Here is a 144,179-nt window from a genome sequence, read left to right as displayed (position 1 = left end):
TAGATTGTAACACACTCAGTTAGTACACATATTGGACGTAACAGTGGCACAAAGGGGCATCTGACCCAAGGAGTGGTCATGGGTGGCATTTGGGGAATATTGAGTCTTGGGCTTTATCTTCCATGAACATCAGAGGAAATAGACTTTAGATGGAACCAGACCATGGTGCCAACCCTGATTCTGCTTCTTCCAGTTTCCCTAAACAAGTGACTCAGTCTACATGAACCTGTTTTCTGTATAAAATGAAGTAAATACTATTCATTTCACAGAATTACTGTAAGAAATGTATATCAAGCAAGCAACCCACACAGAAAGTCATTCATAAATAGGAGTTACTATTAATTCAGAGAGTTTGGCAAGATAAAGTCTAGGGTGAAAAGATAAATACAATACAATATCAGAAAGATAAAAACATAAGGTACACCAGTGAAATATGGGACAATAAGACTTTAAGTTGCGGGGGGTTGGGGTAAGGCTCATTGGTAGGGCACTGGCCAAGCATGCACAAGACCCTGGTTTCAATCCTCAGCACCACAAAAAAAGAAAGAAAGAAAAAAAAATTTAAGTTGTACAATTGACTTTGCGAATAGGCAGTCTTGTATATCACAGTGAGAGCAGTGAGAGTGCTTTTAGTAATTTGTTTCTAGAAGTCAGGTGCAGCAGATTAGCAATGGATGAGAGTGGGGAAGTGGAAATGAGGAGTCTGGAAGGTGACTAGGGGAAGAGAGGATGCAAGGTCAGGAAAATTTAAGTGTTTTAAACTGAGAAAAATCTTGAGCATTCTTATAGAGTATTCAAAACCAACAAGCAGAGACATAGAAGTAAGGCGGTTGAGGAATAATTGATAAAGTTTGGGAATAAATAGGTTGGTATCAGCTCCAGGACCCTGGTGAATCAGCCTTAGCCAGAATGGAGACATCCTATCCTCCAAAACTAGAGGAAAGCAGATAAAGATTGGTGAAAGTATCTACTACTGGGCAAGAACTTAGAGGGTCAAACACCTACACTTTGTGGCAGGAAAGCTGCCGCCTCCCATGGTAACTGCTAGCCCCCCTTCAGGTGTTTCAGATAACACCTTCCAGAGAAGACCACAAGGAAATGGCTTGAACCAGGCAAAACCATCCAGCTTCTTTTCTAGGTGATCTGGCATATACATGGCTATTGTATGCTCCACTGTAGAGGTGTTTCTGACAATGCATGAAGAAACCTGAAACTGAACTGCGATTGCACAAAAATATGCCCACCTTTATATAATACAAAGTCTCTCCAGAGTGAATATATGTAAATCTCCCAATGAAAATCTCCCTCTGCCTTTTTTTGAGGGAGATACTGCTTTAGGAATGATCTCAATGCTCTCCTTACCTGCTGCAAGTCATACAGCTTCCTTAGCTCTCTGATCTCTGGTTGTGCTTCTTGACTCTGCTCTCACCTAAGGACAAACCTCTTGTATTTTGTTTAAAGAAATATGTATTTGTGCATTTGTATTAAGATGGGTAGAGAAAATCAAAGAAAGTCATACTAGATGGCCTCCATGTTTTCTGTGAACTGGGAAACAAGCTCATTTCCTGAGAGTGAGGGTTCAGAGTAGAGAAGGATGCTTGAGAATGATGCAAATGTGTAATGGTAACTGCTAGAGATAGGAGAGGAAAAGGTGGGAGAACAACAAAAGGGTTATCAAACAATGATGAAGTTCCCTGCTGCATGAATATATAGCTGAGCCAATCTCCACGTTACTGACTTCTCTCCAGCAATGCTCAGATATCTAGGTGCAGGGTGCAAAATAAGAAATAGATTCAGGGTTAAATTTTTGCTGGATAGATGGGAAGAGGAAAGTAGGTAATGAATTGGAATATCACAAGAGTGATTAATGATGAGGTCCAGGCTGGGTAAGCAAAGGAAACTCATAGATAGCAAGACAAAAGAGATATGGAGAAACAGGCAGAAAGGAGGAAGCAGCTTGCTTCTCTAAGTGAGGCAAGTTCAGGAAACATGGCTGTGGTAAGACCAAATGGCCACCAGTCAACTCAGGGACATTCAGCAAGCTGCTGAGTTTGGAGAAGGGAAGATAATTATGGGTGAGAGTGCTGAAAGAACACTTCGGAGCAGAATCAGAGTTTTATAGACAGATTTACATCTGGGGAAGGGGAGAGGGAGTAGATGAAAGAGAAGGTAGGAAATATAAGATGCAACTTAGTTTTTCAGGCGCTTAGAGAAATAGGTTAAGGAATTGAGACTTTATTCCACAGATCATGGAAAGCCACTGGATGTTTTGATTAGAAAGTGGCAAGATAAAGACTGCTTTGGTAAATGTGAAAAGTGAAGGAAAAGGGAGACCAGAGATGGGAAAGGAGAGCACGTGCAAGACCTTAAGCTTGAGGGGAAATGAGGTTTACAGTAAGAAAGGGAAGAGCATCATCTTGTTGTGTGAACAGTTGTTCCCAAATGTGTATGTAATAAAGAAAAATGAATCTCCTACCAACACAAAAGAAAAGAAAAATATTGACTTAAGAAAGACAACTCACAAGATACTTGTAAGGCTTAATAATAACCCATGAAACCAGACAGGGATTACACTAAACACTTTTCATTCTATTTTATTGCTTATTGTTTTTAAATTCAGAAAAAGAAGTCATATTCTCATTTTTGAGAGATCCTCTAAGTGATTGTAATTTATTCAAAGTCATGCAGCTAACAAATGGCAGGATAAGAAATAAAATCCAGGGTTCTTCTGATTCTAAAAATCTAGGCTAAAATCCAAGTTTAAAAGAAAAAAAAAACAGAAAACCGACTTATACAATCAACTACTGATGGTCCATAAAAGAAAGAGAAAATGAATCTTGAAGATAGTAGGTTACAATGAATGTTATATATAATAATATTTTATCTATTAAAATGTATAAAGCTATGAATTACTACATATTTATCCCTGTTGTTTTTTACTGCTATCCTTAGGCATACAGAGCAAAGATCTTGCTCCTGTAGGGAAGATAATTTTTATCAGAAATGGAATCAATGGAAACAGGAAAGATAAGTTAGTAGAAATAAAATGAATTAAGTTGGTAAAGTTATTTTTAAAAATCATATAGGTCAAGGAAACTTCATGAGAAATGGACACAATGGAGAGAGGGAAAGTGAAGAATCTAAAATAGTTTGCATCCTTCTGCAAACTATTGATGATAAAATTGAGGCAAGTCAAGATCATAACTGAACTTTAAACAATAGAGGTAGGTTCTCTGTGAGTAAAAACTATGTAACCACTACTTCCATTGCTCAGAAATGAGCCACCAACATGATGATAGAAATTATAAGGAGTGAGAACTAATGTCAATGAAGTAAAGATATGCAAACATGCAAACACTAAACAACACAGATGTGCCAGCTCCACTCTGCGGAAAACTCTTGGAAGGAGCTCAGGAGAGAGTTATGCCATGGTGTCGTGATGTCATCAGTGGGAAAATTAATAATATTTGTGTACTGCAAAGCCTAAGCTAGGCCTCAAAGTTCAGGAAATTTGGGGATGCAGCAGACTTATATCTGAGCTGTCTTTGGTCATGGTCAGGGCAAATAATAACCCTAATTCTTATCAGTGATGTTACTGATGAAGAGAAAGAAACCATAGAAAGAACATCCTTCATTGACCGAAGACTGGGAAACCAAGTCACAAGATTAATGGTTTAGCCATGAACATAGTTGGAAGACCTAGAATTAGTGTTCTTGTAATCGGCAATCCCATGATTTGCTTCTTGAAAACTATTTCTTAGTGGTCCAAAGCATTTATTCATTAATTTCTACCAATAGAAAGAGAAGTAGGAAAGCCACCTTTGAGGTTGCTCCCAAGGTCATGAGTCTGCCCAGAGGATGACCCCTAAATGCGTGAGTCCACTATTGTCTCTTTTGGAACTTGGACTTGGGTAAAAATGTTGGGTAAGACTCTAGGGAACAGTGTTCCTGAAATACCCAGAGATTCAAATTATTAAAGAAATGGGGATTCTCACAAGGGCATCAGGGAAAGTATAAAATTCGATTAAGTAAAATATTGGGTACGTTCAATAGAAAAGGGTTAGAAATGATTGAACCAACCAGTTAAGTTGCTGCACTTGTGTGATTGGGGAAAAAAAATCAAAGTTAAATGTAGTGTAAAGAGATGTAAGTGAAGACTGATTCAACTTTTCCATTTCCGGAATCTATTTGACATGTTACTCTTCAAGTCACTGGTTCTTAAAGACTAATATCAATGAAGAAGGTAAATCTAGAGGTTTTTTTTTTCCATGTTAAACACTGAATGTTATTAGAGAGTAGAAAAGATATTGTTTTTACTATACATCCTCTTCCTGCCTGCTTACAAAGGAATTCAGCTGGAATATTGATTAACATTAAGACACCTGAAATTATCATTTCACCTGAAAAAATGTTAGGTGGTTCTTAAAGTATTTTGATTCATTCAAATTTTATTCTAACTTATAAGACCCTCCAATCACATCAAGATAGAATGCTTTCTCCTGAATTTATAATCACTAGTTTATATAAATTGTTTTTCCAAATAAGCAGCAATAATATAGAGTCTCTAGGGAAATTCACTTAGAAATTCCCATGAGGGTTTTTGTAATCCTCCCTACAAAAACTTTGGTCTCTCAGAAAGCTGTGTTTGTATCATAAAATGTACTTAAATTCTATTCTGTGTCAGTTTGAATAAGATCTTTTGGGTGCAAGTTATGAAATCTAGATGGAAAGTAACTTAAATAATGGTAGTGCTTATCTCATGTAATAGGAAATGCAGAAGCAAAAGTTCCCATAGTTGTTTAGTGCATCAGTTCAGTGATATCAGGGCTCTGAATGGTCTTCTTTGCAATTCTCTTGACTTTGTCCTCATGATCACAAAATGTCTGCTGTAGTTCCAAACATCATAACATCCCAGGAGGAGCTGTAAAGGCAAGGAGGAAAAAAGACATCTCTTTACCTGCTTCCTTTTTTAGAAAGGGGAAGAGCTTTCCCAGAATCCCAGCTGTCTTTCCATTGTTTCACGGCCAGAATTAGATCACATGCCAATCATAGGTTTAAAAAAAAGAATTGCCAATACTTGTTTGAATTCATCATAATTTATTTCTGGAGATGAACCTACTATTCTCTGAACCTGCTATTATCTGACTGTTAAACCGAAGTTCTATCATCAAATAAAATCAGAGGAATGGCATTGAGCAGGCAGTGAATAGGGTCTGCTCAACACTATAGAACTTTCCCTTTTATTTAACAGTCTATTTCAAAATTTGTATGTAGCATTCATTAAGAAAGCACCTTTTGACCCAGTTATCCCACTCCGCAGTTTATACCCAAAGGACTTAAAATCAGCATACTACAGTAACACAGCCACATCAATGCTTATAGCAGTTCAGTTCACAATAGTTAGATTGTGGAACCAAGCTAGATGCCCTTCAACAGATGAATGCATTAAAAAAACTGTGGTATATATACACAATGATATATTATTCAGCCATAAAGAAGAATAATATTATGGCATTTGCAAATAAATGGATGGAATTGGAGAATATCATGCTAAGAGAAACAAGCCAATCCCAAAAAACCAAAGGCCAAATGTTTTCCCTGATAAGTGGAGAATGATATATAATGGGGGTGGGGATGTGCGGAGTGAGAGAAGAATGGGGGAACTTTAGATTATGTAGAAGGAAATGAGAAGAAGGGGAGGTATGAAAATGGTGGAATGAGACAGACATCATTACCCTATGTACATGTATGATTGCATTAGTGGTATAAATCTACTTCAATCACAACCACAGAAACAAAATGATGTACCCCATTTGTGTACAATGAATCAAAATGCAGTCTATAAAAAGTTTAAAAATAAATAATTAAAAATAAAAAGAAAGCATCAGGGCTGGGGATACAGCTCAGTTGGTAGAGTGTGTGCCTCACATGCACAAGACCCTGGGTTCAATCCCCAGCAGCACAAAAAAAAAAAAAAAAAAAAAAAAAAAGAAAACATCACCCTAGAAACCATTATGAATAAAGCAAATACATTTGAGTCTTAAACTCAAAAGGTTTATATTTAGAATGAAGAGAGAAACATGTATACAAAATAGGACAAGAGAATGAACAAGAATCACAAGAAACAGTAAAATGTGGGATGAAAGGAACTTCCCAAATTCCAAGCTCCAGACTAAATGTACTTTAGTGTTCTCTCAAAAAAGAATTGATTTTAAGTCCTATCCTAGGAGAAGAGTTGGTGATTTAAAGTCTTACTGGGATCTCCATGTCCCTAGGTCATATTCTAAGTGAAAATGTGGTAAGATGAAAAGCTTATACCTCTCAGCTGTTCACTGTATTTTATTTCCTCAAGAGGGTTACATGTTTTTGCAAGGACTGAGAGTGATCTTGAAAATGAGACACTGGCAAGAGGTGCTGCCCCTCAGCTCCTCACTGGACCTTGGGGTTATATCACTGAACGATGAGGCTTACCTGTCACAGCTTCTGTCTATATCTGGGAGCCCCCAGGAGCAATGTCTTGCTCCATGAACATTTCTCCTCTCATCTAGGCAATCCATAACCCTATTTTCAAGGATATACTGAACAGGGAGGTGAAGGATTTCTGTGCCTGGCATGCCCTCTACTCAGTGCATTGATTGATATCAACTTGCTGTGTGCAAAGCACTGTGCAGATTCTAGAGAAATAATAATGAGTGAGACTTGGCCTCTACTCGCAGAACACTTATGGTTAAACAAGGAATAGATAGTACATCTGTGAAGTGATACACTTATAGTTCCCAAGATCAACAAATGGATTTGTTTCTTGAAAAATCATATGTGGACATATGCTGTTAAACAATGAGAACAATATCTCACCTGCACTGTGAATGACAAATTGTTCTTATGTGTTGGATAGTTAACCACCCTTTATTTGCTAAAAATCAAGTTTAGAAAATAGATCACATCTGCCTTTAAACTCCAATCCATTGGTAATTGAAACTCTGTGATTACAGACATGAATCTGTGAATTTAAATCTGTTTTCTTTATATATACATCTCATGGAAAAAATTTCTTCTTAATTAATATGTTCCATTTTTCCTTCTTTCCATGGAAGACCCAAAGTTATTTGAAGGGAGTTGATGTAAATATGTAATTGAGACTGTTTCATGACAGTCTGGGTACTGGTTAACAAAAGACCAAGGATGAAATCTCAGTGAAGCAAATAAATATGTGCTTAAGAGGGTTGTGTGGTTCCACAATGTGGCTATTGTGAATTGAGCAGCTATAGAAACTGTGGTATACATATATATATATATACATATATATACATACATATACATACATACATACATACATACATACAATGGACTATTACTCAGCCATAAAGAAGAATAAAATTATAGCATTTGCAGGCAAATGGATGAAGTCGGAGAATATCATGCTAAGTGACATAAGTCAATCTGAAAAAAACCAAAGGATGAATGATCTCGCTGATAAGCAGATGATGACACATAATGAGGGGTGGGAGGGAGGCAAGAACGGGGGAAGGAGGGACTTTATAGAGGGGAAAGAGGGGTGGGAAGCAGGGGGAAGGAAAAATAACAGAATGAATCAAACATCATTACCCTATGTAAATGTATGATTACACAAATGGTACACCTCTACTTCATGTACAACCAGAGAAACAAGTTGTACCCCCATTTGTTTACAATTAAAAAGAAAAAAAAAAAAAAGAGGGCTGTGTGGTAAGCCATCTGCCTAAGAAAGGGCCACTAGAAGGGCACTGTAATGATTGATTTTATACATCAGTGCAGCCATGCTATAGTGCCCAATCAGCAGCCAATCAGCCGTCTAGAAGTTGCTGTGAAGGCATTCTGTTGATATGATTGACATCTACAGTCAACTGACTTTAAGTAAAGGAGATTCTGCTTGATGATATGGATGAGTCTCATCTAACCAGCTGAAGGACTTAAAGACAGGTTTCCTATTATAGGAATTCTACCTTTGTACTGTGACATAGAAATCATACCTGAGTTTCCAAGCTGCCATACACATTTTGGACTTGTCAGCTCCCACAATGACATGAGACAATTCCTTAAAACACTTTCATACCTATCTTTTCCTTTCCCTATTCCTCTTTCTCTCTCTCTTATAGGTTATGTTTCTTCTCTGAAGAACCTTAACTGATGCAGGAGGTTGCTCAATGAAAAGTGACCAGCGAGACTAGCAAGGGTTTTAAATAATGTAATTTCATAAAATCAAGAGATTAAGAAAAAGAAAGCCTCTCACAGAACTGATCTGGGCAGGAAAGGATAAGTAGCATCAATAAGGGGTTTTCTTTATAGAAGACAAGGCAGCAGGCCACTACTCATTTGAATGAACTCCTTATTTGGATACCACTTCGGCATGAATCAGGGCTGTCCTGTGGCCTAAAATGACAGAAATGAGCAAGTCCAAGGTCTAGGATTCCATACTGGGAAGCTTACTTAAAACCTGGTATCAAATTGTTGCAACCAATCTGGAATGCAGTATGGAGATTCCTCAGAAAACCTGGAATGCTCAAACCACCATTTAACCCAGCTATTCCACTCCTCAGTTTATACCCAAAGGACTTAAAATCAGCATACTACAGTGATGCAGTCACATCAATGTTTATAGCAGCTCAATACACAGTATCTAAACTATGGAACCAACCTAGGTGCCCTTCTATAGATAAATGGATTTAAAAACTATGATATATATATATATATATATATATGTATGTATATATATAAATATATAATTTCATTCTTCTTTAAGGCTGAGTAATGTAAGATGGACTATTACTCAATCTTAAAGAGGAATGAAATTATGGCATTTGCCAGTAAATGGATAGAGCTGGAGAACATCGTGCTAAGCAAAATAAACCAATCTAAAAAAACAAAAACTGAATGTTTTCTCTATTATGTGGATGCTAATTCACAATGGGGAGGTGGTGGCTAGGGAAGAATATAGTTATTTTAGATTAGGTAGAGAGGAGTGAAGGGAGGGGAGGGGATATGGTGGTAGGAAGGAGAGTAGAATAAATCAGACATTAATTACCCCATGTACTTATATGACTATACAACTGGTGGTATTCTACATCATGTATAACAAGAAGAATGAGAAATTATACTTCATTATATATGATGTATCAAAGTGCATTCTACTGTCATGCATAACTAATTAAAACAAATTTAAAATTGTTTTAAGTTAAAAAAAAATCCTGGTATCTATGAAAGCAGAGGCTACATTTTAATACTTATGGAGTAGACCGAAGAGTAAGCTAGGTACTGGGAATGAACCATGAAAATCAGGTAGATGGATGCTTCCATGTCAGCTTCCACCAGGGGCCTCTTGTGATCTTTGACCTGTTCTGTTGGTGAGGACTTAGACACCATCTGGGGACCCTCAGATACCCTGAAGTGATTCTGCATGTGTACAGAGTCCTACAAGAACTTGTCTGTGGTGTGTGCTGCAAACCAATAAGACATAGTGTTCACATGGTGGTGTTACTAAACCAAAATCAATTGAAACATTTGGAGGTAAATAGTCCCTGCGGGAGGATTGTAAGCTTAAGTACTGTTTTATATATCATATAATTCCCATGTGATTATTCCACTATTCAAAAACATCAATACCCAGAGCAGCTACACCAGGCCTAATAGCACACAGATTAGCCTATAATGAGGTTTTCTGTCTTACAAGGTATTAATATGGGAATATCCAAGCAAAAATTATGGTTTTTACTGCAACCAGAAATTCAACTCTTGAGAATTTTTTCCTTCTTCCAACTTTAAACAATTTCAAAATCTACACAAGCTTAAACACAAACAACCACACAGGACCCAAAAAGAAGAGCCTTTTGTGCTGAAAGATGACTCATTCTGTCTTTTGTGACTAATTGAGCATGAATTTCACAAAGCAGAATCCAGTTATGTTTTTACATCTGGGCTGGAGAAGGGCCAGTTTTTGCAAACCACTTTTCCCATCAAAGCAATAAGAACTTCAGTACAGGGTATATTTTGGAGTCACTATTATTTTAAGCCTTCTCTTACCCCCACCCTCATGGGGTCATTGAAACAAAACCCAGATGAAATTCACAGAAATGGTTGAATGTAGCATTTGACCACAATGCTGCTGACATATAAGCCAATACCTACAGTCATAATGTGCAAGATCTTTCTCTTTTCTTCCCTTCCTTCTCCCTTTCTTCCTTGGTCTCCCCATGGCCCCAGCATACACCTCCCTCCTCTCCACCCCGACACCCTCTCCTGCCCATGAGCAGCCACCAAAATAGAAACTTCCATCAACAGATAATCCATTTGCTAAGCCAAGAGCAAAAGTGCTCAGATGATCTACCTGCCAGAGCAGGTTAAAGGCAGCAGCTGGGAGGAAGGAGCAGATCCCACTCAGCGTGCTGTTTCAAGAACATTCCTGTCCCTGGTATTCTCCGGGAAAGGCTATCCCAGATATCATGCAGAAGGAAGTTATTTTCTTGCTGAAAACAGCATGAACATCTGTGAGTCATTAATCTTCAAGGAACGGTTAGGTTTGGGATCCTCCAATGGTAGGTATCCAGCAAGAACAACTTAAATGCATCCAATTTTATAAATTTCACCATCATTGTCAATTGCTTGATAACACACAATGATGAACAAGGGTATTTTCTTGTGGTCAAGTCATGGCAAAAAGTCTAGACTCAGTATGTATAATTCCAATCTGTATTAGCAATATTTACCTTTCATATTTCAATGTCAGACTTGTGAGGTGAAATCAGAGGAGCTGGATTGATAGATTGATACCATCCATTCCTTCTATTTAAGCCCTGTACCTTCAGGTTTGAAGTTTTTCAATATGAAGAACATTTTTGTTTTTTGTTTTGTTTTGTTTTGTTTTGTTTTGTGGTGCTGGGGATTGAACCCAGGGCCTTATGCTTGCAAGGCAAGCACTCTACCAACTGAGCTATATCCCCAGCCCACATTTTGGTATTTTTAATTCCTTAAAATTAGATCCTTGTTCTTAAACAAGTAAAAAAGATTCAAAGTTAATCTTTTAACTTTGAATAGTTAAACACATGAATAGTGGTGATCCCCATCCCTGTTACATCCCCCCAGTAAGTGTGCCTGGGATCTGAGAGTCAAAGGCAGCCACAGACACCAGCCTCCCTGGTCACACATCCAGATGAATCACATGAAATATTGCATTCTTGGGTTCAGTTGCCTGTATTTATACCAGATCCTTTCTGTACTGCCTGGGCAATTTGTCTGAGGAAATCAGTATTTCTAGACTCTTTGATCTTACTTATAACCTTTAACCCTGTAGAACTTTATCAGAAAGTGTTTTCCAATCCAACCATGTAGCTGAAAAAAAGCCTATGGATCTACATGAAGGTACCAACCAAGTTCCTAGACTTGTATATTTCCAAAAATCAGCTCTGGAGATGACGTTGTTTGTTTGGGTCTGACAAAAACTCTCCACTGATCAAATTCTGACCAGTCTCCTCAAAACCCTCATTTCAACTAGGCCTATAAAGATTTATGGCCTACGAAGACTTGAACAAGCACTAAGATAGCTCCTAACAGCTCAAGGCCCGTCCCTAGGATTACCCTAGCTCCTTTTAAAGTACCTGCCTGAGAAAACTCAAAACTGCAGAAAGAATCTGCTGTTTGTTCCAGCCAATACTTGGGGAGAGAGCCCCTGTTTCCCACTCTCTGTGGGAGGGGGACCCAACCTCGCCAAGTGCTAAGTAGGAAACAGATCCAGGCTTCACACACCACCCATACCCACTTCCTGCTATTGGTAATTTTTCACTTCCTGACTCTACTGACCTTGCCCTTCTCCCTACTCCCTCATCATTCCTCTAAAAACAGTGAGTTTAGTTCATACTGGACTCTTTTTTGCCTTACTGCAATAGTCATTACTGATTTTTTTTTTTTTTTTTTTTTTTTTTTTGCCACTTCAACTAGTGTCCAGCTCTGGTATCTTTGACAGGATCAAGGACAGCTGTCATTCACAGGGATACCTCAAGTTGAGTGAGTTAGTTCAGGACAGTCTAGATAATGCTATAGTGAAAATCGCCCTCAAAATCTTACTGACTTACAACAATAAAGGTAGATTTCTCACACAGGTAAAGTCACACAGGTAAAGCTCTTGTTAGTGGGGGAGGGGGAGATAGAGTGAATGGCTCACATCAAAAGAATCCTTTCTTCCCTATTTTGCCCTTTTTTGACAAAGGACCCAAACAGATTTCAAGGCTTTGATGTTGAAGCATTCTTCCAGCCTTTGTAAAAATCTACCTGCCTTCTCCTAACCCTACCCATCTTCATGGGCAAGTAAATGATATGTGCTGAATTTAGGTCAGGATGACCCATATACGACAGATGTGCACCCACACATACACACACACACAACACACACAAATCTGCTTTGGGAGAAAGGGAGTGGGCAAGACAAGTTTGTAAGAATCAGGAGAAATCAAAAGGATTTAATAAGTTACAGGGATGTAACTTATTAACATGGAAAGAGGATTGGGGATAGAGCTCCGTGGTAGAGTGTGCTTATTATGTGTGAGGCCCTGGGCTTAACACCAAAAAAGAAGAGAAGAAAGTCATGGGAAGATGTTGCATATTTACAAGTAAAAAAATCTATGTGTATTGCTGTGTATGAGATATATATATCTCATAATCCCATGTGTCTGGTATTTGTTTTTTATGAATATAGGAAAAGGGTAGAAGAGTATTTTAACAATGGTTACTTCTGATAGTAATACCATACATGTTTCTCATTTACATTTTTATTTGTTTTCTAATTTTTATATCATAAACATGAATTATATGTACAAAAATTAATCATGGGTAACTTGGGACCTCCCCACCATCACCCCATGTGGCCAGTTAGGCAGAAGCTGGCAGACTGCAGTGGCTAGGTTGGAAGGAGGACAGATAGGACCACACCTTGGCTGCAATGATAGTCAAGGCCAATGTCATGCTGAGCATACTGGAGACAGAAATATCAGTAATACTGACCCTATCTTTATTTAAATGTGTTATTTCCTTCATGGGTTTCTGCATTAATTTGTATTTTTAAACCATTTCACCAAAACAGTATTTATTTTGATTACTAAGGCATCCCCATAAATTTTGGGACCCACACAAGGTACCTCTCTAGTCTCACCTATCCTTCCCTGGGTCTCATCTAGGAGGATAGAGAGGTGTCTGGCACAGGACTAAAAACCAGAGTGCTCTAAGAAATGAACCCAACTTGCAATGAACACAGCAGTTATGGCGATGACATGGAAATCAGGACAAGGTCAAAGAACTCTGATGGCTGCAGGGGGCAGCTCCAAAGACCAGACATGTACATACATTGAATCAAGTGGGGATTAGCAGCCTCTTTACTTTAAGTCACAAACCTTACTCTCCCATGAGTTAAGTAGTGTTTGAAGCATTTGAAATGTACAAGTATTTGACACTGAAAAAGCCAGATCAGTTGTTACAGTATATGTATATATGCATATGTACATATGTGTATATTTACATGGACTTAGGTATACATGTATATTTAAGTTGGAAAGATACATATTCTTATGTAGATAACTGAAGCACTTATTCTTGTCTCCTTTTCTACTCTTTGGTACACACAACCCCTCTTTCTTGTGAATAACCCACTCTGGGAGTATTGGGCTAATGGACCCCTCTCACTGTGGATACAAAAGGGCATGAGATCCAGGCCCAGTCAGGGAACCTGCCATGCAGACAAGTTCAGGGATATGCATAGGACCTGCCTTTGACCCTGAGCCACCAGGAACGAGGCCTTCTCCTCCCTCGGGGTGAAGTATAGTGGAATATGCTATGATAGCACATATTGATAATTTTTGAAATGACAACAGTTGGAAAGAAGCAGATTTGACCTTGAGCTGTTAGGAGCTCACTTCCCTCCCCCTATTATAAAAGCAGGACATGAGTTTGTCAAGGTGTCCCTTCCTCCCATCTCTACCAGGAAGGACAGAAGCTAATCACAGGACATGACTGTAGATCCTCATCAGTAAGAGAGGGCACTAGACGAAGCCATCTAACAACCTTACTAACCAGTCCTCATCTTCCACAATTCCCCCAAGTATTCTCCTGACCACAACTTACCACGCTAGAAACTCAAAGTCCTTTCTTTTGTCCTGACACTTCTCTAAAGCTGTATTGTTCTTGATTAAGATGCTGTAAAAGCAGGGCACAGTAGCACACATTTATAAGCCCAGCAGGCTGAGGCAGGAAAATCACAAGTTCAAAGCCAGCCTCAGCAACTTGAGAGACCCAAAGAAACTTAACAAAACCCTGTCTTAAAATAAAATTTTTTTAAAGAGCTGGGAATGTTGCTCAGTGGTTAAGCATCCCTGGGTTCAATCCCTGGTGTCAAAAAGACATTTTAATGAGGCTGCTGCATCTTTTTTCTTATCTTTAGTATTTCGAATCCTCTTACTATATCTCTTATGAGTAATTCCAAAGCATTAGAAGAATAAAATAGATTTTCCCAAATAGAGGACAGTCACATAATTTGACTGAAAGTCAAAGAGTTCCAGCTTGTGATCCCTTTAAAGAGATAGGGTTCTTTCAGATATTGAATGCCAACCCCAGAGCTCATCCACAAAGATTTTCAGAAAAACAAGAATAATGTCTGAGTTTCAACTTTAGTGTCTACAAATTAAATGAGAAAGGAAAACAGTTGATGTCAATATAAAGATCTGGTACCCCAAATGATATGTCAAGTCAGTTTTGTAACTCAAAAGAAACAAGGCTGAAAAATCTTGACCCCCCCCCCAAAAAAAAAGAAAGTCCATAATGATGTTTGGAAAATACAATATAACTTTAAAATCAGCAAGTCTACCCAACACAAATTACAAGAAAACAAGGGATCTAGCAAGTGTACCAGAGCCCCTTAATTTATTGCAAACAATCACACTGAAAGTAAAAGCTGCACAAAGGAGTCCCATTTTCTCTGAAAGGTGACCATCCCATAAATATACACTAAAAGATTTTTTTAAAGTCTATAAAATGGTGATATTGTGAGTAATTGAAATACAACTAAATTAAGAAGTTATCACAGCAGGACAAAATTGTGGTCCTTCTGCCATTAAGAACCAGTAGTCCTTTAGAATCAATCAGCAATATATACTAAACTCTTTTAAAATGTGCATACCTTTTGATCTGGTATTTTCATTTATAGTCCTTTATCCTGGGGAAAGAAACTTATTTAGAAGAAAATAAAATTTTAAGCACAAAGACATTCATTTCCCTGAACACCTTGAATTAACATAGCTATCCTATTAAGAGAGCCTAGCAGGCTGCTTGGGGAATTGGCACATCCATCAATGTCAAACTTAACCTCACTAATGTATAGGTCAACTCCAAGTGATCTGCCCTTTTAAAAAGGACACTCAACACCAGCATTCTAATCATTGATAATCCAAGAAATTAACCACTTGTGGTTATTGATGGAGTTCAATGTAGCATGTGCCTTTACACGTGTTCCTGAAATGACCTTTCTTCTCCATATGCCACATAATGACATTTAAGCCAATGACAGATTCCAGATGTGACAGTGAGACCATAAAATTATAATGAGCTATGTCACCTGCTGACATCAGAGCTATCATGATGTCATAGAGCATTTCTCATGTGTTGTGGTGATGCTGGTGTAAACAAGCCTACTGTGCAGACAGTCATGTACAAGGACAGCACATACATAAGTTTATATATTTAACATCTTAAAATTTTAACATTATTTTAGAATGTGCTACTTCTACTTAATTTAAAAAAATATCATTCCCTGTAAAATAGTATGCCCTGTTATGCCAGCTGGAGACTCATGCATCTTGTGTTTACTGACCTCCTCACCCCTGTTTTGGGGGAGTTTTGTTGTTATTGTTTGTCTGCAGAACTAGATATTGAAGCCAGGTTGCTCTATCACTGAGCTATATGCTCTGCCTTTTTTATTTTTATATTTTGAGATGAGGTCTCATTAAGTTGCCCACACTGGCCTTGAACTTGAAATCCTCCTGCCTCAGCCTCTTGAGTAGCCAGGATTGTACCATGTCTCTTTACTGCATCATTTTCTCTTGTGCTTGATTTACTCTCATGCTGCTTTGCTTATAATGGCCCTAAGAGCAATAGCAATTCCATATGGCAACATGCCATATGGCCAAGCAATGTCTTAGGCTCTAGCATCCACATTTGTGTATGTTGATATTGATGTTCATGCAACAACAAAATCAGTTAACAACACATTTCTCAGAACATATCCCCATTGTAAAGCAACTCAGGACTGTATACAAGCACACACCAGGAGTGTGGCACTTAACAATTAAACCAGGATTAACACTTTCCTACACATTGGAAACATATGGGTAATTTAGAAGCATGGTTTTTAAAAATTCATGTTCTGTTGTTTAGTAGGAAACTTTACAAATACTCTTTTTTCCTGTGGATACTAACAACTGGATGAGACTCCTCAAAGTTAAGACCCTAGTTAACATTTGGCCCCGTCATTTGTGTGCCTGATCCATTAGTTGGTTGGTTTATTTTCATTTGTTTGTTTTGGGGTTATGGTTTTGCTTTTATTTTATTCTAAGAGATAAAAGGGAGAAGAAAACTAATATTTTGGAGTTCTTAAAAAAGTAAACAAAATAAAGCAAAAATGTAATATGCTAATTAAACCAGCTGGATGGTGGTGCTACTAGGTAGTCATGCAGGATAAAACTAAAAATAAACAAATAAATAAGTGGATAAATAAATAAGTAAATGGAGGAAGAAAGTAAGAAATCATCACTGAAAAGTCTAAATGACTTCTCAAAAGAACATTTCTAAAGACAGCCTGGAGTTTCTTTTCAATGGCGAAAGCGCCACCTAGCGTCAAACAGGAGAAAGAGTCTTCTCACCTGAGCTCTTCACTTGCTTCACTTACTCTGTGGAGGGATTAGCTGCACCTCTGGCTCCTAACAGCTCAGAAACATTAAAGGAAGCGGTAAGTAGAGCTGCTCAAGTCATCAGCACTGACAAGAATAAAGGAGAAACTTAACTCTTGACATTCAAACAATGCATGTTGTATATTTACTTGTTAATTCAGTATAAGGTTCAGAAATACCCTTCAACAAAAGATTGTTATGACATATCCTTTCAGCAAAACTATGTAATTGAAAAGCTAAAGTATTTAATGACCCAGAGGGAAGCATTTATGAGATCCTAATAAGTGGAAAAAATAAGTTGCATACAGCATATAGAGAATGTCCTACTTTGATTTAAAAGATTTAGAAATGCATAGACCTGCAAGTGAAACACCAGACATTAACAGTAATAGTGTTTCCCTGTTAGAAATAGGATTAAGGGTTATTTTTTCTTCTTTTCCTTTCTTTTTCTCTTTTTGTAAGTATATGTTATTTTGCAATAAAAGTACAATTTAATTTTCTTTTAATTTTATACTTTTTCCAAAGGCAAAAGTACAAATAAGAAGAAAACAAGTATAATAATACTTTCATAAAATAGATAAATAAAAGCACACATGGTTTTGGTTAAAACCCAGAGGAAAGTTATTTTTTAAATGGGTAAGAAGAAATATAGATAAATATTAAATTTACAAAACATGTCATATTTTCCTACTAATCTATCCATCATCTATCTCACTACAGTGGATCCATTTGATCACTCCACCTTTCTCTCCTGTATAGCTAATTCTGGGACAAAGTTGCCATCCCAGGTGTCCGAAGGGTCCAGGACATTGAAATGCACCCATCAAATCCCAGTAGGAAGTAGAGGGCTGTGGGATCTGAGAGGTACACACCTCATCAGAAGGCATTCAAGTTCAAATACTCCTCATCCTTGATCCTGCTATCCCAAGGCATTGAAAGTACTAATCAACCACTAAACCAAGACATCCCTAAAGCAAGTATTATGTTTAATTCATTATAACTCTGGTACATCACTCCAAACCTTGTAGCTCAGAACATGATAGCTGAATGAATGTTTTGTCAAATGTCCCTGGGACTGTACTCCTTCCATTCAGGTATCCTGGGCAATGAGAGTCAAAAGCTGGAAACTTTGATCAATAAGGAGAGCCAGGGCCTGGTGAAGGTCCTGAACTCTAGACACAAACCTAGACAGGAATGCCTGCCCTGTCACTTTTTAGAATCATCAAAAAGTTGCTTAACCTCTTTAAGCCTCATCCTTCACATCTGTACAGATGTGAGAGTACTGATGATATTTCACATCGATTGTGTTGAGGATTAAACTAAATCATACTTTGCAAATACGTAAGCATCACAGAAACTTAGGAAATGTTATTTATCACTGTGTAGCTGTGCTACCTGGAATGGATGCTGTTTTACATAATACCTCATACCAAGTCGTTCTCATACTGTCGGTTGACAGCTGAGTCAATATCCCACAACCCTTTCCTTTTTTCCCATTCTTCTGCCAGCTTCTTTCTAAAACCTATCTGTCTCCCTTGATTTGGAGCCTCAACATCTTCACAGAGTGGGACCCTTCATGGTGCCAAGCTCTCTACTTTTCTGGAAGACTTTTTTCTGAGTGGTTGGCATCACTCAGTTAGTAGTAGAGTAAGTGTTCCTCCTCAGGGGACCATTCTGAAATTCATTCAGCATACATTCAGTGTCTACTCAAAGCGACAGAACTTTGAATCATATTCCACTCCAGGCTTCATGGATTCAGTCCAACAAATGTCATTTGAGGTGGGCCCCTCTTACTATCTATTACCACCCTGTGACTCTCTCAGCTCTGGTGTGTCTTTAGGGAAGGTTTATTTCAAGAATTTCACAAAGATCCTAGGAATGCACTAAATTCAATGTATACAGGGCATATTTTCAGTTTTTAACCCAAATGATATTCAGCATTATAGCAGGGCTTTTCTTCCCTTGGGTAGTAAGGGTACTAATGTGTTAAACTAATCAGAAATTAACCCAAGTATATGAGCAAATTTTTTAGGGCCAAGGCTAGGTGTACTACAGGGTTAAATTCAGATTACGGGTGTTATAGTTTGGATCTCAAGTGATAAAGTCTTGTCCCCCAGTGTAGTATTATTGGGAGGCATTGGAACCTGTAAGATATGGGACCTAGTGGAAGAACTTTAGGTCACTAGAGTCAGGTCTTTGAAGGGGACGGTGAACTCTAGTCCCCTCCTTTCCCTCTCTTTTTTGCTTCCCAGTCATGAGGTGAGTGGTTTTAGTCTACCATGCACCCCCATCATCATGTGCTGCGTCAACATAAGTCCAAAAACAGTGGGACCAACCAATCATGGACTAAAACTCCTAAAACTCTGAACCAAAATAAACCTTTTTTTCTTTATAAGTTGATTATCTCAGGTATATGTTATAGGAACAGAAAGCTGACTAGTACTATGACCACATGATGAATAATTTTTTTAAATATTTAATGTTTTTGGTCCAAAGCTTAAAACACCAATCTACAAAACTTAGATTAGATGATATTAGATTAAATTACACATAATTCATGTTGCTCTGTAACAATGGAAATAAAAATTAAAGTAGTATTCCATTTTTTCTTTATGAAGAATAATTGGAAGGACTAAGCAAAAGTTAAAGGAAAAAAGAAACCAAGATACATAAAGTGGTAGTATGAGAGTAGTTTCTTGCTTTTAAACATTTTAAATATCCAGCCTGAAGAATTATGTCATGCAGGACTCAAGTATATGTTTACAGAATAATTACCAATAATATTTGTAATCCAAAACAAATTTTTAAATTCAGAAAATGAAAAATCAGCAAACATTTCAAGTTTCAAAAAGTAGTAACTCAAGTTTGAGGAACTTTATTAATAACTGACCACATTTTTAAACAAATGATTAAAGACATGGTTTGTATACATTGCTTTTAAAAAGACAATCAATGGTAGTTCTCTAAAAGCAGACCACTACATCTATGCATTTTTTTTTCTCCTTAGGAAAAGACATCAACCAGTTGTAGTAGGTTGGGAATCAAGAGCCCTGAGTTTCAGCAAAAGAAACAATAAAAAATGTGAAGGGAGAGCCTACAGATTAGGAGAAAATCATTACACATGCACCTCAGATGAAGCATAAATCTCTAGGATATAAAAAAAAAAAACTTAACACCACACACACACACAAAAAAAAACTCATTCAGTAAATTGGCTAAGGAAGTGAACAGACACTTCACAGAAGATATACAAGTGATCAACAAATATATGAAAAAATGTTCAACATCTCTAGCAATTAGAGAAATGTAAAACAAAACTACTCTTATGATTTTATCTCACTCCAATCAGAATGTCAATCATCAGGGATGCAAGCAACAATAAATGTTGGTGAGGATGTGGGGGAAAGGTACACTCATATATTGTTGGTGGGAATGCAACCATTATGGAGATTCCTCAAAAAACTTGGAATGGAACCATTTGACCCAGATATCCCACTCCTCGGTTTATACCCAAAGGACTTAAAATCAATATACTACAGTGATGCAGCCACATCAATGTTTATAGCAGCTCAATTCACAATACCTAAACTATGGAATCAACCGAGGTGTCCTTCAACAGATGAATGGATAAAGAAAATGTGGTAAATATTACTCAACTTTAAAGAGGAATGAAATTATGGCATTTGCTGGTAAATGGATGGAGTTAAAGAATATCATGCTAAGCGAAATAAGCCAACCCCAAAAAACCAAAGGCCAAAGGTTTACTCTATTATATGGATGCTAATTCACAATGTGGGGGGGCTCTAGGTAGAGGGGAGAGTGAAGGGAGGGGAAAGGGTATGTAGGTAGGAAGGATAGTAGAGTGAAACAGACATTATTACCTCATGGACATATATGACTGCATGACTGATGTGATCCTACAACATGTAATAATCAGAAAAAATGAGAAATTACACTCCATTTATGTATGATCTATCAAAAAGTATAAATTCATTCTATTGTCATGTACGACAAATTTAAAAATTAATTAAAAATGATCCCTGAGTTTCTGGGGCTGTGGGCAGGTTCCTTACCTGGGACTAAGTATCCCAAAGTATTTCCATGCTTGTTGCTAAAGGCTTTTGGCTACAGGGTTCCGTGGTGGAATACACTGGGGAAACCATCAATTACACAAAAGACTGATGCCTATGTTTGCTAGTAACAGAAATATAGAGATCTCTACTAAACACAGGTTATACCAATAAAAGGATATTTCACAAAAATCAGATGACATTAAGGAGCTTAACTGTATTTTCTGGGGACATCAATGACATTAAGAGTTAAATGTTGTGTTTACATTCCTCATAACTCTGACAGTGTTAAAGTTCCCAAATAAAGGCCTTGTCCCCTCCAGCCTTTGTTAGGCCTTGATATGGGAACAACTTCTCAGTTCTTCCACCCCCTGGTGAGGGATTATTGACTTCTGTCATCTTCATGATATCCATTGGCATGTTCCAGATTCTGCAACATTTATTTTATACTCATCTCATTTCAGTACTCATGTCTTTTTGTTCTTCTCTCATGGAAGCACCCATCCCCAGATGCCTTTACAGCCTGCTCTTCCCCACCCAGACTTCTACCATGGACCCCTCGATTGACCCGATTTCTAAAAAGGGAACTCCAAACTGCTTGCCCCACGCTGCCCCCTTCCAGCTCGAAGAAGCCAGAGTGGTCATCATCCCCCTTTCCCTACAACAGTAAGGAGGTCCTAAAACTAGAGGGGGTAGTGAAGCCAGAATTGGGGACAGGCAGTTAGTGTAGAAATAGGGGATCAGTCAAATCAAGGAAATGAAGTCCATGAAAGTCATCTTCCTCTGGAGGTCTGGAAGTTGAAGATTGCCCCTGGGAGAACGGACTTTTTACATCTCACCTGCAAAACCAGGCCTAGTCACATAGGCAAGGCAGGAAGGAGAGATAAGGGGGGAAAGAACTAGAGAACAAAAGATCTTCTTATGAAAGCAGAAACGGGGAATGTAATATAATATAAAGCTGCTCCCCCGCCCTTTACGCTGCAGTCATTTCCCCGCCTCCAAACTACTTGTCAGTCTGTGAACATCCTAGCTAGCTGTTGGTTCATCAGTCAATTTGCAAGTGTCCTTCTCCATTATTGGTCCCATTACCCCACGGAATTTGACTGCTTAAGAATAGCTCCCCACCATTTTCTCTCTCTTATTCTCCTCACTTTCACGCTTCTCTCTCTCCTCCTCGCTTTCATGCTGTCTCCTCCATTTCTCCCTCTCCTGCACACGCGCCCTCTCTCTTTTCCTCTCATTTTCTCTCTTACCCTGCAGGGAGACACTGTCTGTGTGCTTAATAAACTCCCTTATGTGAAGAAAAAAAAAAAAAAAAAGTGATGCATTTCTTAACCAAAAATTTCTCAGAGACCAAGCACTCACACTTTCCAAAAGTGGGTGACTGTGCATAGAGTTTTTCAACTTGATCAGCCTAAGAAATTTTTCAGAGTAACCTGCAGGTCTAGAATGCTGCAGACCTCTGAGAAAGACTGCCCAAAGAGCCCCTCAGATCTAGCATTTTATAATTACAGACAGTTAATTATAGACTATTAACGTTAATATTGCCACTACTGCTATGGTTGAACCCCACAGTAGATACAGGTAGGGTCACGTTTTCACATGAAGAATAAATAAACAATCAAAAAATACATCATATGTTTAGACTCTGGAACTTATATATTAAGTGATTTAAAATTTAATTTCAAGCTAAATTTTAAGGTAATGTTGGCTACAGTTAAGATTATTTTCCTATTAGCTTTTGTTCTAGGAGCTATTAAAGTATATCTTCAGACCAGCAATAATCCATTCAATTTAAATTACATGTTAATTCACTTATAAAAGGAAGCAGGAGGACAAGGGATGGGGATGGAGAGAGAGCAGCTCTTTTATAATTGAGTTAGCTAATCTTACATTCTTAATTAGATGAGAAAAAAAAAACTTTTAACTTTATCCTGTACTTGAAAGGAACACCAAGATACGTTCCAGATATGACACAAAAGGAATAGCAAACAGACAGTATATAACATCCTCTAATAATCATTTAAATTATTAGTATGTATTTAAGTCTTTTAACAAAATATTTCATAGCATGGATCAAGAGCTACTCAGGCCAATTAACATTTATGATCTATGGTAGGCATATAATTCTGCAAATCCCGGTCAGTTTTTTTTTATTTTTATTGCTGTATTTACCTAGCATTTCAAAAATAGTCTCTTCTTTTCCAGATGTTTCTTAATCTCCTTGCTGTAAATACAGCTGCCCCTTGTTATGCCTGAGGGGGTTGTTGCAGGACTCCCCACAGATACCAAAATCCATGGAGGCTCAAGTCCCTTATATAAAATGGTGTGCTCTTTGCAAATAACCCACACACATCCTCCTGTATACTTTAGATCATCTCTAGATTACTTACTATATAAAGAGTATTTACTATGTAAATATGATGTACGAAGTTGTTACACTGTATTCTTTATGGAAATAAGGACAAGGAAAACCTTCTGTGCATGTTCAGTAAAGATGGTGTCCTTTTGTTCTTTGAAATTGTTTGAGTATGTGTTGGTTGAATCTGTGGATGCTAAACCTTTGAATGCGAAGGGCCAAGTGAACCTATTTTATTTATTTCACATTTTTTAAATAATACTTTACAGGTTTTGTCTCACTTTGAAAACAAATCTTTACAAGAACCCAGCAAAAACATAGAGAAGAGGTTGTCACTTTCCACAGTGATAAGTGAGACAGATGCCCAGTAAAGGGAAGAATCAGGACCTTGCTTTCTGGTTCCTTCCGTAGTACCTCCTACTCCCCACACGTGCCCGCTATAAAGCCGTAGTCACAAGTTGCAAATAGCAGATTGTTTTCTTTGAATTATTATCTCCTTATTTATTAGAGGGATGGTTTGGGGCAAATTACTTGAACTTCAGAGTTTGCAAAACTTTCAAATGGGCATACTGTACTACACACTTTATACAGAACTAAGAATTTAATTGGCTAACCCTGGGTTTTGGTATATAATATATGCTAAAGAATGAGTTAAAAATTCCATTAATAGTTCATTTATCTATTCATCCAACAACTAGATATTTAGCACCTACTCTTTGCCAGGCAAGGAAGTTGAGGTCTTGGCCCTAATGGATTCTCAAGTATTTTACTATTATAATTTACAAAGCACTTAGCAGATGAAAAGACTAGAAAGTTGAATATTAAGGAATAAACCAGAAGCAAGAATAGGACTCCATGGTAGAAGAGTAGAATATATCTCGACAAGGCAAAGTATTTTAAAGTAATAATAATAATGATAATAATAATAATAAATCAAATAAACTAAGTTTATTTCACTTTCCTAACAGTATTTGTGCCTCTGTTTCCAAAACTTCAAATCATGCCTTCAAACTGATTTCTTAGAAGAAGAATTTCCATGATGTCGCTTAGATTTAAAGAACACATTACTCAAACCCTGGTCTTCAATTCTCAGGTTTGTAGGGGAAAAGATTCAAAGGACATCCAAAAGTTTGGGAAAAATATCCTTGGACATTATAAGGAGTCTTTTGTTCTTGGACATGCAGATGGAGTTTTCTGAAGAATCTAACAACTCATTTTATTTATTTTTTATATTTTTTAACAAACTCATTTTAATTCAGCCTCTGGTTGGCTTCTACCTTGAGGGGCCTTGTTATAAGCCACAACTGGACCTCTCCCTCCTGAGCATGACTCACATCCTGCTTGGCAGCCACGTTCTTGTCAATGCTTTCAGTACACTTGAGGAGTGATGTGGGGGGAGGATGCTGGGGGTACCTCCAAGGGCCTCATGTATGTTACCACTGAGCTACACCCCAGCCCTGGAGGGGTGATTTTTAATGACAGCAGAGAACATGAGGTAGTTACAGGAAATTTAGGGAGGACTGACATTACCGGTGATGATACAAAGAAACATGATCCTTATAGGATCCGAGGATCTCTCTAAACCTCTTTCAGGGGTTACTGAAGAACTGGAGTGGGATCACCCTTAACTGTAAGAACACACACACAAAAAGTGATCATTTTCTTTCTGGGGCATAAATATTGACACTTTGCCTGAAGTTCTTTGACATAACTTGAAGCATGGGCTACTATTGGATACCCTTTGGCATCGGAATTTCTATCATAAAATAGTATAAATATCAGTCCTCATACTCCTCTTGGTAGTTGCCTAATTTAAGTAAATTTGAAATGAGTGAAATTCTCTCACTCATTTCATCACTCATGCAAAATAAAGGCAACACCAAGAGGGACCAGCCCTCCCCAACCTTCACCTGTGCCTCGGCCCTAAAATGCAGCAAAGTTCAGAATACAGGAGTACAGATGATATTCAAGGCTCGGTTCCATACCACATAAGCCTAAGAATGAAGGAGACCCAACACCTGCCCTGGAAAGATGTATAATCTAACCAGGAAGATGGACACTTAACAGACGATCTCATTCCTGGGAACTTGGGGCATACAGAAGATTATGAAGACCAATTTAAGTGGGTGAATAAATGGAAATGAAAAGGTCTGAGAAATACTTCCAGAAGGACATGATACTTGAGCTGCATTATGGTTTAGGTGTGAGGTGTCCCCCCAAAGTTCATGTGTGAGAGAAACAATGGAACAAAGTTGAGGGGTGAAATGATTGCGTTATAAGAGCTTTGTCCTCATCAATGCATTAATTTGCTGATAGGGAGTCCCTGGGTGGTAACTGTAGGCAAATAGGATGTGGCTGGAGGAGGTGGGTCATGAAAGACATGACTTTGAGGTATATATTTTGTCCCTGCTAAGTGGAGCCATGTCTCTCTGCCTCCTGATTATCACATCCTGACCTGCTTTCCTCTTCCACCATATTTTGCCTGGAGTTCTTTGACTCATTAACTTGGGCCCAGAACAATGGAGTCTGCTGTCTAGGAATAAAGACTTCTAAAACTGTGAGCCCCAGTAAACTCTTCCTCCTCTAAAAGTGTTCTTGTCAGGTCTTTTGATCACGGCAGTGAAAAAGAGGACTAAAATGAGCTGGTTCTTAAAAGTGAACAAAAATTTCCAAGATAAAAGCGGTTGGGGAAGGTGTGGAAGGCAGAGGAATCATATGATCACAGACACAAAGATGTGAAATCAAGTAAAAACTGCAGTATTTTAGGGCAACCAGAGCATTAAGTGTTAGGTAGACTGTGGGTAGGAGGTGAAGCTAGACAGGGAGAGGAAGGCTAATGTTTACAAAGTATTTGTAGTATCTGAAAAATATATTTTAGAAAATCTGAAAAATAAAGACAGTAATTTAGAAAGCCTATTTAAAGCAATAGCTTGTCTTTCCTTTTCCTCCTTTTCTCTATTCTGCAAATATTCCATTGAAATATCCATCCCTCCATGGAACCATTTCTGCTCTCCATTTTGTATCTTATTAAATCTGTGCGTGTTTACATTATATTATATGCACTGACATAAATAGCACTTTACATCTCTTTTTTTCTATACCTTAAACCAAGCTTCAAAGCGAAGACTTTCATACAGTGCCTAGTGTCATTTCTCAGCAGAGTAAGTTTGTGTGGTTCCTTAAGTGTGTTCTTTCCATTGTTTTAGTGAACAAATGCCCTGCAGTAGGATGAATGACACACTTTGCCCCCTAGAGGGAGCTCAACTCACTTCCTCTCACTACACCTCTGAATACTTCTCATCTGGGTCAAGGACGAAAGGCAATCAATCCTCAGAGATCTTTAACTAGATCTTTCACCAAGGGATGTAGCTTTTAAAAGATTTAGTACAGTTTTATGGGAAGAAGTATAAATTGAATTGGATTGAAGAAAAAAAGAATATTTTCTTGAAACTATTCTACTTGGGACCAACCTCTTAATGCTTCTCATCCTTTCTTGCACATGGCATGAGAAGTCCTTGCTTAGGATGACCCCGGTGCTTGGAAGGCAGAAAGAAGGAGCAAGGGTTAATAAAAAGACACCAATCGGGCATAGAGCAGGGTGCTCAGGCCATGTATTAGCCTATAAAAAAGATTTATCCTGCTTTTTCACCAGGGGGAGAAAACACATGGTGGTTTTGGGGGTGGTTTTGTTGTTGGTTTTAGTTATACATGATGGTGGAATCCATTTTGGCATTATTACACAAGCATGGAATATAGCATGTTCCAATTCACTCCCCAGTACCTCTCCTTCCCCTTCCCTCCCCAACCCTGCTTCCTTCCCTCTACTGATCTTTCTTCCATTTACCCATAGTTATTTTTTTTTAGTTGATTTCTCGTGGATGTACACTATGCTGAGATTCACTGACACACGGGAGTCCTAATATTGCTGTCCAGCTAGTGTTAAGGATGAATTTGCCCGAACAGCTTTCCATTCATTTAGTTGATGGGACTCCACAAGGTCTAACCTAATGATTCCAACATTCTGATACGATCACACACTAGTATGGCTGACAACAAATGGAACTGGCATAATGATCCTCTTGCTCTGAAATCATGAAAACAAACATAAGAAAGATAAACTCACTTGCTTAAGATCAAAATCTAATTTGTTCTGAACAAATGCTGGCATCAAGAAATTTGTAGTAGCTTAATAATTATATTATTTCAACATGAAGTCTGATTTTAATAAACCTTTAATTCAATAAAAATAAATTGAAATAAATCTGTAGAGTATGAAGCTACTCCAAAAAGAAAAACATTTTATAAAAATGATAGGAGACATATTTTCTGAACCCATTATCCACATTAGCTTATTCCATGGATACATCTAAATCATCTACAAAAAGTTCACTTCCTTACATAATTTCTCTAGTATGCACATTGCATTTGTTATCAATTTGTTTGCTTATTTTTAAACTCACAGAATAATTATATGTAATTTTAATGCTCTCTTCAGTCATTTAACTTTAACATTATAAATCAGAGTTATAAAGTCCCATGGGATTAAAATATCATGCTATCAACCAGTTTAAATATTTAATGATTCATAGCAAAATATAAGCACCTGAAACTGGGCAAAAGTTCCTACTGGGACATGAGAGAAGATGTAATAGTTTGCCTCATTCATATCTCCCTTATAATTAAAGCAAATTTTGCAGGAACAGTCTGGGATTAAAATTTTAGGTAAATAGGAGTTAAAATCTGCACTTCCAATATTTTAGAACTAAGAAATGCATACCTAAATTTAAGAAACTAACAAATTGTCTTCCTAAAAAATGAACTAAATTTCCTTTTTATTGGAGATATTGGGGTTAAAGAAGAAACGTGGTCATTGTGAAGAAGGAACCCAGCACACAAAAGCAATAATAACAATTTCATGCTTCTTAATTCATGGATGTGAGTCTTTTTTAAAACCAGAGTTTATGAAGATGATCCCAGTTTCTAAGATGCTTGAATGAGCAGTTAGAACACATTTTGCTGTAAGAGATCATAAATCATAAAGAAATCTTATGGCTCCAAAATTGATTGAGGATATTTTCATCATGTGGGGTTTTAGGTGTTTTTTGTTTGTGTTTGTGTTTTTTGTTTGTTGGTTGCTTTTTGTTTTGTATTCTAAAGCAATAACCGGACTTTGGCTTCATCATTCAATTCAAAAGAAGAATTCTCTTCGAAGTCTAGCTGGCAAGTTCCCAGAAAATCTTGAGGTCTTATAGCAGACCACTTTTAATGAACCTGATGTAACAGAGATCCCAGCTCTGAAAAAGAGTGAAAGTCTAAGTACTCACTTCTTATGGAAATTATTTGTTTAATAATCATATGAGTGATTATTACAAAACAGGCCTACTTTTCATGTAGAACCAAGACCAAAAAATACTTACTTAATTTCATCCCAAAAATACACGTTAGTACTTCAGAAGCAAATGTATTCTAATACACACAAATACACACGTGTGTACAGGGACATGCACACGCATACACATTGTTACACTGAGTGTAAAACTTACTCCTTTCCACATTCAGTTCAGCTTTCTGCTCTTCTTTTCCCTTCTTTGTTTCATCTCTTCTCTTTTCATAGTTGGATTTAAATTGTTTAGGGATGAAGAGGAGGCAGAGCTTGGTGGAGGTAAGGAAGAGAGTGTTTAGAGGCCATAGGGGTTTGAAGAAGGTTGGGTTAAGAAGTCAAGAGTTGAAGAGTTGCTATTTAGTAACTCTGGCTGTCTTTATTACTCACTTGAAATGTAATTTTAAGTGAGTTTAATCCTGGCAAAATTTACTCAGTGAAAAGCACTCTCTATCAGAACACATAACCACTACTCAAGGTTTCCTCCAATGTGGTTTTGGGGGTTTGGGTTTTTGGTTTGCAAAGAGTGTGTGTGGTGCTAGGGATCAAGTCCATGGCCTCACATGGGCTGAGAGTGTTCTACCTCTGAGCTGCGTCCCCAGGCCCATCCAATGTTATGACTCTAAAACAGTGAACATTAGGTTTCAGCTCATATGCTTGATCCCAAAATTATAAATATGATCCATTATAGTACAGTATTACTGCAACCAATGTGTCTGATTCCTAGACTCAGAGAATTTCTGCTCCTGGGAAGGATGTAGCCCAATGCAGAAGAAAAACAAAAGTGAACAAATTACAAAAGTCATACTTTAAATAAAGCAAATAGGATGTATACAACAAGAGCTACATAAACTGGAATACAGACCAGGCAAGACCCTTCCAGAGAGCTACCACCTGCTTCTGATGGCCAGTAAGGAAGGGAAAGGGCCTCTTGGCTGATTCTCGGTGAAGACTGAAAATGAAATCAGCAAGCATTTGGGCAGTCAGATGAACTGAAGGGAAATGAAATGCTCAAAATGAGACAAGATTCCCCCTGGAGACTAGCTGAGTTGCAACACAGCACACAGGAAGCTGGGTTTGCAAGGGCCACAGGGCAGAGTGTGATTTCCCATGGTCTCATGAGTCTTAGGAAGCAAGTGCTCTATAGAAGAATAGGGCCTGCCTCGAACATTCAAAGAACTGCAGCTCAGTTGCAGAGGAAAAACTAGCACTATCACCTTAGAACCCGCTTCAGCAGAACCGAGGAAGCCAAACACACATACAATCTGATCCCCCAAATTCTACTCCTGGATATTTAACCAAGGGACATTCATGTACCTAGCCAAGGACAGGTACAAGAATCTTTATAACTACTTTATTTGTAATGGCCAAAATTGGGAGGATCTTTAATATATGATGGTAGAATGGATGAATTAGTAGTTGTATATTTAAACAATAGAATACTTAGCAAATAAAAAGAACACATTGCCACTATTTGCAACAGCACCATGAAATTTATCACAAAATATTTAGGGGGAAAAAGACAAAAAGAGACTGTATTACATGATTCTGTTTATATGACATTCAAAAATAAGCAAAACAAATTTAATGTTATATGGGTCATAATATCATTTTGATTTCTAGAGTTAGCAAATTGGTAAGGACATAAGAAAATTTGCAGCATGGTAGAAATGTTCTACAACCACCAGGCAGTGCTGATCTGCATATACACACATAAAATTCATCAATCTGTGCACTTATCCTCAGCAAAAAATACAAAACACCTAGAATCATTTACTTTTAGAACTAGAAAGAAGCTTAGAGTTCACCTTAATGAACTTGTATTTCACAGAGGAGCAAAACAAGTCTCTAAAGAATTAAGAAGAAAAAGTAGGTCCAGAGCTTCAACATGTCAGCTTAGGACCAGACTTCCTCAACAGGACTCCCATAGCACAAGAAATAAAAGCAAGAATTAATAACTGGGATAGATTCAAACTAAAAAGCTTTCTCTCAGCAAAGGAAACTATCAGCAATGCGAAGAAAGAGCATACAGAGTGGGAGAAAATCTTTGCCAATCATACTTCAGATAGAGCGCTAATCTCCAGAATCTATAAAGAACTCAAAAAACTCTACACCAAGAATGTAAATAATCCAATTGACAAATGGGCTAAGGAAATATATAGACACTTCACAGAAGAAGATCTACAAGCAATCAGCAAACATATGGAAAAATGTTCAACATCTCTAGTAATAAGAGAAATGCAAATCAAAACCACCCTAAGATTCCATCTCACCCCAATTAGAATGGCAATTATCAAGAATACAAGCAACAATAGGTGTTGGCGAGGATGTGGGGAGAAAGGTACACTCTTACATTGCTGGTGGGGCTGCAAATTAGTGCAGCCACTCTGGAAAGCAGTGTGGAGACTCCTTAGAAAACTTGGAATGGAACCACCATTTGACCCAGCTATCCCACTCCTTGGCCTATACCCAAAGGACTTAAAATCAGCATATTACAGAGATACAGCCACATCAATGTTCATAGCTGCTCAGTTCACAATAGCCAGATTGTGGAACCAACCTAGATGCCCTTCAATTGATGAATGGATAAAGAAAATGTGGTATATATATACAATGGAATATTACTCAGCCATAAAGAATGATAAAATTATGGCATTTGCAGGCAAATGGATGAAACTGGAGAATATCATGCTAAGTGAGATAAGCCAATCTCAAAAAACCAAAGGACGAATGATATCGCTAATAAGTGGATGATGACACATAATGGGGGATGGGAGGGGTTAGTGTTGGGGTTAGAGATAGGGTTAGGGAGGGGGGCAAGAATGGAGGAAGGAAGGACTGTATAGAGGGAAAAGAGGGGTGGGAGGGGTGGGGGGCAAGGGAAAAAAAATAACAGAATGAATCAAACAACATTACCCTATGTAAATTTATGATCACACAAATGGTATGCCTTTACACCATGTACAAACAGAGAAACAACATGTATCCCATTTGTTTACAATAAAAAAAATTAAAAAATAAAATAAAATAAAAAAATAAAATCAGAAAACAAAAACAAACAAACAAAAAAAAAAAAGAATTAAGAAGCTCCTTAATGTCATGTAAATTACTCATGCTTTCATTTAACAGGTAACTACTGGGTGCTTACTCTTCTGAAATTTTGGGATACAGGTTAAACCAAAAGGACATTACCTGTAGAAACAGAAATGAAAAAAAATATTCAAAAATAAAGATGTAATTGCCTATTGTGATAAATGTTGTGAATGTCTAGCACAGGATGTTTTTAACAATTACAATGTATCTGAATCCCAGGTCACTGACTCAGAGTTGTGTGCTCTTGAATTCAACAACATTTTTTTTTTTTTTATAAACTGTGAACTTTTTATTTTAACTGGGAAAAAACTATAGACCTACTTGGATTTATTTCTCCAGATTTCAAAGGGCAACTTTTAGTTGTAAGGCATAAGCAAAATCATAAATACATGTTAAGGGTTTTTCCCAAAACTTGACCAAAATACTCAGTTTTAACACTGATGAAATTATTGGCCTTAAAATGCATCTTCTGGACACTAAATCTCAGTTCTTCAGACTCCTAAGTTGTGTGGACTGGCAATATTCTTTCTGCCACCTTCCTCCAGCAAAGCAACCTCCAGTGCCTGTTTATGTGTTATCTGTGTATCCAGTGGCTATAAATCAGCCAACTTAGAAAACAGAACCAAGGTAAATTAATCTCAAGACCATCAAGACATCTGTAATAAAATCAAAATGCACAGCACATCTTAACAACTATTTTCTTAACAACTCACAGGCTATTACTTTGGGGTTTGTTTTGAATGACACCAGCTCCAGCTCCATGTCTGACTGGGGAAGTTTGACAGCAGGAACACTGGTCCAATTTCTCTGCAACAAGACATGAATTATCATCAACTTCAGTTTTTTTGTTTGTTTGTTTGTTTGTTTGTTTGTTTGTTTGTTTTTTAAGAAAGCACCACATTATGGTTTGGATTTGGAATGTCCCCCACAGTTCATGTATTGAAGGGTTGGTCTCCACTGCAGTAATGTCCAGAGGTGGGGTTTTGGGGAAGTGTTTGAATCATGAAGGCTCTAACCTTCCCAGTGGGTCAACCCATTGATGAACTCATGGTTGGATGGACTATTGGGAGGTGATGGAAACCGTGGGAGGTGGGGCTTAGTTGAAGGGTGTGGGTCCTCGTGGGCATGCTCTTGGGGGCAATATCTTCCCCTGACCCCTTTCTCTCTCTCTTTTCCTCTCTCGCTCTCCTTTCCAGCTGCCATAAAATGAGGAACCTTTCTTTGTCAGGCCCTCCCACCGTGATGTACTGACTCACCACAGGCCTGGAAACCATGGAGACTGCCAACCATGGACTGAAACCTCTGAAACCATGAGTCAAAATAAACCTTTCCTCCTTTAAATTGTTTTCCTAAGGTATTTTGTCCCAATGATGAAAAGTTGACTGATACATACCATAACACCACTCTAAAGTTCGGCACCTCTAAGTAGATCCTGAGAAAAGGACAGGAGTAAAAGTGGTCCATTGGGGAACTCGCCCTAGAACACACCAAGGGGAAGGTGGGAAAATAAGAGAAAGAAAGAAAGAGTTGTGTGCACCTGAACTCCTTCAAGGACCACTGCTGGGAAACTGGAATATGCCTCAGAGTTGGTCCACCTGGGGGGCAAGGGGGCAGGGTATTTGTGTCCCAGCTCTCCCATTCATCATTTTTGAGGGCTCCCTGGGGCTCCCTGATACTTCCACCTGGCCCCTTATGTAGGCCAAGCACGCAGGTATAGGTAGAGAAGGCCCACAGGCAAAAAGTGAAAAATTTGCAGCAGCAAGTCATCTGTACCTACAGAAATGTTCAATGCTGAGGACATGTGGAGAGATGACCACAGCATTAGCTACACATGTAATTCAATTTAGTGGAGGATTCATGCAAGAGTGTCCAAGACAAGTGGCAGGCTTGTGGCAAAAGTACTGGTTAATCAGTTGACTAAAAATCCATTGAGGGAGGATCCCCTGCACACCAGCAACCTGCTTTAACATTGAAAAGTCTGGTAGGAATAAGTCCTTATCTCTTCTCCTATTACTTGGGCAATGAATCACCTGTGATCTAAGACCACTGATCAAAAGAATTATTTTTCTCGGGGGGAACATCAAACACAGCAAAAGACTTCCTGGGTAGCTTCAACAGTAGAAGAATGAAAATAGTGGGCTGTGTATGGTACTAAGGAATTATTCCAATGGGAATGACACAGTTAAAGAATTATGTGTGTTGTGTGTTTGTGTGTATGAAATGTGTGTGTGTGTATATATATATATATATGTATATATATATATCTGCAAATATTTATATATACACATACAAAATGCCTCATTACTTTTTAATGTAATAAAAGAAAAAAATAATCAGAAGCAAAATAAATTGCTAAACTTTAAATTAGCTCTTCATTATCATAAGATTATTTCCCAAAACATTCCTCTAAGGTTAAGTAAAGGAATTATGATCACGATAGCTAAGCTATGGAACCAACCTAGGTGTCCTTCAACAGATGACTGGATAAAGAAAATGTGGCATGTATACACCATGGAATATTGCTCAGCCTTAAAGAAGAATGAAGTTATGGCATTTGCCAGTAAATGCATGAAAATGGAGACTATCATGCTAAGTGAAATAAGCCAGTCCCTAAAAAACAAAGGCCAAATGTTCTCTCTGATGTGCTGATGCTAACACACAATAAGAGTGGGGAAGGGAAGAATAGCAGTTCATGGGATTAGACAAAGGGGAATGAAGGGAAGGGAGAGGGGATAGGATTAGGAAAACAGAATGAATGGGACAGAACTTTTCCATGTTTGTGTGTGAATACATGACCAGTGTAACTCCACATCATGTACCACCACAACATGGGAACGTATAAGCCATGTATGTATAATATGTCAAAATATACTCTACTGTCATGTATATCTAAAAAGGACAAATAAAAAATAATAATTAAAACATCTAAAAAAAAGAGATTATTAAATTTAGTAAGAAGTTGGTGTTCCTGAAATTCATTAACTAGATCATCTAACTTGAGTTCATATAAATATTCTTTTCTTTAACAGATGAAGTCATTAGCATGCCATCATTTCCTTCACCCTCCTTCTGATGTTTGCTGGTTATATTTCTCGGCTGTCAAGATACAACAATTCACATTCTTCTTTTGGCCATAATTTTCACAATTATGGGATACCTGCTTTACATTAACGTGAAGACACTGCTCTCCATTCTTTTTCTCACAACCTCTCTATTCCCAAAGGATTTATTTTAATTCATCTTTTAGTTGGTTCGGGTTCTTGGTCAAGTGAATTTTTTCACAAAGGGCTCTTGAGTACTCCTAAGGGTTCTTTTATGTTTTCCTTAATTCTGAAGTGACTGGGAGTAATCCCCGCTTCCTTCACAGACTGCTCCCTGTGCTCGCGTGTTGAAGTAGACAGATGCCTGCTATGTTCACCACACTGTAGCCAGAAGATAAAGGGTGAAGCCACACACTTGGCTCATTTTTCTTCACACCGGTTCAGGAATTTGTGTACTTACCCATGTGACCTCTGGGGAATGGAGGAAAGAGGAGAAGACTTCCTGTGCTCTATTGTGAGCTTCTGTTTTGTTTCCTCTGGAGTTCCCTGGTTTTTTTCCTTAGCTATCACTGTGACTCGGATAAGTGTTCCCTCGGATCCATGTGTTGACGGCTGGTCCCCCAGGATGTGGTTATTGGAGGTGGTGGAGCCTTAGGACGTGAGGCCTTGTGGAGGTATTTGAGTCCACTGGAGACATGCCCTTAAAGGGTATTATGGCAGCAGAGTCCCTCAGATTCCCTCTGCTTCCTTGCACATGATCTAAGCGGTTTGCTCTACCACATGCTCCAGTCATGATTTTCTGCCCTCACCAGAGCTCAAAGTCATAAAGTCACCCACTCTGAGACTGAAACCTTCTGAGTTATGAACTAAAATAAGACATTACTCTTTATAAGTTCAATTGTCTCAAGCATTTCCTTGTGAAGCTGACTAATACAGCTACCATTCTGAGGTTAATGATATTGAGGTTTTTCTATTGATGAATGGTTTTGCTGGTCCTCTTTTATATTTTTAGTTAAATTTCTTTATTCAGAAAAGTATTTTATAAAGCCGTTTTATTCTTCCATCTTAACATAGATATTCCTAAAAGGTACACTCAAGCTCCCTGATTCATATGGTCACAAAATTTGGGACTAGCCATTTGTGCATTCTTGGGCCCAGTTGTGCTCAACTTTTCCCCACTTAGGTTATATCTTTTCCTCCCTGAGACTCAGCGTGATATTAGCTGTAGAAGAAGAATATGGTCTTCTGCAGCTACGCCTTATTGTGAGTTTGTGGCAATAAGATAAATGAGGTAATGTATTCTGATATATTTCAGAAAAATTCACCACTCTCAAGAGAGAATGCATTATTGATGTTTCCACTCTCTCTTTATGTGTACTGAAAATTCTGTTCAAGTACATTTCTATCTGGGTGGGTACTATAGTTGCTAAACTAGTTACACTGTGTCAGAGATTTCATTCTACTGTGTTGTTAATAAAATTGCCATTACGGTGAATAAAATAAAAGGTCCCTTTTTTTCATAGAGATATTAAAACAACCTTGAAAATACTCAGATTCTCATTTCCAAATGGCATGAATACAATTAATTTTAAATATTGGATTCATTTATCTGTAACTTGTAATCCCACCATAAGGGAAGATTAGGCAGTTCAAAATTTTCTAAAAAGACAAAGCATTAAAAAGGGAAATGATACCCAGGAGCCATTAAGTTGTTCTGTATCTATTTGCAATATTGTTTGTATTGGATAGATGATTACAGAAAAGCAAAGTAACATAAAAGGAGAAATCCTTAATTCTGCCCTGGAGACAGGCAGAGTAAAAGATGAACAGCTGAACACACAGAGCTGAGAACCTCATGTATACTTTACTTTGCAGTAAATCAGGGAGATAAAGGTCTTTAAATAAAAGTTCCCTTGAATTCCAAAAACTAAAAGCTGTGTGCTGGCTTATGGTGATAACCAAGTGGAAACCCACTGAAATCCTGTGTCAAATGACCTCCCATAGGCCCCTGAAAACCAATAACTTTGTATTTATACTGAGAGGAATGTAAGAGTTTAACAGATGCATTTATTTTCATGACTGAGTTTTCTTAGGATTTTGCCAATATGGCACCTATCAATTGAAGGCTGTGGTGGCTTAACCTCCTTTTGTACTCTCAAGAAATTATCACAATTTCTGTTCCTTGCTGTAGATTTTGTATTATGGTAAGATCATGATAGATACTCAAACTTCCAGATTCACTAAGCTTCACTTTCTGAGATCAACAGACAACTTCTTAACACACATATTTTTCCACTTACAATTTTCCTAGACATCCACAGTGAAGGGCCCATTAAAGAAACTTTTCTGCCAGCCATGATAACTAGGGGTCTAAAGACAGACACCCTTAGAAAGTCTGCTGGGGCCATATGCAGGTAACAACTACATATAAGGACAAACGGTAGGATGTAGAAAACTTTGCTTAAAATGACGACATACTTCAAAGCTGGTTATAGTTTATTTATAAATAATATTTTTATACAGAGGTTAATAATATGTTTCCAAAGGTTCCCAGTTTATTAGTACAGACACATCAAAGAGGAACAGTAACATGTTTTTATGCTCCTGTAATGTGACAGAAAAACACAAGGCTGGTTATATTCAGACATCTTAGTAGATATAGTGCCAGATAAGTTGCAAACTACAAGCATTGGGTTTGTTTCTTGTTTGTGGGCAAACGTGAATAATTTCCCTGAACACTTTCATTTCCACTATCTACACTATGAAAATGTATCACATCATTTATAATGTGCCTTTAGACTAACTTAAACTTATTCTTCAATTGTCATGAGTTCTGCTAAAAAGATATTTAGGGATAAACAATACTTAAATTTAACTTCCTTTGCTTCCCCTCCACATCTCTTCTCTCCCTGAATTAGTTTATTCCATCTGTGCCCCATGGGAAACAGTCTAACACAATTGATAAAAAGATTGTTTTCTTTTATCTTCTATTATCCATAGTATCCATCTGGAAAGTGTAACATACTGAAATTATAGAAGTGTATCTTAACATTATTCACATTTTATGTGCCAATACTTTGCTTTTTAAAAAAGAATTATCAAATATAGACACTGATACTCTGAAGCCTGAAGGTTTTTAACAAAGGTCAAATACTTCTTCTGTCCCCAATAGCACCATCTCTGTAACTTTTGTAAAGCACAGGAAATGAGATTCTCAGACTCCATAAAGATGGGCACTATCCACACAGGGGTGGAGCAGGAAGTCATTCTGTTCAAAGAGAGCTGACTCAGTTGACACATATTCACACACACACACACACACACACACATATTCCTGTAAATGCCTTCATAATACTGTCTCCGTATGCTTCCTCCTGTATTCACAAACTTCAGAGAATTGAAAATCTGGCTTTCCCATTTTAAGTGCTATTCATTACTGATCCGTATGATTTTTATAATCTCCAAAAGCAATTCTAATTTGTGCATGAGAAACAGAAAGTTTCTGTGGCTAGGTATTAATGAAGATGCATAGCCTGATATGACACAGTTTTTATAAGGCCCCACGGTTCCTTCCAAGGATGCTTCAGTCCATAATCAGACCAAAGGCTGAGTATGTCCAGGATGAGCAGCAGTTTAGGGATTAGTAGCTGCAGTTCTTCTCCACTGAACTGCTGAAGAATCAAGAAGGCAGTGGCTCATGCATGTGGATTCACCTGTCTTATTTTATTTAATCTTGAGATGGGAAAGGAAACCCACAATATTCCCAGTGGATTTCTGCCCGGAAGGTAAATGTCAACTATGAAACAATTCAGAGAATTGAGATTAAAAGAGTGAGTTCTTAAAAGGCCTAAATTCCTCTCTTTTTAAATATAATAGAAATGCGTGCTTTACTAAGCTCCTAAACTCTTAGAATTTGCCTTTGCTTAATTTGATCTTGGACCTGAACTCATTTCATAGAAGTATTTGAAAGGGACTAAAACTTCATTTCTTCAATTTTCCAGGTCTTTTAAAAATATTTATAAAGAACACAGAACTGTATTCAGTATTTCATAATAAAAAAAAAAAAGACTGCTGGTTGAATTCACAGAAAGAATGCATAAAAGGCAGAATTAAATAAACAAGACTTAGAAATCTTTTTCGTAAAAAAAAAAAAAGAACTTTAAAAACAAATTGTGCTGCAAAACTACCTTTGCAATTAGTGTCCTGTTTGGCCCCACTGTGCTTCAGAGGCACTGTATGAATATGAACAGAATCATCTGACGCACTTTTGAACACACTGCTTCTCAGCCAGGGGCTAGCGCATATTCATTCTACGGCTAGGTGTCCAGAACACAGGTTGGTTTGCTTATTGGCGACATTTTGGCGACGCATCCTATGCTAACAGGAAGGCTAGAGACCAAGCATACGACAAGAGCCAAACCCACCACCCTGTTACTTCTTTTCGTGCTTCTTGGTTAACTCCTGCACACCCAGCTGGCAGCCACCCCGGCCGTCGCTGCTCTTGTCTCTCCGGGGCCGACTCTCCTGGGAGACTTGCCGCACAGCTTGCAGGATGGCATTGCGCACGATCTGCTTGCTGGCATTCTGCAGCTTCACCTCCTCAGGCTCACTTCCAGGCGTCTCACCTAACCAAAAATATGAAAGGGAGGTGGGAAGAAGAGAAGTCAGTTTGCAGAACCGCGACGGAGAAGGGTGGAGGAGAAAGGTGGAAGGAAGAAAGTGCCGGCGTGGGCCAGCTAACTGAGACAAGTCCTCCGCCCATCCTCCCATTGCCTCCCCTCATTGTTCCCAACAGAATCTCCATATGCTTCACCCATAATGCACCTCAGTTAATCTCCTCACCATCCCAGAATCTTCAGTTGCTCATGGTAGTCACCAGAAAGTCCCTGGATACAAAAGACCTCTGGGAAAGTCTGGAGAATGGGACAGACTCACACTCCATTGGTCTTTTGCACTTTGCCTTTTCCCCTGTGGAATGCAGACACTGCCTGCAGGTGCTCAGCTGACTTGCAGTAAGTGTGGAGATGGATGCCAATACTCGGGATGTTTTGAGTTAAAAAAAAAAAAGCCCAGTTTCAAAGGCACCATTGAGCATCTACACAAGCCCTGGATCATGTGTGTGATGAAAACAAACCCCTCTTTTTAATGCCCTGTTATCCAGATTTTATGTTATCTGCAGCCAAACACATGCCTGGCACGTACGACCTCAGGGTACTGAAGAAGAACAGGCAATCCCCAAAGCCACATCAAACTCAGCTCTGTTCACATAATGTGCCAAAAGGACTGAAGCCATTCATCAGAAGCTGTCCCCTGAGATCTAGATCAGGGCAAGGAAACTCCTTTTGTAAAGAACCAGATAGTAGATCTATCAGGATTTTGAGCCATACACGCTCTGGAATAACTAGTCAACTCTGCTGCTGCAGCATAAACCCAGCTATAAATAGCAGGTAAATGAATGTGTGTCATTGTGTTCCAATAAAATTTTATTCACCAAAAAACAGGTTGCAGGCAGATTTGGCCTATTGGCTATAGTTTATCAATTCTGACATAGAAATGGTGGGAATCTTCTAAAGGGAAGGTGAAGTAGTGTACTCAACACTAACCAACACTTTCTCTTTTTCCTTAGTGAGAAGCAAAACCTTGCAGGATGTGGTGATACACTCCTGTAATTCCAGTGACTTGGGAGACTGATGCAGGAGGATCACAGATTGGAGGCCAGCGTAAGCCACTTAGTGAGGCCCAAACAACTTAGCCTGGACCTGTCTCAAAATTTAAAAATTAAAAATAAATGGGACTTGGAATGTAGCTCAGTGGATATGAACATTTACGTAGTGAAAATTCTGGAAAGGAGCATTAAAAGAAAAGAGACAGATAAAGACTTTTGCCCTCTCCCTATTTTACTACTCTCAACTCTGACCTGATGATTATCATTACAAGGCCTAACTGAATTCTTAGAAAACATTTTCAGGAGTTTTGGAAGAAAAAGGAAGCCCATGACCAAAAGGTCACCAGACCAGCTGTCAGTTGTCCAGTTCTAGGCCCTCTTCATGTTAGAAAAATATTCCTTGTTTAGGGAAACTTTTTTCATTTTTTTTTCATTATGCAACAGATTTAATGCTGACTCATAAATGGCAACATTTGAGTAAAGTGTAATTCTGGAAATTCCATATTCTACCTGCTTTCATTTGTAACGAAGAAAAGAACGTGTGTTGCTCCTTATTCAAAGTCATCTTTTCAGATGTTTCCTCTCTTCAGATACATTGCTACCATGAAAATGGATCTAAAATTGGGGGAGGGGTGTGATTTTCACCAGGGCTGACTTGTAACAATGGAACTTATACACCATATAAGAGAATATTATATTTCTTTATGGCGGAATAATATTTCATTGTGTATATATACCACAGTTTCTTTATCCATTCATCTCTTGAAGGACATCTAGGTTGGTTCCACAATCTAGCTATTGTGAATTGAGCTGCTATAAACACTGATGTGGCTGCATTACTGTAGTATGCTAATTTTAAGTCCTTTGGGTATAAATTGAGGAGTGGGATAGCTGGGTCCATTCCAAGTTTTCTGAGGAATCTCCACAATGCTTTCCAGAGTGGCTGCAACTCCACCAGCAATGTAAAAGTGTGCCTTTTCCCCCACATTCACACCAACATCTACTATCGTTTGTGTTCTAGGTAATAGCCATTCTAACTGGAGTAAGATGAAATCTTAGAGCTGTTTTAATTTGCATTTCTCTAATTACTAGAGATGTTGAACACTTTTTCATATATTTATTAATCACCTGTATGTCTTCTTCTGTAAAGTTCCTTGGCCCATTTATTGATTGGGTTCTTTGTATTTTTGGTGTGAGGGAAATGAGAGGGAGGAGGGGGCATTTTGTATGAAAGATGGTGGACTGAGACAGACATCATGATTATATACATGTATGAGTACATGAATGGTGTGAATCTACATTGTGCACAACCACAGAAACGAATAGTTGTACCCCATTTGTGTACAATGAATCAAAATGAAGTCTGTAAAAATAAAAGTAAAAAAGAGTTTAAAAAAAAAAGCATATTGAGTCATTCTGAAAGATCAGACAGCTCTTTCCCCTTTAGACATACAGCTGTCATTCATTTTGCATTCTTGTGCTTCCCCTGGGGATTTACCTTCCCCTCTAGTGAATAATGCAAGATTAACCTATTCAAAACCAAGAACAGTATAAAAAAAGATAAAATGAGTCACCCATTTCAGAAGTTCAGACAGGCCGAAACTTTACAGTGGTAGAGAAGAATGCTTTGAATATTCTCTGTAAAAAAAAAAAAAAAGAGTGAACAGTTGTGAATGGTAATATTAAGGGACCCTAGGGAACAGCTATTAAGAATACATTTTTTAAATGCTTCAGAGTTGTGTTCAAGTCCTTTCTGCCATATTGGTCACGTAGTTTTTAAAGACATTTCACTTCTCTAAGCAGGTTTGCCCATCTGTAAAATAGGCAAGCAGTACCTATGTATGATGGTTACTAGAGAATGAAGTGACATAACAATTATTTGAAACTCTGTGTAGGTTCTGACACTTTGTGAGCACTTAGTAAGGGTCCACTATTGTGTATTAGTTAGGGTAGAGACTAAGCTGAGGTAACAGGGACACTCCAAAACAGGTCAGCTCACACAGGGAGGGATGTTTATTGTTGTCTCATGTGACAGTGCAGAAGTGATCTAGTGTGTAGGTGGCTTGCTCTACAGGTGATCTCAGGACTCTTCCTCCCCTCATCTTACTGCTGTGCAATTCCCACAACAGGACCCTCATCCACATGAGTGAAGCTGGTCAACCAGTATCCTAAGTGAAGCTGGAAGGGAGCAAAAGAAACAATAAGGAAGAGCAATTTCCTTTTTGCAGGGAGGTATACTGAGGATTGAACTCAGAGGGGCTTACCCACTGAGACACATCCCCAGTCCTTTTTACTTTTTAGTTTCAGAAAGGGTCTTGCTGAGTTGTGTAGGGTCTTGCTAAATGGCTGAGGCTGGCCTTGAACTCGCAATCCTCTACATCAGTTTCCTGAGTTGCTGGGGTTACAAGTGTGAGCCACCACACCTGACAAGCAATTTCCTTTTAAGGACTTGTCAGAGAAGTTGCAAACATCAGTCTGCTCCCATTCTATTGGGTGAAACTTAGTCATCTGACCACACCTAGCTACACAGGAGGCTAGGGAATATTGCTCTAAATGGGTAGCTAGATGTACCACTTTCAGAGTTCTAATGCCAGAAGGAAGAATTACAGATTTTTAAAAAATTATCTACAGGTGGAAAATCTTAACAAAATCACAGCTCTACTAGAAAGCAGAAGAGGAAAGTTCTATGGTGCAAGTGTTTATGTCTCCCCAAAATTCACATGTTAAAACCTAAGATCTAATGCAACAGTATCCAGAGGTGGATTACTGCCTCATAAAAGAGGGAGCTCATTTGCCCCTTCTGCCATATGAGAATACAGCAAGATGTCATCTTCCATGAAGCAGAGAGCAGCTGTCATCAAACACCAGACCTGCTAGCATCATGCTCTTGGACTTTCCAGTCTCCAAAACTGTGAGCAATAAATTTCTGCTATTTATGAAAAAAATAAAAATTAAAAATAAAAATGACCTCCATGCAAGGGTCACGTTTACATTGAAAAAGGAGGACATCTACTTGCAACAAGTTAAATCTGACACTAAGGGACTCTTTCTACTACCGCTGTACTGCATTAGTGTGTAGACAAACCAGAAGATTTGAAGATCCATGCTTGTTCCCAGAAAGACTATCTTAGTCAATCTGCATGTGTGTTAATTCTAGAATGTTCCTATTCCCTAGCTACTCTTCTGCCATTGAATGGATGAAGAACAAGTCCAGGGACAAGAGTAAACTGAGTCTTTAATGATAGAAAAAGAGGAAATCCTATGTCGAGTTCAACTGTGATCTGATATTTGACCTAAATTATCATGTCCTCATTCAACCATTATAAATATAAATGTATATAAAAGTTAACAGCAATATATACCAGGCTACGTCTTGAGGACTGCTGAGTGACTGGAGGTTGATTTAACCAACCTCATTGTGGGTTTAACCCTCCTGTCCTCATTACCATTTTGTTCAAGGTCATCAATATCCATCCATCTGCAGTGGAAGATATGGGACAGAGAGTGGCAAGTGGTTGGCACAGGAAGAGAGGAATAAAGATGAGGAAAGCCACCCAGAGCACTTAACGGACAATAAAAACAAAATAAAGAATCATACAAACCACAGTGCATACTCATGTGTTAGACTCTTGGGCACACAAGGAATGACACTCTCTTCTTTCTATACCTTAAGCTACGAACATCGTATCTCATTACTGATTTCTTTTCTTTTCTTTTCTTTTTTCTTTTCTTTTTTTTTTAATGGTACTGGGGATTGAACTGGGGGTGGGGGTTGCTTAACCACTGAGCCACATTCCCGGGACTTTTTATTTTTTATTTTGAGACAGGTCCTCTCTAAGTTGCTTAGGGCCTTGCTAAATTGCTGAGGCTGGCTTCAAACTTGTGATCCTCCTGCCTCAGCCTCCTCAGCTGCTAGGATTACAGGCGTGCACCACTGCTCCCGGCTTCTTAGCTGACTTAACTGAGCCTCACAATACAATTCAGAAATCAGTAGAATCCAATGGAGCTCCAGTCACTGCATTGTCTGGTTTCCTCTACCCCAAGAGGGCCTTGACTCTCCATCTGCTACTGCCGACAAACAGCCCCCCCTGTTCTTCTGGAGTCACCCTGACTTCATGGCATTTACTTACCCTTCTTTCTGCTGGATCATGACTCGTCATGCTTCATGATTGTACACACTTCCTGTTGGGACTAAAGACACGTTAACTAACTCAGGCTGACTCCTTACTCCCTGGCGCATGAGCAAAATCAAGGCTCAAAGGCGGTTTCAAAGGTTAATGACGATAAATCGGACCACCGTCAGGGATTGGTTAACAACAGTTCCTCCAACGTGATCAGCTGTGCTTGCCATATAGTCCAATGGGACTCTCACCTGCGTGAACCCCCGTGCCTTGCTGGCCTTTAAGCTGATTGGTTCCCACCTAGCCCCCACCCTACATAAAAGCTGTGTGACTTCCTCAATAAACGAGTTCCTGCTGTGACTGGTCTCCCTGACATCTGATTGTCCTCCGCCTGGAGGGCTGGGAGCGGGTGGTCAGTTGGCCCTACCTTTCCCAGTCTGACCTTGTTGGGGAGTGTCCCCTTCCCTTGCCGCTGGTCGAGAAGAGCAAGGGGGCTTAAGACCCCGACAACTTCCCTCTCCCAGAGGCCATCCCAGCTAAGGTTCTGCTTGTAACTAACAGACTCTGGCCTATCTTCTGCCGAAATTCCTAAGACAGCCTGCCGGCCTCAGCACAGGACCATCATCCCTGCAGAGCTGCACTCTCGAGCCAGCCACCCCTTAGATCAGCTGTCACTAAATGCCTGTGGCTCATTCTGGCCCAATCAGCCTTTCCTGGGGTGAAAGTAAAGATCCTCAGGAAGAAGGACTCACCGGCCCTCTACCCGCCCGGAAGAACTGTGAGCAGAGCAAGTGTTCACAAGTTAGTTTTTGTGCAGTAAAATACCAACCTGTGATCTAAGCATTTGATTGAAATGACACAATATTTGTGAAAATCCTGGAAGGGAACCAATCCTTAACAAAAGCACTCACAAGGAAGTGCAACTGGATGGGAGGCAAAGCCAGCCACAGAGTTCCTTGGAGTTTTGCCACTTACTGCAACGTAATGAATCACCTACACGTCATAGGTGGCCTACTGCCTAGTTGTCAATGATGCAAATGTCCTCCAGCCTAATTAGCATTTACATCATTTTCATATTTCACATTTATGACAAATCAATGTAATTAGCTCTAAACTCTAACTACCCAATATAAATACACTGAAGTCAAGGATGCGGCATAACTCAATTTGTCTTTAGTGTCTTTCTGCATGATATTGTCACCATCCCTATCCCAGGCACCCAGATGGTCCTGCTTCCCAGTGACCAGCTGGCCCACCCTCAGGGGTCCAGCCTTCCACAAATTACCTGGAGCTGTATGCACACCCCCTGCACCTCACCACTCACCTCAGAGCTTTCTGTTTCACGTTCCTTTCTCACCTGCCTCTGTGAAAGGTGTCTGAGGAGCTCAGTTACAATATAGCTAATAACTGGTCCTAATTCCTTATGTATAACCATTAAAATCATGCTTCCAACATTATGGGAAAATCCACTTGACCCAAATTTGCACCAACACCCCCTCCAAGAACCCAAGTGCTACTTATCTCCATTGCATTAACCTATTATATTCCACCAAGATGGGTTTGGGAAAAGGTCAGTGTTCCCATCTTGAGGCAAAATCTAAATAATGATTTATCCTAAATGACACAGATCAGGTCGCAGAGCATGCAACATTATCAGCACCTCTATCTCTTATTACCCCTGAAAGGGTCATTGAATATGCCAATCATAGAAGTACCCATCAGGGCAGAAGAGGACCCACCATCACAATTGCACACATTCTCTAAAACTCTGAGCTACTGACGGTAACCATGGAGCAGATTTTTCATCTTTTCCTCTGATCGCTCATGGCTATAAAGACAGTATTATCATTCATCAGTGACTAGCATAAGGAACACTGAGAACAAGAACTAATTCTTGTCCCCTTAATAATGGAATGATGGTCTTTTTCTCTGCTCTGTAACTACAGGAATTTTCCATGAAGGACCAGATGTTAGATCTCACCCATCTGTGCCAATTGCTAATGAAGCCATCCTGGCTGCCCTGCTTTGGAACTGAAAATGCTGAAGTTCCAGGGCCTAGGTGTCCAGCTTGCTGTCAGCCCCATGAGCCCATGCTGTTCCCCCAGGCACCATAACCAAATCAAAAGTAGCCTTTTAGGGTCTTCAAAAAATAGATTTGAGGTGTAGAAGGCAATACAGTGTCGGCAAGTGTAGGACACATCTACATCTAATTCAAACAATGCCCCATCATTGGAACCACCATTCCTACTAAATCAGACAGAGTATCAAGACTCACCCTTCCGTCTGCTGCAATGGCCAGGCACATTATTTCAAAACACAGTCAGCTACTCTCATAAACTATATGGAACTCTTCATTTAAATTTCCCATAGAAAACTGAATCAAGAAGATCCTCATGGAGCATCTGTATGCACAGTACTATGGAGTGTAACATAGGCCTCTGGGCCAAAGTGTTTTATTTATTCATGCATAAATTCATTAAAGAATTACAGAACACTTGCTGTATGACAAGCATGAGGCTAGGTACTGGAAATGAAAATGTTGAGCGCAACAGTCACAGCCCACTCCCTGTTTAAGTTTACAGTGTGGTGGAAGAGTCAGATGCTAAGCAGTCAGACAAGATGATAACTTTGAACTGTTTTGTACACTATGACAGAGGCACTAGATCAGATCCACAAAGAGAACTGACCTAGTCTGGGAGTCCCAGAAAGAGGTCCAGAGGACTGGTGGATTCATGAGGCATTAACCAATCAACAGAAGCTAATTTGGGAGCAGGCAGACAAGAACATGCCAGGTAGGAAGGTCAAACCCAAGTGGAAAGTCCCCAATGTGTGTAAGAGCCTGGCCCTGCCAGGAAGCAAGGTAGTATGAGTGGTTGGGTGCCCGCTAAGGGAAAGGGAGCCCAGGACCACACTGAAGAAAAAGGCCAGCCCAGCTCAGGGGATGGTGTCAGGGAGGCATTTGTTTCTGAGAATAAAGCAGCAGGGCATCATCCAATCCCGCCATATTGCACAGCTAAGGAAATCTGAGGAGAGTTACATCATCAATGTGGGAATATGCAGGATTTGCAGCAGGCCTTGAAAAAGATAAAATTTGGAAAGAATAAGGGAAAAGAAAAGAAATTCTTTTTCTGTACTTGGAGGGCCAGGGCAGACACATCACTAATAGTCCTAGAAAGCTTTTTGCTTTAAAGAGCTACAGAGATGTCTTAGAACATAATGTAATTTATATAATATTACTGGGTTGCAATGCCTATAAGGAATAGTGCCAATAAAACCTGAAAAGGAAGACAACTTTAATCCAGGAATCAAATTTGAGTATTTTGGCCAAGAATAATAGCAAAGGTAGTTTTGAAAAAGGACAATAACAGTTGTAAAGCTATAGTAATGAAGAAAGTGTGATTTCATAAAGGAATAGAAAATTTGACCAATAAAAGACAGTCCAAAAGCAGTCCAACAGATATGTGGACATCTGATTTATGAAAACATAACATTGTCATGCAGTAGGGAAAGGAACGTATTTTTGATTAATAGCACTGAGCCATATAGAACTTTGACTACTTCACATTGCACACAAAAGAAATTCCAGGTAGATTTTACATCCACATTAGAAAAGCCAAACAATTTGGAACATAAGATATTTTAGGGCAGCGAAACTATTCCTTATGATACCATAATGATAGACACATGTCACTGTACACTCATCTAGACACATAGAATACTTAACACCAAGAGTGGACCCTGCAATGAACACAGGATAATCACAGATTGTAACAAATGTATCACTGTTGGGAGTGATTATGCATGTGTGTAGGGACAGAGGGCATATGGCAAGTTCCTGTACTGCTCTCTGTTTTGCTGTGAACCTAAAGCTGCTCTAAAAATAATGAATTTAAATTATTCTTTTTTTTAAAACAAGAAACTGAAACAATCAAGTTTTAGAAGAAAATACAGAATATCTTTGAGACCTGAGCAGAAGCAACGATTGCTTGGACAAGTCGGAAAAGGCATCATGAAGGGAAAAAAGTTGATCAATTGGACCATGTTCTAAGTAAGTGGCTTGGGCCAGAAACAGAGACAAACTCACAAGGATTTTCACTTGAGGAAGCTGAAGCAGGCAAATACATGTGTAAAAATTCATCTGTGAAAGGTTGAAGTATTTCATTTTCAGAGCATCTGGATAACAAGTAACTCAACCAAAACTGGGTTATGCGTTCAGGGAGACCTAAATGGCTTTTCTGAAGACCACACAGATTTCTACCAAATTTAGCAGAAATTGAGGTTTCTCCTCCTTCCACCTTAAAGACACTCAAAGGGTCCCCAAAGTCCCTAGTGTCAGCAGCAGCTATAGAACTGTGAAGGAAAGGTTTGGGAATGGCAGTAGAAGGAAGGGGAAACCAAGAATCTGTCTCACTGTTGGGTTTGGGCCTGTGACATTCTGTATAAGTCCCATGACATGGCCCTTCTCCGAATCAAAGAACAGCGTGGGTAGGAGTAGATGGCCCGGCCAGTCTGCGTGACAGTTGTGGTTCCTTGTTCACCTTTAGGCGTCTCATTTTCCAAAGTGACGCATCCCGAGTGCCTAGAGCCCACAAAACATCCCGGAGGACCCAAACTCGGAGCACCCAGGGCTCTCGTCCGTCCCAGGGACGTGCGGGGCAGGGAAGCGCTGCCCAGGCTGCAGCCACTGGGCACAGGAGGGACGCAGGTGCTTAGAGGACAGAAAAAGAATGCATTTTCTGTACGAAAACAAACACTAATAGGAAGCAGGGCGAACCTTGGAAACCCTGGTATGGCCTAGTTTCTTTGCCCTCACTGGGCCTGGGTCCTGGCCCCCAGGCCAGCAGCTCCTTCCTTCCAGCCACAGTCGCGCCCGGCTCGCAGCCAGGCGCCGCGAGCTTCTGCAGCCTCTGCTGCCCCCTGGTGGCGACTCCGAGGGCCGCCACAGTTCCTGGGGATCTTGGAGTCCTTGGGCTGAGTAGTGTGTGAGAGTGTGTGTGTGTGTGTGTGTGTGTGTGTGTGTGTGTGTGTGTGTGTGTGTGTGTGTGTGTGTGTGTGTGTGTGTTTTACCCTGTTCCCTGGGTGTGTGTGTGTATATGTGTTTTACCCTGCTCCCTGGTGTGTGTGTGTGTGTGTGTGTGTGTGTGTGTGTAGAGGGCAAGGGAAATTCTTCACAAGAGCGTGGTTTTATTTTATCCAATGCACTTAAAATAACTGCTACAACAATAGTGTTTTCTAACCACGACAACTCCATTTATTTAGTCCATTTATAGAATCATCCTCCCAAGAGTTCTGAAGCAGCTGGAAATTCAGTCCAGAGCTTTCCTGTCTTTGCTCAGATAAAAATTGCTTGACCACATTACCAAATCTCTTAAATATTTAACGAAAGATTCTGAGTTCCCCGGCAAAATTAACCACATGCTCTCCCTTCTCTTCCACCACAGGAGAGACAGAAGGAAGGAGGAAAACAGTAATAGTACTGTAAGTTCTTTTAATGCAACCCTCAGGGCGTTGGAGGTGTGGCTAGCTGGTACAGCACTTGCCTAGCATGCTCTAGTCCCTGTCTGATCCCCAGCTCTGAAAGGGGAAAAATAAACCTTCAAAAACAGGTACTCTTGCCAGGCACTGTGGTATACAGCTGTAATCCCAGCCTCTCGCTGAGGCAGGCAGATCACAACTTCAAAGCCAGCCTCAACAACTTAGCAAAACCCAGTCTCAAAATTTTAAAAAAGGGCCAAGGATATAGCTCAGTGTTTCAGTCACTCTGTGTTTAATCCCTAGTACATAATAATAATAATAACAATAATAATAATAATAATACTCTCATGCTGTTCTTCCTAGAATGAACTGCACAATCCCCACAACCATGATTTTCTGTGAAAGAATCAAATTCCCAGATATGGCAAATCCCCAGAAAATGCAGTGCTAGAATTTAACCACATAATCTCTCAAAAAATCATTCTTAATCCCTAGAGGAAGTGGGGATATAGCAAGAATCTCAGGAGGCTAAGCAGAGGAAGATTATAAAGTAAAATCTTTTTACCCTCCTTAAAGAAACCAGTTTCAACATTTTGAAGATGATTCCTACATAAAGTCCATATATTTCACATATTCCCTCATGACACAATGACAAAAAAGAGGCTGTGAATTCAGTCATGCTATTAGATGAATTTAAATAGTATTAATTATTACAGTCTCTATATACATTAAAAAACTGCAGGAGTCATGTGAGCCTATGTGGGTATGAGCAGGTGGTTCATGGTATACACACGGCATCCCTGTCCCTGCAAACAGCTCCCTAGACACAGGGCAGGGTATTCTTGCTCCCCTACTAGGTTGGAGGCCTTGGAAGCAGCAGCAAAAGGCAAACACGATAGCAGCAATAAAAGGCAAATGTGTTATAAAGAAATTCTGATGAATGAATTCAAAAAACTCTAATGGGGGTTAGGGGACTTTCATGGTGTGGGACAGGAAGGGCATAGCCTTCCACCTGCTATCTTCTATTTCTGACCCCCCTAAATAGTCACTCATGCAACATTCATCAAATGTCCATCTGTGTCAGTTTGCAAGAAATAGGTTGTTTTTCACCTTCAGGAACAATGTGATGGCTAAGATTTCTCAGATTTTAAGTACCACAAACGATATCAAGACCTAAAAGGATTAGCAGAGAAAAAGAATCAATTCTCTCAAATTTTCTTTCTTTCTCTTGCTTAATTGCTCTGGCTAAAACTTTTAGTATTATATTTAATAAGAGTAGTGAGCGTGGACAGCCTTGTCCCTGATTCCAAAGGAAATGCTTCTCCCCGTGTATTTTGGCATCAACTGGGGGTTTGTCATACACAGCTTTTATTGTGTTGAGATACATTCCTTCTGTACCTAATTTGTTCTTTTTACGTGAAAAGGTGTGGAATTTTAACAAATGTTCTTTCTGCGTCTATTGAGATGATCATATGATTTTCTTCTTCATTTGGTTGATGTAACCTATTACATGTATTGCTTCCATAGGTTGAACCATTCTTTCATCCTTGGAATGAAACCTGTTTGATCACAGGGAACGATCCCTTTGATTTGCTGTTGAATTCAATCTGCTAGTATTTTGTGGGGGATTTTTGCATCTGTGCTCATCAGGGATATTGGTATATTCTTTTTCTTTATTGGGTTGGTTTTGGTAACAGGGTAATGCTAGTCTTATAGCATGAATTTGGAAGGGTTCTCTCCCTTTCAACTCTTTGGAATAGTTCGAGAAGAACTGGCGTCAGCTCTTTAAATGTTTGGTATGTTTCAGCAGTGAAGTCACCTGGTGGGAAAATAGAAGCCCAATACATTGCTTCCAGTCACTCACTCAGGGTTCACTCTGATAAACCCTGAACCGCACACTGGCACCCTCAGCTGGAGTCCTTTCCCTGATGCATGGCTAGTGGTGGCTCCCACCATCAGGATAAGGAAGGAAAGCAGGGAGCTGGCTGCTAGGAACAGCACAGAGACTACTTCCTCCTCTGCACACAGTGGAAAACACAGGGACACATCCCCCCTCACTTCCTGCCATCTTGTTTTTTTCCCCACACCCATCATTGTCTTGTTATTACACCTCCTGACTGTCCTTCCACTTGCTCCCCTATCTCTAACAGCAGTCAGTCATGTTTTCAAATATAAATATGATATGTCACTCACCTGTTCAAAACTTTTCCATGGCCAGTGCCAGTGCAATCTCAACCACTGGCTGTGCCCTTCAGACCTTGTGTGGCCTTCAGATCAGCTCCCATCTCCTATCCAACCTCACACTCTCACTCCTTTTCTCTCTCAGTTGATGTGGACCTTCTTGTAGCTTTGGATTCAATTCATCATAGATAAGGCCTAGTTTTGAATGTGCAAATAGCGCATGACAACCTACTGTGAGACCATAGGCAAGCCACATTCCTTATCTATAACACAGGTACAACAACGGCATGCCATGGCTAGGGCATATTGTCCATCCCCACTAGGGACATCCCCTCCCTGTCTTGCTTGACACTGCCTCCAGTACCTAAAGTTCCCAGTGGACACTTAGTAAGTTTTCCTGTCTGTTCTGTCTTTCTTCCCTTCTCTCTCTCTCTCTCAGGTCCCATTAATTTTCTGTTCTTAGTCTCTTGCTGTTTTGCGGTTTCCCTGCAGTGAGTTAAAGCACTGGGGGGAAACAGCTGAGGAGATGCTCTTTTGGCATCAGCCCAAGGCCTCTGCATGAAAACCAGTGCAAGAACGTTTGCAGTGAGACATCAGGAAGAATGCTCTCAGGCCACATAGCAAGGGACTGATTACCAGTTTTGAGATTTTGCACCAGGTTCATCTCTCCCATGTCCTACTTCTGATCTTCTCCATTTTTCTCCTCCCTTTGCATCTCTATAAGCCCCTCTAAGGATCTAAAAATCTTTCTCAGCTCCCTCCAGTTGCTTTCAAATACTTGTGCTGTTCCCATGTGATTGTGTTCCAGTTTGGCATGAAACACTCGCCACAAAGTATAAACTCCCTGAACCTTGTACACACTGGTATATAATGAGTCCAGTCCCGCCAACTTCTGGGCTCGGTAGCCATCAGCCTGTGCTGAGAAAACACTCATCTTAGAGACTTTGAATCTGAATCCCATTTCTGGAACTTTCTGAGTTCACTTGACCAAGCATTGACTTTCTCATAGTGAAATTGCATAATACAAGTGAAAATGGCTGATTAATTTTTAAAGTAGAGGAATAAGAAGATGAGGCACCTGTGCTTTATCTATAAATTAGGCAAAGAATTTTTAAAATCCTGCTCCAAGCATTAGTGTCCTGTAGGCAAAATTCTAGCATAAGTGACTTTGCTTTTTCTTTTACCTTTTTTGCTCTAACCATGAGAATCTTGGCTCCTCTTACTGTGTTGGGGTTAATTAGAACAAGAGAACAGGTGGCTGGAAATAGAAAAGGAAGTGAAGAACAAGATCAGATGTTTTATGTCTTTTTTTTTTTCCCCAGTGATGTTTCAGAAGGAAAATGAAACTGAAGAAAAATAAATCAGGCAGAACTTCAGAAGTGTTTGTGAGAGTCATATGACTGGAGGCTCATATCATGTGTTTTACCCTATGTCTAAGACAGCCTGGGCTGCCAGGGTCAAAACCTCCACACGAAATGTGTTGAGCTTTAAGTCTAAGAAGCAGATATGGAGCAAAGAAGAAAGGAAAGGGAGGAAGAGAGAGTAGCAGGGAGAAAAGGGAGACACCATTTCTGAGGATGCAAATTAGCTACCCCAAAATGAAACAAATTACAAGCATGTAATTTGCAATTATAGATAGTGCCTTAAAATTTCCTAGTAAGTAAATTGTGGAAAATAGAAATTAATTATATGGGATGTAATAATTACTTAGCCAGTTTAAGATGCAAGAGCTTAAAATGGTAATATTGTAACTATTGTCATTTTTGCTTTATTCAGTGAGAATAAGATATAGTATTGCATTTTTTTGTTTCATCTTATATTTTTACAAAATATCCAACTCCTTAGCCACAACTTTTACTGTAATTAGTTAGCCAGTTGGTTTATTTAACTAAAACTCAGCATAAGAACTAGACATTGGCTGGATCTTAGAAACCATGTGAGAGTTCCATTGAATTCACATTCTCTCCTTCCCACTTAAAAAAAAAAATCTGATTTTTTTTTCAGAGTCACTTCCTTCCTTGTCTTTAACATTTTGACACAAATTTCTGTTGTTGCCTGTTGCCTAGATTTCATTGTTATATATTGATCCATTTAATGAATAGATCAGAGTGTTTAATCCAGTCTACTATTAATAGAACTTGGCTTGACTCCAGGTTAAGCTATTTGGAATCATTCCATTGTATACATTCTTGGCGTTGCCTACACATCTGCAAGAGTTTCCAGAATCATGAGGTAGGAGTAGACATTGGGTTTGTGCAGAATAAGCAGAGGAAATTTGCTAAGTGTTGCTGATTTGCCATTCAAAGGAGCTGTATAAATTTACACTCTCAATATCAAAGAAGCATTATATTATTCAAAATCCTAATTAATACTTAGCAGGAGTTCCATTTTTAAAATTTCCAACCTAGGAAACATGTAGTTCTATCTCATGGATTTAATTTACATATTCCAAACAACTAATGAGGTCGAGCACTTTTTGGGCGATTTGTTATTATGATTTCTCCTTTTTTGAAGCACCTGTTTACTTGTCTACTTTTCTATTAAGCTATTTTCCTTTTCCTTATGTTTTGTATATTCTTTACACTACCACTTTGTCAGGTTAACTTGGAAGGTCTTTATTTCACTTCAATTATGAAGAATAGCCTTGCTGGCTATAGTAATATTGGATGGCAGTTATTTTATTTCGTTTCATTTCTTAGGTCTTGAAATGCATCAGTTCATGTCCTGCTGGCCTGTAGGGTTTCTGTTGAGAAATCTGCTATTAGTGTAATGAATTTGCCCTTAAGTGTGACTTGGTGCTTTTCTCCTGCGTATTTTAAAATTCTTTCTTTGTCTTGTGCTTTTGACTATTTGACTATAACATGTCATGATAAGTGTCTATTTTGAGTTCCATAGACCCTCCTGTGTCTGGAAGTTCATGTATTTCCCAAGATTAGGGACATTTTCTCTTATTATGTCATCAAATAGCTTTTCTGTGCCCTTAACCTTTATTTCTTCACCTTTGAGTGTGCTGATGAGGTAGATGTTTGATCTTTTGATGGTGTCCCAAAGGTCTAGAGTGCTATCTTCTTACTTTTTTTGTCTTTATTTCCCCTTTGTCAGTTATAGGTGTAGCAAATATCTTTACAGACATTTTGTGGGGGGATGTTTACTGGGGATTGGGGTTTGAACTCAGGGACACTCAATCACTGAGCCACATTCCCAGCCCTATTTTGCATTTTATTCAGAGATAGGGTCTCACTTAGTTGCTGAGCACCTCGCTTTGGGGTGACTGTCTTTGAACTCGTGATCCTCCTACCTCAGCCTCCTGAGCATGTTTCATCATTCCCAGTCTTTACGGACTTTTTTATGAATTTATTTTTTTAATCTGTGGATCTCAATGAACAGGAGGTATTTTATTTTAATGTATTCAAATGTATCTTTAGTTTGTCATTTGTCCAGTGAATGACTGGTGATCTTGATGTATCTCTCCTAAGCTGATGAAGTTGTTCTCCTCTGTTGTCCTTTGAAAATTTTAGAGTTTGACTTTTATACTTAAAACTTTCATCCACTTTGATTTTTGTGTATGATGTGAGCAAAAGAGGTGATTTCATGGAGCCCCATGTGGATAGTGAATTGCCACATAATTATGCTATGAAAAGTATAAACTTTCTAGGGCATCTTTATCATAAATCAAGTCTCCACATATGTGTGTTTAATTATTCATTCTCTTCCATTGAACTAGCAATTTGTGCCCTCTCTTTGTTTTAAATTCTATCATCTCATAAGCTTTAGTATCTGGACTAAGTCCCTCCATCTTTTTATTTTTATTAAATAATGTTCAATCTTGGCCCTTTGAATTCCTATGTACAATGCAATAATATCCAAACAGCAGATTTTGAAAGGCAAAAAGTCTATTGAAGCTTGGGATGGAACTGACTCCACAGATTTAAAGTAGCACAGAAGAAACTTTAAAAATGGGTAGAAAGGAGATATAAAGGAAGGATGAGGAGTTATCATTTTAATCTAAGGTTCTGCATACTTTTCCATGCCTGTCACTCCCCAAGTCAGTCTCTCTCCCCAGCCTGTCACTCCCAAATTTCTGAGAAATCAATAACTCTATGAATTTATAAATCCATAAATCCACTGACTTTATAAATCTGTAAATCCTTAATTTCACTGATTTATGATGATTACCTTGACACTTTTATACTCCCCCTCAATAAACAAGTTAAGTAAAGAGAAATATAATAATTTAAGAAGTATATAACCTAGGGGACTCTCCCGCATTGTCTATTGATCAGATAACGGAGACCACATAGCCTACGGATCCTAAGACTGACCAGATCGCCACAAACCATCTTGAGATCACCAGACTGATGTCACCCTTATGTACCTTCCCAAGCTTATCCCTCACCAATTTTCCTTTTAAAAATGAGTCAGAAAACCCCCAAACGCATCTTTTGCTCCTAAGTTGGTCAACATTCCCCACTTAAGTTAGTATTCCTTGCTTTCTTAAATAAAACTCTATTCCTGCACTGGTACGTGTTGAAATTCTTTTCCAACATGTACATCCAGAATCTCACTGGTCCTGAGTTGAGGTTCCCCTCTCTAGGAACTCCTCCAGCAACAGACCCATTATAGGATAATTCAATGGTTCCATTTTTATTTTTCCATTGCATTCCCATAGGGTATAACTCCATTTATTTAGATCTTTTTAAACAGAATTTGCATAAGTTTAGAAAGGTATATCTTTTGTCAAATTTATTCCAAGATACTTCAAATCACAGCAAATGAAATGTTACCTTTAAATTTTGTTTTCTAAATTTTGTTATTGGTGTACAGATCTTTGAATGTCAATTTTTAATTTTAAATTTAGAAAAATCACCAACTTCTCTTATTAACTCTAGTAATCTGTAAAATCCTCCATACACAAAGTTTGTATTGCCCAATGAAGATGACTTTTCTTCCTTTCACACCTTCCACCTTCTATTTATTTATTTGCTTACTTATTTACTGTCCTATGCAGGTTGAAGACTTTAGTAAAAGACTGAATAAAAGTGGTGCTTCCTCTCGTGTTCCTAATCCCAGAAGAAAAGATTTTGCTATCCCAACATACTATATCTGCTGGAACATTTTGTAGATTCCATTGACTAAAGAATTTCCCTTTATTTCTAGTTGGCTAAGAATTTTTTTTTTCAGGAGTTCTTGTAAAATATTTTCCCACATCCATTGAGATAAACTTGTTATTTAATTTCAATGAATTTATTAATATTGCAAAGTATATTGGGAAATTGTATAACAACAACCAATGCTTTATTCTTTGTATAAAATCACTCAGTAACAGGGTACAGTGACTGGTGGCAAATGCCTGTAATCCCAGCAGCTCAGGAAACTGAGGCAGGAGGATCTCAAATTCAAAGGCAGCCTCAGCAACACCACGGTGCTAAGCAACTCAGTGAGACCCTGTCTCTAAATAAAATACAAAATAGAACTGAGGGTGTGGCTTAGTGTTCAAGTGCCCCTAAGTTCAATCTCCAGTACAAAAAAAAAAAAAAACACTAGTAGTGATTCATTATGTTTTTAATATATTGCAAATTTGTTTACTACCTCACTAAGTAGACTTCTGAATGCTTCCTCTCTTTTGCATTTCTATAGAAATTACTAAACAATTGGTTTTTATTTGTTCCCTGAATACTTAGAAGAACGAACTGGGTGGGGAGTCAGTTTTTTGGATTTGGGCTTGGGTGATGTTTTTCTTCTTAAGTCATTATGGCCAATTGTCCATTTGGTAAATTATCTATTAATTAGTCCATTTGATCTAAATTTTAATTGTTTTGACCAGAAAGTTCTTCACAGTATTCTCACTGTTTTTTAGTTTGGGCATTTGTTTGCTTGTTTATTTTGAGTTTTTGAAACATATTCTACAATTATGTAACTTTTTATTTTTGAAATTATAGGCTTTCTTTTTCCTGTATCAATTTTGTTAGTCTATTCAAAAATGCAACTTCTATCTTCAATGATCTGAAGTTTGCTTTTCTATTTCATCAGTTTTTTTTCTTTCACTTTATTTTTTTCTTCTCTATACCTTCTTGGGATTAAATTAGTTTCTTTTTTCCTAACTTCTGAAGATGTATGTTGAGCTCATTTGTCTTTCTCTTTTAATATGAACAGTTAAAGCTGTACATTTCATTCCAAGTATTATATTAGCTATTCTTCAGTTTTGATACGTGGGGTTTTCCTATATTTTGTTTTGATTCATCTTTGAACTGTAAGTTATTTAAAAGGATGCTTTTAATCTTCAGTATATGGTGGTTTCACAGTTTACTTTTGTTTTAATTTCTACTCTAATTTTATTTTCATCACAAAAAGATATATATCATTTTAGTACTTTGAGTTTTTTACAGTATATATGATCAGCTTTTTAAATATCCTACGAGTGCCTTGTAAAAAAAATGTTTACTGAAGTTCTTAAGTACATTCTTCTAGATAAGTTCATTTGGTTTAATTATTTCATCATGTTTTCAATATTCTGAAAACTTACTAATTATTACTGGTCTCCTTGTTCTAGTTACTCATATGGGGTTTTGGAAATGAGTTCATCATAATTACAAAGGAATTAACTATTGAGCTTGAGTCATGAAGTCATTGTGAGGCTCAAATCAAAAATAAATGTACATTTATATTAATATGTAAAATATTAAACAGTGCCTAACACTTAGTAAAAATTGACACATTTTAACAAATTTTAATCATCCAAAAATAAAAAAGGGCAATTTACTTATTATATAGTTTGCAGAATTTGGAACACTGAATATGTCTTATTTTATTTGTTCATTCAATCAGTCATTCATTGTCGTGCTAAAGATTGCAGGTCTTTGCACGTGCTAGGCAAGCATTTTACCACTAAAGCACATCCCTGGCCTCTAGGTCTTCTTCTGTCAGCTTATTGAGATGATGAAAATAAAAAAAAAAAATTCTGCCAGGAAGTGTAAAACTATTGTATTTCAATTACTCATTTTCAAAGGGCTTTGAACAAACCTCTAAAAGGGAGCGATTTGTCCAAAGTAAACTTCTGTCCTGTGAAGAATGCAAATGTCCTCATTCCTTGGCCAGCATCCTTTTTTTCACAGTCAACACTGAGTATTTGGGACCTTGTGGGCAAGATAATGTGATTTCTGGCAGAGAAGGCAAAATAATATTAACCTGGTGAAGGGGAGTGTGAGTGAGAAGCCAGACGGCTTGTCCAAACCTAACTTTTTAATATTAATACAATATTAAAAATATTTCTTTATTATAAAGAAATATTTGAGTTTATATATTTATATATATCTTAATATATCTTAATTATTATTAATGCAATACTAAAAATATCTCTATTGCAGAGAGAAAACACAAACATTTCATTTTTGTTGTTGAGTGGATGCACCAATCAGAGCAGGGTTCTAGAATACAGGATAAAAAAAGGTATCGGAAGTAAGGTATGGATAAATTGTGCAGTTCAGCTGTCTCTTGAAAAGGGAACCAAAATTGATGGTGTTTCTCTCCCTCTGTCTCACACACACACACACACACACACATCCCAAATTGAGAACGTGAATATGATTATAGACTGGTCAATATTCTTTAACCCCGAGAGTGAGAGCAGCCAGAAACACAAGATTCTTACAGAGTATCCAGAGCAGATTGATTATTGTCTTAGCCTTAGGGTCCCAAGTTATGGTGGCAAGCTTACAATGAGGATAGTCACATTCTGTGCTCAGAGATGGTGAGAGAGAGAGAGAGAGAGAGAGAGAGAGATTCTGTGCTTAAGCCTCACTTTGCTTTTTACTTTACGTTCACCTCACTTTCACTTATAATAAAGTTCTCTTGCATGGCTTTTGGTGTCTGACTTCAAAATTTCTTTCTTCAAAACTCAAGAACCAGGCTTTCCTGTGGCAACTGTATGTATCAAATCAGGTTCCTGGGTATCTTTCAAAACCTACAATGAGTTCCAGATTCTCATTTTCAGATTTCTCTTTAGAAAGCCCAAAAAACAACCCCAAGTGGGGCAGAAAGAAGAAGTACTGCTCCTGTCCTGGCACAGGCAGAGGAAAGCAGAGTACGGAGGGAGAGGGACCAGAAAGGGCAAGTCCAGGTCTATTGACAGCCTCAACAAGCATGGGAGCTGCCAGTGAGTTTCTGGTTCTCAAAATCCAATAATGGCAAGAACCACTTAGGATTAATGGTTACTTGAAGATTCTCAGGCTCCCCCACAGAGATTCTGCTTCAGTAAATGGGGCCTCAGCTCAAGAATTTATATAATTAGCCCCAACTGCCGGAAATTCTGGTGCAGGTTTCAGGGCAGTCACTTTGTTGTTCAATATGTTATTTAAGGTGAGTCTAGATTTAGTCCAAAATTACAGAGCATGAGAAAATTCAGTGGATACGTGACCATTTTACAGTTTATTTAATGGGGACAACCAAGGAGATGATTCAAGCTCCAAAGTACAATTTGCTTTTTCCATTCATTTCATCAGCTAATTGCCAAGTCAGTATTGTACCTTGGAAAACACTAATCAATGATTAATCTTTGAACAGATTTAAACCATTAATTTAAAAATTCATCTACACCCTCTCTGGGTCTCAAACCAAGGTTACAAAAATTAGTGTAATTTCTAGGACTGTCTCTTTTAGTTATAATTTAATGAATCAAAGCACCTAGGTTTGTGGGCAATATAAGAAACAACTTTTTGTTGAGGGGAAATGGAACTGCTTCTCTGATCATTTTTGTATCACTGACAGACAAAAATAAATCAAGTGGAAAAATATTTAAATCATATTTTGTTGTAAAGTCAAAGGCATTATTGGCCAGAAACATTCTCAAATTAGATGCTCTTATCTATGGAAAAATTCTCCTTTTTATAATCTTTGAATTCTTTGTATGTTAAGTTAAAGACATGTTACCTTCTTGGTAGTCTTCGAGCAATTTATTTCGATACTTAATTGGAGATAATAGGAATGAGTTAAAATGGCTTCCAAGAAGTAAGAAAACCAAAAGAAACACTTTCAGATCTCATGAAGTATTAACAGGTGAATCAACACAGAACATTTGCAAATGATAAAAGAAATGCTGGCAGATAATGTTGTCAATATGTGTGTTCAGAAGGCTGAATACTATGACTCAATGTCTTTCAGATCCATCTGGTGTGCTTACGTGAATCACATAATGTACTGGACAGTTTATTTTAAAAATACAATAGTACAACAATTATGCCATTTTAGAAAACTGAAGAGAGGTTATAATTTTAATGATCAAATGAACAGAAAAGACCACTATATATTTGAATGTATATCATAAGCAGATATTGCTCCTGTATTTAGAACATTTTCTCTAACCACATGCCAAAAATCTAGAGCAAGTTGAAAAAAGGGACAATGAGAAAAACCCAACTCATATTTGAATGTTAAATGCATACAGAAATGATTTTATGTAAAATAATGTTACTCTAGGGAATAGATAAATTAAGTCATAGGAAGATGATAAAGGATGAAAATATTACTACTTACACTTATTACAGAGTTCTTTTGCCTAAACAGGCCAGAATTCAGCAAAGTAGAGGATTCATTTCATATAATTTGGGATACGTTAACATAATTTAGAGAACAAAATTAGATGGTAAATATGTGACTATTTAAATTTTATTCATTGGGGAAAAAAACACTTCTAGAAAAGTAAGTAAAAAATATGTTAACTTTTACTTCATTATTTCTAACCCAATTAACTCAGGTCTTTAAAAAAAATAGGGCTAAGAAGGACAAGGTCATGCCTATAATTAAAATAAGCCAGAAGCCTGAGCCCTTCAGGAATACAGACAGCCTCTTTCAGTGACTCCAGAACTCTCCCATCCCTGGTCTTGGGGGAATAGATGGTTGAAGGAAAATAGCTTATCAAAAATTTACCACAATATTTGAAAACATTTCCTGTCTTATATAGTACATTTGTGTCACTCTCTACACACAGGGAAGCTCATAACATTTTTATCATAACATAAAAATAAACTGGGCAGATAATGTATTCCTAAAAATGATGAGTAAGATGAATTAATATTAAAGAGTTAGGAGTACAGACCACTAATTTTTATTCAATTTTATATAAAGATGACAAAATTTATAACTAACATTGTCCTCTATGCCTTGATTTCATTTCCACCTTTCTAGTCCATTGATTGAATAATTTTCTACATATCATTTCATTTCTTGCTATACACAACTGGTATCTGCCATTATGCCAGCAAGCCAAATAATTTTTAAAGCATTAAAAACTAACTGAGGAAATATGGATGTGTTCAAGATCTCACTGAAAGAGAAATATGAAACCAAAACACCATTCTATTGGAATGCCTCAACCAGTGGATTCTGTTTATCTTGGGGAGATGTCATCTAAGACATCCAAGCCCTCCAAGACATTGGTAGCTACAATAGGCAGGTAATATGGTCCATCAGCTGCTGGCTACATCTCATGCTCCCAAATCTAACTGGAGAGTGGTCATGTCTGCCTGGCAGGTGTCTGTCAAAGATCCAAAGGAGGCAGAAGAGGAGTGTCAGGCTGGGGTCGTAGCTCCATAGGAAAGTGTTTGTGTAGCATGTTTGAGGCACTGGGTTCAATCCTCAGCACCACATAAAAAGAAAGAAAGAAGAAAAAAAGAAAGAGAGAGAGAGAAAGGAAGGAAGGAAGAAAGAGAGAAAGGAAAAAAGAAAAAGAAAGGTATTGTATCCATCTACAAATATGTATATATATATATACACACACACACACACACACACACACACACACACACACACACTTATTTAAAGAGAGGTGTCTGTGAAGAGAAGTACCAGCAGCAAAGTACTGCACTTTCTTGTATCGTCTCCTTTATACAATTAATTTCTGAACCAAGCCTCTAAAAATCAGCATGAAAATATTGATTCTTTTGTATCACACCCAACATTTAGATAAAGATGAGAGTGTTCCAAGATAGGATGCCAAGGATTCTAATCTGAGCATTCGCTCTACCTCCATGTCCTGTCCTAAAATCAGGTAATGGGGAGCTTCTCCCACACATCCGATATGGCCTAACTACTTTGCTGAATTCAGGACACCTACAAACAGTGTCTTGAAATAAAGAAAGGTGGGGTCCTGGGAGAGTAGACATCGACCTCAAGCACTACCACTCCTCTTTCTAAGGCCGGCAAGTTTCGTCCATCACACAACTTGTAGGAAGGAAGGCTGGCTGTATCCTCAGGATGCATCTTAGCATAGTCCCTCAATGGTCTTCACCTAGTGATCCGAGTAGAAAGCAGTCTGCACTCCCTCTTGTGTTGGAACCTGAACGGAGGTCAGAAGAAAGGTCTGGATTTATAGCTAGCCTCCCCAGCAACCTTCTAAGTGATTTCAACAATTCACTTGCCATGTCGAGTTTCAAGTGTCCTTTCCTAAACAAAGAAATTCCCTCTAATACTTCATGCTCAAAAATCTGCTATGCAATTATTGTGGGAAGCTATTATTTTCATGCCTTTTAAACTATCTGATTTCTAGCAAATTAATTAAAATGAAGACAGTATCCAGAAAGATTATAAGCATATATTAGCAAGAAAATTCCCTGAACTAAATATCAAATTACCTAACATGTCATGTCATCATCTATGTATAATCCTACTTCCAATTATTATATTACTGATAGGAATTAAGATGCTCAGGACTTATACTGATGTGTTCAGCTTTTCCTGTTTTGTAACAATAAAATACCAGAATTTTCATTTTTCTGAATTAATAACTTTGATTCTCCAGGCACTAGTAGTTACCAACTTTTTCCCTCTTGTTTTGTCCTCCAGAGGCATAGAAAACATGTTTGCATGCTCTTTTTCCCTTCCTTCCCCACCTAAAATCAGGCACATAGGACCACAATTTAGTGGTAATTTCATAGACCAATACAGCATTCTGCATTCCAAAGCAGAAAATCTGATTCTCAAAGTCACCATATTTCCAGGTGCTTCATTGGAATAAGAACCATATTTAAACAACATCTCAACAATAAGCATACAAAAACCCCACATAACATTTGTTAGTAATAAATTTCAGAGAAGAGAGTTTGTTCAACAAGTATGGTGGAGGTCAGAAACTGACGATTATCAGGTTATTTCACTAATGCTCAAAATGGCAACTGTTTGAAACTGTTTCCTTAGAAGTTGACTGACTGTAATTCAAAGTTGCAAGAATGTTAATCACAGTACGCATCTTGAGTACTCCAAACCAGAGTTCACAAAAACATAGGAGCATCTGCTTCCTTTTGAGTCAGCCATAGACCTTTCTTTTAATCATGTTCCTGTTCCTCAAGTCACATCTTCCACAACATTTTTCACCATCTGCAAAATGTCGCATGTGGTTGGCTTAGGTGACAGTGACTAGCAATTTGCCATGCTAGCATACGTAGATGTGCTAACTATTAAAGAATTGTCCCCCTTTCCTACCATGTTAAACAGAAAAAAGAGAGTATACGAAACACTAAGAACATTACACTTACCACTCTAAAACATTTTTACATAATTATAAGTAAAGCAGTATAATGCTAGGACCAAAACAGACAGATGGAGAAATGGAGCAGGTTTAAAAGTCTGGTGCTTGATATACAGTAAAGATGGCAGTTCAAATAAGCAGAGAATAGTACTGGAAAATTAGATAATATTTTTTTAATTTTTTAATCTCTAACTTCAGGGGTGAAATGTGAAATGCCCTCCTTACACACACACACACACCAGCAGGCTTCCTTCACATCTGTTTGGTCATGTGGTCATCCACCCCCAAAACAAAGGGCAAGAGGTAGACACAGAACAAAATCAGATCTCCTCAGCAGGATGGTAGGAAGAGTTAGCTAAGCATCAATAACAGTGTTGTCAACTATGTAGAAATACCATAATTTCATCCTGTCAAGAGTATAAAACAATTGGTTTTAAAACAGAGATGATGTTTTATGGGGTGAATTCTCATAAACCATTACTAAATGGGGGTGATACTAACCATATTACCCAGCTTTGAGTTTCATGATCTTCCTGGCTGTATCTTAAATATTTTATTTTTTTACTTATCCCCAGTGTAAACCGGCTTCTACGGTCTAGTTGGTGCCAGAATACACATCATGTTTATTTTTCCATTTAGTCTTTTTCTGTACTTTCACTTCAATTTGCAATAAAATCCCTGCAGGGCTGCTGCCTCCTGGCTCACCTTCATCACACACTTGCTCTGTTCCTGGCATACTTAAGCAATTCCTGTGAATTATCTCATTTACTCCTCTAAACAACCTTATGAATTAATTGTTTTCCCTACATGTAGGCAGAATGAGAGACCCACACACAGGGGCTAACTGTGGAAGAAATGGCTGCTTCCTCTATTTTTCCTGAAATCCATCAGGACACAACTTGCCCTGTGGTCTGGTTAGTAACACCAGAATTTTAACCAGGTGCGATGGTGCACACTGGTAATCCCAACAACTTGGGATGCTGAGGCAGGAGGATCTTGAGTTCAAAGTCAACCTTAGCAAAATTGAGGCACTAAGCTACTCAGTGAGACCCTGTCTCTAAATAAAATACAAAACAGGGTTGGGGATGTGGCTCAGTGGTGGAGTGCCCCTGAGTTCAAACTAAACCAAATACCAAAACAAACAAACAAACCAGAATTTTGTCACTCTAGCTTGTTCTTAAACCCTGTTACTAGGGTAACAATGTGTGTTTTTACTTATCACAGACTTCAATGTAAATGACCAATCTGCAGGCAGGGTGGAGTGAGCGAAAGGGAGGAGCCTAACTTGAAGGAAACTTAGAAAGAAACAACAAAGGAACACATAACCACTTCATTGTCGTGCCTTTACTCTAATGCAAACTTTCTTAAAACAAAGGAGCCACCATGATTGAGCACTGACATTATCTATACCTACCAAAGATGGGAATTATTTGCAGTTTTACATATGAGGTAAGCTGGAGCTCAGAAAGGTTAAGATTTTTTGAAGGCCATACAGCTGAAAAATTGAAGATCACAGTTTAAATCCAAGCTGCCCAATTCCAAAACTCATGTCCATTCCTTCTCACCAATGCACTGTCTTTGTATTTCTGTGTCTTCTACAATTTAAAAAATACTTTATCTGGGAAACTGTGCTAGTCAGTTTTCTATCTCTATAACAAAATACCTGACATAAGCAACTTATAAAGAGAAAAGTTACATTGACTGATTGTTTTAGAGGTTCTAGATGATGATTAATTGGCTCCATTGTTCTTGGGCCTGTGGTGAGGCAGCACACTATGGCAGGAGCATATGACAGAGCAAAATTACTCACATCATGTTCAAGAGGTTAAAGAAAATGAGGAAGAGTCTGGAGTCCAACAGCCCCCTTCAAGGGTGGCTCCCAGTGACCTAACACCTCCTGCCAGCCTCTCCTCTTAAAGGTCCAGCCACCTTCCAATAGCATCATCCTGTGAGCTAAGACATGGGTCTTTGAGGGAATATTCAAGATCCAGATCACAGCAAAACTTACTACCAATTTTTTGTCTTTGCTTCATGTGAACTCTTTCTTATGTATCCTGCTTCCAACCTAGACTCCCCAGAAGTTAAACACTTGAATGGCATTAACAGGTGTTTGTCTCCTCAGGAGGCAATTTTTGAAGAGATGAAGGATATGGAACCACATAAAGGACCTGAAGGACGTGGTGCCGCCAGGTACCAAAGAAGAGAATCAATGGGGTGTTCATAGAGAGAAAGAGATTTAGGGAATTGGCTCACGCAATAGTGGAGGCTGGCAAGTTTAAAATGTGCACAGCCATCAACAGGTTGGAAATGAAGGGAAGAGTTAATATTACAATTTTGAGCCCAAATTTCTTGGGGCAGCATACTGAAAAAATAGGCAGTCTTGAAAAAATATTTCAGTCTTGAGGAGAATTATTTCTTCTTCAGGGAACCTCAGTTTTTGGTCTGATGGCCTTCAATTTATTCAATGAGACCCATACACATTATGAAGAACAATCTGCTTGACTCAAATAAACTGATTTGAATGCTAATCACTTCTTAAAAAATCTTTCCAATAATATCTAAACTGATGTTTGACTAAACTACTTGGTACCAAGGCCTAGCCAAGTTGACACATGAATTTAATCATCACAGGAAGGTCAGATGAAATTCACAACAGGACCGTAAATACACAACACAAATGTGAGGCCACCCTCTCTGCCTGAGATCATGACAGATATCACTCATCATCCAAGGCCCTCATGCCAAATGAGCTCCACACAGCTCAGTTCCAACAAGCCAGTTTCCAACAAAATGCAAGTTGAAATCTACCAGTAATTCAATGCCTACCAAGCAATGGAGCACCATTATCATAGAGCACTATAACATGGCTACCATCAGCTAACTTGGCAACTCTGGTCCCCTCTGAGGTCTTTGGGGATAGAGGTCTCTGAGTCTGTCTGATTTATTTTAGGAAATCCAGATAAAGTAAAGAGAGGAATAACCCTTTCTGCCAATTAACATATCTTGGAGCAAAAACATAAATCTCTATTCTAAACTGCATTCATAATTCCCTAGGAAAGCAATGACCACTATCTCATGAACACCTACTTATGTTAGCTATATTCCATTATAGCCAGTGCATGGCAGCAGGTCATAGTTACTCTTCATCTGTAGACTTTCAGCCCTTTACTAATCCAAAATTCTAATAACTATAACCACAGGAAATTGTACATTAAATATAATTACATGTGTACCTAAGACATGCCTCTGTATAACTAATTCACACATTTGGGATATTCAAAATATTCTGATTTTTATCAGAAATACTGCCTATTATGAATTATATGGCAAAATATTTGGCTGTAGTAATTTTGGTAGATATTCACCTGATCTTATCAATCACAAAGTAAAGGCAAAACAGCAATTTTGCAACTGAACACAAATATGCTCCAAGTTAAAGTGAAGACCTAGTGAGGCAAGGTGGTACACACCTATAATTCCAGCAACTAAGGAGGCTGAGGCAGGATGATTGCAAGTTCAAAGCCAACCTCAGCAACTTAGCATGAGGCCCTGCCTCAAAATAAAAAAAATAAAAATAAAAAATAAAAAGGGCTGGGGATGTGGCTCAGTGATTTAACATCCCTGGATTCAATCCCTGGTACCCCCCCCAAAAAAGGGGTGGAAGAACCCCTTTTTTTTACTCAGGTCTATCTACAAATCAGTTTCCAAGACTCTCTGAAGATATAACATTCATTACTTGCTTCAATTAACTATTTAGAGGTTTATTTCTGGGATTGCCAGCTCTGTTCAATTCCAGACTCCATAGTCTGACCTACGAGAAGCACTCAAAACTTTGATCTCATGATTCCAGTTCTTTCACTGGATGGTTTAGCAAGTTAAACTCTGGACTTGAGATTTCTCACATTTAAATAAAGGGGTACAAACTATCAACTCTAAAATCTGAATCTCTGCTAATCAAAGATGATTGTGTAGTACTTTAGCACATTTTGTGTATGCAATAATAGCAATAGCACACTCATATTTACTGCTATTTGTAGACATTCTGTGTCTATATTGCTTCATTTAATTCTCATCAAAGTTATATTGAGACAGTGGAAGGCTGTGTTTTCCCAAAATGACCATAGCAATATCTCTGCCTGGCCCCATGTTCTTCAGAACCTTGCCATTTCTCAGTAACAGATGGAGTCTCCACCCCCTCCCTTTGAATTTGCCTCTATTAATAGAATACACTAGAGGACACATGAAGGATGAACTATAAAAAGGTGACATCTCGTTTTTTCCCCTTGGGATGCTCACCTTGCTACCCAGCCACCATGCCAGAAGGAGATTCAGGCCACATAGAGGTTTTCCTACCAACAGAACACAGATTAGATTTTAGCTGATGGGCAGCTTTAGCCAACACAGTAGTAAACTTTGTGGTGGTTTATTATGTAGAAATAGATAACCAGGATAAGGCCAGTAGTATTTTATCCTCACTTTATACAAGACGAAACTGAGATAAAGAGAATCAATAGGCCAGCCTCTTGAATACTAAGTTATATTGTTACTTAAAAAGCAATTATTGGGACTGGGGAAATAGCTCAGTTGGTAGAGTGCTTGCCTCCCATGCACAAGGCCCTGGGTTCAATCCCCAGCAACACACACACACACACAAAAGAAAACTAATAAGTAATTACTGATGGAATGATTAGTCATTAGTGCAGAGCCATATTTATTCCTTTTGCTGTTTTACAGTGCGAACAAAATTATTTAATACATCATACATTTTTACCTAATTTTTATGTAATCAGAAACATTTTCCCCCAATAAATCATGTTACCATTTTTAGAAAAGGAAATAAAGATGCCTTACATCAGAGAAGAGTTTGTTTCTTGGCCTCTTCTTTTTATACTTTACAAAAATATAAGAAATTAAAATTTTACTGCTGGAAAAAGCAATTTCTAAGAAGCTTGACTTCTTATATCATATCTACAAAACCCTCTTTGAGGAACATATTAAAACTAAGGATCAGGATTCTGCCAAAGAAAAAGACTTATGATAGAAGAAAACAGGGATAATATCTAAGTTACACTTATTTTTGATTAAATGTTTAGAGCACAGTTATATAGTTTAAAGCAAGAAGAATGACTTGGTAAAAGTCTTATTTAAAGTCTGTCTTAGAATGAGTGAGAAATGTTTCACTTTGCAACTGGTTAAAATTATTTAATCATTAAAATGCCACCAGATGATATTATAATGTGCAAATCAAAGACCTTAATAGACCATTCTAATTAGTAATGGCCATGAAAATGTTCAGCTCCTTTCCCAGGAGACAACTTGCTTTTACTGACCCAAATGAGGCTGCACAATACATACAAATTTCCTTGGGACTAAACTAACACTGTTGTTGAAATGCTTCTCATAGAATTAAGTAAAATTCTAGGAATATCAAATCATGGGTCATTATTGGTGTTTCTGTGTATGTTGGGTTTCATTCTGTCATTTTACAGATTTCTGTTTGTATATATAAATATAAAAATACATGTATACACATATTTTTTTTCCAAATCGTTGATTTAAGAAACTGACATATTTTCCGTGTTCAAAAAGAAAAAAAAGCCATCAGAGACTTGAAACCCTAACAAAAGCAGCTGGCAACTCTATTGGGAGCCAAAACAGAAGGGAGGGGCTGAGTTTTGTGACATGGCTATTGGAATAAAATGATGTCTTTTCCTTTGGAAGAGAGCATACAGTCAAGACAACTGGCAGGAGGCAGTTGCTCTTGGCTCTGTTGCCTAAACATGCAAAGCCCTCCAAGGGCAGGGGTGCTGCCTGTTGAGTACTAGTCTAGATCTAGAACAAAGTGTTTGTCTCATAAATAACTAATTAATACAAATCAAGCTCTGTTCCAGAAGCTGGGAACTCAGAGAAAAGGTTCAAAGAATAATCTTGACCTCTAGGAGTGCAAAAGAGCCGTGGGGTCAGTGGTCACCAAGCACTTGGTTCCACTGATTATGGTAAGCAGCCGAATTACATGCTTCTCCCACCTGGGCCCTCTTTGGCAGGACCCTCCCCTCAGCCATCTGCTGTGCATGGTTAGAGACCTAGAAATGGAATTGTAGCCAAAAATAGGGGGGTAGGGAATTAACTCTGGGCCATCTGGGATCTTGGCTCACCCCATCCCAGCACTCTTTCTGGCACATGACAAGTGCAAAGAGGATTCTCCATACTTGTCCCAGAGCCTTCCTTCTGCATCCATCCACTGTCTGCTCTGTGCTCCTTGCCCTTGGTTTCCTGACTGACAAAGCCGACTTTTTCCCCATGAACATTTTGCTTTAACTTGGAGGGAAATTGTAATAGTGCTGAATATTCTAATATTAGAGATACTCCAGCCTGGTTTAGACAACCAAGTGGAGTTCAAAACTTTGGAGAACCTCTCTTCCCCATGTCCTACTCTGTGAAAGACCGTGCTCACGGGGCAGTGCAAAAAGAGTCCCTTTAATGGAACACTGCCCAAGGGGGCCCTGAGGCCCACTAGCCACAGCTAGGAACTAACCTGTCTTGTCTGATTTTATCAGCAAATTGACAGCAAGAGCAGTAAGCAAAACTGCTCGTCTGGATGAAGTACTGAGGAGCTTGGTCATTGTAGAGTAAAGAGTCCCTCAAAGAGGGACTCAGTGAACTAGAAGTCAGTAGAAGTCAGTAGATGTAGTGACAATGACATTGCAAAACATAAAGCAGACCCTCCGTCCCCATGAGAACAACCCTACTGAAGAGGGACTGACCTCAATGCAGACCTCAGATGCCCTAGGGAGATAGTACTAACCTTTGCAGTCACAGCTTAGTTGGGGGTGAAGGGTTGTCTTGTGTACTATAGGAAGTTTGGAAGCCAGTGACCAGGACTAGTTTCACAGGCAGGTGACAATTTAATCACATTGGGCCCCAAACTCAGAAGTTCTGAGTTTGGTTTCATGCTCTACTGTTGCCATCTTGAAATTCTTAAAAATCTTACTTTTGAATGTGTGCTTTGTAAGTGAAATTTGGTGGGACAATGGAACCTATGCCTATGCAGAAAAGCAGCATGCAATATGTCATTCCTGCCTCATTTGCATATACATATGCCTTTGTAATGCCCCATGAGCACAGAAATCCAGTGGCTCCATGAGGCATGTGAGTTCAGTAAGACTTGAAGACTTGAGTTCAGCCATCCTCCATATCTATGGTATCTCATCCACAGATTCAATCAACAATGGAGAGAAGAAAACATTTGGAAAAAATTGTATCTATACTGAACTATGTAGTCTTGTCTTCTTCTCATTATTCCCTAAACAATACAGTACAACAGCTATTTACATAGCATTTACATGGTATTAGGAATTACGAGTAATCTAGAGACGATTTAAAATGTATAGGAGGATATGCATAGGTTATATGTAAATACTGCACCATTTTACAAAAGGAACTGAATAACTGCAGATAGCCACTGAAGGTCCAGAAACCTACCTACTGTGGAAAACCAAGGGACAGCTATAGAAGGTAAATGTGTGGCATCTACAGCTAAATAAGGGTTGAGGGGAGGGATCCTTTCTGTTTGAACCACAACTCACTTGGAACACAGAAACAAGATAATGTTTGAATGACCAACTGACCCTATCATCTTTCTTTCTTTCATTTTTTTTGGAAGAATAGTATTGATTTTATTTTAATTTTTTGATTATTAATACAATTAAATAATATTTGACATTTATTGGACATTTATAAGTCTGACATTTTTTATATTTTAATTTTTATTTGTTCTAATTAGTTGTACATGACAGTAGAATGCATTTACACATTTTGATAAATGATACATGAATAGAGTATAATTTCTCATTTTTCTGATTGTATATACTGTAGGATCACATCCATCATGCAGTCATATATGTACATGAGGTAATAATGTCTCTTTCACTCTACTATCCTTCCTACCCCTATACCCTTTTCCCTCCCTTGCTTCCCTCTACCTAATCTAAAGTAACCCTATTCTTCCCTAGCTCCCCAATAGGACCATATCATCTTCCCTGCTCTTGTTGCTTTCCTGTATTAACCAACCACTTGCAATGAAATTGACACAGGAGAAAAGGAAAAAAAAGAGGTACCCGGAGTTCCTTTCCCTTTCAGTCTGTCCTGACTCATCAGTAAGCGCAAAGTAGAGCATGTTGGTAGAACATATGCAAATCAAGAAGTAAAAAAACAGTTCAGTAAGTTTGTGCAGCAATTCCACTGTTTTGGTGAGAAATGCATATGCATATGTGCAAGCTATGAAACTGAAATTTTGTGATTGGTCATAAGATCCATGTTTGCAAATAAAACTAGTGTTGCACAGCACTAAGGTGAATGATAAAACTTATGCTAATAATTGAAATCTATAATTGTTTTCCTTACTTAGTAAAACATTAAATAGCAAATTTAAAGCACCATGATAAGTCAGAAGAGAGAGAAACTAACAGAAGAAAGGAAAATGTCCTTTATGTATTAGGACCTTTAATGACATTTTTTCCTGCTTCTTGAACAAGGGCCTTACATTTTCATTTTGCACTAAACTCTGCAAAATTCATAACTGGCCCTTCCAGTAACACCACTCAATTGTGACAAGTGTAAATATCACTAGACTTTGCCAGATGTCCCTTGGAGAAGGGAGGGGTAAAAGAGACAAAATCACCTCCGGTGGAGAACCACTGCCCTAGACAGTGTGGACACCACAACAACCTCCAAAGAAAAAGTGCTGTGGAAGCCAAGTGTGAAAATCCTACAGACTCTGCAAAATCCAAATGCTGTAAGAAGATGCTAAGGCTTAAGATTCTTTTCTGAGAGTGTGGTGCCTCCCAGGGTGACATATGATGAGAGAAGGATGTGCTCTATCTTTCTTTTGTAAAAAGAGAAAATGATAATTAGGAAAAGTGGTTGACTACATAAGAAAAACTGTAGGTGATCTCTCAAGAAAATCAATTTTAAGAAAGTACATTATTTAACACAACAGAGAAACAAATTATATTAAAAACTGCACCCTTGAACTCCTTGGAACATTCAGACAGTTCAATCCAGACACTAACTATGGTTTCAGGGGAGTTTGGTCTTAGGGATGCGGTGAAATACAGCAATTCAGCAACCTCTGTGGCATACATCTTTAATCCCATCAGCTTGGGAAACTGAGGCAGGAGGATTACAAATTCAAAGCCAGCCTCAGCAATTTAGTGAGGCCCTAAGCAACTTAACAAGACCCTGTCTCAGAATAAGTCATTTTTCCCCAGAGGTCATACAATGGATACCTTTAATTACAATTATATCTGGCATGATATCAACATTTGAGATCAAAGAAGTTGGGTTAATAATTATAAAGTGACATTAAATACTAAGTATACTTTAACAACTGCAGCCTAATGTTTATCAGGGCAGGGAACATTGCTCAATGGTTAAACACCCCTTGGTTCAATCCCTGATACAAAAAAAAGAAGAAAGAAAGAAAGAAAGAAAGAAAGAAAGAAAGAAAGAAAGAAAGAAAGAAAGAAAGAAAGAAAGAAAGAAAGAAAGAAAGAAAGAAAGAAAGGAAGGAAGGAAGGAAGAAAGAAAGAAAGAAAGAAAAGAAAGAAAGAAAGAAAGAAAGAAAGAAAGAAAGAAAGAAAGAAAGAAAGAAAGAAAGAAAGAAAGAAAGAGCAAGCTAGCTCAGTCACAGCAGTGGGTTCATAGAAAGGGCTGACAAAAAGTCTAAGAAGATCATAGGAGTTTTGTTTCTGAAAGATTTCATGCAAGGTAAGTCTTTGTTTAAGGTTTAAAAAAAAACTTAAATACAAAACTATGACTTTGATGTATATGTGATGTGTAGTCCATTAAGCACATTTTACAGTAAGTTTCTTTTTGAGTCATGATTGCCAGTCTACATGAAAAGAGATTATTATTACTATTCTAAAATTAGGTAGACTGAGGCTCAGAAACACAAAGCCACTTTTCTCAAAGAGCAAATAAGTAGAAAAACATTTTATCAAATACAAATTTCTGGTTCTAAGTCATAATTCACAAATTGACTTTGAATTATATTTTTAAATATATGAAGATATTTTATACATATAGTTTATATTTAATTATATATGTATTTTTTCTCACCTTTTAAACAGTATCACAAACCTGTGGCAATTCAATTCCAGGATTCTCAAAACTATGTGAACCACTTAACTATATTAAATAACATTAAATATTTATTTTCAGGTTGATGCATCATATAGATACTCTATAAATAATAAATTTTCTGTTTTAATTTTACCATACATAAATTGCTTCTATGTCAAATAATGAAAAATAAACCTTAAGCCTAAGGGAAAACTGACTCAATAATATACTTACTTGAATTTTTTCCTTCTATATTTGAAATTTGCAGTGATATGGACTTTTGAAATGTGGGACCAAGACAACCCTTCCTATTTCTCCATTCAACTCAGATTATTGTCCAAAGGAATACCAAATGCTGCTTAGAATTTAACTGGCAAGGATATCCCTGAGCACATATTTTGTGAGTTCTGTATTATTCCTTCTTCCCCTCTGACTTCTTGTCCATCTAAAAGTCATGTCTGTGAGTAACAACCAGGAAATAGAATGCTGTTACTAAGGTTCTGAGTGCAGAACCACAGTTGGTGTCCCTCCATGTGGATTCTGGTTCTTGCCTGCTGTCTCCTGTATCGGAGGACTTTGCTGGCTCATATATCCTTAACCTAACCACCAAGGCAGGACTAAAATGCCTGAGAGTTTGCAAATCCTCTACTAGTTGATGAATGTGATTCTACTTGCATGAGTTCTGTGATCATTGAATGATTAAGATTTCCCCATGAAGAAGTGGGATAAGATGATTCTTTATCTAAAGAATGATGGTCTTACAAAGTTGTCAATGACAAGTGTGTTCCTCTAACCACAGTAGGAACCTGGGTGCAAAGAAGCAGGGTTAAAATTGTCTTTTGGTTTTTAATTTAATGGGAATATCTTAAGGTAAAAAGAAAGATGACCATGTGTTCATTCATTCATTCATACAACATATACCAAGCACATGTAAGTGCTAAGAGGAGATGCACAAGAGGACTGCCTATTGTGCCTGCCTTTTGAGGTTATTATTGATGCTTTTCAGCTCAATTGCATAATCAATCACCAGAAGAACTTTAAAAAAATATTTACCCTTAGGGTACAATCCTATAGATTGTACAAACTTTACAATCCACATTTAACCCAGTTTCCCATGTGATTTTAATGTGTGGCCAGCACCAAGAACCCCTGGGTCACAGAATAAATAGTATTGGGGTGATCTGGAATAAGGACTAAGATACAAAATATCTCTGATGAGAGCAAAATCTTGAGCCTTTTGAGAAATTTGTAACCTAATTTTCTTTGGGTGTTCTTTTAGTGTTTAATAAAAGTCTGCCTCAGCTATGCTTAGAGAAGTTAAGAAAAGATGTCTACCCATGCTGAAGGTAACTCTTTGAAGGGAGCCTAGCTTGCCCTTGGTCCTGACCTGGTGGTGGCACTGGTCATTAAAGGGAGATGACAACAAGCAGAAGATAACTTCAGGAACTGGAGCCAGGGCCCAGATCTAATGCACTTGCTCCCGTTAGAGTGTCTCTTCTCAGATCCTTAATATGCTCCCTCATCGTGGGCATCTTTATTATCACTCAAAGGTATTAGAGCCTATTTCTTTATAAAGTTCATGTATGCACATAAAGGACATAATAAGGGCTGGGATGGTGACTCAGTGGTAGAGCACTTGCCTTGCACGTGTGAGGCACTGGATTCGATCCTCAGCACCACATAAAATGAATTTAAAAAGTAAAGGTATTGTGTCCATTTAAAAAAAAAGGACATAATAAAAATGATTTTCCTTCTCCTTCAGTATCTCTGTTCCCCCACCCCACACTCCAGCATTTACACACATGTGGCCAAAATGTGCTAGGGTCTGTCTGTGAAGAGGGTAGCTCTAAAGGATCAAGGTTTTATCCACCCTCCGAGTGTTGGCTCTCCAAGAAAAATCAGACTCAGGGCAAGAAAGTCCTTCTCCCCAAGAAGTAGTGACCCATTCCTCCTCTCCAAGTCCCTTGACTCTTTGCCCTTCAATCATAGAACTCTAACCCTTTAATGTACTTTATATGAAAGTCCTAGTGCCTACTACCTAGCAGAGTCCATGAGTCATAGAAAAGAGGCAGTGAAAGTTTCCTAAATAAATGAATGAAGCTATCTAATGTATTTATTCCACTCCCCATGCCACTCACCGGTTTATAGCATCACCTGACATCCCCAGCCCCATTCCCAGCAAGGCAGCTATGTGTCCTTTTCCTAGGTGCTATGGTATAGATGTGAGATATCCCCCCAAAATCTCATATGTTAATACAGAAACGTTCAGAGTGAAATGATTACATTATAAAAACTTCAACCTAATCAATGATTTAACCCCTCTGGTGGATTAATAATTTGAAAGGACTACTGTACTGCATGGTAACTCTAGGAAAGCAGGGGCGTGCCTAGAGGAAGCAGGTCACTGTGGTTATGCAGTTGGGAACTAGTTTTTGTACCTGGACACTTGTGCTTTTTCTCTGCCCCCTGGCTGCCATGAGCTGAGCAGTTTTCCTCCACCACACCCTTCCGCCATGATGTTCTGCCTGATCTCATACCCAGAGTAATGGAGATGGCCAACCATGAACTTAACCTCTAAAACAATGAGCCACCCAAAAGTCATCCTCCTCTAATTTGTTCTTATCAGGTAATTTGCAAAGCTGACGAACACACCTGACCAGGAGTGTGTTACCTTCACTGAGAGATCTGCCCCTGTTTCAGGTGGCTAGGTGGGTGGAGGAGTGGTCACACATAATTCTTATTGAGTTTCATTCTAATGTCCAACAGCTCCATGCAACTAGCATTGGCCTGTAGGCACAACAAAGAATGGCAAGATAAGTAGAGATTGTTCTCCTTGAAATACATTATTTTTGAAGTAAAATAACTATTATTTATTAACTTGCATAGCATGACCTGATCATGTGGTGAAGTAATGTGTTCTGAAGCATGAGTCAGATTGCAATTAAGGCTATAGGGAACTTCAGGCTAAATTCTCTGGTTAGTGGTGATTAAAATCTCATCTACAGAACTGAAATAAACACATAATTTCACTTTTTATTCCCACAAAAGTGTAAAATTAAAATGGAAAGACAGGAATAAATGCACAAGAAGGTTAGAAATAAATTCCATGGAGATAAAAATTAACAACTCCTTTTGGCAACACAAAATGTGGATTCATAAAGGCTTCCTGTCTAAATATAAAACAGATCCATCATATTTGTCCAGCACAGAAATATTACATTCATAATCTGAGTCTATTTCTTGAATGCTGTAAGAACTATTTTATAAGTTTGAAAAAATAACTTTTAAAGGAATAGAAGGAGGCATTTCACTTTTGTCTGTTTCTTTCAGCAAGTAAATCAAATGTGACTATTAGGAATATGGGAGAGCCTTTCATCCACGGGTTAAAGAAAGTAGATTCTAGTTTGGTATGTATGGTGGTAAAGTTGTTCCCTACTGAAAAAAAGCAGGTGACACATCTGGCACACAGTGGGTCTTCTTTATATTTTCTTTATCCATCGATGAGTACTTATGTTGATTCCATACAAGGTCCATGGCCTTCTTATTCTCATGTCCTCTAATGTTTGTCTCTACAAGTCTTTACTAAGATGCTGAACCTCTAGAAATGTTACAAATGACCCTTTAGAATATGATGGTAAGAGAGGCAGACTCAGAGTAGCATAGTAAGTCAGCGTATTGGGAATTAAACTCCAACCCTCTTCTAATTCCTAGCTAATGACTGTGTTGTTGTTTCACAAAATTTGTGACTTTCTTCCTAACAATATCCACATAAGACCAAAGATAATATTCAAAGAATAATCTTTAAGAATGTGTGAGTGTCTATGACATAAGGCCACAAAATGGGAAAGTAGGTCTCAAAAAAAAAGAAGGATAATGAATGTGAAGCTACACCTCAAAATACAAATTTACCCTGACTAAGCAGTGAAGTTTTAAAAACATAATACATTATGCCCGCACCAGACAAGCACCATCCAGAACTGCTGGGTGCTCTTATGCATACATCCTCATACCTAAACACATTCAGTTTTTAAATTTAGACAAGATCAGAATTATTCAGATCAGCAAGATAGCCATCTGCTTTCAAGCATGCAGCTGCTAGCCTTTAAACAGCAACTTTCCATGATTCATGACTAATTCATCCCAGGATGCACTCAGACATCTGCTTTATCATCAATTCAGCTTGTCATAGCATTTTGCTTTAAAGTTTCATAACCTCTAACCAGGTAACACAGTGATCCGGCAAGTCAATCTTCTTCCACAGAAAGAGCTAAACATATAGCTTCCCAAGACTGATGGTGCAAATAAGATCATATTTATGTATATGTATGCAAAATATACACTACTAGATATTCCCCTTTAAAACAACAATAGTATTGGTTAGAGCTATGATTTAGTCTACTTTGGGCCAGACACTTCATCTTTTTTTCTGCTCCACTTTGCTTTTTAAAATTTTTTTCAGTGATGTGTTAATTGTACATATTAATAGGGTTCAGTGAGATATTTCAATGCATTCATACAGCAAGAGGTGATCAAATCAGGGCAATTCGTGTTTTCATCTCCCTATCATCAAGCTCTTTATGGAAACTTTGAGTTTTTCTCTTCTGGATCTTCATAAAATATAAAAAAGATTATTGTGCACTGTGCATCCACTGTACTGTGAAACACTAGAACATGTTTCTTCTAACTTTGTTTCAGTACCTGTTATCCAAACTGCTTTTATCTACCCATCCTCCCCTTTCTCTAGTAATCAATTCTACATTCAAGTCGACTTTTTATAAACTTCCATATAGGAGAGAGAATATGTGGTATTTTTATTTTTGTGTCTAGTTTATTTCACACACAATGCTTTTCAGTTTCATTCATTTAGCTATAAGTAAAGAGATTCCTTTTTATGAAAAATATTCCATGTGTATGTGTACTATATTTTCTTTATCTCTTCATCCATTGATGGGCACCTGTGTAAATTCTATATCTCTGCTATTATGAATAGTAGACTTTTCATCTTTATCTTCATTACTACTCTGGAAAATATTATATTATGATTTTTGTTTTACAAATAAATGAGCAAATCAAAAATATTGGATAATTTACCCAAGGCCATTAAGTGCAGAAATGGCAAAAGTGAGAAGTTTGAAACCACGTCTATCTGTTGCCAAACTCAAGCTTCTGTAACAACCAACTTCAATTCATATTTGAACTGCTATGGAATAACTGAAACCTTCTCAGTCCCCCTATACAGAGAGAATATACCAACTCCTATGGCATGTATCCTCAACCCAAGAAAGTTCCTGTATGTGGCACTTAGTTAATATAAATGCCTTAAAAACCATAAAGCACTGTGTATACTTACAGAAACTTGTTCTCCTAGACAACTTTTGTCCTGGATACATTCTTTTACTCTCCATCACTGAGAGAGGCAGCCTGGGTGGATGAAGAATCTAGGAAGTGTGCAAGGACAACAAAGTCCATTTCTCTGTGGTCTGAGAGAAGAGTGCCTGGTCTACTCTAACTTGGAAAAAGTGCTTACTATACAGGTTATTCTCTCCAAAGGAGACCAGTTTTATAAGTACACATTTTTGTCATCTGTATCAAAATTGGTTTGTACAAATTGTTGCTTCCTATTGATTTAATAACTATATCTTTATAGGAAATATCAAATCTTGGTTCTGTGACCTAAAATTGGTCAGGCCTCTGAGCCTTTGCTGCTATTTTTTTTTTAAAAAGGAAAGAATGACATCTTTTGCACTGTCTTTAAAAGAATAATATGTAAGAGACAATTGAATGGTATGAAAAGAAGATAATGGTACATTGTGCAAACACTCATGTCAAAAAGTAATAGCATGTTAGGATCATATTTGTTTAAAAAGGAGTGATATATATATTCATAGAGACAAAGACTGGGAAGTTATATAAAACAAATTAATGTAACTACTGTATCATAGTGTGAGTTATTTATCCATTTTGATTATGTTTTCTAAAAGTTCTAATGGTATTCAATAACAACACATTTTCAAATGATAAAAAGTAATTTAGGGGCTAGAGATATAGCTCAGTTGGTAGAGTGTTTGCTACGCATGCACAAGGTCCTGGGTTCAATCCCCAATAACACAAAATAATAATAAGAAGAATAATTAAATGATAATAGAGAATTAGAAAATATAGTTACCACATAGGAAAAAGTCATGTAAGCAGTTCTGTTAGTTTTGCATGCCATAGACAAAATACCTGAAAATAACAACTTAAAGATGGAAGAGTTTATTTGGGGTTCACAGTTTCAGAAGTTTTGTTGCATGGTTGGCTGACTCCATTGATCTGGGCCCAAGGTCAAGCAGAAAATTATAGCAGAACAGTGTGGTAGAGGAGGGCTGCTCAGCTCAGGACAGCAAAGAAGCAGAGAGAGAAGGAGAGGAGCCAAGGACCAGATATAGTCCAAGGTCATGCCACCAGTGATCCACTTCCTCCATCTATGCCCTACTGGCCTACAGTTACCACTCAGTAGTCCATTCAAATTATCCAACTATAAAATGTATTAATCACTGATCAGATTGCTGCCCTCATAAACTACTCATTTCACTTCTGCATTGTCTGACACATGAGCTTTGCGGGGAGCACCTCAAATCCAAATCACAATGGCAGGCAATAAAGCCAATTTAAACAACCTTTAAAATTCTACCTCTAACTAAAAAACATGACCCAATAATATGCCACATATAAGAAACCCTCACTGATTGTAACAATAGAGGTCATTTAAAAGTAAAATGATGAAAAATGATATGCACAGTAGTTATGTTCTAAAATATTGCGAACAATGAATCAGTAAATATGGAGCCTTTGCTCACAGGGAAAATACATGTCTCTATAACAACATTTTTATCAATTCATCAACATATAACCTTGAATAATGTGTGTTTCTCTTTAAAGTAATATGTGTTAATTGCTTACCATTGGACTCATGGCCAATAGCACTGTAACTCAGGCCATATAATGGAGCTTCTCTAACACATATATTTTCTTTATAAAGCACATCACAGCTGTCTTGTGATTAGGAACCCTAGACAACACCCAAACTTGAAATCACCAACAGAAAGCATAACAATGTGAAAAACATGGCACTGACAGAGTATGAAGGCACATTTATTTACAGTGTAAGACCTGAAACAATGGAGAGTGTTCAACCTCAGCTGGGAACACACATTTGGAATGACTCAAAATTTTGGCCACTCTGCACATGCCCAAGAGTGACAGCAAAAGTGCTGCATGAAATTTTCTGTTACAAATAAATGTGTGAGTAGAAAAATTCACATATATGGAATCTTCAAATAATGAAATTTCATTTTATCATGCAACCACATATCAAAAAACACCTGATTATTATCAGTCAAAATAAACTTCAGAACAAGGTTAATAGTGATAAAGACGGATACTACCTAATGATCAAAGTATCAATTCATCAGGATGCAATCCTAAATGTATATGAGCCAAATAAGAGAGCTGAAATAGAGAAAGCCAAAAGTGATGAAAGAAAAGAGAAATGACTAGACATGGTGGCACACACCTGTAATTCCAGGTAGTTGGGAGACTGAGGCAGAAGGATCACAAGTCAGAAGACTTCCTAGGCAACATGGTGAGACTTTTGCTTATAATAATTTGTTTTAAATGGTGGGAGACAAGGGTTGGGATATAGTTCAGTGGTAGAGAGCTTGCCTAGTAAATGTGAGTCCCTGGGTTCAATCCCCAGAATAAGAAGGGAGGGGGAAAGGAAGGGGAAAGAAAGGAGAGAGGGAGGAAGGAAGGGAGAGAGAAAAAATTCACAATTTTTGGTAAAAGCTTCAGCATTTCTCTCCCAGTAATCAATAGAATAAGCAGGCTGAATATCAGCTAGTATATAAAAGAAGAATCCACCAAGAAAGAGCAGAATATACATTCTTTCCAAGTGTATGTGGAGCATTTACCAAGATAAACCACATCATGACTCATAAACATATCTTACCAAATTTTTAACAGCTAATATCATATAAAGTTTATCTCTAACCATAATGAAATTAAGGTAGAAGGAAATAACAGAATGATATTTAGGAAATTCCCAAATAATTGAAAATTAAACAATGCCCTTTAAGTGATTCACTATGGTGAGAAAGAAATCTCATTTACAGTATCTACCAAAAAAGAAAAAAAAAAAAGGAATACCTAAAAATAAATTTAATCAAGGAAGTGAATGATCTCTACAATACTACAATAGAAATCACCAATCACTGATGAAAGAAATCAAAGAAGTCACAGACAAAAAACATGGGAAGGCCTCCCATGTTCATGGATTGAAGTAATTAATATTGTTAAAAGGTCCATACAACTCAAAGTGATCTACAGATGTAATGCAATTACTGTGAAAATAACAATCGAATTATTTACAGAGCTATAAAAATCACTTCTACAATTTATATAGAGCCACAAAAGACCCTGATTAGCCAAAGAAATTCTGCATACAAAAAAACAACAGGGATCACCATACCTGACTCCCAAACATTACAAAGCTACAGTAATTAAAACAGCATGGTATTGGCATAAAAACAGGCACATAGACCAAAGGAATAGACTAGAGATCCCCGAAATAAGCCCATATATTTACTGTCAATTAATTTTTGACAAAGACACGAGACCATATATTGGAGACAGAGCAGTCTCTTCAAAAATGGTCTGAGAAAATTGTTCATCTGTATGCAGAAAAATGAAGCAAGACCATACCTCTCACTGCATATAAAAATAAACTCAAAATGAATTAAAAGCTTAAATATAAGTCTCAGAACCATAAAACTGTGCAAGAAAACATAGGAAAAAGATTTTAGGACATTGATCTAGGCAAAGATTTTCTGTATATGATACCAAAAGTATACACAGAAAAGCAAAACTTGACAAGATTCTATCAAAATAAAATGACTCTGCACAACAAAATAAATGACAGAATGAAGAGACAACCTACAGAAATATTTTGAAGATAATCATCTGACAAAAGATTTATATTCACAATATATAAGGAACTTAAAAATCTCAACAATCTAAAACAATCCAAATTAAAAATGGGTAAATGATGTCATTAGACATTTCTCGAAAGAACAAACACAAATGACCAAGAAATAAATGGAAAAATGTTTGATATCATTAGCCATCAAGGAAATGCAAATCAAAACCAATAAGATATCATCTCATTCCAGTTAAAATGGCTATCATCAAAAGGCAAAAAATAATAAATGTTGCCATAGATTCGTAGAAAAGCAAACTCTGATACGCTGTTGGGAATAATATGAATTAATACAGCCATTATGGAGAATTGTATGGAACTTTCTCAGAAAACTAAACAGATCTGCCATGTCTGGGTGTATATCCAAAGGAAATGAAATCAGCATATCACAGAGATGCCTGCACTCACATGTTTATTGCAGCATTATTCACAATAGCTAAGATATGGACTCGATCTAGGTGCCCAATACAGGATGGATAAAAGAAAATGTGGCATACATATACAGTGGAATACTAGTCAGCTATAAAAAGAATTAAGTCCATGAATTAGAACAAATTCTATTCCATGCTTGTATAATTATGTCAAAATGAAATTTAATACTATGTATAACTAAAATGAACTAATAAAAAAGAATAAAATCATGTTCTCAGAAAAAAAGAATGAAACATTTTATTAAGTGAAATCTGCTGGACACAGAAAGATACCATGTTGCTCTCTCATATGTAGAAGCTAAAAAATGTCAAGCTGAATGTAGAATTGTGATTGCTAGAGGCTGGGAAGGGTGGAGGGGGAGGCAGATAGAGGGAAGTTGGATAATGAATAGCAAAGCACAGATAGATGCAATAATTTTCAGTGCTCCACAGTACAGGGATAATTACACATTTTATGAAGAATTAGAAGAGTCTTCAAACATAAGAAAATGATGAAAAGGAATGCTAACTATCTTGATTTAATCAGTATATCTATATGCATGTGTTAAAATGTCACTACAGCCCATAGATAAGTACAATTATAAAAAAATAAAAATTTTAATTTTTAATAAAAAATTTAAAAATCAACTAGATATGGATCACAGATCCAAATGTAAAACTATAAAGCTTTGAGAAGAAAATGTGAGAAAATTTCTTTAGCACCGAAGATTAATTAAAATAGGTCATCAAAAGTATGACCAAAAGTAAAAATTCTTAGACTATTGAAAGTAAAAACTTTTACTCTGATAAAAGATAGTGTTAAAAACATGAATAATTGCCAGGTACAGAGGTACATGCCTGTAATCCCAGCGGCTTTGGAGGCTGAGGCAGGAGGATCTTAAGTTCAAAGTCAGGCTCAGAAAAAGTGATACACTAAGCAATTCAGTGAGACCCTGCCTGTAAATAAAATGCAAAATAGGACTGGGGATGTGGTTTGGTGACCAAGTACCCCTGAGTTCAATCCCCAGCACCCCTCCCAAAAAAACATTAAAAAATCTAGTGACAAAATGGGAGAAAATATTTGTAGACCATATATCTCAAAACTCAACATTATGAAAACAAACATTCCCCCCAAAAAACAGACAAAAGATTTGAACAGACCATCCATCAAAGAAAATATATGGCAAATAGGATCCTGAGAATAAAGGTCCACAATTATTAGTCATTAGGGTAATGCAAATTCAAACCCCAATGAATACCATTACAACAGCTTTTAGAATGATAAAGATTTAGGGCAGCTAGGACTTTCATACATTGTTTGAGGTAATGTAAACATGGTCTAACTGTCTAGAGAGGAGCAAGCTCACCTAATTACAAGGCCCAGCAGTTCCAAGTCTAGGGTATAATTCCTAGATAAATGAAAGTCTGTGTTCACATGCAAATGTATAGGGGTATTTGATACAGCCTTATTCAGACTGGCAAAAACTGGGAACAACCTAAATGGTTTTCAATGGAAGAAGGAATAAACACCTTTGGGTATATCCATACAATGGCATACTACTCAAGAATAAAAAACAAAGAACTTATGATCCACATAACACGTTACACTGAGTGAAATAAGCCAGTCTCCAAAGATTACACAGTGTGTCGTGGTCTGATTGGTTATGCCCCTCCCCACAAATTCATGAGTTGAACTTCTAACTCCTAAGATGATGGTATTAAGAGATGGGGCCAGTGGGAGATGATTATGTTACTAAGCAGAGCCTAAAATATTAATGCTCTTATGAAAGAAGTCTAGGAGCGATCCCTCACCTTTCTGCCATATGAGACTACAGTGACAAGTGGCTGTCTATGAGGAAGTATTTTTTCCCCAGACAGTGAATTTGTTGCACCTTGGTCTGTCTTGGACTTCCTAGCCTCCAGAACTGTAAGACATAAAATTCTCTTGTCTGTAAACCATCCAGTTTATGGTATTTTGTTGTAGCAGTCCCAATGGACTAAGATTCTATTTTTCCATTCATATGACGTGTGTGTGTGTGTGTGTGTGTGTGTGTTTGTGTGTGTGTGTGTGTGTGTGTGTAGGATTGAACTCAGGGACACTGTACCACTGAGTTACATTCCCAACCCTTTTTTATTTTTTATTTTGAAACAGGGTCTTACTAGGTTGCCCATGTTGGCCTCAAACTTGCCATCCTCCTGCCTCAGACTCCTGAGTAGCTGGAATATGAGCATACATCACCATGCCTAGCCTGGAAAAGCAACTCTTTAGGAACAGAAAACTAATCAGAGATAACCAGGGATTAGGGGTTAGGGAAAGGATTCACTGATAAAATGTAACATGAAAAAAAAAATAATGCAATGAAATTGTTCTGTGGTCATTACACGAATCTGCACATGTATTAAAATTCACAGATCTATATGCCAAAAAGATCAATTCTATTGTACATAAATTTTTAGTTATAAATTAATATTTTTTTAAAAAACTATGCTAACAGAAGAGAATTTATTGAGCTGGTAGATTATAAACCCATCAGTTAAGACATTCTGCTATATAATTTATTCATCAATCTCTCAGGATTTGTTAAGAGATTTATATAAATGAATAAAAAGTTATAACTACCTTGCAATAAATATTCTCTTAAGTATCTTAGATAACTTTTTCTAGAAATATTGGTGCTAAGTACTCTTCACACTAAGCTTAGATGTCAATGTTTGTCTAATTGCTATAATTACAGTATTTTATACCCTCATGAAATTCTTATCACCATAGGTTGCCTAATTTATATACAAAAAATAATTTTTTGCTGACAAAGTATCTGACTTGAAGTAAATCCAAACAAGTCAAGTATATATATTGAGCTCATCCACAAGAGAGGTCCATTAATCCCTGAAATATATAATCATTGGGGGAAGTGGGGAACTACCCAGAGATAAGGCACCTTCTGTCCTCACTTTCCATTTTATTCTCTGTTCTTAATTAGCACTTCCTCCGAGCAGAAGTTACTAATCTGAATGTTCAGAGTTTAGAATTCTTTGGGTGAAACTGTCACTAAAAAGATTTGTGAGCATATCGTCTTTATCCTCCTGGAAATAGACCAAGGAACGCCCTGACTTCTCTTGTGTACTTTGTCAACTTTAATATCACAGTCAGTGGTCTTTCTTTCTTTTTCCCACTTGTCTTTAAATAGAAAAGAATGCCTTGCTATACCCACTCAACAAACAAAAGCAACAGCCTGCATAGGAAAACCAAATATCTCCTCTCCACACTTTTATTTTCCCCTAAATGGAATTTTTGTTATGATCACTCTCATGGTTTGGATATGAGGTGTCCCCCAAGAACTCATGTGTGAGACAATGCAAGAAGGTTTAGAAGAGAAATGATTGGATTATGAGAGCCTTCACCCAATCAGTGAATTAATCCCCTGATAAGGATTAACCGAGTGGTAACTATAGGCAGGTAAGGTGTGGATGGTGGAGATGGGTCTTTGCCGGTGCCTTTGGGGGTTTATATTTTGTCATGTTGAGAGGAGCGCTCTCTCTCTCTCTCTCTCTCTCTCTCCCTCCTTCCTGGTGTCATGCTCCCAGCTTCTTTCCTCCACCACACTCTTCCTCCATGATATTCTTGCCTCACCTAAGACCCTGAGGAAGGGAGCTGGCTGTCCCTGGACTGATACCTCTGAAACTGTGATTCCCCAAAATAAACTTTTCCTTCTAAAATTGCTCTTGTCAGGTCTTTTGATCACAGCAGTGAAAAAGCTGAGCAAAACAATCACACTACTAAGTAACCTGGGTCAATTTAGTGTTATAAATGGGAGCAAAAGTATTTCTGTGTATGGGTTGTACTGCCCTTCTTTTAGCCCTCATGACATGAATATAAATCTTCTCATAAGGCTCTAGACATATGTTTACCATCCGTTTTGGGAAATGGCAGGTGGAAAAATAAAGATATTTAGGAAAAGGAAGCAAGGCCTCATTTTAGCCTTTAGCCTAAGCCATCTGCTCCAACTTACCTTAACCTTCATTTTTTAGGTACTTACAGAGAAATTAATATGCTTTATTCCTCATTTAACTGTTAATAATTTTGTATAGATCCCTTAGAGGGAAGAAATAATGAGTGATAGACTTCAGGTATCTAAATCCTTTAAAAAGTAACAGTTATGGGTCCTTACCTTTAAGGAGTTTAAAAATTAGTTTGCACAAAATTAAAATCCTCCTAAAATTCAATGCCTACTAATGATATAAGAGAGAGGAAAGGTATAGAATTGAATTGTCTGTGCTACACAAACTAGAAACCATCCAAAGATCCTGCCCAACTTAAGTTCTATTCCTTAAGTCCTTGGTTTAACTGGAACTAGAAACTAAGAATATATTTTATACCATATGATAAGAATTAATTTCAACTAGAGAAATATAGAGCCCCATTCCAATTCTCCCTTGTTTCCTTGTATTTGTGGACTAAAGCTTACTACATGAATCTTCATGACTGTTCACCTTTGCTTTTAAGACAAAGAAAGAAGAGCACTAAAAACAGGTCATTTAGCAAGTCCAGAATTATATCTCAGGGTTTTTGCTTACTTTTGTTAAAATCCAAAAATCTACAATGTGTTTTGAAAAACACAGTACCCACTAACCCAATTTTATAAATAGCTCATTGCTAATTTATTGCTATTTTTACCCTTTTATTAATTTTGAAGTGATCTTAGCATGTGGTCTATTCCTCCCCTTCCTGAATGTTAGGTTACCTTAGAGTAAAGTTGTGGGAGAGTATTCCCCTGAACCAGTACAAAACATCTGGATTCCAAAATTATAGATATTTAGAAGAACAATATGCTAGAAGTGAGAGTATAGTGCTGAAAATCTGTCAGGGTTCAAAAGCAACTCATTGTTCTCATTTTCCTTCAGAATAATATCACTCTATGAGTTAGAAAACATATAAGCTTATCAGAGAAAACATTCAGCCTTTGGTTTGTGAACAATGTGTCAAAATACATTCTACTGTCATGTATAACCAGTTAGAAAAAATAAAAAATAAAAATAAAAATAAACTTAAAAAAAACACAAATCATATGAGCTGTTAGTGGGAAGGTAAAACAGCACATTTAAGCACCCTGTTCTTATTGTCCCAAAATGCAATAAGAGGTTTCAAGGAAACCTCAGAATTAAAGAAATGTTTCAAAAATTGTTTATAGGTTTCTTTTATAGATTTCTGTACCTATCCTATATAAGTTGATTAATGCCTTTTTTCAGTACAAGAATTGAACTGAGAGTTACTTAACTACTGAGCTACCTTCCCAGTCCTTTTCTATATTTTATTCAGAAATAGGGTCTTGCTAAGTTGCTGAGGACCTAGCTAAATTGCTGAGGCTGGCTTTGAACTCACAATCCTCCCGCCTCCAGTTGCTAGGACTTTAGGCGTGTGCCAACACAGTCAGCAATTAAAGCCATTTAAAATTTTTTTCATTTGTTCTAATTAGTTATACATGACAGTAAAATGCATTTTGACACATTATACATAAATAGAGTATAACTTCTTGTTTGTCTGGTTGTACAAGACGTAGAATTACACAGGACACATAATCATATATGCACATAGGGTAATAATGTCCGATTCATTCTACTATCATTCCTATCCCCATGTCCCCTCTCCTCCTCTCCTTTCACTCCCCTCTGTCTAGTCCAAATTACCCCCCTTATTGTGAATTAACATCTGCATATCAGAGAAAATATTCGGTCTTTGGTTCTTGGGATTGCAATTAATGCCATTTTTTGACAGGAATCATTTCTATTTTCCCCCTACACAGATAAACAATAATACCAAACTTGAAAGTAACTTAGAAAAGTAAAACCCTGTTCTAATTACTACTTAAGTTAAGTTGATTCCCTCCCTCCCAAAAATTCCCCACTGTTCATTATACTATCCTTTACCCATGATCATGCTTATAGAATATGCCTAGATAAAAATCATCTAATAACTCTAACACTGGACACCACACTGCCTCCTACTTAAGAGATGGAAGGATCTGATTTGCCTTTGGCTATATCTTAGCTGAACCAATAAGCAGCTATTCCTGTAGTCAGGGAAGGTAGTGGAACACTCTGAAGTATGGGAGAAAGAGACTGAACCTAAGGTCAGACAACTACATCACTACCTGGCAGGACTATCTGGAATCAGTCTCCTTTGAGGTAGTAAAATAGGGATGGTATTCCTTAACTTCACTGGGTGATGGGAAGATCAAATAAAAACAGACAAGTGTTAAGTGGTTTATAAAAGCAGCAAAGAGATGCTGTTTTCCAACTCTACTTATCCTTTGTTTATTGAATATCCTTTACTGTACAGAATAGTTTCTTATCTTGAATTATCTAGTTTGGCCAGAGAGGGGTAATTCTCTAAGACATTCCTTTAAAAATCATTACGGCCTTAAGCCTCAGAAATGACAGAAACTTCAACCTGCTTTCTCAGCTACCATCCTGAAGAGGAGGAGTGGGAAGCTAACTTCCTCTTCTCAAATTTTGCTAAATGCATTTTTTAAAAACCAGTCTGGAATCCTTTCCTTTAAAAAAATACATTATGCTTTTCCTCCCCAGCTATCTGTGGCCCAAGACCACAGCAAATGCAAGCCAACCTTTCCAGTTAAAGACCCATAACAAAGCTAGAGTTTAGCTCACCTACTCTTTCCCACTCCCTGTTTCCCACCGCAGAAGTTGATGAAAATGGAGCCTAAATCGAGAGAGAGAGAGAGAGAGCAAGAAGGAGCAACGGAGAGAACTTTTTATCTATCAGGCAGAGTTGAGCGTTAAAAATGACCAGCTTTCCCCTCTACTTCCTAACAGCCCCACCTCACCGACACACACCCAGGTCCTTGCCCCAGAGAAGTGCACCCGAAAACACATGCACACACGCGAGGGTAAGTCGGCCAACCGCAAACAAATCTGACTCTTTGCCAACTTGTAACCACAGACAACAGCACAGAGACCAAGGTCTTTCATCACCTACTCCCGAAGACGCCGCAACCACCAGCGGCGCCGCAGTAGCAGCCTTTGTGCTGCAGCCTCTGGCTGTAGTTTTCACCCTTTAAGAGTGTCGCTCCTCTGCCCTTCGTCTCACTCTCCCAGACTTCGCCTACTTAGCCTCCTTCTCCTTGGAAGGCCTGGAGGAACCGGGTCACTTTACCACTACTGTGGAGGGAGATGAAGTAGCGAAGGAAATTCCCACCGAAGCAGCTGGAAGTCCACTAACCCTGCTTCACCTCTCACTCTCCCGATGGTGTAGGTGGTGGGGCTGCTGGTGAAGGTCCCAGTTCTCAAGGTGCCTGCGCTCAGATTGGGCTACGGAAGAGCCAGGCAGAAAGCGGAGCCGCGGGACGATGACGAGGGAGGGCTGCAGGTTTTTAGAGGACAGATGGGGCGGGACTGGGGAGAGGGGTGAAGTCTACAGGCGGAGGTACTCTCCAGCCCGTCACACCCTAACAGCAACTCTAAACGCGCAGATCCTAAGGAAAAGGCCTTTTCTTCTTAACCTCTCCCCCTTTCTAACCGACTCCCCGCCGGCACACCTGGTGAAAAAGCAAGGTGCGAGTGTACCTGGGGCGAACACCATGATTTCCTTCAGCTCCTGGGTTAAGAGAGAAAGACAGGCAGACGATGGGTAGGAGGAAGGCCAGGACTTGGCGGGGTCGGGTGCAGGTGGACGCGCAGGGCGCCGGCGGGCCGCGGGCGGGACGGTCAGCACCTCGGACAGCTCCCCGCCGCGCGATCCCGGGCCGCAGCTCCAGCCACCGCTGCGCGCTCTGCCTCCACAATGCACTGCTGCGCCCGCGGCCACCGCGGCGGCGGAAGGAGGAGACCGAATCCCCGCTCAGTTCATCGCTCATTCCTGTGCCAGATCGGCGTATGCTGCTGCTGAGGAGCAGAGCACTTCTACCGCTTGCATGGGAAGAGGAAGGACGGAAGGAGAAGAGAGAGAAAGGTAATTGCCCGGCTTCCCGGCAGGGGAACAACTAATTGCTTCTAATTACCTGCTGTCACTCGCCCCCGTGGATGCTGGACTGACATTTAAGATGGGTTTGTCCTTTTGGTTTGTTTAAACTCGATGAGCTTTACTCTAGAGACCGACTCCGAGTTCTTAGACTTCGGCTAGCTGTGAACTGAGGGGAGGAGTTAAGTTGAATCTCCGTCCTTGAGGTCCTTGACTTCTCTCCCGCCAGAGTCCTCTGCTAGCTTTAAGGAGAGAGCCTGAGAAAGAGAATGACTATGGAGAGCCTGAGGAGAGCGCCGCTAACAGGCCCTACTCCCTGGTGGCAAATCTGGCTAGGACATCTCCTGAACTTGAAGGTCACTTTAGGGAAAGCAGGATGGGCCAGGGGAGAGGAACGAGTCCTCCATGAGGCAGGTGTCCTCCTCCAACAAACACACACCCTCTACAAGAATGAGCCAAAGGAGTCCCCTTTAAGTGTGAGAACATCCCAGACACCAATCAAGAAGCATCAGTAATTCTGCCCTCACTCAACTGAAAATTGTACCCCTTCCAAACCCAGTTCTACCCCAAAGACACGGGTCTTGTCCCATGCTCACTTTATGCTCCTAAACCATTGCTCATTTGAAGATGTCTATTCTCCAAGGAATGTTTTTGCAGCTTGCACAGCCCACATTTTATGACACCCAGCTTGCAACAGGTCCCTGTGGTTTACAACCCTAGGGCTACTGCCACACAGGATCCTCCAGCACGCCCTGGGGTTTTTCCCCTATTTCTGTGGCTGAACAGTTTTCCAAGAACAAAATTGTTCAGGGTCATTTCCCAATGCTCTGTAGGATTTCTTCACTTGCACCCCTCCCTGGAAAATATAGTTTTTCTGAAAATACAGAATTTTTAAATAATTTGATTGGAATTTATAAGTTCTATACTCTTTTGGCAAATATAAAGCACTCAAATAGTCTTGTTGGCACTGGTTTTGTTCAAAGCCATCTGATAGATTGCAAATGCAAATAGTTTTACAGCTCTTGAACTAGACCTTGTGTGGAGGCATATGGGCAGCCTCAACAGAACACAATCAGTACTGCTCTTAGCACCTGCCCCAGTACTAGCTTGAACAGATGGAGCATGCCTCAGCAGCAAGATGTAAGTCAGTTGATGGGATGAAGTATGTGCATAAAGGATGAGGTCCTCTTTCAATCTCCTGTTATACCAAAAGTCGGGAACCAACCATATTTCACCACTTCTTTACTTCATCACCAGCAAAGTGTGAAACAGTATTTTCAATAACCTTTGAATGAAAGACTTATTAGGATATTTTTTCTCTCCTCTTTCCTTCATTTCTTTTCTTTTTCTTTTCTTTTTTTTTTTTTTTTTTTTTTTTTCAACCTTGGGTCTTGCTATATTGCTCAGGCTGGACTTGAACTCAAGGTCTTCCCACCTCAGCTTCCAGGGTAACTGGAATTGCAGGTGTATGCCATTGCACCTGGCTGACCTATTTCTTTGAATACACTCCAAAGGGCTCTTCTTACAAACCTTATTTTTAAATGGGCTTTATTTTCTTTGTGCATAAATAATTACCCACAATTACATTCAAGAAAAAGCAACATAGCATAGGAACTGATAAAAAGACTTGAGAATCAGTCAGACCCAGTATTATGGTTTGGATGTGAGAGGTAAAGTGAGGTGTCCCCCAAAAGCTTCTGTGTTAATTCAGGAATTTTCAGAGGTAAAGATTGGATTGTGGGAGCTATAACCTAACAAATTCATCCTAGTTTGAATGACTGGGTGGTAACTGTAGGCAAGTGGAGCATAACTACATTAGGTGTATCACTGAGTGTATAGCTTGGAGGGGTACATATCCCTGCTGTCCCTTCCCACTCTCTCTGCTTCCTGACCCTGCCATGAACTGAGCAGTTTTCCCCCACGGGGCCCTTACCTTGGGCCCAAGCAATGGAGTCAGTCATTATAGATTGAGACTTCTAAAACCATCAACCTCAAATAAACTTTGTTTCCTCTAAGTTGTTCTTGTCAGGCATTTTTGTCACAGCAATACAAAAGTTGACTAAAACCCCCAGACCCAGGTACAACATCTTCATCATTTATTAGATTTGTGAACTTTGATAAGTTACTAAGCTTGTCCTGTCTCACCTGCAATATAAGCACCAAGGTATCTTGAAGATTTGTTATGAGGATTAGCTGTGATATAGATTAATGAATTAATTAAGAAAGAAAATAGCCTCAATTAAACTCATTCCAGGAAACCACTGACACCTGTGTGGGGTGACCCCCTATGGAAAAGTAAGCAAAATATTAAATCAGTGTTTCTGAAACATTAATGTGTATATGAAATTCATGGGGGTCTTGTTAACATACAGATTGTGATTCAGTATATGAGGGTAGATCCTGAGATTCTGCATTTCTAACCACTGTCCAGACAATGCCCATGCTGGGTCACATGATTGCCTTTGAATAACAAGGTATTCTTCAATGTATCAGTATTTTAAAAGGAAAGTACTTATTTCTCTCCCAACCTGAATTTATCTTTTTAAGTGGTAAACAAAGAAGGAACTGAGATGGATTCCAGTAGACTGCCAAGCTAGATAGTGACCAAGATTGTAGTAGGAAAAAAGAATGCCTGAAAACTGTCCCAGAACTCCTGTGGCTATTTGATCAGCCTTCTGTGGCAATAGGAGATAATGTGATCTAATAGGACAAAAGAGAAAACTCTCTGCTTAGTCCCATACTCAGTTCTCCCCTGCCCTTCCTCCTATTATCTCTTAATTGTGGCTACCCAACACCACTGCTACCTAGTCAGAGTACAGTACAGTTCTTATCCAATATTTGCTTGTATATATTTTAGTTAGAGCAATTATTTTTATTCCCAACAAAGGCAAGTTACTTCAGTGATATTTTTAGTTTATTTTGGTTGTTTCAGTAGTAAAATTTTCATTCAACATATTTATCTCTGATGTGTACTACTACTGGAGTTATTTGGGGGGTTTTACTTAAATATCTTAATAATCCTACTAAATTTTAATGTCTTTACATCTTAATGTAAATGATCAATTTAATAACAGAATGCCTGAGAGGAAAATAAAAGTTTCCTTTTATTTTACCATGATAAGAGCCAGACGCCTTGATGGACCTCTACCCAGTCTTATCCTATAATTTAGATTCAAATTCTCAATATAGTTTCCCTTTGCCCCTGTTTAAACACCTGTATTCAAGGTGCTCACTTTCTGGTCAAAGACAGCATTACATTTGAAGATAGGAATCTATCAGTGAGGCAGCCACCACCGTCATCTACCCCATTCTGACGTTCAACACAGTCAAATTTTAATCAATAATGGGACTGATCAGAAACAAGATAATATACTAGTGGTAATAGATGACCCTATTTTCTTACCCTGGTGCTGAACTTACAAACTGGGGCACTCCTGCTCCTTAGGGATACTTGACAAGCTGCTTCACAAGTTAGAAGGCACAGTGGGGGGAAGGTCACCTAATAGGACCAATGATTTCATTTAGAAATTTGGGAGGATTTTTATACAAAAATTAACGTGTATACATATAAAGTAGAATGCAAAATCCATGTGGCATATGTACATTAAATGAAAGACTTCAAAGAATTCACTATAGGCAGCTTAGGACTATAACTTGCTGATTTGACCTAGCCTCCCTCCATTCCCTCTAACATTCATTTACTCTATTCTGTCTTTGTCTTTAGGACATTAACAAATAGAAAAATTTGAAAACCCATCCTGACACATTCCCATTGCCACAGTTATTTGCAGTGCACCCTGGTTCTGGATATACACTCTGATTATTCCCACTCTATATTCTTCAAATACCTTTTATAATAATGTTAGCATCTCAGAGGACAGTTGAAATGGTTGAAAAGAGGCACTTTTTATTCTGAAGAATTAAACCATAATTTAAAGGTTTTGAACAATTACAGAAATAAAATGCACGGAAACAATTCTTCCTCTTCTAAAAATTGCTGAAGGGTTGGACATATGGAAGGGCATGGAGGCAAAGTAAATCAAAATTAAGAAAAGGAATGAGAGGATGTGGTTTAGAAAGACATGGAAATAAAAAACCTGAATAAGGAAGAAGAAATTGAAAAACCAATTTTTGTGCTATCCAATCCATAAAGACATAGAGAGAGTGAGGTAAAAATGTATATGCAGAGGGAAATATTATCAATAGAAAATAAAAATGAAGGTAGAGGATGGAATAAAGGAAAAGGGGAAATGAAAATAGTGGCTGTGCTGTGTTAAAAGAAGACATAGGAAATATTAAAGAATTTTGCAGACTTGAAGAGTACAAAACAGTGTCTCTGTAGGTTTGCATTTTATGAGCAGTTTATGAGCCCTGCAGGATGCTTTAAAAGGGAGTTTGAAATAGCCATATTTTCTGAAAGGAAAACATCAGCAAAACTTTCTTATTGGAAAAAGCACATTCTAACAGTTAAAATGTTATATTGTGTTTAGAGAAAATGAGTATTTTCCTGAAAAAAAAATTTTAACTCGGAAAACATTTTCCCTCCCAAAGAGCTATAATCTATGTTCATTTTTGTAGAAATAAAATTATTGATTCTACTAGATAACAGGGAAACTAGATAACTGGAAAACCAGTTTAGGACAATATTCAAATTAAAACCAATGTGGTTAGTTTTTAAGGAACAACATGAAACATATACCTCAACATTCAACTCATCTTCAAAATAGTGAAGAGGCATTATGAAACTGTATTCGATAAATTCTGAGTGTGTAAGTCTATTCGTTTATAGATAGGTTCCGTAATAAGACAATTTCAGAGGAATGATGGGGACAAATCAAAGAGAAAAAATAAAAGAAAAGCAATGGAGAAAGAAGTAAAAGAGATGAAAAAGGAAAGAGGGAAAGAAAGGAAAAGACTCAAAGTTTCATAATGTCTCTTCAAAATTTTGAAAATGATTTGAATGTTAAGTTGACTATTTCATGATGCTTTTAAAAATCTAAACTCATTTTTAAGGCAGGACAGAGAAAAAGAGGAGGGAGAGCATGTGTAGGGAAGGAAAGTACAGAAGACAGGAAAAAATGGCATATGAGATACTCTGAGAATGTTTTTAAGAAAACAGAAGGAGAAAGAAGAGAGTGAAATGACTAACTTGTTTTAAATGTATGACAGAATGAAAGTCTAAATAGTCCAAACTGAGAAACATGAATGCTCTTCTCATTTCCTTTAACTGCATGGTCCAGAATAAATTTAATCACTACCTTAGAAAATGCCTATTGAATTTTAAAGCAATTGTTCATTATTCTTCATCTCTATTCAGGGGTTCAGTTCAGAATTGGAGGAGGCACTACACTGGAACTTTGACATTATAGAAGAATTGTTCTTTAGACTATGGTAGCCAAGATCATAGCAATAGTAACTCCTTGATTACTTTTTAGCTTATGTAAAAATCTGCATGTAACCAGAGAAATTATTTGCAACCTTAGAGTGTATATATATGTAAATATATTATATATGTCATATATGTTCATGACTTTTCCAAAATAATAAGACAAAAGTCCAACTAAAACTTGCCAAAATATTTAAACATATACTTCACAAAATTATTACAGTATTAATGGCCTATAAGCACATAAAACTTCTCATTGGCAACCAGAGAAATATACATTGAAACCAAAATGAGGTATCTATTACATATATATATTCAGTAGAATGGCAAAAATTAAAAAAGACTGACATGTTTCTGAGAAGCTCAGCAACTACAACTCTCATATTGCTGGTGGGGAAGTAAAACGTCAGGATTACTTTGAAAAACATTTGTTGGTGTAGTTTTTTACACCATTAAATATACACTTACCATAGATTTATCAGTTCTACTCCTAGGCAGTTACCCAAGAGCAAGGAAAACCTGTTTCTACACAAATTCTTACACATATGAATGGTGACAGTAGCTTTATTCATCATTACCAAAAAGTGAAGACAACCTGAATGTCCACCAACTTGTGTTTACTTACATATATTATAGTATATACACACAATTGCAATACAGACAGGTATCAAAAGCCTGCTGAGCAAAAGAAGCCAGACACAACGGAGTGCATACATATGATTCAATTAATATAAAATACTAGAAAAGGCTAAACCAAGTCGTAGTTGGCAGAAAGCTGGTCAGTGGTTGCTTGAGGCTTGGGGGACTTGGGGAAGTGGGTTGGGATTGATTGAAAAGGGAACACAAAGGAAACTTTAGGAATGAGAGGCATGTTCTACATCTTGACTGTATTAGTGGTTCTATTGATGTGTACATGTGTCAACATTCATATAACTGTACACTTACAATGAATGCATTTTACTTCATATAAATTATACTGCTTTGAAGTTGATATTAAAATCAGTTTATAATAATCTAATATTTCTAATAAATATAAACATGGGTGATAATATTCTAGAATTAGAATATTTTGAGAGCTACAACTAATTATAAATGTATACTCAATTTTTCCTAATTTTTAAAATTATATTTTAAATCTAAAGTAATTTAACATTCCTGTTCAACACTTGAATCATTGAAGTTAGTCAGTATTAATGACTAAAGAATGAGTAAACAGATACAAATTTTGCCATTTATTTTAAAAATAGCCATTACCCTTTCCTTCCGTCATTTATTCAAGAACTATATGTCGATCTGCTATTGAACACTAGTATATTAGATGCTAAAGACTCAGAGGCATAAGACATATGTATGCTTTCTAGTAGCTCAAAGCCTATGAAGAAAAAGAGCAGAATAAAGGAGGAAAGAACACTGAGACCTAGCAGAGGCCCTCAATATTGAGCTATAGACCTGTCAGGTAGGAAGGTTATTGAAATCAAGATAGAGATGAGAACATCACTAAACCAATGGGCCCCATTTGGGGAGGGAAGGAAATTAAGCTGGGAGGAATTCTCCGAAGAGGAAAATAAGAGCTATTTCTGAATTAGAGTGGTAAGGTTCAAAGTCTTCTCTAAGCAAGTGAAGAAGTAAGAAACGTCAGGACTGGAGGCGGGACTTGTGAGTTTAATATTTCAGATGTGACACCATTCTGGATGACAGTAAGATCTTGAGAGTGGCCTTAAAAGTGACTGCTAAATAACCAGCAGAGAGAAAGTGCAATGTTGGTTTGAGTTGTCCTGCATGGCAGGTGGGCACAGAGGAGGAGTGCATAGAGAAGGGCTGAGCATCTACCTCTAGCGATGGGTGTGGGGGTGGGAATAGATAGAAATACTGAGGTGTTGCCTGATAGGTGAAGGAGAAAAAAGTCAAAAGGTTTGGGAATAAGCTAGTGGTGCTTGAGTAGCATGATGACATTAGGAAGTTGAAATTCATGGTTTTTAGGGTGGGTAATTCCTTTTTACTCCACTTTATATAACAATATCAGACATGTAAACATTTTGGCTACATTTTGCTATTTTAGGTAGGGACTAAACCTTGTTCAAAAAATAAGTAATCAGATTCTTGGCTTTTGAATTTTAAAATAAGCACAGTGTAGAGACCAAAGTCTCGAAAGCCAAGGCTTTCAATAATTGCCAGCAGGAGGAAGGTTTTTTTGTGTGTGTGTCCTAGCCTGATTGGCTGATAGCATAAAGTATATAAGATAAATAGTGTTGGGGTGGGTTGCAAAAAGGCATACCAGTTTTTCCACCCCACAGGAAAATTTTTTGCTTTTGGGGGTGAGAATTCTTTTTTACAGGGATGGATATGAAACTAAAGATTAAGCAAAGGGCATGGATCTCCAAAGAAGGGGACTGTATCTCATGACTGATATCCAGTCAAGGAGAGGTGGGACCTGGAAGGGAAAATGACTGAAGGCCAGATGAATTTGGAGAAATCCCAAGACCTTCATCTGACTTCTATCTATCCACCTATCATCTATCTATCTATCTATCTCAGGTAGATCTCTGACTTCCTGAAAACTTCCTAACTGATGCTACAGGGATAAAAATCATTATCGAAGTAAGTTGTCTGTGAAGATGAACTTTAGGTCCATCTCCTGGGCTCTCCCCAACCCCAGAGTGAGTAAGAAGAGAATGGTCATATCCATGGAAGGACTTGGACATGCAGCCGGTAAAGTCTTGAGATTGGAATAAGGACATCTCCAGTGGGACCAGAGACCATGGTGAGATGTGGCCATCTAAGATGAAGTTCCACAGATAAAGAATAATGTCCCATCTCAGAAGTTTCCAAAAAACAGACCGTATTGGCAAACTAGATGACCACCCACTTGAGTTTAGACAAAACCTCTGGGAAAAGGAACTAAGTGGACATCCTAAACTAGCTATTTATAAAATCCTGAATTTCACTCAAGTTTCTGAAGTCACTAAGTAATCAATCATTCTAATTAAGTTTGCTTAGAATTTATTCTATTGGTTTTTCTACTATCATGCAAATGATAAAAAGATGTACATTATTTAGTTACAGAAATAAAGAAAAAATTTTCCCCCAGAAATCTGAGGGTGTATCCTTAAAACATGACCAGCCTTGCTTGCTGAATGTCCACATGATAATCTGCTGTCTGAAATCTCCTCCTTGCACCCCACATGTGCCTCTTCTCATGTAAATCAACGTTTGAATAGTACTCCTTGGAGAGGTTTTTCCTGTACCCTACTTTAATAGGTTCGAAACTCCCCTACCCTCCACATAGCAGAAAGGAGTCTGCTCTCCACTTGGAACAGGCTCAGGCCTAGCCTGAGGTGCAGATAATATCTTGGCTCCCTCAACAATCACTAGAATCTCATTTCTTACCTAATTTAGGAAAAGTTAGTTTAGTCAAACACTTTGACCACCCAAACATTTTTTCTGCTCTATTTTATTGGTGCATTATAATTGTACATAATGATGGGATTTATTATTACATATTCATACATTCACACAATGTAAGAATACAATTTGGTCAATATCACTCCCCAGCACTTCCCCCTCTCTCTCCGTCTACCACCTCCTGGTCCCTTTTCTCTAGTGATCTCCCCGTAATTTTCATGAGATCACTCACACCTTTCCTTTCCTCTTCCCTCTCTAGCTTCCATATACAAAAGAAAACATACAACCCTTGCCCTTTTGAGTTTGACTTGTTTTGCCTAACATAATGCTCTCTAGATACATCCATTTCCCTGCAAATGGTTTAATTTCATTTTGTTTATGGCTGAATAATACTCTATTTGTGTATATTTTAGTTTGCTTTTTCACTGCTGTGACTATAAGATCTGACCAGCACAATTATAGAAGAGGAAGTTTATTTGGATGCTCACGGTTTCAGAGGTCTTAGTCCATATACAGCTGGCTCCATTCCTTAGTGCTCTAGGTGAGACTGAACATCATGGCAGAAGAGTGAGGCAGAGGGATGCAGCTTACATGATGATCAGAAAGCACAGAGAGAGACTACACTTGCCAGATAGAAATATATACCCCAAAGTCATGCCCTCCATTTCCCCACCTCCTCCAACCACAGACTACCACTTCAGTTACCACTCAGTTAATTCCTATCAGGGGATTAATTTGCTGACTAGGTTAAGACTCTCACAACCCAATCATTTCTCCTCTGAACCTTCTCGCATTGTCTTACGGGTGAGCTTTTGGGGGACACCTCACATCCAAACCATAACAGTGTATAAATACCACATTTTCCTTTTCCATTTATCTGTTGATGGACACCTAGGCTGGTTCTATAGTTTGGCTATTGTGAATTGGAGCACCCAAACATCTGAGATGCAGTGTATGTCCAGGAATTCAATGAGCAAAGACGAAATTGGGCATGCTCTTTCCCCATCCTCAGAACCCTGAGTCCTGGGGATTAAGTTTCTTTCAAGAAGAGCTCTGAACAATGGCTGGGCCCTTGATGCAGAGAACCATGAGCATGATGGAAGAACTTGGCACACCATTCATAGCATCCTGGCCTTTGAAGAACAGGCTTCAGGAACAATCTTCAGAACTGGTGGGGAGCTGATATATGCAGCTCTACTAGTGATTGCTTCTTTCTCAGAAATATCAAAATGCACAGAGATGGCAAATGCACCAAGGTAGGTCAGGTCCTAAACCTTCTGACACATCTATCTTTGGAATTTCTTTATCCTTCAAATTTGTATGAGAAACACTTGCTGTGCACATTTCCCTGACACAAGGCACCTGACACCTTTGTTATGAGTTTTCAACATGAACTCTTTTGATGGTTAATGCTCCGCTTTGACATCAGACAAACTAAGACCTAAGTGCACTATTACCTAGACATTTATGCTTAAAACTAAGATATTGTGTGATTTCATCTACCTAGGTGGCCTTTAATTTCAGAAGTTAGGTTGTCATAGTCCTTACAGAGGACAGAGATCTCTGAAACACACATGAGATTCAGAAGAATGTGCAGAATGGTTCTTTTATTCAAGTTCATACATATAGTGAATGTCTTGAATGGAGTAAAGGTTTCTACACACCATCACCCTTGTACCATCTGCTTTTGAAAGTCTTCATCCACCATCTTGCTGGTGTAACCCTTCTGGTCATTAGTGACCTCTTCCCTTACACTGGATTCACCACTTGACCTCACCTGGGTTTTCAGTCGCTTCATTTCACCCTCTTCTCCACTAGACATTGCTGAAGGGCCTTCGGCTCCCAGTCGGTGCAGGTGAGAATGAAGAAAAGGCCTTCATCCTGGAGGCCTCAGAACCAAACATCTTCACCACTAGGGCTTTTTATGCAAACAAAAATGACTTCTTTGCTTGAAGCCCATCTGCCAAAGGAGTCTGGGCTTCTTTTTCCTCTAAGTCTGAGGACCCCAAAGTGAGTAGTTGTTGATAAAAACATTACAATTTGAGACAAAATAATACAAAAGTGAAGATACCTAGTGGGTAAGCAGTGTTTTTATTTTCTGTTACTTTGAGTCCCTACTGTGTACCAATCACTAATCTTGTATTTATCACTGAACAAAATAACGATCTCAGGTATTACACAAATTGCATTCTAGCAAAGGAGCTTTCATCCTGATATGTCAATGCGTATCAAGTGGTAGTAAAGAAGGAAACTGGATCCCATAAGAACTTATCACAAGACACCTGACCTCTTTCTGGTACAGAGGGATATGCAACAAGGAAGACTTATCTGAAGAGTGGACATTTGCCTGAGTCATAAAGGGTAAGTAAAAATTAACTACCCAAAATATTTACCCTCTCATCTCTGACTCTCTAAATGATGAGGTACTCAGATATATAAACATATAACATATACAATGAACACAGTAAGTGCTCAATAAAAGAAACTATTACCATAGTCATGGCACCTATCAGAACATAACCCTACCTGTTCTCCCGATCCAGCTCACACTGCTCCCACCAGCCAGGGACAAGGACAAGTGCTCTGGAGACACTGGCTCATTGTAACCCCTAATCAAGTACTCCAGTATATTATTCAGCTTCTCTAGGGAAACAGAACCAATAACAGATAGCTTGATAGAAGATAGATAGATAGGTAGGTAGATAGATAGATAGATAGATAGATAGATAGATAATTTATTTATTATGGAAATTGGCTCACATTATTATGGAGGTTGAGAAGTCCCACAATCTGCTACCCACAAGGTGGAGGCCCTGGCAAAGCCAATGGTGTAATTTAGTCTAAGCCCCAAAGCCCAAGAACCAGGGGAGCTGGTGGTATAAGTCTCATTTCAAGTCTGAATCCCTGAGAACTTGGGGGTTAATATTGAAGACCTGATCCAAGTCCAAAAGCTCAAGAACTGTCGATTCCTAAGGCAAATGGACATGTGCATCCCAGCTCAAACAGAGTGAATTCACCCTTCCTCTGCCTTTTTTTTCATTCCGAACCTCAACAGATTAGATGGTGCCCACCCACCCTGATGAGGGCAATCTTCCTTATACAATTTATAACTCAAACTGTCTCATAGACACAGCCACACATAATATTATATTGGGGCATTCCTGAGTGCACTCAAGTTGACATATAAAATTAAATAGCTATTCAACACCCATTCTTGGTCTCACACTTCTTGGATCTGAATCCCATCTTCCATGGCAAGATGATACATTCCAACAAAGTATGAGGGGTTTTCTTTCATGTCTCTCAGAGACCACAGGTTCCAGGCCCACTCTAGGCAGTGTGGAAATAATTGTTTACTCTTAAACAAATATATCTCATTACAAAAATCAGGTTCTCATCTCATCATTTAAATGACAAACCAAAGACAAAATTCATATTACTTTTCTAAAATTTTTCTGAATAAATGTATATCTCATTCTCTATCTACACAAGAGTTTATACTTAAGAAAAGTAATATTCATGGTCTGACCCTAATTCTATCTTTAGGATAATATCCTTATTTACATTTTGGGTGAGTATTTATCAGTTTATTTTATTGTAGGGATATATATTAAAAATATAATTTAACTTTATGACAGACTCAAAAAGGACATCATGTAGGATAGAAGACCAGGAATTTAGGAATAAGATCAACCTGGTTCTGAATTTCTAGTTTTGAGAATGTAACCTATTCCTAAGCCTCCATGTTTGAAGTGCTAAATGGAGAAATAAACACCAACACACAGGGTTTAGAACAAAATAGATACAACCAATGCAAAATACAATGCTTGTTCGATAAATAATAATTAGTTTTTGTTATTACATATCAAGTTTTTTGGCTAGGCTTAAGTCTAAAAATCTATGCTGTGTTTTCCTTTGCAGAAAGCTGCTTATTACAGAAATAAATTGAAAATAAATACCTGTGAAATCACTTTTAAAAACATAATGTTTATGACTATTCCCATATTTTTGATATATCTTTGCTGACTACCTTTAATATGAAAGACAGAGGGTCACTTAATATATGAGATATAAGTATAGGACAGGATCCGTATCATCAAGAAAGTTACATTTTAATAAAGAATAAAGAGAACCAACCTAGCTACCCTTCAACAGATGAATGGATAAAGAAAAAGTAGTATATATGCACAATGGAATATTAGCCATAAAGAAGAATGGTTTCATGACATTTGCTGGTACATGGAGGGATCTAGAGACTACCATGCTAGGTAGAACAAGCTAGGTAGAACAAGTGATTACACTGAAAAAACCAAAGGTTGAATGTTTTCTCTGATATGTGAAAGCTAACCCACAGTAAGGGGGTACGGGAAAAAGAAGTTCAGTGGATTAGAAAAAGGGGAATGAAGGTAAGAAATTAATTTAAAAAATGCATTTAAAATTTTTTTAGAAAAGGGGCAGCTACTCATCATGATTGAAGACTTCAAAATATAGTTGATGACTGTGAAAGTCAGCCAGTTCTGTGCTACTGCCCATAATTGATCCTTATAATATGCCTTTTCATATGTCAAATTTTCTTCTTAGTTTGAAGGGAAAGATTTTTTTCCCCCTTTCTTTTCTGTAGCATTTTCTCCCCACTATTTTAGAATGTCAGCATTATTTTCTGCAATTTGCTGTGCTATGCATTTCTTCTTTGCATCATTTCCAATACTGGAGGTATAAAACATGTAAAGGCTTTTAGATACTAATTTGTTTTATGCTTTTGTTTTTCAAATTTAGCTCCAGGAAAGTGCACCACCACAATGGTGACTTTGTCTGCAAGCATCATCCATGTATGTAAGAGCATTTAAATTTCCTCTATATAAATAAATAAACAAAATGCTTGACAATTTAAAAAAGAAAAAGACCATAGGATTTAAACAATGGATAGATAACTTCCAATTTTATAGCAATGAGTTGTATGTAAACTAAAGTCAGAGAATTGCAAACAAAAGCATATGCAGAGATTAGCTTTAATAGACAAATATCCATAGATACATGTACTTCTGTCTATGGAAAAGAACACATTTGAAACTGGTCCTAAGATTTGAGAGTTTGAATGATCAGCAGCCCAATACAAAGAAAAATCTAAACACAACTAATATTGTCATGTATTTATTCTTTAACAACATAATTTTATTGTCCACTGAATTTATATGTAACCCATACCTATGCATACAATTATATCATGTATGTATTATATTATCAGGACTGTCCTGCAATGTCTGGCAGAGACAGTAACTGCTTGAAGTTCACATTTAGACCACTACACTCTTCATCTTCAACACACCTTGGAAAGAATAAGGTCCGTTTTCATAAATCATACTCTGTCAATACTGTGTCTCAGTAGTCAGAATCTCTAAATATATTCCACCTCTCTGGATTCCTAGGAATTAAACTATGTATATCATCATTCTTCCTTTACCCCCAGAATTCTTGAGAAAAAAAATTCCCGTCACAAATGCTGGCTATAAAATATCCTGGCCCACAATCAAGGAGATTTTCTGTTTACCAAAACTATTACTGAGATGAAATAATAAAGGAGAATATTAATAACAATCCTTTTTATTCTTCTTACCTGTCCTTTTTAGTTATATGTGACAGTAGAATCTATTTGACATATCTATACAAGCATGGAACATATCCTATCCTAATTAGGATCCCAGCCTTGTGGGTGTACACAGTGTTGAGATTCACTGTGGTGTATTCACATATGTACATAGGAAAGTTATGTCAGAATTCGCTCCACTGTCATTTGATAACCCTTTTCTAAGAACAGGAGATGGCTTCTTTAAAACAGGACTTTACTTCTTATTTTTTGTGCAGACCTTCTGTTCACCCATGCTTAGATTAAACCAATTCTTAAACCACAGGGTGTCACCAAAATCAATCATCTACTATACTCTTGGGAATCTTCACATGGAGATTTTGAGCCCACCCACTTCCTTTCCCCTTTCTTTTATACAATCCTGAAATGCATTTAAATTTATATGGCCCTGGTTGCATATCTCTCTAGTAAGCCCTGGAAATACTACTATGAATAAAGCAGTCCCTCTATACTCAAGAGACTCACCTGTGGTGGAGTAGAGCAACTTGAATGAAATTGCTGGGCATGTGGCTCATGCCTGGAATCCCAGGGACTCAGGAGGCTGGGACAGGAGGATTGAGGCTGGACTCAGCATTTAAGCAAGAGTCTGTCTCAAAATAAAGGGAAAAGGGGGGGAAGGGGGCAGGAATATAGCTCAGGGGTAGAATGCCTTTGGGTTCTATCTCCAGAAGAAGGAAAGAAGGAAGGAAGAGGATGGGGAAGGAAAGAAGGGAGAGAGGAAGAAAAGAAAGGAGGGGGGGGGGGAGGGAAAAAAACAATATCAGCACATTCAGCACAATAAAGTAGTGAAATGATCTATTGTATCCTATGGCAGAGACTTCACAGTAAGAAGGGATGACTTATTTGATTTGTAAATTTAAGTTAAGCCCTAAGTGTGGTTACCTCCACCCTTCCTCTCTTTTTGCCTTCAAATGGAAAAGGAGGAGAAAGGAAAACTCCCCAAAATGTTTTAAATTGTGTTGTGCCTCTGTCCATGGAAAAGTACACATTTGGCCATGGTCCTAAGATTCAAGGTTTTGAATGAACATCAGCCCAACACAAAAGAAAATCCAAACCCATTATGTATGATACAACATACTTACCTATTCTTAATGTTTCTTTCCCAGTAGGAAAAGTACTATAATATTCATTTTCTAATTTATCCAATCAGTATTTATTAAGTGAATACTATATGCCAGGCACACTCCAGATCCTGCCCTCATAAAACTTTCATTATACAGAAATTGCCTATGGAGAATTAACAAACAAAATAGCAAGCATATATTATTGCATAAGGGGATGAGTAACATGGAAAAAAAAAAAAAAGTAAAGGAGTGGGCAGTGTTGTGTAGAGGTTTCCAGGTATTCCATATAGGATAGTCAGCAAAAGTTGCATTGAGAAAATGACATTTGAACAAAGACCTAAAGAAAGACCTGAAAATTCTGGAGTTCAAAGAAGCATTTTGGTCTGGAGATATGAACTTGGGAATCAACCATAGGTAGAGCCATTAGACAGGAGAAGAGCCAATAGGAAGAGAGAAGAACAGGTAAGAGTCCTGAGGGCCAAATGGAAATATTCTGGTGTTTATAAAGCAGAAAGACGGGGAGAAATCAGCAAAGGAGACTGAGAAGAAGCAGTCAGTGAAGTCGCTCAACACAGCTGGCCCCTCCTGCACCCTCTCTGCCCCGTCCTTATTTCTCCCCTGAGGAGGAGTGACTTATTTGATTGGTCAATTTGGGAGGGAACCTGGTGAAGCATTGCAGGGTATGGAAAGTTGCCATGACCAGCATGGCCAAACTTGTGGTTCCAGTGAGGGGTGATGGGGGATTAGAAAATAAAGACTCATACATTCAGGTTTTGAAGATAAAGCTGGGATCAGGTGGAGTGCTGCTCTGTGATGGAGAAGCAGATCTAAAGAGTTAGACCAGCAATCTTTATTTATATATGTCTCATTGTCAGGTTAAAGACCATGTAAGCATTATTCTTTGTGCTCAGAAAGTTACAGAAACTTAGAAACATCTATGTAGCTTTTCCACAGTTGCAATCCACAGTTGCAAAGTGCAATGCTAGGAGCTTTGTGTAGCTCTCAAGAAGGTCCGTTTTTAAAAGTTACTGTTCAGTGGGCAGGCTCAGGAGAAGCAGAGCTAGTGAAACATTGTGGTTGTCTAGCCTAAGAATTCCTCTGTCCCCAGGAGCTATGTGCCTGAGATCAAGGTCAGAGCTGATAGGACTCTTGCACAGAGCCTCCTCAAGCAGGCTTTACCACTGCAGCTAAGCATCCTGTGCCCTTGCACAGAAACATTCCCAGTCACCAGGCATGCTACAGCCATGAGGTCATCAGAGACCCCCCAGTCTCAGTCATTGCTCTCCCATTCTCTGTCATCACTCTCCACAGAAACTCACGTCCTCAGGAAGGACAATGAACCCTGAGAACATACAATTTCCCTTATCTATATTCGTTCCTCCAGTTGTTCAAGGCCTCTCTCTCTACCTCAGCTGAAATATCGCCTGCTAGGACTCAGCCAAAATTCACCTGCCTGCCAAAAGTAGCTAACTCCTCCCAAAAAGTCTGGTCCTGTTTAGACCCTATAAAATGCTGACCTTCATTGCAGCTCCTGCCTTATTTTCTCCGCTGAAAATGTGCCCCCACAATGCCTGACTGATTGACTCCTCTGCTTAATAAAAGGCATCCATTGAGATGGGTCATTGCGGTCATTTTTGCTTAGGGGCATGCTTCCATCACTTCTTTTCTTGCTTTTGGGGAGTTGTCTTCCTGTTAAAAGCTGTTGCTTCACTCTGCTTTGCTCCCCTCTATGCAAATTTCCCAGGGAGAGTGTGAGAAGGCCTGCAATATTCCATTCTGCCTAGGCAAAGTGAGTAAGCCTGCCTCATTCTGGGATTCAGCATTAGAAACCCCTTTTGTCTTCAGCAGCTCTAAGCCATATTCACCAATAACAGATCTACCAGGAGTAAAGATGAGCTTTTAAGCTATGTCTTCCTGACTCCTTTGCCTTATCTCCTAATTGGTTCAAAACCCTGGCTAGCAAGGAGGGTCGAGTTCATCAGGCCCCCTGAATTCCAGAATACTAGAGCAGGAATTCAGACACATGACCCATAAAAACGCTTTTGACTCCATGACTTACATCCCTGCCTGTAACATGTAAACCATGATGGAATCAGAATGTCATAGACTCAGAGATTTTAGAAGTAGAGGGAAAATAAGATCATCTCTTCACAATATTTTGATAAGAAAACTGAAATGCAGAGAGTGAAACCTAATAGTGGCAGAACCAGAACTATGACTCAGGTCCCTTGACTCCCATCCAGTCCAGGGCGAACTTTATCTCTCAGGAAAACCTCATCTTTTTCTATCTCACTCATTGCCGAAGGAGAAAAACAAAACAAAACATTAGGCTGTCTTCCACAGTGTTTTTCTCCAAATATCCCCATCATTTCTTCACATACATTTGTTGACTTATGGTGTAGCAAAAAAAAAAAAAAAAGTTGTTATTGACCCACTTAAAAATAATGCCACCCTTTAATATTTTTCCCTTGGTGACTTTTACTGGATCAAAGAAAGATGCTTTTATTTTCCATTTCCTAGGTAACTGAAGAAATGTCTGCTGATGATTCACGATGACCAGCCTGAAAAGAACCCTTCACAGGTTTCTTAGTGACTTTTCTCACTCTTTGAAGCTGCTTTAAGCACAGATGCCTTCCTCACTCTCAGATGCTCTTGCCTCCTTCTCAGGCCACAGATGGCAGTACCCTCTCCCTCCCAGAACCAGCCCTATAAACAGCTGTAGGAATACAGCCTCTCTTTTATTCTCTCCATTGTGGCAGAAGAGGGATGCTTCTATCTACCCAAGGTCTGTCCTTCCATCTGCCCTCACATCTTCCCCTCCCACCTCAGATAAAGTGCTACCATGAGTTATCTCCTTTGTCCCCAGAGTGCTCAGCTGGCCTCTCTCACCTGGAGTCTTTCCATCAGCATTTAACAAGCTCAGTGCTTTCCAAACAAAATTGAAAACCATCTCTAAATGCCACACCCACTTCTGCCTATAACCATATTCAAGTCCAGATTATATCCTTTGGAGGACCCAAGTGCAGGGGTACTCTTCCCTATGTGTAATTCAAATTATTGTTGGTTATTGAAACAACTGACAAAAGACCAATAAAAACATGAGGACTTCTTTTATTTGTTCTAATTACATGACAATAAGAAGGTACTCTGACACATCATACATAAATGGAGTATAATTTCTCATTCTTCTGGTTGAGCATGACAATCACACCGGTCATACAGTCATATGAAAGCATGAGATTTTCAATGATGACTCCTTTCATTCCTTATTTTTGAACTGTCAAATATTAAATTTTTTCCACTGTTTCTTGGTTTTGGTGCCCTTGCCTTGCTAGTCCCTTAAGCACATAATCTTCAATTGTTAATTCAGAATCAGACCTGCCTCTTTTACATTCACAATCAAAATACTTGAATTTTCTATAACTTTCACTCTTCGTTTCCTCATTTCTCCTTGTATTAGTTCATAAATCTTATTCTGTACTAATTATTCCACCCAAGGGCTATCATGGAGTTATCCTCTGATTCTTCCTTCTCAATCTCATTTCAGATGCCTTCTCCTCTACAAGTCCTTGAAGGTCATAAACCTGAGGGCTCTTCCTAGATACTTGTTTCATCCAATGTGCTACCTCCAGACAGCCCCATCCAGGGCCACAGATTCAATTGCCATGCATTTTGAGGGTGTCATCTGAATGAGAACAGTGCTCTTAAAGGTAAAGGAAAGGACAAGGTCCTAGGTTCAATTCCCAGCACTGCAAAAAAAAAAAAAAAAAAAAAGAAAAAGAAAAAAAGAAAAAAAGTAAAGGAAAGGTACTATTGGGAAGTATTCCCTGTCTGTTTGGACATAGGGTCATGCTATCTAAATGCTAACACGTTCCTAATGTATTGTTTTCCCAGTGAAGATTCCTTCTCTGAGCTACAGGCTCATAAACCTAATAGAACAGTGTGTGCACTTGGACTCATCAATTCACTCAATTGACAGTAATGAGGAGCTACTACGTATGATGCACTGTTCTGAGAACTGATGAACAAAAGAGACCATGCTCCTGTCCTTGTAGAGTTCACATTCTTATTGACAGAAGAACAATCAAAACATGAATGCATAAAAAACATATTTTGTAGCATGATGAATGCTATTCAGAAAAACAGTGGGGAAAAAGGAAAAGGAACTATGGAGAAGAATTTTGACATTTTAAATAGTGAGATCTGGTAGGGCTTCATTGAAAAGGTGACATTTGGGAAAAGACCCAAAAAGGAAGCAAAATGGATGTCTGGCCAGAGGGAATGAAAAGTGTAAAGTTCTTTTAGTGGCAATGTGGGTGACATCTCCATGGAACAATGATAAGCCCACTGGAGGTGATGCTGGAGGACTGAGAAGGCAAGGAAATCAAATGGAGCATTAGCAGGTCTAGGTCACATAAACCCTCATAGGCAACTCCAATGACTGCTTTTTATGCTGAATAACATGGGGAGATATTGGATGGATTTATTTTTTTTTAATTTATTGGTACTTTTTAGTTATATATGACAGTAGAATCCATTTTGATATAATTATAAAGGCATGGAATATATCTTGTTCTAATTCAGACACCAGTACCCTCCTCCACCTTCCCCTACCCAACCTCTGGTCCCTTCTCTGTTGATCTTTCTGCTATTTATTTATAGTTACTTTTAAAACCAATTTCTTGTGGATATACACAATGGTGAGATTCACTGTGTTGTATTCCTACATGTACTTAGGAAAGTAATATCAGATTATTCCACTCTTTCCTATTCCCATCCTCCCTCCCTTACCTTCATTCCCCTTTGTCTAATCTACTGAACTTTAATCCTCCCCCCACCCATTGTGGGTTAGTATCCACATATCAGAAAGAATGCCTGACCTTTGGTTTTGGGGAACTGGCTTATTTTACTTAGTATGATGGTCTCCATATCTATCCATTTACAAGCAAATATCATAAAGTCATTCTTCTTTATGGTTGAGTAATACCTCATTGCATATATATATCACATTTTCTTTCACCATTCATCTGTTGAAGGGCACCTAGGTTGGCTCCATAGCTTACCTATTGTGAATTGTACTGCTATAAACAATGATGTGGCTGCATCACTGTGATATGCTAATTTTAAATCTGTTGAATATATACCAAGGAGTGGGATAACTGGGTCAAATGGTGGTTCCATTTCTAGATTTTTGAGCAATCTCCATATTGATTTCCAGAGTGGTTGCACCAGTTTGCAGTTCTATCAATAATACATGAGTGTACCCTTTTCCCCATATTGGATGGATTTAAACAGAGGAATGACATGATATGGTTTAACATTTTAAAGGAAACTCTCCAGGCAGGAAAAGAATCCACCAAATATGAATGTAAGGCAGAAGCAGGAAGCCCAGTTAGGAGACTACTGTGATAATCCAGCTGAGAAATTACAGAGGTTTAAAAAAGTGGTCAGATTCTGTACAGACTCAGGAGAGGTAATAGAATTTGCTGATAGATTAGACATAGGAGCTTTTGGGTCAGGACAACCAGAAAGAGTTTCCACTTATTTAAATGGTAAGTACTCCAGAAATGGAGAGCAAAAGTTCAGTTTGTTGCACATGTTAAATTTTAGATTCATGTTGGACATGCAAGATGAACTCTCATGTTCCAGTTGGATCTGAGAGTTTGGAATTCTGAGAGAAGGCTAGCCTGGAGATAAAAATTAGGAAATCTTCCGTTCTATATATGGTACTTAAATCCAGGAGACTGGATGATACCAATAAGGAACTGGGCAACTGGGCAATTGATGCTGAAAAGTCAGGGAGATGAGGAGGAACCAGCAAAGCAGAGAAAGAGGAGCATCCAGAGGATAGGGTAAAACCACAAGTGTGATGGCGTGCAAATCAAGAGAGGAAAGTAAGGCAGAAAGAATGATAACCTGCATCAAGTGCTACTAATGTGTCAAATGAGATAAAGACTGGAAATGGTATGGAAGCCACTGGGGTCCTGATACATTCAGGATAAGTCAAGTGGCAAGAATGAAAATCTGATTGAAGTGATCCCAGAGAGAATGAGAAGAGAAAAACTAGAGAAAGTAAGTATTAAAACCTCTTTTGAGATATCTAAGATCAGTATACTTCAATGATGCAGCCACATCCAAGTTTAAAGCAGCACAATTCACAATAGCCAAACTATGGAGTCAATAAGTGCCCTTCAACAGATGAATGAATAAAGAAAATATGGCACATAGTCACAAATGGGAGGAAATGGAGACTATCATGCTAAGTGAAATAGCCAGACTCAAAAAATCAAAGGTTGAATGTTTTCTCTGATATGTGGAAGCTAATTTAAAATAAAGAAGAGAAAAAAAAAAGAAAAAAGATCAATGGAGTAGAGAAAGGGGATTCAGGGGAAGGAGAAGGGACAGGAAAAGGGTAGAATGACCTAAATTTCCTATGTACATATATGAATATACCACAGTGAATGTTACCATTAAGTAGTTCCACAAGACATTAATTTTAAATACTGTAAGTAAATAGCAGAAAGATTAGTAGAATAGAGAGAAGGGAACAAAGGGAGGGAGGATAAGGCAGAGGGGTGAGTATTGGGGACTGAACTGGAACAAATTATATTCTATGCTCATATAATTATGTCAAAATTAATCCTGATATTATGTATAACTAAAAAGAGTCAATAAAAATTTTAAAAAGACTCTTCTGAACTAATTAGAGCAAATTTTTTAAAAAAAGAAATGCATGATGAAAAAAAATACCCTTTTGAGGAGTTTCCCTGTTAGAGGAAGGAAAGATAACATTTAACAGGCATTAGCCAGAGAGGAAAGTGAGGTCAAGAGAAGATTTTGGTAGGGGAAAGGAGTGATAATGGAGAGAAAAGAGAATTTTCTGAACATTTCCTGGTCCTATAGGAGTTCCATCCTAAAAGGAAATGGAATCACAAGTGAAGGGTCAGCCTTTGCTAGGGGAGAGATGGTTCATCTATAACAACAGGAGAAGACGCTCAACAAATAAATATAGATACCGGTAGGTAGGTGGATGTGGTGGTGGGAGTTCTCTTCTAATTGCTTCCATCTCTTGGGGAAATGGAATGCAAGCTCGCTGTCTTGGAGGGAGAGTTGTGGGGGAAAGTTTGAGATGTGTTCAGTACTAAACAACCATGTTGGAGAGTTGGAGAGTGAATGCTAATGAAAGCCCAACTGAGCTCCAGGAGGCACTATGCTCGCTCTAGAGGTAAGTGGTCACATAAACTGTTTTCCCCCAGCATGATGGCATGTGAGAATCAAGGAGCAAGGAGCTGGAATTCAGTGGGGTTGTGGTTTTTCCAGGAAGAGAGAATGAGGTTACAGGTCAGGGGAGCTCACTATGTATGGGAGGGAGTGACTGGAATGATGTTATGGAAAGAATAATGGATTTAATGGAGAGGCCAACGAAGGCAGAGAGGAGTGAAAAGCAGTGACATGGGGGAAGGATCAACGGACTGCAGGTGCTGGTAAGAAAAGTAACATTTGCAGTGGGTCTAGAGCAAGTGAGCTGGAAACTTAAGAACCCAGTCAGAGGGTGTTTGGAATTGGGATTAAGGAGAATTACAATTATTAGTGTTGACACACTCAACAAATTCCCAGATGACACTATGACTCTCTTTCAGTGTGCCCACCCCAGTGAATGAAGCCACCAAGATTTTCCTTTACCTCATCTCTGCATCTGTGCATGTGACTCTTTATAAAACTCCCAAAGCTATCTACTTCTCTCTTCTCATCTGTTACTCTTCTAATCCAAACTACCAGCATTTCTTGTTTGGGCAATTGTAATAACCTTTGAACTGGTCTCCCTGTATCTGCTCTGATTCCAATAAGTCCTCACTATTGCCAAAGTGACATTTTTGAAACAAATAATCATGTCACCACTAGTTAAAACTTCAATGTCTTGCTCTTTGCTATTACTCTTCAGATGAAGACCAGAACCCATGGTGGGGCTCACAGGGCACCTGCACTGTCTACCCGCTGCCTGCTTCTCCAGCCTTATCCTGTACCGTTCCCCTCTCATTGCCTGCCATGTATGACACCGGGTCTGTTTTTGATCTTCAAACATGTCATACTTCCTCTGACAACCATCTCTATTGCCTTTGTAAAAATCACCCATCTCCACCCTCCCTTCACCTGGTTAATGCTTTCATGTCCTTCAGATTTCAACTTACTTATCTTTTCCATAAGGACCTCTGCTCTGACTCTACAGGTATAGGTTAGGATCTCTTGTCATAATCTCTCTCGGTATGCAGTACATGGGTCATGAGTTCTAGAATAACAGTCACTACATCTGTTTTTATTCCTCATTTAGGCCCTAGTGCCTTGGACAATCCTGGAATATAATTAACTGTCATAAATATTTTTCATTAATAAATGATGCTGTTATTTACATGTAATATGTCTAATGCTTTTTTTCCTCCAAAGTATCTTGCTACATCTTAAGTTGACCATCCTCATTAATTTTATCTCATACTCTAAGGTTGCTTTTACTCAATTCACCAACAATTTACTAAGCACCATGTGCCACAGAGAGGTAATTCAGAAACAAATAGGTACAATCTCCATCCTCAATTTGTATATAATCCAAAATGACAAACAGATATATGCACAAAAAACTGTAATCAGTTCATCCAAAATTTTTTGAATGTTTATTAAGTGCCAAGATTTCTAAGCCCTGGATACATAGCTATGTATAACTATCTTGTGAAAATTATAATCTGGTGACCAGGCATCTGTTCATTGGGTAGAATTCTGGGACCAGAATTTGATACTTTATCACAGTTTTGATTTTCTTCTAAGACTACTGAAGCATGCTTAAGCATTGCAGTGATATCTCTAGTTAGATATTATAGAAATACAATACTGGAAACATGAAGGATGGATTCTAGTAGTTGCAATCAATAGTATCATTTGAAATGATTTCAGAGTTTGAGAATGATTTCAGAAATGTCAAAGTCCAATAAAAATAAAATGTAAAGGATAAATCTAAGGGGACAGATTGAATATGGTCACTAAAAAAAAAAAAGAAAGAAAGAAAGAAATCTTTAAGATGAGAAAGTGTTTAATTAAAAGGGAAGGTGAGTTATGGACGATATAGTCCCATCAAAACCATTCCATCTCACTTTGAGCACATAGCCAGAAAGCATGTGCCAACTTCCTTGCAGTTAGGTGAGGCAATGTGACTGGTTGATGGTAAAAGGAACAGGTGGAAATCATAAGCACCCTTCCAGCCTTGATCAATTAAAATATTTCACAGTCTATCTTCTATCCCTTCCCTATCAGCTAGATATTCGGGTGCAGGGTGATGAAGGAAGAGTTCTGTCAGTCTGGCTCAGGTCCCTAAAAGCAGCACTCATATCCCCATTGATTGGACTTCACATTAGTAAGAAGAAAAAACCTCTATCATGTTCAGCAACCAACACTTGGGAATTTATCCAGCATCCAGGTTTAACTTAACTACAATAATGATCCCATGAGCCAAGAAAGAGATCAGAGCAGAAGCTGATGTAGAAGTAAAGATAAGAAGCTCAGAGTAAGTCATGTCTATTAAAGATTCTTTTGGTACACATCCAAGCAGTTGGAAATAGTGATCTGGATACCAGCAGAAAGTTAAATGCAAAGATCTGTAAGTTTTTGGAAGGTGAGTAATGGAAGCCCTGGTTCTGATTGATAGAACACAGGAAAATACAGAGCAAGAGCAGATGAAGCTCTGGTTTAGGAAATATCAACATATAAAGCAAGGCTGTAAAAAAAAAGCCAGAAAGTTAAAATAAAAACACTTTCTCAAAAAAATTCTACATTATAAGAGTTTGTCTTAGAAGTCTGTGTTTCTAAGTACTACTTACTCATGTAAAAATGATCATTCGGTAAGCCATATTACTGCCTCCCTCTGCTATTAAAACTTGAATTCTTTAATACTTTGCTTTCCATACTGAAAGCTCTAAAATTCAATAAAATCATCCTTGCTATCTAAAATACCAAAATTCATCAAATATTGGGTGATATTTTGAAACATACAAGTGGCTTCTGATGAATTCTCTGACAAAATTTTATGATTATCTTACCTACACCATCAACCTACTTTTTATCCCATCTGAAATGCTTTTCATACACATTTGATATCCCGAATACATCCATAAGATTGATGAATATAGTTGAGGGCTCTAGACATGCTGACAAACTATGAAAAGTGGCCATTACCTTAGAATAAAACACACGTCAAAATAAAGTACATTCCAGATGGCAAAAAAACTGACTGTCAAGGATATCTGCAAGAAAATATATACTCTTTTAAAAGTGCTATTTCACAACAAACATGAAAAAATGCTCATCATCTCGAGCAATTAGAGAAATGCAAATCAAAACTACTCTAAGATTTCATCTCACTCCAGTCAGAATGGCAATTATCAACGATACAAGCAACAGTAAGTATTGGCGAGGATGTGGGGGGAAAGGCACACTTATACTTTGCTACTGGAATGCAAATTGGTGCAACCACTCTGGAAGGCAGTATGGAGATTCCTCAGAAAACTTGGAATGGAACTACCGTTTGACCCAGGTATTCCACTCTTCAGTTTATACCCAAAGTACTTAAAATCAGCCACACCAATGCTTATAGCAGCTCATCTCACAATAGCAAAACTATGGAACCAACCTCAACGCCCTTCAATAGATGAGTGGATAAAGAAAATGTGTACACACACGATGGAATATTACTCAGCCTGAAAGAAGAATGAAATTATAGCATTTGCAGGTAAATGGATGGAATAAGAGAATATCATGCTAAGTGAAATAAGCCAATTCAAAAAAAAAAAACCAAAGTCTGAAAGTTTTCTCTAAGTGGATGCTGATCCATAGTGGGGGGAGGGAATGGGTGAGGAAGGAACTTTGGATTGTGCATAGGGGAGTGAGAAGAGGGGTGGGGTGGTGGGAATGGGAAGAACAGTAGAATGAGGTAGACATTATTACCCTATATACATATATGATTACACTACTGGTGTGACTCTGCACCATGTACAGCCAGAGGAATGGACAGTTATGCTCTATTTGTATACAATGTGTCATGCATAATCAATTGGAATAAATAAATAAAAATAAATAAATAAATAAATAAATAAATAAATAAATAAATAAAATAAAAGTGCTATTTCAATCCCAGAGGTTATCCATTCATCAAGTTTGTTGTTCTCACAAGTCTTTTTCTTTTCTTTCCTTTTTTTCTTTGGTACCAGGGATTGAACCCAGGGGGTCATTTAACCATTAAGCCACATCCCCAATGTTTTGTTTGTTTGTTTTATTTTGAGACAGGATCTCGCTAAGTCCTTAGGGCCTCACTAAGTTGCTGAGTTTGGTCTCAAACTTGGAATCCCCCTGCATCAGCCTCCTGAGTCACTGGAATTACAGGCATGTGCTATCACACCCAGCTCATGTGTCATTTTAATGTGACATGAAGCTTCCTTAATCAGAATTTGAGTCACTATAAATGATCCTCCAGAGCGAGCAAGGGATAAAGGGAATATCTTGGACAACAATTTATTTAATAATTATTCTATCCTTTGTCACAATTGCTTTGGTGGCTTCAAATATATTCTGATTAAGGCCTTACAGATAGGGCCATGGCTATACATTCACATGCCTAAGAAAGTAGCTATTTTGAAATCTGCCATTCTAAATTTTTTTTTAAAAGAATCATGAGTCAAATAGAAACTGACATTCAGATGAGTTCTCATAAATGCCCCCCTTTTTTTAGGCCATCTCTTTTTCTAATATCTTCAAATATTATTCTGAAATGATCAAATTTCTACATGTTTAATTTTATAAGTCAACTTGGCAAGACAATGGTGACCAGTTGTTTGGCCAAACACCGTTATATGTGTTGCTGCAGAGGAATTTTTCTAAATGTGATTAACATTTACAATTAATTGACTTTAAGCAAAGCAGATTACTCTTCATGATGAGTTGGCCTTATCTAATCAAAGATTTTAAGAGCAAAAATTGAGATTTCCCAAAGAAAGAATACTGACTTTTGACTGCAAACGTAAAACGTCTGAGTTTTTAGCCTCTGCCTCAAATCTGCAGCATCAACCCTTATATATATCCATCCCCATTGTCTCTGTTTCTCTAGAGAACCTAATACATTCCTCTTTTATTTCAAAATCTTCAGTCAAGAGTAAAGTTCATGCATATGCTTCTATTGGATATTACCTTTCAAATATTTCCTACCAAAGATGTTAAAATTTATAAGAAATAGGCACATGATTATTGTTGTTCTTGTGGATCTGCCACTTTCTCTTGGTGTTGTAAAAGGTTTACAAAAAGGGCTGCGGTTGTGGCTCAGCAGTAGAGCACTTGCCTAGCATGTGTGAGGTTCTGGGTTCAATCCTCAGCACTGCATATATATAAATAAATAAATGTCAGTCTACAACAGAAATAATATTTAAAAATAAATAAGAAAAAAAATTTTTTAAAGGCTTATAAAAAATACATAGAATGGTAGAACACAATTGCCTTGGACAGGGAGAAGGTACAAGTACTAGAGCATGTTAAATTTATTAAAATAGACATATGCAGCCAAACCCTATGGGATATAGTGAAAACAGTACTCAGAGTGAGATGTACCACAGGGAATGCCTGTCACAAAAGAAGAAAGAACTCAATATATCTAACTTCACACATTATATTTGTCTGCTAGGGTTGCCATAACAAAATACTCTGGATTGGGTGGCTTAAACAACAGAAATTTCTTTCCTCATAGTTCTGCAAGCCAGAAATCCCAGATTAAGGTGCCATCAGGTTTGGTTCTGATGAGATCTGTCCTCCTATCTTGCAGAGAGCTGCCTTTTCACTGTGTCCTCACATAGCCTTCCTTGGTGTGCATTCATGCAAATAGCTCAGCAGAGCTCTCTGCTGTCTCTTCCTCTTCTAATCAGGACATCAGCTCTCTCATTTTAAGGCCCTACCCTTATGACCTCATTTAACCTTAATGATCTCCCTAATGAATATAGCTACATTAGGGATTTGGAGAGAAGAGGGAACAACGTATTCTGTAACTCACATTAAGGAAGTAGATAGACAAGAGCAAATTAACCCAAAGCAGAATAAAGGGGAAAAAAAAGTTTGGGACAAAGATAAATGAAATAGAGAAAAGGGAAAAAAAGAACAATAAAACCAAATGTTTGTTCTTAGGGAAAAAATCAACAAGATTAACAAACTTTAGTTACACTGAGAAAGACATAAAAAGAAACACAAATAGCTATAATCAGAAATGAAAAGGGAGACATTACCATGGCTCTTACAGAAATCAAAAGAATTATAAAAGAATACTATGAATAATTATACCAACAAGTTGGGTTAGATTAATTGGGCAAATTCCTAGAAGCATGCAAATTACCAAAGCTGACTCAACAATAAATAGAAAATATGAATAAACCTACAAGTAAACAGATTGAATCAGTGTTTTAAAGAAGCAGAACACAACCTCCCCCAAAAGAAAAATCCAGGATCAGAAGTCTTCACTAGTGAATTCTACCAAATTTTTAAATAAGAATTAACACAAGTCCTTCTCAAATTCTTCCCAAAAGCAGAAAAAGGGTTACACTTCTTAACTCATCCCATGAGGAAAAAAATCCAGATAAAGATAACACAAAACTGTAGATCAATGTCATTTATGTATACAGAGGTGAAAAATCCTTGACAAAATATTAACAAACTGAATCCAGCAGCATATTAAAAGGATTATATATCATGAGCAAGTGGAATTTATCCCAGGACTACAAGGGCAGTTCAATATATGAAAATCCATGTAATGCATCACCTTAAATACAATGAAGTGGAGAATCATCACAAGATCATCTCAATTACTGCAGAAATCTAACATTTTAATGATTGTTTAAAAAACACCTTCAATAAACTGGGAATAGGAAAAACTTCCTCAGATTGAAAAAGAGCATATATAAAAAATCCACAGTTATCATGATATTTAGTGATGAAATAGTGTTCTCACCCATAGATCAGGAATAAAACATGCTTTTGCTGTTTCTATGTAACATCATACTAGAAGATATAGCCAGAGCAATCAGGCAAGAAAAAGAAAAGGCATATAAACTAAAAATTTTTTAAAGTATAACTGTCTGTATTTGGACATGGCATATTGAAAATCTCAAAGAATCCACACATAACAGAAAAACCTATCATAGTTAATTAGCAAAGTTATGTCAACCTGAAAAAGTCAGTTGTACTTCTACATACCAGCAATAAATAATTTGAAGAGGAAATTAAGGGAAAAATAATTTAGAATAACATTCAAAACAACCAAATTCATAGGAATAAGTTTAAACAATACCATAGCACACTGAAAACTATAAAGCAATGCTGAAAAGGAATTTAAAATCTTTATAAATGGAAGCCATCCTATGTTCTATATTAGAAGACTTAACATTATTAACATCACTCTTCTCTGTGATTATAGATTCAATGCAATCCCTATCAGTATTTTCAACAGCTTTTAAAGCAGAAATAGAAAAGCTAATCCTGAAGTTCATGTGGAACTCCAAGTGTCCCAAAATAGCTAATACAATATTTAAAAATAATAAATTGTACTTTGTGATTTCAAAAGTTACAGTACTAAAAACAGCATGTTACCCACATACAGATAGATATATAGATCAACAGAATAAGATTGAGAGTCTAGAAATAAAACCATACATCTATGGCCAATTGATCTTGACAAATGTGCCAACATGACTCAGTGGGGAAATAATATTCTCTTCAACAAATAATAAGGCAACTGGATATCCACATGCAAAAATATATACCACATATAAAACTTAAAACCATCAACAATCTAAGTACAAGAACTAAAACAATAAAAGTCTTAGAAAAAACAGAGAAATGAAGGCTTATAATGTTGGACTTGACAATGAATCTTTAGATATGACTTCAAAAGCATAAGCAATAAGAAAATGAATTGGTCTTCATCAAAATACTTCTTTGCAAAGGGCATTATCAAGAAAGTGAAGAGAAAATCTACAGAATAAGAGAAAATATTTTGCAAATCATATATCTGATAAAGAGTCTAGAATTGAGAATATAAAAGAACTCTGTTATGGTTTAAATATTAAATGTTCCCCAAAAGTTCATGTATTGAAGACTTTGTCCCTAGGCAACAGAGGCTTCACCTCTGAAAGGTGATTGGATCACGAGGGCTCTGACCTCATCAATGGATTGATTGAGTGATAGATTCATAATTTGATGGACTATTAGGTCATGGTGGAAACTTAGGAGGTAGGGCCTAGTTGGAGGGTATGGGTCCTGGAGGTCCTTAAAGGCTATATCTTCTCCCCATCCCCATCCTCCCTCTGTCCCTCTGTACCCCTCCCTTTCTCTCTTTCCCAGCTGCCATGAAGTGAGAAATTTTGTGCCACCACACCCTTCAGCCATGACAAACTGCCTCACAATAGGTTCAGAAACAATGGAGACAACTGACCATGGACTGACACTCTGAAACCATAAGCCAAAATAAATTTTCCTCCTTTAAAGTGCTTTTCTCGGGTATTTTGTCAGAGCAACAGAAAATTGACTAACACAAGCTCTAATAAGTCAAAACAAAAGACAATTCAATTAAAAAAAATGAGCAAAGAATCTGATAGAAATCTCTCCAAGGAAGATCTATACATTTCCAAAAAGCACAAACATGAAAAGATGTCTAACATAATTTGTCACTAGGGAAATGCAAATCAAAATCACAGCGATGCCATATGTCATCCACTTGGATGGCTACAGTTTGTTTTGACCTTAATGAAAAATAACAAGTGTTGGGGAGGATTTGGAGAAATGAAAAAACTTATACATTGCTGGTAGAATGTAAAATGGTTCATCCACTGTGGAAAATAGTTTGCTGGTTCTTCAAAAAGTTAAATGTAAACTTACCACAAATGTAAGTAATTTCACTCCTTTCAATCCCCAAAGAATTGAAAATACTCAAATAAGTATATATATGCACATGTTCATAGCAGCATTATTTACAAGAGCCATAAGACAGAAACTGTCCAAATGTCCATCAGCTGAAGAATGGATAAACCATTCGCGGTAGTTTATCAAAAGAAATGAAGCACAGATGCATGCCATAAGATGTGAACTTTGGGCTGGGGCTGTAGCTCGGCTGCAGAGTGCTTGCCTAGCACATATGAGGCACTTGGTTTGATCCTTAGCACCACATAAAAATAAACAAATATAATAAAAGCATACTGCTCACATACAGCTACCAAAAGATTTTTTAAAAAAAGATGTGAACCTTGAACCTCGAACCTTGCTCAAAGAAGTCAGATACATAAGGTTACATATTACATGGTTCCATTAACACAAAATAAATTAAAAAAAGAAAATCCATACAGTGCTATATGGTAGTGGTTACCCAGGGGAAAGAGGAGCAAGGAAAGGTGTGCAAATCCTTAATTTGTAGGTTTCCTTTTGGGATAATGAAAATACACAAATTCCAAATGTACTAACTCCCACTGAATTGTTCACATTAAAATGGTGAATCTTACATAAATTTCACTTCAATTTTTAAAAACTATGGGCCAAAAAAGAAAGAGTTTCTTAACACACTAGCCTTTTGTAGATTATTAGCTTCCAGGTGGATTATTCAAATTCTAAATTTCTTAAGTTTTTAATTTTAGACTTTGAAATAAGATAATTCTGCTTAACATATTTAGCAGCATTATTATGTATTACTCTTTAAAGTTTTTTATCCATTTCTGTCTTAAATTTAATACAGTCATGAGCTTCATACGATGTTTAGATCAATGATGGATCGCATATATGATGGTATATACCATACACCTAGATGTGCAGCAGATTATATACCATTTAGGATGGTTGTAAACACACTTGATGATGTTTGCACAAAGACAATATCGCCTAAGAATGCATTTCTCTGAATGTATCACAGTTATTAGTAACATGACAACTAAAACAGACATCACTACCTTCAATTTAGGGAACAAAAGTAAAGTATAAAGAAGGTAAATTGCCCAAAGCCACACAGACAAGAGAATAGACTTCAGATGATAATTTAGCTATTAATTATACTTTATGAATAGAACTAAAGAAACATTTATTTGAAAAGAGTTTATTGAGTGCCTGTTAAGTATTGTGTTTTATCAGTGTAGTATAGGTAACCTAGATGATACGAAAGTTTCAAAACATATATGAATAAACATTTTTAATACTTGTGTGCCTTAAATTGCATTTAAATATGCTACATCTCAAAACTATAAAGTCAAAGAATTACTCCAAATAAGGGTAAAGTCAGTAAATAAGTTCAAAATATAAAATCAAGTTAAAGAAGAAAATTAAAAATAGTAATAGCTGACATTTGTAGAACAGTGCTAGGCAGTGTTCTAAGGGCTTTAAATATATTAATGTCTTTACTCATTTATTGGACCAATTTTAATATAATACTGCATGTCAAAAATTATGAAGGTGCTATTCATATGACTAAAGTGCGGAAAACACTGGTATAATTTTTAAAAATAATTTTTGAAGTCACCCCAAATTTAATTCTGGGTTTTCCCACTTAACAACGGTGATGAGGGCCAAGAAACTAAGAATGGTAACAACCTAACAATGGTAACTGTTATGGCTTGTATCTCCCATATTAGAGGAAGGTTTAGACTAAAAAAACCATTTACATAGGTACTCATGGTACACACAAAAACAAAGCCATCGAAAACAGTAAACAATAGATTCAGACTTCCAAGGATTTAAAATTATCAGATATACAATATAAAATATAAAATATAATAAAAAATGAATGAGACAAAAGATTAACAAAATGGCCAGATTTGTTTTAAAAATAACTAAATACACTTCTGAAAATGAAAATAAAATTATTGGAATTAAGAGTTTGATAGGTTAAACAGAAATTTTAAAGAAATTGGAAAGAAAATTAGTGAAATGAACGATAGCCCAAAGAATTTACCCAAAAGTAGCAGGGAAAGAGAAGTTTCTAATAACTATGGAAAATTAAGAGGAAAAGAGTCTGTGAAAAGAAAGTCTGATATGTTGCTAATGTGAGTCCTAGCAGGGGAAAATAAAAAGAGGAGCAATGTTTGTTTAATACCAGGGAAATCTCAGTATCAAAGTCATGAGTACACAAATACAGAAAGCACAGATGTATTGAACAAATCAGACAGAAAGAAATCTTCCCCAGACACTATGCAGTGAAACCCCAGCCCTGAAGTCAAAGATATCTTAGAAGAAGCCAAAGGAGTAAGATAATTAGGCTGACAGGGATTCAGCAAGCTGATTTGAAAGAACATGTAAACAGCAAAGACCCAAGATCATGCCAAGGCGCTCCCGAAGGAGAAAATAAGACACAAAAGGGCCCATCCTGCCAGATACAAAAATTTATTATAATACTCTATAAATTAGGACAGTTAGGCATTTGTGGAAATACGGGCAAATAGGACAGAATAGAAATTAGATACATACATCAAAATCTGAAATTATGAGAAAGATGGCATAGCAAATCAGGAGAGACTTTAATAAATATTACTTGAACAAATCATCACTCATAAAGATAAACTATTAGATTCTTACCTCACAAAATTGAATTCCAAATAGAGCAAAGACCTAAAATGAAAAGGCAAAACTTTAAAACTTTGAAAACAGTAACAAATGTTTTTCTGACTTTGGGACTAGGAGAGAGTTTGTTTGTCTGTCTAAACATTTTAAAATGTGGAGCAAAAATAAGATGGTTAAATATAGCTAAGACACAGAAATTAAAATGGCAAATCACAATTTTGGAAAACATATTCATTCTATTTGTCCCTAAACAAAATTTCTTGTCCAGGATATATAAAGAACTCTTACAAACTAATAACAACAACAAAGACCTCCCCCAAAAGGTAAAATTCATGAACAAGCCTGACACACAAAAAAGAAACATGAAAAGTTTATAACCACACCAGTAATCAAGAAAATGAACTGCAAATAACCAATTAAATACTACTTTACTCCTTCTACATTGGCAAATTGAGGACTACTGAAAATACCAAGTGTTGATAAAAGTCTATAACCTTTTTAGGAAAAAAATATAGTATTATCTTGTAAAGTTTAATATTCACAGATTTTCTAATTTAGCAATTACACTCCTAAATATATGCCCTACAGAAATTCTTAACATGTATACCAGAAGACAAGCACAGAACAATCATAACATTGTTTGTAACAGCCCAAAATTGGAGAGGATCTAAATGTCTATTATCAAGAAAATAAGCACAACTGGGTGCCCATGGCACATACCTGTAATCCCAGCAGCTCAGGAAGCTGAGGCAGGAGGATCACAAGTTCAAAGTCAGCCTCACCAACTTACCAAGTGCTAAGCAACTCAGTGAGACCCTGTCTTTAAAGAAAATTCATAAAAGGCCTGGGGATGTGGCTCATGGTTAAGTGCTCCTGAGTTCAATCCCTGGTACCAAAAAAAAAAAAAAAAGATAAGAAGCACAAAAACTATATTATCCTCACAGTGGTATCTTACATGTATGTCAAAAAAAAGAAAGAAAGAAACAAACTAATTCTACATGACACAACTTGATGGAATCTTACAAACATAATCTTGAATTAATGCAGCTGGTTGCAAGAGAGGTCTAAAATAATTGTACTATTTTATAGCTCAGAAATAAGCAATACTAATTATATATTCTAATATACACATACACATGAACTATACTTTTTAAAGTAAATATGTAGATATAGATACAAAGTTACACTTTTTCAAAAGCCAGAAATGATAATGATTTACACAAATTTCAGATTAGTGGTTAACTTTACAGCATGATGGAGGGTAACACAATAAATTCAACAATCAAGCTCTTTTTTAAAATTTTTTTATTGTAAACAAATGGGATACATGCTGTTTCTCTGTACATGGCATAAAGGCATACCATTTGTATAATCATAAATTTACATAGGGTAATGTTGTTTGATTCATTCTGTTATTTTTTCCCTTCCCCCCCACGCCTCCCACCCCTCTTTTCCCTCTATACAGTCCTTCCTTCCTCCATTCTTGCCCCCCTCCCTAACCCTAACTCTAACCCTAACACTAACCCCTTCCACCCCCCATTATGTGTCATCATCCACTTATTAGTGATATCATTCGTCCTTTGGTTTTTTGAGATTGGCTTATCTCACTTAGCATGATATTCTCCAATTTCATCCACTTGCCTGCAAATGCCATAATTTTATCATTCTTTATGGCTGAGTAATATTCCATTGTGTATATATACCACAGTTTCTTTATCCATTCATCAATTGAAGGACATCTGGTTGGTTCCACAATCTGGCTATTGTGAATTGAGCAGCTATGAACATTGATGTGGTATACTACATCTCTGTAGTATGCTGATTTTAAGTCCTTTGGGTATAGGCCAAGGAGTGGGATAGCTGGGTCAAATGGTGATTCCATTCCAATCAAGCTCTTAATATGAATCATAGGCTCAGGAGTGTTTGCCTTTATTATTGTGCTTCATTACTTGAAAACATACACTATAAATTTATTGGACGTCTATCATGTTTGACAACATGGGTTTTTAAAAAACAATTTTACAATATATAATAAGTGCAAAAGAATTTATGTGACCATTATTAATGATAGGCACACCCTAATTGTTCTATTCTGATTTCCAGATTTATATGTGGGTTCATAATTACATATTTTATACTGAGGACAAAGTAAAAGTTCATTTTGGCTTTTAAACTTCAAATAACATTTTGATATTATCTATAGTCCAGATAAGTTCCATAAATTATACTGATTAAGCAAATGGCTTTCTTTTAAAAAAAATGAATACAATAACACATTATCTTTTCCCTCAGCAAAGAAAATAATTTCTAGCTATAAAAGTACAAACACTAGAAGTTCTTCAGACTAAGCCTGAGATCTGAAATGCAACCTTATTAAATTTCTCATGTATCTTTCCTGATTTTCAAGAGTCCCTTTAGGACTGACTCTAAAAGATGCCTACGTTCTTAATACATGACTTGTTCTTATATTAGTAGTATGCTTTTGAAACTGCCTTAAACCAATTTATGACTTGCAGTTTCACTAGAAAATATATTATTTTACTAATACGAAGTAGGACCGTACCATAAAATGCCAAGTAAATAAACTAAAATCTAGGGGCTGGAGTTGTGGCTCAGTGGTAGAGTGCTTGCCTAGCACGTGTGAGGCACTGGGTTAGAGCCTCAGCACCACATAAAAATAAATTAATAAATGTATTGTGTAAAGAAAATAATTAAAAGAATCAAAACTGCCATATTCACATAAATGTCAAAACGTCTAGCAGAAATTTCTCTCTGAAAAGTTAAAAATCATGTTTTTAAAGTAAATTTTATTACTTGTCAAGAAAGACTATTTGAGTTTCTTAGTCCCTGAACTACACGTTTATTTCCCCTCCAAAACTTTCCTACCCCAAATTCCACCATGGATATTTCTGGCAAGTGATGGTCCACAAGGTAAACTTTTGAGTGTCTCCTGTTTGGATACAGGGGGACAAAGAACTACAGTCCTGAACACCTGAGGGTTGGTTCTTGGTAGCCTGTCCACTCAATAAAGCCACATCACAGCTGGTCGTCACTTAAATTTTTGTACCTAATAAATCACACTGATGGAAAAAGTTGAGTCTAGTTGGGAGGGAAGGAAGTCAGACCAGTCCCATGACAGGACAGCAGTGCTCACTCCAAGTATCTGCAATTATGGCTGGATTGGACTGAATGCCCTCACGTTCTTTTTAATAATATAAACATGGACAGCATTCAATTGAACGTGGGTTTTGTTGTTGCTTTGTTTTGTTTTCCTATGTGCGGTCCCTGCTCACCACCTGAAGCCTAAACTCATCTAGAAAGACCTGGCAGGCTCCCAATATTCCACGGACTTTGCGGCCCCAGCACATTTATATATCATCTGTGCGATCTTACTGAATTAGAAAATCAGTACTAACTTCACAGAATCGGGAAGTTAAATGAGATGGGCGCGTAAGGAGCACTCCGTAAAAGACAGCAGGTCCTTGTGCTCCTGCGCAATCTTTCTCGAGACACCCCATTAGAGTGGGAGCCCCCCAAACAGGCTAGGGAGGCACAGAGGGCTTCGCTGGAATTTCCTCCTTGTAGCTGGGAGGCCTTGGGCAAAACAGGTGGAAACCTCCAGCAACGAACGAATTCCATAAATATTAAGACTACTACGCATCACCAGGCGCAGCCGGGAAACCGCAGCCTTACGCCGCCGCTGAAGTGCCTTTCCCTTTAAGCAGCGGTGGACCCGCCCCACGGCGGGAGATCGCCGGAAATGAAAGTATGCTGCCACGCAGTCAGATTCTTCCGCCGAGCGCGGCCCTCGCTCCGAAGGATTCGTTCCCTGGATTCCCAGGTTTCCTTCTCTTGCTCTCGTTCGCCGCCTCCAGCGCCCTCCATTCCCACTTCCCTGGCTACTAGCCCCAGAGACCTTTCCGGACCGTCCCGGTCTGGTTCCGCGGAATACGCCCCGCGCTGCCGCTAGGACACACCCCCGAGGACTGATCGGAGGACTCACTTCCGGCTACGCCGCGGCAGAGTCGGAGCCCGGCAGGGAGCAGGCCTTCCGAGGCTTAGCTGGGATGGACGCTTTGGCAGTCATGATGCAGGACCTCCTGACCCAGAACCATGCCCTGCGCAGGGAAAACAACGAGCTCATGGATCAGGTGCGGCGCCTGCTGTGCGAGAAAGCCAACCTGCTGGCCCAGGTGCGTCCGCCCACCTGTCCGGTGGTTTTTCCCGAGTCGTTTAACGGCGACCCCGCTCGGCTTCCTGACTTTTTGATTCAAGCGGCATCTTACATGAACTTCTTCGAAGCCAGATTTTCGAGTGACACCCTAAAGGTGGCATTTGTAATCAGCCGCCTCACTGGGCCGGCAGAGGAGTGGGTGGTCCCTTACATTGAGAGGGAGAGCCCCATCCTGGCTCAGTACGAGGGCTTCGTGGACGCGCTGAAGCGGGCCTTTGGTAGGAATGGGTAGAAAACCGTCCAGCCGGGACTCCCGGTGTGGGTGGGAGACCGCGAAACCCGAGCGAACCTTGCTCGCTCCAGGAACTTGGGCCTGCTTGGCTTTGTTTTACAAATAGCTCTGGGCTTCTAGCCTTGCCTGGAAACTTGGGCGCCGCCTGTTCTCGCCATCCCCAATACCTTTGCACTTTCCAGCAAGCCAGCTACAACCCAGTTTTCTCTTCATTAAAGACACTGTAACAAGTGTAAGAAGAGCTGTAAGAATTTGAATAGACAACCCAGAATCACGGCCTAGCCATCGCCCTCTCTGAAGACTGCTTCTGAACGCTTTGGAAAACAGCCAGCTTAAGACGTGGGCACTGATTTGGATAGCTCAGGCCAAGGAGGCAACTTTTAAGGGTTAGTGTGTCTGGTGACTGAATTTTAACATTTATATCTGGAACTACGTGGTTTTTTCACATTTCATTTCACAGAAGCCTTACAGATGGTGCCTTTTGGTCCAAGAAGTCCAGGCACTGGACTAGTATTTACTTAAAGTTTTTTTTTCTTTTTTTCCTCTCTCTCCATATGTATACATATATCATACACACACACATATAATCTTAACGTAGGCCTAAGACAGTACTTGGTTTACAGAAGAAACAAAAATGATTAAGACAGGATTTATATCTTCAGGAACACCATTATGTTCTGAGGAAGAAAAAGAACTTACGTGTATAGGCTGACGTCTAGTTAGATAATGTTTTTTGTATGTATTTTATTTTTGTTTTATGAGCATTTTTACTTATCACAGTTTTAAAAAAGAAATGTCAAAAACGCATGCAACTTAAAAGACTAGGAAGATAACCAAGTTCAGGCGATTTTGTTGTTACTGAAGGTGGTCTGTTTCTGTTAAAGCTGTGTATTTAAAGTTGTGTGTAACTCCTAGCAAAATAATGCTAATAGGGATGGTGGAGTCTTTGAGTTGTGTCCGCTTGATTTTATTCCCTTATGCTAAATGGAAGAGTTTTAGCTCCCTCTTTTTGAGTAAAAATCACTTTACATTTTGCAGCTGCAGTTTCTCTTCATTAAAGACATTACTTGACCATTAAAGTTTGGTTTGAAATTTTGTGATTCCCTTTTATGAGGCCAAAGAAGGTAAGAAAAGAAATTAGTGCACTCTTCTTAGCAAAGGGTTTCTTGAAAGCCTCTAGGGAGGAAAATCCATACAAAATAATTATAGTCTAACTTGTCTTTAACCAAATCTTGCAAAATAGTCCTCAGTGGATGAACTGTGGATGAAGAGGATAGGCTCAATGTTATAAGAAGATTCCTAACTAGGAATTCAAGAAGACATCTCCATGAGACTGTGTGGATCATCATATGACAAACCCATGAACGTTATTAGGGCTGTCTTCAAGAATGCACCAAATTTGAGTTACAAAGACTTTGCTCAAATTCTTCGGCCCCATGCCTAAAAATTCAGCTGGGTCTCCAAAGTTGTCCTCTCTGAGATCCTGGTAGGCTCTAGCCCCTGCCAACAGTCAGACAGCAGGACTCATTCCCCAGCTACTGATGTGAACCTAGGCACTGAAGTATCCTCTGTCCTCCCTGCCCTGATTCTTGCAGTCCCTAATGCAATTTTTGTCTTCAAGCATATCTTCAGGGAGTTCCAATTTACTTTCCAAATTGGGAAACTAATAGATTTGGTCCCCAGTAGAGAACCAGGTGAACTTAAGTACATCTAAGAAAACTGCACAATTTTCTGGACTTTGGCTTTTCTAGCTTTACTTCGTTTATTAATCAAGTGATAATTAGGTAATTCTTAATATATTAGAGAATTAACTCTAGAGCTAAACAAGCACGATTTAAAAAGAAAAATTTCCTTGCATTCCCCTCTTGTGCAAGTCGTTGAGATTTGACTTTGCTAAACAGGCTCATATAACATTTTTATTACAAATATCTTAAATTCTTGACAATTAATTGAAGGTAACATGCTAGCAGAGTATACGACTACTTAAACTATAGATAATCATTCATTTAAATAAAATTAAATCCTTTGTCTTTCTCAGATCCTTTTCACATGGCCTGCTACTAACTAGTCCTCTCCAATAATTCTCAAGCTTTAGGTAATATCAGCTTCATCTGGGAACTTATTTAAAACCTCAGTTGTTTGACTGGTATCTGTGAATTTGTATCTTTAAAATTCCTAAGTGATGCTGATAACCAAATAAGGCTACATATAAATTAGAAATAAGAAAACTACTTAATTCTCCCCAGTGCAAAGAGAAAGATGTATCTCCTCTACCCCTGCCCTGCAACCACCATGCATAGATGCGTGCACACACACACACACACACAGGCACACTTCCTTTTGAGCATTTACTTTAGAAAAGTTTTTTTTCTTTTGTTCTGGGAATTGAACCCAGGGTCTTAAACGTTACAAGTAGACATGTACACTACCAGTAATCTATGTCTCTCAGTCCCAAGTACTTTTTGTTTGTTTGTTTGTTTGTTTTTTAACCTGAGGTGGATCCTCTGCTCAATTTCCTGAGCTGGCCTTGAACTCAAGATCCTCCCACCTTAGCCTCCACTAGAGTAGCTGGGATTACAGGTATGTGTTACTAGTGCCCTGCTAGAAAACTTTTAATCGTAGGTCTCTGTGCCTGTTTGAAATGTATGTGAATCTTTCTGAAAGCTAAATTAGCCTCTCCAGTTTTACAACCCAGGAATGTTTCCTCAAGAACCTGGTAGCCATCCCATTAAAATGTAATAATCAGAGGAGGAAGTGCCACTGTCTCCAGTTTTCTAGAAAGATAGAAGCCTAACTGGTGGATACCTGGCTCCACATTGCAAATTTAACTCCTGTTATAAAGAAATGAGAAATCTGTTTTTCCCTTGAACAATTAAGCAAACACAGATGGTCACCAAAATTACCAAGTGAATTTAGGATGAACTCTGACAAATGGTGCCAGTGAGTCCTCTTAAGGACTAGCTGTATCATTTGAGAAGTATGTAATGGATTACATCTGTTCAACTATATAAAAGAGTGAGATTTCTGTTTTGGCAATCTTAGTGAATTGCCTGTAATGTGCATAACATTCTAGTCTAATGCTTATTCAATAAACAGTTTTAAAAAAAAACTTCTTTCTTTGTGTAAAGGCTTTCTGGTTTGGAAAGAGATTTTGGTTTTAATTGTATATCTCCAACATTAGTTGAGGCCACACTTTGAAATCCACTGAACAGTATGAACAAATACAGAACTTTACATTTCCCTCTAGAATCTACCACATTGGTTTCCAGCGTATTCTTAAACAACCTGTTGAATCTTTTCCAATATTTGCTTCTTTGATTTTTGATTCTATTATCTCACTTTATATCATCTGTAAAATTGATTTAAATTTGTTTTCTGTTTTCCAAATCAGTAAGTTCTGGAAAGAGATTGGGAAGGTCATTTCAGCATGCAATTTACATTAATGGTCACTGAACTACTATACATCACATACTGTGGTAAGTGCTAGGTCTGCAACTATGAACAAGACCATCCTCTAGTAGCTTACAACTGGGCAAAGAAAGGCCATTGTAATACATTATGCTGCAACATGCTGCAGTAGGAACACAGGAAGAGTGTGCTGGTAGCATAAAGGGGCACACCTCACCTAGGTGTCAGGGGTCAGATATGGCTTCCTAGGAAAGTTGGCAAAGCTGCCATGCAAAGGAGGAAAACAGTGGTCCAGGCAAAGGAGGAGTGTTTACAAAAGCCCAGAAGTATGAGAATATGGTATATAATAGGCAACTGCAAATACGTAGGTCATTGTAGTTGGAGTAGAGGAATGGGGAAGGATTGGAAAATAGGCAGAAACCAGATTGCTGGGTATACGTACGATTTCAACCACCTGCACATCCAATTGCACCATCATTTGGATCATGTTTTTATTTCATCTGTGTATGCTTCACCATTTAGTTAAGTTACATAAAATTGAAGTACACTAGGCATCTATCCGATCTATATAATAATTCTACAGAAGCAAATAGGGTAGCTTGATTGGCATGTTTATAATTAAATTTATGTTGTCTCCTGGTAATCACTTTCTCAGAAAAAAATTCTCACAAATCTATAGTTCATTCTAAAAGATGCATAAATTTTTATCAACATACTGAGCTGAGAATTAAAGGAATCTTTTTATTATTTCTGGTATACCTCTGTAACTTTTGTTTAGTTTTGCATTGTTATATTTTGTTTGTCATTTATATTACATCACTAACAGTTTCTGTCAGTGCCCCAAATGAATTCCTTTTGGACTGAAGATAGAAATACATGATTTCCAGAAATACTCCCAGTCCTCTTTATTATATTAGACTCAGATTATTCCTATATGTTTCCTGTTTTCCATTTTGAAGAGCATGGAAAACCATGCAAATAATCACAACCATCAAAAAGAATTCTGCCTCATAGCATCTGTAAAATCATACATCAGGCCTATCCTTTCATCATTGAAAGACTTCTTGAAAATTTTTTGGAAACCTTAGTTCATATAAAATGCAATCCAAGCCAAACGTCAATAAGAGTAAGGGTAGGGATAGGGGGTCCAACAACTGAGTAACATTTCTGTACTATACACCCCAAGAAAGTCAGAATTGGGAGAAATGTTTATGATTAGAAGACACAGGCAACGGAATAATGGAAACCTTGTCCCTGGGAAAGGGTATTAAGGTTATCCAGAGAAACAGAATGAGAGATTTATTATTGGAATTCGCTCACATCATTATGAAGGCCATTATGGTCTGCTGTTTGCAAGCTGGAGAACCAGGAAAGCTGGTGGTATAATTCAGTCCAAGTCCAGTGACCCAAGAACAAACATGAGAGCCACACTCTCTAGGGATAATGGCCCTGAGAGGTGGATTCTGAAGATTCGGAGCTACTATATCAGCTCTGAACTACCTATGTGTGTGTGAGAGAAATCTTCCTGTAATACAATATGATATCTGGGACTGGGAGTTACATGTTAAAATATCTAAAAATGCAGCATTGGCTTAATGGGGACAAGCAGTAGCAGGTGCAGGCTTTGGTAATTAGAAACTAGAAAGCTGGTCATGATCATGTGGTGGCAAAACATTGGATCACATTTTCATATGTGCCATGTCTTGGAAGGCAAATGATAGGAACATAGGATTGGCAAAATGGTAAGAAAAATCCAAAATATTCAAGCTCACTAGCTCCCTTCTCACCACTCTTTTTAATTTATTTTTTTATTCTTAAAGAGACAAACTGAGGCTAGAACAAGTCTACAGGTAGAGTTGAAAGGAAACAGCTATGCTAAGGAAGTTTTCTCTATAACTTGCAGTCTAATTTGACTAAAAGTCCTGTATTTAAGCCTTGAAAGGCTGAAGAATACAAGTGTTCTTATCCCCAAACTGAAGTTGTTATCAGTAGTGACCACCAGAAGATAAATCTATGGGGTTGGGGTTGTGGCTTAGTGGTAGAGCACTTGCCTACCATGTATGAGGCACTGGGTTAGAGCCCTAGCACTACATGAAACAAAGTAAATGTATTGTGTCCATCTACAACTAAAAATATTTTTTTAAAAAAGATAATATATGAGATTACCTCCCTGACATAATTACATGTTGTGGGGCAGGGCCTAAGCATTTATTTAACTCATGAATCTGTGGTTCATGTGATTGGTTCTTCTGGTCTTGACTGGACTCACTTACATCCTCAGTCAGTTGCAGGGTCTAGCTCCTTGGTCTGGGCTAGGCTTTCACACATCTAGGGTCATCTGCTGTACCACTAGTCCAGATGATCTTGGCTGAGACAAGTGAACCACTCAGTTTTGCTTCACTGTTTCATCCTTCAACAGACCAGCCCAGAAATGTTTCTGAGTTTAAAAGAGAGGACCAAGAAAATCAAGAATAATGTGCAAGCACTTCTCTAAGTCTCCTGGTCGTGTTTATTAATGCCCCATTGCCCAAAGCAAGTCACAGGGCCAAGCCTAAGGTCAAGGAATGGGGCAGAAGCAGTAATAGGCAGGAGGCAACTCTTACAGCCCATTGGAGTTTATTGGTACATTTTCAGGAATTTGGCAAGCTGTTAGACATAGTCTTTGTTAAAAATAAAATTACACATTCATTATTAAATAAATTATATTAAAATGTAAGAAAATACTTAAAATTCATTACTTCCCGGTTATTTTACTACATTTTTCTGTTGTCTATCCTCTTAAGGCTGTTGTGTATTGTACTTGCTGAAGACAGAGCATCATGTTTCAGTTGTATTGTACTAGCAGCCTAAAATTGGTCATCCTAGAAGTGTTGACACCAGATCTAGTCAAACTTTTAGATGACTGTAGCTCCAAACGAATATTCTAACTGAATTTCAGGAAGGACCTGCAGCCAGAAACAGCCAGCTAAGCTGCTCCTGAATTCCTGGCCCACAGGAACACTGAAATCATGCATTCATTTTAAGCCAGGAAATTTTGAGACAAATTTTTATGCAGCAATAGATAACTGATAAGCATTATCAAGTTGATACAATATGGAAAAGTGATGACGATACATTAAGGTGAGAAGGTCTTTTTGAGTCCAAGGACATGATCGAGGAGAAGGGGATGACGGGATTTGTTCTCCTGAACTTCCTTTTCCTGGTGAATATGATTAGGGGACACACTTCCTGGATTCCTGTACAGCTGGTCCTCTTATGTCCATTGTCACTCTTGAGTGTGGCTCTGTGCCAATAGCTTCAGCCACATCTGTCCTAACTCCCTTCCAGTCCATTGCTCACATCGGTCATGGCTACTTCTTTAAAAACTTGCACATTTGGTTTAGCTGGGGAGAGTTGGCTATCTGTTTTTAGCCTGGAATATTAGTAAGAGAAAAACAAGAAAATATTAAATATTAGTAAGAGAATCTTTACCTTGACATGGGAATGGCATTGCCATTTTTATGACATACTGTGTACATCTCACATTTCTCTCGTTGGACTTTGTTGTTCAAAGGCACCTCTTTGATAGGTGACCATAAATATCTACATCAAAAAATAAAGCAAGGAGGACTCCAGTTTTAAAAATGCGAAAAGATTGATGGAGATATTTCCCATCTTAAAAGGCTTCTTGAAATTGAAACAATTCATTTAAAATTATGAAAAATGCATTGACTGACCTTTGAAGTTCAAGCTAGCACAAAAAGCAGGATAATTAAAGAAGACAAGCTAAAAGCCCCAAAATGATATAAAGCTTGACTAATAAGCATGTTTAAACTAAATAATGTATTGTCATGAGTTATTGATGACTTTACATTTCATGAGGAGTGCTGAGAAAAATTTAACAAGGAATGATTTGTAAAAGGTCATCAAGAGAAAGTAAGAATGCAACCAGCTTCTTGCTTATCTTGCCACTGATTGAACCTGTAAAAAGAAAAGTAGATAAGCAGAGGGAAAAAAAGAGAAGTGATAATAGAGGTCTATACTTGGTGAATAGTGTCACAACAAAACTCATGTCCATTCAGCAACTGAGAATGTGACCTTGCATGAAGTATAGGATCTTTGCAGAAGTAGTTAAGATGAAGACATATCAAATAAGTTCCTAAATCCAATATGACTTGTGTCCTTGTAAGAGGAGGAGAGGGTGCAGAGAGACTCAGAGACACACAGGGAAGAAAACCACGTGACCTTAGAGGCAGGGACTGAATGATGTAACTTCAAGCCCAGGAAGCCAAATGTTGCCAGCCACCACCAGAAACTAAGGCAGGCATGCATGGATTCTGGAAACGTTGCCTTACCAACACCTCGGTTTCAGCCTCCAGAATGGTGAGAGAATCTATTTCTGTTGTTTTAAATTGCAGACTTTTTGGCTTTGTTACTGCAGTCCTAGGAAACTAGTACACAGGTCAAAAAATGAAAATATTATTGTATTTAATTTCAGAAAGTAAACAATATCTTAAAGAAAAAAGCATGGAACAATTGCAATGACAAGAACCATGATTTCTAACTCAAATATTGAATTCAATATTTACTTTTGCCATAATCAGTGAGCAACATATCATTGTCCTCTATTTGAATATCAATTATGTTCAATAAATCACTATTAGAAGAGTAAGAATACTAAGAACTGGGGTTGATAAAAAGGTGAATTTTATAAATTACAGCCTCAAGTAACTTCACTTGTTAGGAAAACAGAAAACAAATAACCAAAGAATCCACTGCAATAAAAGAAGATATATTAAGTACACTTAAGCTGAACTATAAAGGACTAAAAGGGGAGACATGAATACTAATGGCTCTGAAGCATCAAGAGAGAATGGGCTGCAGTGACTGAACAGGAAAGCAAGGCACTGGGTGGGGACAGAAACAATATCTGAGATTTAGTGAGGCCAAGCTAAAGAAAATGGAGTGAGGATAAACATATTCAAACACATCTCTCTTTTAAAGATAAACTGTATCAGACTCTGGGCAACAAATGTTTCCTTTCTGCTTTGGATTTCCTGATAAATTCTCTATTCATATCTTCCTTGTAGAATTTGGGCAGTCAGGATACTGGCCTAGTGTGGTGACAGAACTAATTATTAATGTATCAAAAGTAAAGGAGGCTTGTGACCTCTGATAGCACCAAAGGATGTAGAACAAGACTTGAAAAAAATGGAAAATGCAAAACAGGTTTGAAGCACATTATTTATGAGTACAGAAGTTAATTTTTGGTTTCAAATCAATCACTCTTAATAATACACTATTCTATAATGACTCTAATTTAATGTAACTATAAAACTCAGACATTTTTATTATTTTCAATTAAAAAGAGTTAATGTTTAATTATCATTTACTTTAAAAGTCTAGTTTTTATTTTAAAATCAACACAGTGCATGTAATATGTAACTAATTAAAGTTGATTGCCAGATATTTGGGAAGCAACCCTATTATTGAATTAAATTATAATTAAGTGTATATATCCTCAATTGCATAATCTTGTTACTTTAAAATATTTATTTTCATAATACTATTTTAGATATTCTGTTGATCATCATTATACATTAAAACTATATAACCATAGGAAATCATTATGAGTTTTTATGCAGGATCACATAATTCAATAAATTTGCTTTTAAAGAGCTGATGAATGGAGGAACTTTAGATTACATAGAGGGAAATGAGAGGGAAGGGGGGTTATCAAAAATGGTGAAATGAGACAGACATCAGTACCCTGTATGTACATGTATGATTACACAAATGGTATGAATCTACATCATACACAACCACAGAAATGAAAAGATGTACCCCATTTGTGTACAATGAATCAAAATGCAGCCTGTAAAAAATAAAAAAAAAAATTTAAATAAATAAATAAATGCCATCTAACTTCAGGGAAAGAGAGAGAGAGAGAGAGAGCACTGATGGACTTCCAGTCCTACTGGATAAGGGAACCGTGGTTCCATGGAGAAATGACTGATTCTAGGGATGGAGTAGAGAATAGACAAAATGAGCCTAGAGCATATTGTACTTCCAAAAAGTAAGAACTTACTAAAAAAGTAAATAATTAATTAAAAGATGAAACATGTCAAAGAGACTGGGGAGATATCCTGAAAAGATTTGCAATGGACAAAGCTAGAGCAATTTGAATGACAAAATAGAGGTTGTAGTTTGAATCATAACCCAGACTATAATAAATACCCATGAGTTCATACTCCTATCAATCAATGATCAAATAAGTGAATTAAAAGTGAGAATAAATAAATCTATATAAAAATATTTCAAATAATATATGTAGATTCTCCACCTTCAAGGGAGTGGAGCTTCTTTCCCTGTCCTTTGTGTGTTGACTGTGCATGGTGATTTGCTTCCAAAGTGTACTGTGTACAAACATTGAGGGGAATGTAACCACAATGAGGAAACCTGGCCAGCATACCCTCACCTGGTAGTCATTATCAGTGATGAGCTGTAGTGGTAACCTGTGTCCTTGGTGGTATGTGACGAGAATGGCATTTCACCTCAGTCGTCTTCCTCCCCACTTGTGGTTTGGATATGAGACATCCCCCCAAAATCTGTGTTAATTCAGGAAAGTTAGGAGGTGAAATGATTGGATTGTGAGAGCTGTAATCAGCTCCATCCTAGTGTGAATGGACTAGTAACTGTAGGCAGGTGGGACATAGCTGGAGGAGGTGGGTCACTGGGGACAGTCCCTGGAAGAGTTCATCTTCTCTAAGGCCCTTCCCAGTTCCCTGCTTCTCCACAATGAGATAAGCAGGGTTCCTCTGCCATGCCCTTCCACCATGATGTGTGCCTCACCTTGGGCCCAGAGCAATGAAGTTAGCCCACCATGAACTAAACCTCTGAAACCAAGGACCAAAATAAAAATTTCCTCTTTCATCAAGTTTTTCTTGATGGGTATTTGGGGTACAGTGAGAAAAAGCTAACTAGTACATCCCCCAAATGCACAGCCCCAGCGTAACCATAAGAAAAAATATCAGACAAGCCAAAACTGAGGAACATTCAAAATACAGGACAGTGATCTTGGAGACAAGAAACAACGTGAGCCCTAATGTTGGCCTAGCTTATAGCAGGTAAGAGTTTCCAGTGGTATAGCAGGGAGGGAAAGCCCAAGCAAAACCTGGCTGTCCCCTGAGTTAAGAATCTGCAGAGATTGGCGCAATCACTTTGGAAAGCAGTGTGGCGATTCCTCAGAAAACTTGGAATGGAACCACCATTTGACCCAGTTATCCCACTCCTCGGTTTATACCCAAAGGACTTAAAATCAGCATACTACAGTGATGCAGGCACATCAATGTTTACAGCAGTTCAATTCATGATAGCTAAACTATGGAACCAATTTAGGTGATCTTCAACAAATGAATGGATAAAGAAAATATGGTACATATACATAATAAAATATTACTCAGCTTTAAAGAAGAATGACATTATGGCATTTGCAGGTAAATAGGTGGAACTAGAGAATATCATGCTAAGTGACATAAGCCAATCCCAAAAAACCAAAGGTCAAATGTCTTCTCTGATAAGCGGATGCTGATCCACAGTGGGGGATGGGTAGGAAAGAATAACGGAACTTTGGATTATGCAGTGAGGGAAGGGGTGGGGCAGTGGGGATGGGAAGGACAGTAGAATGAGACAGACATTATTACCCTATATTCATGTATGAAAAAAAATTTTTAAAAAGAAGAATCTGCAGAGGTCAAGGCAGCTGGAATTCATGGGGCAGAGAACAAGAGAGGATAGAGCTATGCAGACAGTAAGCCCTGGACACCTACAGAGGGATCCCATGAGAACTTTATCTGCGTAATGTGAGTGAAGAAAGAGCGGAGGCAAAAAGAAGCAAGCAGAACCAGCCTTAGATCTCACAGAAGGTGAGGGATAGTGTTTACTCCCACCACCAGGGTGGAAGGAGCTCCTGACACATGGTCATGGAGGAGAATCCACAGAAGATTACTGCCTTTTAGAAGGGCTGTATTAGCCCCACAGTAAGGTCTGTCCTCGGCCACGTACCAAAACTCTAAGTCAAGCCTTAAAAAGAACAAACATTTTTAAACAAAGTAATCAAACTGCTTTTAAAGAAATTACATATCAGAGCAAAGTTCAAAATAGATCAGAAATATAGGAATCTCTTATTGAACAAGGGAATTCCAAAATGCTTTAAACCAAACCTCCCCCCAACAAAAAACTATTTCTAAGAAGCAGGAAAATATGGCCCATCACAATTAAAAAAAAAAAAAAAAACACAATTTTTTTTTTAAATAAACAGACCTAGGAATGACCCAGATGACAGTGCTAATAGACAAGGTGTTTTTAAATCCTGCTATAAATCTATTCCTTGTGTTCACAAAAGTGGAGAAAAACTTAAACATGACAAAGAAACAAAGGAAAAATATGCCAAAGACCCAAATCCAACTGCTAGAGAGAAAAATTATAATATCTGAGCTGAAAATTCCACTAAATAGAATCACCAACAAACTAGACACTAAAAAACCAGGTAAGCGAACTTGAAGATGCAGTAATAGAAGCCACACAAAATGAAACCAGAACGGAAACACTGAAAAAGTAGGTTAAAACTGGGAAAGAGCATGAAGCAGACTAACATTTGTGTGATGGGAATTCCAGAATGAGAGAAGAGAAATGGAGAAGCCAAAAACTTGTGACAGCAAATCATGAAAAACTCTTAAAAACTAAGTAAAATACACAATTCGAATAACAACAAAACAACTGATTTGAACTGATTCTTTACTAAGGAAGACAACCCAGAAGAACATGAAGAGATGCTCAAAATCTTTAGTCAGTCATTAAGGAACTGCGAATTAAATCCACTACACACAATACCATAATGGCAAAAATTAAAAAGATTGACCATCCTTAGTATTGGCATAGATACAGGGCAATTAGAACACTCATGCAATGTTGGTTGGAATTGAAATGATATGACTTTAGAAAATAACTTGACAGTTTTTTTAAAAAATTAACCATATACTTACCATGCAGTACAACCAACCCACTCTTAAGTAGGAAAAATGGAAGCATATGTCCAGGCATACAGGCTGGCACACAAATATCATAAGAGTTTTGTTTGCAATAAAACTTTTAGGAATGATAAAAAGGCTCATTTTTTAAAAATCATAAGGTCATGATATATACATATATATACACACAATGTATGTCATAATATATGTATTTATAGGTCATATTTAATCAGTGTGATATATATCATGACACTGTGATATATATATATATATATATATATATATATATCTCACATATATGTTAAAAGTCATCAATTTATGTATTCTAATTGCATGCAGCTTCTTGGGGGAAAACAAAACAAAACAAAACATGGTAATCATGATTTTTGATGACCACTAAGGTTCCTCCCCCCGGTACATATGTCCAATATAATCCCTACCCTTTTAGTGTGGTCAGGAACGGTGACTACAAAAAGACATCATGCTTGTGATTAGGTTCCTTTATATGGAGGCAGTGAAAGGACAATACAGATGTAATTAAGGCCCCAAATCAGTTGACTATGGATTAAATCTAAGGGGAAATCCTCCTGTGGGCCTGACCTAATCAGATGAGCCATATTCCTAACAATCCAAAACCATAATAATAAATGTACATTGATAGAGACTATTAATTAGTAGTAGTTTTTTACACAGCAATAGGAAACAAATATATATGAAAACTGAACTAATGCAGATGATATAAATGGTAGTCTGGACATGAATGAAGACAAAATTAGTGAATGGGAAGAATTCTTTAGTAATTCACCAGGAATGTTGCT

The 144,179-nt window shown here is 37.9% G+C and overlaps 1 protein-coding gene and 1 long non-coding RNA gene across 4 annotated transcripts; one reads left to right on the top strand and one right to left on the bottom strand.

The window, feature by feature from the left end:
• Window positions 1-37,382: 37,382 nt before the first annotated feature.
• On the bottom strand, window positions 37,383-92,573 carry Akain1 (A-kinase anchor inhibitor 1). 3 transcript variants are annotated; one of them, XM_047527008.1, is made up of 4 exons: window positions 46,424-46,608; window positions 44,694-44,754; window positions 42,138-42,201; window positions 37,383-39,523 (listed from the first exon to the last, which is right to left on the bottom strand). In XM_047527008.1, exons 3-4 carry the CDS (start codon window positions 42,139-42,141, stop codon window positions 39,330-39,332), a joined length of 198 nt encoding a protein of 65 aa, XP_047382964.1. In that variant the 5' UTR covers window positions 42,142-42,201; window positions 44,694-44,754; window positions 46,424-46,608; the 3' UTR covers window positions 37,383-39,329. The 3 variants fall into 3 exon arrangements, with proteins under 3 accessions (XP_047382964.1, XP_047382962.1, XP_047382963.1); XM_047527006.1 differs by lacking the exons at window positions 42,138-42,201; window positions 44,694-44,754; window positions 46,424-46,608 and adding an exon at window positions 92,421-92,573; XM_047527007.1 differs by lacking the exons at window positions 42,138-42,201; window positions 44,694-44,754; window positions 46,424-46,608 and adding an exon at window positions 91,987-92,349.
• On the top strand, window positions 91,923-111,180 carry LOC124965842 (uncharacterized). The gene is made up of 4 exons (XR_007105244.1): window positions 91,923-92,371; window positions 103,363-103,529; window positions 105,945-105,997; window positions 110,397-111,180. It is a non-coding gene; the product is annotated as an uncharacterized LOC124965842 (long non-coding RNA).
• The last annotated feature ends 32,999 nt before the right edge of the window (window positions 111,181-144,179 follow it).

Source organism: Sciurus carolinensis, chromosome 15 (assembly GCF_902686445.1).
Source record: "Sciurus carolinensis chromosome 15, mSciCar1.2, whole genome shotgun sequence".
NCBI classification, from domain to species: domain Eukaryota; kingdom Metazoa; phylum Chordata; class Mammalia; order Rodentia; family Sciuridae; genus Sciurus; species Sciurus carolinensis.
Note: the sequence above shows the minus strand (reverse complement) of the source record. Positions and strands in the feature narration are given on the sequence as shown.

Coding starts and splice junctions, on each gene's coding strand:
- Akain1 (XM_047527006.1), bottom strand. CDS start 92,457: ATGTCAGTCCAGCATCCACGGGGGCGAGTGACAGCAG. Junction 39,524..92,420: donor ACGGGGGCGAGTGACAGCAG/GTAATTAGAAGC, acceptor ATTTTTGGTTAG/GTGAGACGCCTGGAAGTGAG.